Below are 137,354 nucleotides of genomic sequence, written 5' to 3' on the forward strand. Positions count from 1 at the left end.
AGGTGGCCCACCCCCTGGGGCCCTGGGTCAGCTTGGCCAAGGTGCACCCGCTGTGGCCCCTCCAGGACTGGACACGGAACAGCTGGAGCCCAGGAGCCTCCGCACAGGTGTGCGCCCTCCTACCCTCCTACTCCCGGCCAGGCAGACGGGAAGGAGCACCAGCCCGGCCTGTCTCTGCCTAGAGCCACGTGAACAGCCGAGGTCCTCCCTGCCTGGGCCACCAGTGCCCCTGCCCAGTGACACCCGTGGACGCACCGAGAAAGGTGCCAGGCCAGCTACAGGCTGTGCGGGGCTGTCTCGGCTGTTTTCCGGCTTAGGCTGGAGCAATCTGCACACCCTTCATTCTGGGCTCCACACCCCCCCCCATCTCACCGAGAGGCCCCCCAGCCCCAGGGCCAGGGGATGAGGAGTCCCGTGGATGCCTGGGGTGGCAGGACCCCACTACCCAAGGAGGGCGAGGCCCAGCAGCATACTCCCCAGAAGCCACCCCTCAGTTCCAGGTGGGAGGCCAGTGAGGGTGCCCATGTGGAGGAGTCCCCGGCCAGGAGCAGGGTCTGGACAAGGACGCAGAAGGCCTCTCCCCAAGGGCAGCGTTTCTGCAAGCTGCTCCTCAGCAGTGGCGCTGGGCCAGGGAGAGGGTCTCCTCAGAGGGCCTTTGTCCAGATCCCTGCCTGGGGGCTCCCCACGGGGCCTGGCTCTGCCCCAGCTGGTCCTGGGCAGGACCACAGCCCAGAGCCTGGGTGGCTCCGGCTCCAGGTCAGACTTTCCACCTCTGCCTCCTGCTCCACCTACTTGGTTCCCCAAGGGTCAGAGAAGGGAAGTCCCCACCCCACCCACCCACCTCCGCACCCACCCACCTCCGCACCCACCCCCGCTCCCGCTGAGTCAGGCCAGCCAGGAACAGGCCCGGCAGCCCAGTGCCCGGCGAGAAGTTCTAGCGCCCGGCCTGGCAAAGCCTTGGCTCCCACACCCAGGACCCAGCCTGGCCCTGGAGTGACTGCGGGGGTGTTGAACCCTTCCCAGCAAGCTGCCCGTGGGAGGAGGGCAGGGAGGTGGGGCAGAGAGCAGGTAAACCGCACCCTCTCCCCCGCAGACCCGGTCACCACCCTCAAGAACACTGTTAAGAGACACACCACCACCAACTCGGTGCTCACACACCAGCCCGTGATGCCCGGCTGGTGAGCGAGCAGGGACCAAACCACCCTGCCCTCCCCTGGACATCCAACCGCCCAGCTCACCAGCCACAAACCCACACCCGTTCTTAATGAACAGTTCAGTGTTGTAGCATAGTCACAGGTTGAACAAACATCACCACTGGTTTCAGTGTTTTTCTGTCACCCCCCAAAGCCCCTGCCCAGCAGCAGTCCTGGTCCATTCGTCCTCACCCCAGCCGGAGAAGCTCCGTCTTCGCCCCGCTCTGTGCACTGGCCTGCCCCGGACGCTTCCTACAGAGCTGGGGCGGGACACCCAGCCCCAGGCGGTGGAAGGCCTGAGAGATCCTTTTGTCTGGCCCTGCCAAGGCGTTAGGGGTGATTAATTAAATGTTTGATCAAATGTAGCAGCTAATTTTTAAGTTGCTGATTTTGTCTGGCCCGAGGACGGCGTTACAAATGTCCACATGGCGCTCGGCAGAAACAAGGGCCCCCCCCCCTGCAGTGGGGGGGCCACACAGTAAGTGGCCTTTTGAGTCATGCTTTGCTCACTTAGCATCACATTTTCAAGGTTCACCCGTGTGCCAGCATCATCGGGCTGTTCCTCATTCCTTTTCATTTATTTTTATTTTTATTGATCTCAGAGAGGAAGGGAGAGGGAGAGAGAGAAACATCAATGATGAGAGAGAATCATCGATCTGCTGCCTCCTGCACGCCCCTACTGGGGATCAAGCCCGCTACCCGGGCCTGGGCCTGACCTCCTGGTTCATAGGTCGTTGCTCAACCACTGAGCCACACCTTCCAGCCTCATTCATTTTTTAAAAAATATATTTTATTGATTTTTTACAGAGAGGAAGGGAGAGGGATAGAGAGTTAGAAACATCGATGAGAGAGAAACATCGATCAGCTGCCTCCTGCACACGCCCTACTGGGGATGTGCCCGAAACCCAGGTACATGCCCTTGACGGGAATCGAACCTGGGACCCTTCAGTCCACAGGCCGACGCTCTATCCACTGAGCCAAACCGGTTAGGGCAGCCTCATTCATTTTTAAGTGTGAATAATATTCCATCGTATGGACAGACCACATTGATTTCTTGATTTATCAGTGATGGACATGGGTTGATTCCGTGTCTTGGCTATTGTGAATAATGCTATGAACGTTTTGTGTGGATGTGTCTGTGTTAAAATGACACACATTTGTATCTCTGATGAACAAGTCTGAGCAAGTAGATTAAGGACCAAAGGGGGGTCCAGAGCCTCTGAGCTCCAATCCCATCGCCCCCTCCAACCAAGGCCACCCCACGGGCCGCAGGCGCCGCCGTCCAGGAGAGTTTTGGCCCAGGCCTGGGGGGAGGGTGTGGGGCACGGCGGTCCCCCCCTTCTGTTTCAGCGCACAGGCCCCGGCTTCCGCCTGCCCTCCCCCTTCCACAGCCAGGCCTCCCAGGGAAGCGCCGAGGCCTCCCCCGGCCCCACCCGGTGCCCAGGACCCGGTCCCCACGACCCGGCCCGTTCCCAGGAGCCGGCGTCCCCCAGGCCCCGCCCGGCCCCCGACCTGCTCCCGCCGCCGGCGCCCAAGGAAACAGGAAGGGGCGCGCGGCGGGAGGAAGCGCAGGAAGCGGCGCGGGCTTATCTGGGGCCGCAGCCGGACCCCTGGCCGCTCGCCCTGCGCAGGCCGGGCAGGGCGAGGGGAGCGGCAGGCAGGGGCGGACCCTGGGGTGCCCTGCCCTGCCCGTTCCAGCCCCAGGCACAACTGTCACACCGGGCGATGGAGGGTGAGTCCCTGAATCAGGTTGCGCCCCCACCCGCCGGAGCGGACTCCCAAGGAGATGAGACGCAGCCCGGAGGTGCCCAGGGGCCAGCGTCCAGCCCAGGACGCCCCTCCCCCAAGCACCTCATTCCCCCAAACAAGGCCTGCTTCCCCAGCAGGTGCGGCTCCCGGCGGTGCTGGGCGATGGGAGAGGTGGGCAGTTGTCTCTGTGCTCACAAAGCTGGGTCTCTTCCTGGGGAGGGGCAGGATGGGGCTGTGGCGGAGCACTCCCCAGGGCCCCGGGCCGCTGGCCGGGACAATGGGCTGCAGCACCTGCACCCGCACAGGGGTGTTCGCTTGGCTTCCTGGCGTGGGGCCTTGTTTGTCCCGCAGCCCAGCTGGAGGGCAGCCTCCTTGCACACCTGCAGGGCCGAGGTCCAGCTCAGGCTCACACGCCAGGGCCCTTGCTGGCAGGCTGTGCCCAGGTCTCCCTGCAGGTGCTTCCTCGGGCTCCCGCTCGGGCACTGCCGTCCTCAGCACCCAGCACAGATATGGGGCAGCCGTGGCTCCAGGAGCCCGGAACTGCATGAGAGGGCCTGCTGGCAGCGTGGGAGGGCAGAGGAGGGGTGTGGGACACACAGCGGCGAAGTCGGGACTAACTTTGGTTTTCCTAACCCAGAGACTAGTTTGCGGATGGCCCGGGTTCCAGATGTTCTTTCAAAAGCTCCCAGTCTGGGGAGTCCGTGGGACGGCACTCTTCAAAGTCAGCCGGCCCCTCCTTGCACCCTGCGTGGGGGGCCTGGCTCCCTGCTTTGGGAAGTTGCGCAACCCTGGCTGGTGCCCTGCAGCCCCATCTGCTGCCCGCTCAGCCCCCGCCTCCTGCAAACAGCTGAGAAGGCGTGAGTGTGGGACAGGACACCCCGGGCCCAGCCCCGACCCCACCACGTGGGAACCCAGACACGGTTTGGTTTTACACTCTGAGAACCAGGCTCAAGACACCGGCCCAGGGCCTCATCAGGGAGGGCAGTGCATACCTGGCAGATGCAGGGACACGAGGGCCCGTGAACCAAGCCATGCCTAGGCACGCTACCTCCCAGCCAGAGGCTCTGTCCCTGTGGGCCAGGGGGCCAGTCTCACTCCAGCTCTGCCAGCACTGGTCAGTCCCAGCGGTGCCTTTGCTGAGTGCCCATGTGCCGTGGTGAGCAGAGCACGGAGGGGGGCCCAGTGCCCGGCCTGAAGCACAGCCAGCACCTCGGGGTCTGGACGGGCTCCCGGCTCTCCCTCTCGTCTGTCTCAGCAAGTGTGGCTCTGTACCTGCCCCCAGACCTGACTGGTCGGGACGTCCCCACTCAGCCTGTGAAGTGTCCCAAGAGCCAGAAGCCCACCATGACCCCCAAAAGACGTATGTGCACCCCCAGAACCTGAGTGGCACCTTATGTGGAAAAAGGGTTTGGGCAGATGTGGCCTGAGTCCAAGGGCAATACCTTCCTGAGAGGAGGCAGCGATGGCAGGACACAGTCCCCCCGGACACCTGGGCGCCAGAAGCCGCGAGCCGCAGGAAGGGGCCTTCCTGTGGGCCGGGAGGGAGCATGGTCCCAGGCACGCTGGTTTCAGGCCAGTGGCGCTGATTTTGGACTCTGGCTTCCGGAATGGTGAGAAAAGAAACTTCCACTGCTCTAAGCCAACTAGTTTGTGGTGATTTTTTAAAATATATATATCTTATTGATTTTTTACAGGGAGGAAGGGAGAGGGATAGAGAGTTAGAAACATCGATGAGAGAGAAACATCGATCAGCTGCCTCCTGCACACCCCCTACTGGGGATGTGCCCACAACCCAGGTACATGCCCTTGACCGGAATCGAACCTGGGACCCTTCAGTCCACAGGTCAATGCTCTATCCATTGAGCCAAACCGGTTAGGGCTAGTTTGTGGTGATTTTTTACAGCAGTCTTAGGAAACAGATAGTTTCTTTTTTTCTTTAATCATGAACAATCTATTTTTTTTATCTTTATTGATTTCAGAGAGGAAGAGAGAGAGAAACATCAGTGATGATAGAGAATCATTGATCAGCTGCCTCCTGCATACCCCACACTGGGGATCAAGCCCACAAACTGGGCATGTGCCCTGCCCAGGAATCGAATGTGACCTCCTGGTTCCTAGGTCAACGATCGACCACTGAGTCATACTGGCCGGGCCAGATGGCTTCTAAGGTGTGGGGACAGGGCCCGGGTCCCCCACACCCACAATACTGGCCCATCATCCAGGGGTTGGCATGACTGAGGCCTCAAGAGAAAGGTCAGAGGGTGGAAAGGGGTGGGTGGGGGCGCTGCAGGAACAGGATCGTGGGAGCTCTGTGTTCTGCTGGCTCAGACCAGAGGCCTCCAACGCCCGCCCCCCCGGCATTCAATTTGCCAGGACAGACGGGGAGGGCCTCGGAGAGGGGAGCTCACTGGGCAGGGGGAGGGGGAGGGGAAGGGGGAGGGGGAGGGGGGGCAGGAGCCTGCACTGCGCTGCACACGCACCTCTATGTACACACTCCAAGGTAACCCCTCGGCACACACCTGTGTGCACAGACACAGACACAGGCACACACTACCGGTGGGGCCAGGGAGTGGGAGCATCGCACCCACTCACGTGGTCGTGGTCCAGGACCTGGTGGGGATTGTGTCCTTAAAACTCTGAGACCTCTGCTCTTCCCCCCACCCCCCAAGCTGCGGTTTGTGTGAACCACATGGGTGGATGAAGGGACTGCCTGTTACCATCCGCTTCCAGCACAGCAGGAAGGGAGCATGGTGGGTGGGCAGCAGCCATGAGTGCCCGGAGGCCATGCCAGGCATGCTCTGCCCATGGCCCCAGGCCTGGGGCAGGTCCACGTGCTGGGAGCTGGCTGCCCGGGAAAGACAGGGGCCTAGTGGGGGCCTCCTTGGAGGGCCTGCCCGCCTCCTGCCCCTGCACTGACGCTAACTCTCACCTTCTCCAGCCCCAACTCAGCGGCCCCATGTCCTAGGCTCCAACCAAATTGGACCTGTCCCCCTACCTGGACATTCTGCCCCCTCAGGGCCCACACAGCAGGATCCCGGGGATGTGACTGCTCCATCCAACACAGGTCTGCTCCCCTCATCAGTGTCCCCCAAGTTCAAGAGGACACACCCAGGTGCTCAGGCCAGGACCCTCAGGTTGCCTAGACCTCCATCAACCCCTTCATGTCCCAGCCTATTCCTTCAGCCTCAACCACAAAGCCCCCCCAACCCCCCCCCCCCGGCACTGGGGTCTCCCTTGATCAGGACTCTAACATCCCTCCTCAGCTCAGCCCCTCCGGCTGCACCACTCAGTTTATAAGCCCATGTGTCTTAGCCCCAGTGGGAGCCCCTGCACCAGCCACATTCCACACGTGGAACGCTCCGTGGGGCACGCCAGCAGAAGGGGGGCCTCCACTCGGAGTGTAGCCCCAGGGCTGCGCCTCGTGGACGGGAGCGTTAGGAGTGAGCCGAGGCCGAGCCCTGAGCCAGGAGCCGGGCTCTCCCGCTGCCCACAGGCACATTAGGTGCCACCCTCGCTGCTGGGTCTTGCCCTCGCTCTTGCACTTCCTGGCGTGTGACCTGGTCAAGTCCCTACCTGGTGCCTCAGTCTCACCTAGAAAACAGACAATAGTTCCTGCTGCTAACAGACAGTGGGTGCTGGGCAGGGTCCGTCAGGTCCTGATGGTCACGCCAACGGCTGCCCTGAAGGCCTTCCTGCACCTCCGGCCTCGGCTCTGCCCGGACCTGAGGCAGGGCCTGCTCTGGGGTCTCCGGGTGCGGCCATCTCTGGAGAAGCACCTGCCTCAGCCAGGCGCTCTGCCTGCCAGCCTCCCCCTTGGCCACAGGCTGGACTCGGGAGGGGACAGACCCCAGGCTCATGCAGCCGCAAGGGGGAGAGCAGGGATTGGCGCCCCACTCTGCCAAGCGAACGCAGGGTCCCCAGGGCACGAGACAGTGGGTCTCTGGCCAGCCTGTCTAGTCCCACAAAGGGGGCCACGGCCACCCCTCCCAGGGCCGCAGGAAATGGCCTGGCCCCGCTTGCAGCCAGGGCCAGCGACTGGCTTCCCTTCAGGCCCGTTTCCTTTATCCGGCTGTTTTGCTGTGAATTCACAAAGCCCAGCCTTCCCTTCCCCTTCCCCACCACCCCTCCCCCGCTCCAGAGGGAAGCCCAGGACACTCACATGTCCCAGCGCCACAGGAGTCCCTCCACCCCAGCCTAGAGCCGCAGACTGAGCGGGAGCCCAGCGTGGGAAGGCGCCCACTGCTGCCCGAGGTGGGAGGGCGGCGCTTGCCCAGGTGGAAAGGAAGTGTACCCCAGGTTCCCCAACAGCCGGTGCCCCCGGCGCCCACTCCCAACCAAGCAGAGCCTGGGCGACCGCCCCCCAGCCAGCAGGCAAAGGGAACAAGAACCCGACCGGCAACACCGGCTGTTTATTGAGGCCGCTCGGTGTGGAGGGCAGCCTGGTACCGGGCAGGGCTCACATCTCCAGGTGCTGGGCCCCCGGGGGAACAGGGCCGAGATGAGACCTGGGTGGGACTCAATGGCCAGCCCGGTCCACACGGAGCCCTCGGTGGTCACCAAACGAGACTCCTCCCAAGCAGCTGCTCCATCCAGCACAGGTCTGCTTGCAGGGCGAGCTAGGGGCCCCGGCTGCCCAAGGCCCGCAGGGCGAAGAGCTTCTCCCAGCAGGTGGCGACGGCGTCCAGGGCTCGCAGCAGGAGCCGCCTCCGCCGGCCGCGATGCCGCTGAGGGCGGGGCTGGGCCCACCAGCCCCGGCGGCTCCCCTGTCGGAACGGGCGGCGGTCAGCACCGTGCGGGATCCAGGGGCCCCCCTCCCCCCGCAGCTCATGCCCAGCCCCCGGGACAGGGTATCGCTGCCGGCCCGTGGGCCCACCGTGAAGCCCCAAATCGCGGGAGGGCCCAGGGCCTAGACCCGCCCGCACTCGGGTCGGCGCACACCTGGCGCAGCGGCCGGCAGTGGCGCCGCATCACCGCCTCGGTGCGCAGGGCCACGGTCCAGGCAGCTCTCTCCAGGGCCCCGCGGGGGTCCCCAGCCACCGCTCCACGCAGGGCCCGACCCAGGGCCGCGATGGACACTAGAATGCCGTGCTCCTGGGGAGGAAAGGGAGGAAATGGCGGGGCTGGGGGAAGAGCCCTACGAGAGGCAAGTGAGGAGGCTGGAGGGCATGAGTGGGACATCTCCTCACCTTCTGGGCGCCACAGGAGGGCCCCGCCCGACCCCGCCGTCCAGGGGCCATGGCGTCAGTCTGGTTTTTCTGAACGAAATGGAGATGTCTGGAGCCTGGCCCGTCCCCTGCAGCCCCCGGCCCTGCCCGCCTCGCAGCGGCCTGCAGGTCCTCGAAGATGACGGCTCGGTAGTGGCGCAGCACGTCGGGGACACTGCAGGTGCGGGGCTGGGCGGGGACCGCGGTTCTTAGCAGCGCCAGCAGGAGCGCCCAGAGCATGGGCTTGGGGGTTACCTAAAAGGCCACCAGGTCAGGGTGGGGCGCCCAGGCCTGTGGAGGGGTCTCCCCTCCAGCAGCCTCACAGGCAGTGTGCTCCGCCCCAACCTTGAGGAATCTGAGCTGGTGTAAATGCAGGTGTCACCCAACATCCAACAAGCAGCTGAGGCCCAGGAGGGCCAGACAAGTTCCTGCTGCTACGTAAGTCACGGGATGCACAGCCGAGGGAATGGTCAGCAACTCTCTGACACTGGGCTGTGCTGGGTTTACTGGGGTGATCACTTATTGTGTAATGTCCGGTCACTGGTGTACACCTGAAACTAACGTGATGCATGTCACCTGTAACTGAAGATAAAGCACGGCTAAGGAAGAAGCACTCAATGAGCCAGCTCAACGCTGAGGGGTGAAGCTGGAAAGGAGACAGAGGCTCCAGCCCACAAGACTGTGGGGCAGGGCTGGCCTAGGCGGGGTGCAGCAGGTGCCCCTCCCAGAGCCGGGCTCACTTCTGTGCGCCCACCCTCCCCACAGGAACCCTGGGCAGAACTACCCCTATCAAGGGCTCCACTACAATCAGCTCGGACCCAGGAAATGGGGGTCCCCCTGCACACCTAACCCAGCCAGGACACGGTGAGGTCTCAGAGCTCATGGCCACACCCCTTCAGAAGTGGAAGGCTTGGGGAAATCCCCAGCCGAGGAGGGAGGGGGCAGCTGCCATGGGTGGAAATCCAACCCCCTCAGAAGCCCAGATAGGATGAGAAAGACCTGTCTCCAGCTCCCAGCCCCCAAACCCACCCTCAGGCTCCAAGGTGGACTCCAACAGCGACTGGGAAATTAATCAAGTGAGCCTAGCGAGACCAGGACTCGACTCCGCTTCCCAGCCCTGGCGGAGCCTCTCGGCAGCACCCCGCTGGTGTCTGCGGGCTCCTGACGGGCCACCCCGCTCGAGGGGGCTGTCCCTGCAATTAGCCGTGCCCCTTCTCAACCCTGGGGCAGACGGGGATGGCCAACCCGGAGCCGCCCCTCGGCCCGCTGTGGGTCAGAGGGCACAGTGACAGGAGAACAAGCTGGTGCTGGAGGAGGGATGTCCAAGTGGGCATGTGTGTTGCCCAGGGACCCTCAGAAGACCCACCTGCCCCATCTCCCCCACAGGCACACACGCACCGCGCGCACGCGCACACAGGGCCCCAAGGCTCAGCCCAGCCGCCGACTCCCTGCCCCCAACACCGCTGGGAAAGGCTCGGCCCGGCACCTGCGGCCCGAGCACGCAGGCCAGGCTCCGCAGCCACCCAAGGGGGATTTTCCCAGTCGGTCCTGACCGGTCGGTGGGGCACCGAGGATCAAGCAGCCTTCTGGGGCTGTGCCTGCTCCCAGCTCCCAGCCCCTGGGCCATGGAGTCCCCTCCCTAGGCCCGAAGCTGCTCACCATGGGCCTCTCAGGGTCAGGCCCTCCCTCACGCCCGCCTGTGAGCCTCCAACATGATCCTGGGGTCCTCAGGTGGGGGTGCGGAAACCTCTCCAGGTCCGGCTCCAAGCCCAGCCAACCCCAGCCAAAGGCTTCCCCGGACGGGCTGCGGCAGGGCGGCTGCGGCTGGGCTGGCGGCAGGCGGACAAGGCTTTTGAAGTTGGCTCCTCCAGCAAAGGAGGGAGGGAGGAGGGAGGCCCAGGATCCCAGCCTGCCCCCTCCCTCTCCCAACTCCGTATCCAATCGCTTCTCCAATTAACCTGACCCTGGACCCAGCAGTGCTGGGCTCTCTTCCCACCCAGTGGGTCCTGGATTGAGTCACCAGCCCCACAGACACGTGCTGTCCCAAAGGGGGTGGGGTGCCCCGTGGGCAGTACAGCCAGGTGGAAGGGGAGCCAAGCAAGTGGGGGGCCACCTGCACCCCCCATCTGGGTCTCCCTCTGAGGTTGGCACTGCTCTCTCCCAGGAACCTGGCCACGACAGAACCAGCGAGGGGGACTTGACCCCCACCACGCCAGCACCACACCTGACGCCCAGGGGTCCTGCCCCAGCAGGTCCCTGCATGGGACTTCCCGCTAGCCCAGCACGCAGCTGCCGCCCCCCTGGCTGGGCCGGAGGACAGGGACAGCGTCTGGGGCCCACTGGCCGGGAGGTGGAGCTGAAGAAAAGCTCAAGTGTCTCCCAGGGAGACGAGAACGTGCCTCAAAGCATTTGAGAAAACAACGCCCAAGACATTCCCGCGGACAATCCTGATGCTCTGGAACTTCCCACGGGCCCTGCAGGAAGCCTCACCTGACATCAAAGCCAGAGGAGGTGCCCAGAGACACGCCCCCCTCGGGGCGCAGAAGACCACCCACACCCCCGTGGCCACAGCCAGTCACTGTCCCCCGAGCCTTGGTTTCCACATCACAGAGACGAATGAGCTCCAAGCAGCTTCAGGACTCTCTCAGGGCCTGGGCAGACCTCCTGCCTCGTCCAGAAGAGGGGGGAGGAAAGAGCCAGCCACCTGCCGTTCCATGCAGGGCCTCAGCAGCTCCTTCATCCTCCCCTGCCAGTGGCCCGGGGACCTCCTGTTCAGCTTACAGGTGAGGACGGCTACAGGTCTTCAGGAGCTCTGCTGGTTATAAAGCAGCAAAAGCGAAGTCACCTGCAGTGGTGAGCACCTCTCATGCATCTTCCTCCACCACCAGCCGGAGACCTCCCGGGCACCCTCCGGCAACTGGCTCTGGAGGCACCTGAGGACGCGGCTGTGTGCGTTCAGACTCACAGAAGGCCCCCCCCCCCCCCCCCGTGAACCTGTGATCTGGTGCCCCCTCCAGGGAGCGGCAGGCTCCCGAGGGGACACACAAGTCCCTAGCGGAGGTGCACTTCCTACCGCCTTCCCGAGGCACCTTCCTCAGAGGCCCCCCTGCACACAAGAGCGCCGAGCCCTCCAGACCAGACTGGCGCACAGCACACGCCAGGAGGCCCAGAGAAAACCAACAGGTCACCAACCCTACACGCTCCCGAGAAAAACTTTATTCCAGAGCAGAGCCCGCTCGGGCCCCTCCAGCCCCGTCCTCACATGGCAGGCAGGCACCCTCGCCCACCCGCCCCAAGACCCAGCCCAGAGGGGCCGCCCCGTCAAAAGGTGTTCTTGATGCGGGCCGCCACCAGCACGAGGATCTCCCCGATCTTCCTCTGCCAGTTGGCGATGTCCTTGGACACAGCGCACCACAGCTCCCCGTGCCGGGGCTCGGCGTTCTCGCAGCGCCGCCTCACCTCCTCCCGCTGCTCCTGGATGGGGACCAGAGGGCTCTTGAGACAGGGCTCCTCCCAGGCTCTTCCTCACCTGTCCCACCGTGCACTCGGCCCCAGCCTGGGCCCTCCCAGCCCGCACTGCCCCCACCGGACAGATGACTTTGGGCAGGCCTTGACCCAGATGTACAGCAGAGTCAAGCCCCTGCCTCCCTCAAAGGCAAAGTCAACTCCTCGTGGGCACTCCACCCTGGGAGCCACACCGGGCAGACAGACCCACCGAGGCACAAGGACAATCCTCAGGGCCCGGAACCCACCCTCATTTCCACTGGGACCCCATCACCAACTGAGATGCGAACAGGCCACTTAACAGGCCCAAACACCCACATTTCAGGCTGAGGCTACAGAACCGTAACCAGCAAACAGCTGCGGAGAAGAAGCTGTCAGCAGAGCTGCTGTCCATGTCCCGCCCCCCCCCCCCCCCGCCCCCCGCCGCGGGCGCAGACCTCTGTGCCGTGCTGCAGCTCGAACTTGTAGAAGAGGGCCCAGGCGTCCCCTAGGTCGGAGTCGATCTTCACGGTGCGGTGGAACCACTCCCTGGCCTTGGTGATCTTCCGCTCACTCCAAAACAGCCTGTCGGAAGCGAAGGGGGAGAGCCCAGGGTGAGCGCCAGCGACGGCCTGCCTCCAGCCTCCCCATGTGTGGGTGCAGCATGAGCCCCGAGACCCACCGTGGGACCTCTGTCCTCCCTGCAAGCCCTGGGCTCCCCCAGGAGGCTGAGGAAGGGGCCTGGCCACCTGGAAACCGTGCAGGTCACCAAACGGGAGCCGTTCTCCAAGTGTCTAACCAAACTTTCTGAGAAAACCCACACGGAGGAAGGAACTGGCACTCCTTCACATGCCTCTTTCCTCCAGGTGAAGTACAAGGGGATGAAAGGAAACTGACCAAAATGTGAACTAAGGTTTGGATTTGGGAAGGAAGGGAAGGTCTGGCCTGCTCCTGCCCGTCAGGCAGCCAACCCCGAGGAGAGGGCCTCAGGTCAGCACAGGCAGCTGGGCACGGCAGACACAGCTGGAACCAGGCCCCGGGAGAGGACCACCCGCGACCAGACTGAGGGTCCACAGAGCCCTCTGCACGTCAGTGAGGACAGGACGGTGGGGGGACTTGCTTCCACCCTCCACCCAGCCCCGCCTCCCCCCTCGCCAGAGGTACGGCTGCGGAGGAGGGCACCCTAACCCTCCGCTCCAGGCAGCGGCTGGGGCCGGTCTGTAACGAAACCGAGTAACTGGATGCAATGATAGCTTGATTGCTTTTTAAGCCTTGTGGTATTCTTAATTGCTTGGTGTTAGATAAACTGTGATTTAAAGAGCACAAACCCAGATAGCAGGCACACAGAACTCCAGCCTGGGAACAGCAAGGAGTGACTTGTTGATTTTAGCAAAGCCTTTTATGAGGTTTATGGCCGCCCTATCCGAGTGGCACACACAGAGGTCCCTCTGGGAGGCGGAAGCGCAGGACAGGAGGGAGGGAGCCCTGACAGGCCTCAGGGCCCGTGGGGAGCCCTTGTCCCCACAGCAGGGAGAGGAGGTGCTGGGCAGCACCTGAGGAGGGGCGCCAAGGCCAGCGGGCACATCCCCGGCTCAGGCTTTGACCGCCCAGGTGCCACCTCTCCCGGGTGAGCAGCAGCCCCAGGAGCCGTCCATCTGCAAGCCCTGCCCCGCACGTAGGTCCCTCTTCTCAGGAAGTCCTCCTGCGAGCAAGCAGGGAGCGGCAGCTCTTAAGACGCTCCACTAACGGGCCACACCTCACCGTGTTCCCAAGACCCCGAGCTCCTCCCCACGCCCCCCAGCTCACACCTCCCAGGGAGCCCTGACCCAGCACCCGACACACAAGCTCACGGTGTGAGGTCACTGACCTCCTTTTGCCTGGAGACCGTTTGCCCTAAAGAAGGTGGCATTTCCGCAACCCAGGCACTGACAGCCGGACCCATGGCCCCGATGGCTCCCGGGCCACCCAGGAGCGACATTCTCCCCTGGCCTGGGAGACAGTTCCCTTGCTTCCAGCCCTTCCAGCCAGGGGGGCTTTGCCTATGGATTAAATTGTGTGGACCAACATTCGAAGTCTGTCTCTGTCTTAAAACCCAGGGCACGTGTATGTGTAGCTACAAAGTGGCAGACACAGAGGGGCAGTCCCATCTGAAGGACTGGACAGAGGGGACCAGGCAATCCAGGCAGCTCACGTCCGCATGGCCTCTGCCCCAAGAGGCCAAAGCGCTTCGCCACAGAGGTCTAGGGACCAAGGACCAGGGAGCCTGCCCCGTTTCAGAGACCAGGTGGGCCCCGGCGGGAAGCAGCCCCACAGGGTCTCTCCACTCACTTGGCCACGGCCAGGAGCACGTGGGGGTCGTGCTCGCATTTCTTCAGGGCATCGACACTCTTCGTCTTCCTCTGGGGCCTGGCCTCGAGGAAGATGGCTTCAGACCACAGGACACCTGAAATTCACAGACGCCACACCTCAGACTCTGACCTTGGCTCGGAAACGCGCCTGTCCAGCCAACACAGCTGCCGAGAGGAGGGTCCTGCTTCGGGGACACCACCAAGACCACGTAAGCCTGCCGCCCTACAGCCCCCAAGGCACAGGCTGACCACTTCCTGGGAATGACAGGTTAGAAATAACGAGGCCTCACTCCTGCCGACTCAGTAATTCCACATCCAAGAGTCAATTGTAATAAAACCATCAGAAATGCTAGTCGAGATTCACACAGAAAGGTTGTAACACTGAATTAAATCAGATTGAGAACTGAGCAACAGTTGAGCGGTGCTGTCATATTTACAAAATTTTGTAATTTACATCCTTGAAGAGTCACCGATAATGGAAAATTCTCACCAACTTTTCAGCTTTAAAAAAAGGCACAAAACTAAACATACTAGCCCCGGCCAGTGTTGCTCAGTGGTTAGAGTGTCAGCCCACACGCCGAAGGGCCATGGGTTCGACTCCCAGTCAAGGGCATGTACCTGGGTTGCAGGTTTGCTCCCTGCCTCGTTGGGGCGCCTGCGGGAGGCAATGCAGTTGATGTGTGTCTCTCACATCAATGTTTCTCTTTCTCTCTCTCTCTCTTTCTCCCTCCATCCCCTCTCTTCTACTCTCTCTGGGAAGCAATGGAAAAAACACAAAAACTAAACCTACTTCGGTACTTTACAGAAAGCTCAGAGCAGTGGTCTCTGAGCAGTGGCTGAGAGGTGGTTTCATTCCCTCTCACCCCAAATCCGTTTACACTGCGTGTGCATCCTCACAGACGTGGGTAACACAGGAAAAGGTGAAGGGAAGAAGTGGCAGCACCTCGGAACAGGAAGTGGAATGCCCCTGACGGCGAATTCAGTTGCAACGTCTCAATGACCGTGTTAATACACCTTCCGACTAAAGTGACTCATGCCAACCACCCAGGAAGCGCCTGCAGCCCTGCCCGGCACCCCGCAGGCCTTACCGGAGCTGGGGCACTCCTGCAGCGCCTTGGCCATGAGCGTGTTGGCGATGTTCTTCAGCCCGGCCCGGTACTCCAGCCGCACGGACTCCAGCCTGAGGACACATGCCCCAGAGGGAGGTCTAGTGCCTGCCCGCGGACAGACGGCCTGAGCAGAGCTGCCGCCGCGGGAGCTGCCCACGCTGCCCGGGGCAGGGCCCTGGTGCCACACTGCGGGCCCGTTGTAACGGCCCTGCCCGGAGCCTGGGACCCTGACATCGTGTTTCCTCAGGGCGTCGGCACTTGGTCTTCCTCTAGTGCCAGGAAGACGGGTGGGAGGACAGACGGCATGTTGCGGCGGCTGCGAGTGCACAACACAAGGGCGTCTCCTTCAGCCCCCGCTGCACGCTCCAGCCCTGACTCTGAGCCCTGCGCTGCACCTCTGTATGCAGTTTCCTGGGGGCAAAACGCCATCTTCACCCGAGAAACTCCTATTCATCCCTCAAGGTCTCGCCTAGGCGCCAAGTCTTCTACGGAGCCGCTCTGTAACTTCCTCCATCCTGATCCTCCCTCATTAGCTCTGGCTCCCCTGGACACCTGCTCTCAGAGACAAGTTACACTACACTGAGCACCTGGGCTGAACCCTCCTCACAACCGGCACCTGCCACTCTTCCTGCGAAGCCTGAACCGGAAACACTGCCCAGCGGCTGCCCATGAGCACCAGCGAGGGCGCCGAGCGTGAGCTGGCCCGAGACTCACCACAGTCCAGGGTTCTTCGGGTTCTTCAGGCGAGACTTCTCCAAAATGGCCCGAGCTCGGGTCAGCTGCCCGATCTTCTCCTCCAGCCGGGAAAGCAAAAGCCACAGGGGTGTGGAGTGGGGACATTTCTTCAGCTGTGGCCAAGACAGACAAGTAAGAGAGAGGGGGCTTGGCTGGGATCTGGGAGGGGCTGTGACAGCTATGGCCAGCTCCTCAAGCCAGAGCCAGGCCGCCCATGTCCATGGAGACCCATCCACTTCACGCCTTGGTTAAAGGTTTTATGTGCATGGCTGTGCTGGGCACATGTGTGTACGGGGTGCGTGTGTGTTTATGTGCACAGCTGCGCAGTGCTCACATGTACAGGGTGTGCACACAGCAGCTGAACATTAGAGACGGCGTAACCTGCACCGCGTGCAGTGCATACAGCTCTGAAGGACCCCGAGTCGGGTTGTCAGACACAATCGGGAGTGCCCAGAAGCACTGCCCTGAGCAGGGGGTGAGGCCCAGCAGGGGCGAAGCAGGGGCTGACCACTGGGCCCAAGTGTGCAGCGTGCAGAGCTCACCCCCTGGCTGTAGGCCTCCCGAGCCTTGTCCGTCTGCTCCTCCTGCTCCTCGATCTGCCCCTTCATCATCCACAGCTTGGGGAAATCCTCGTAGTGCTTCAGGGCCTCCTCACACAGCTCCTGGGCGGCCTCGATGTTCCCCAGCACCCACTCCAGCTTCACAGACTTCATGAACACCTGGGGGAAGGCACACGTCAGCCAGCCACCCCACCCGGCTCCGGCCCAGCCTCTAGCACTGGGCCCGGGCTGGGCTGGCACCTGGGTGGTAGATGCTGAAGGTCACACAACAGGTCGCCTTAAATGCTGTTTGTTCGGCTATTCACCTTGTAAGCTGCCTTGTAGCTGTGGTGAGCCTACAGTGTCCTGGCCTCAGGTCCTCCCCCACCGCCCCCTCCCGACACTGCAGGACAGGAGGCCCCGCGTGGCCTGAGCCACCCCGCTCACCCGGGCAGTGGGTGCGCTGCTCCGAGCCTTGGCCAGCAGCCGCCGGGCCCGCTCATACTCGTTGTTCTCCGATTCCAGCTTGACGGCCGCCAGCCAGATCTCCTCACTGTTGGGGTTGGCCTGGAGGGTGAGCCCAGCAGAGCCAAGGTGGGCACAGGACAGAAGTGAGCAAGGCTGGGCTCACTTAACACAAGCAGCCTCCTCGGAGCACACTGGCCACACGTGCTGACCACACCAACCCAAAAGTGGCACCACAGTGACTGGCAGTGGGGTCAGGGCAGATGGGGGAATGAGACAGCAGAGGGCACAGCCAGCTCCATGCCAGCCTTTCTCTTGGAATCCCTCCAGAACAACAGCCTTTGTCATGCTGGCCGGGGTCACAATAGCTCCACCTGTATACAGCACCCCAGTTTATATAAAAGAGGCTGCAAACTACTGACCAACGCCCCCACTATCACAGAGTACTGCATCAGGATATTGTATGTGGTAACAAAAGGAAGGTACACCGGCCATGACAAGCCTGGCTGGGTGCAGATGCCTCGATGTAATGCTGCCCACGTGTGACCCATGTGGCCAGGTGGGTGGCTGACTGCTTGAAGCAAGGGGCACAGGGCTCCCTGCTCCAAGAGCTGGATGACCCACTCCCATGTCGAAGCCCAGCTGTCACTCACTGTGTGCTCCATCCCCCCCCCCCCCCCCCCGGGAATGTTCCTGCTCGCCCTGTGTGCTGTGTTCCGGAACATGTAGCTGGCGGTCACACAGAGCGGTGGGGACCAAGAGGCAGGTGTCTACCAGCCGGGCCGTCTTCCCTGTTCTCAGGTCCTCGTGGGGCCCAGCGGCCTGCACAGCAGCCTGAGTGCTGCGCACTGTGACCGCGCACGGCCCCCTGGGGTCCGCACCATCGGCGGCGGGAGGAGACCTGAGGAGGCGCGCGCACCGGTGCCGACCTCACCCACCTGGAAGGCCAGAGCCAGGATGCTCCTCGCCGCAGGCACATCGCCCGCCAGCCACTTGGACTTGGCGCCCATGAGCCACAGCACCTCCGCTTTGGGGCAGTGGGCCACGGCCCTCTGCAGAAGGGCTTCCAGGGACTCCCTGCAAGACAGGCCCACGGTCACCGCAAGCGCACAGGGCACTGCAGCCGTGGCGCGGGCACTGAAATGACAGTTACTGCTCCAAAGTCCGACCCCATCAATGATTGACCAGGTTTACGATGGGGAGAGTGCGGGGAAATCTTCTCTCCATAAAGGTTCTAAAACCAACTACTGCAGAGGGTGCTACAAAGTGGCGCATTGTTCCAATAGCAGAGCCTGATAGAGGGACGTCTTAGGGGACCCTTTTACAGCCGCGTGTCCTGGAGGGAGCGGTAACGTCACGGTCTGGGTGACAGGAGAGCCTTTCATCTCTAGCCACAGATCCGCTGATAAAGATTATGGCCTCCGCCCGCTCTCGGGCATCCAGAGACACTACCTTATTGGAGGAAAGTTATTTTAGGTCACTATTGAGCAAGAAGACCACCAGCCTGGGTACCAGGTGTAAAGCCCACCGCCCCTCGTTCATACCACCTGGCTCAGGTGACCTCTTCAGACCTCAGCAGCGAGACCCTGTGCAGGAAGCCGGGCAGCACACAACCCGGGACCGAGACCCCAGGCCCCAAGCACCCGCCTCCCTCACCCTCCTGAGTCGGCAGATGGCACAGGTGCCAGATGGGAGGAGGGGCTGCTCTAAGCCCAGGACCAACAGCTGCAGTGCCCCCGGGCCACAGCTGGGAGGGCAGGCTCTACTAGGCAGAAGACATCCGAGGCGAACTTGTACAGGGTGAGCTCAAAAGGTCCCCAAAGGAGTGAACTCCACAACACAAACCAGCTGGCAGGAATGAGGAGGGGACAAAAGCACCAGAGACAGGAAAGAGGTCTCAATGCTCCCAGCGGCAGCCCTGGTGAATCAGCAAGGCCACCCCACCAGCACCAGGACGGCAGCAGACACCTGGGCAGAGGGCGCACAGTGACGTGAGCCGATGCCCCGGCAGCCCCCTCACCACCAGAATTGTAACCCTAATCTAATCAGCGACTGTGGCACCCAGGCAGGTCTGAAGGTTTTTTCAATTACAGAGCACAATTAGAGGAAATTGTCAAGGACCTCCTCAGAGCACAAAACCCAACTCCAACCCAAAGCCAGCAAATGTAAATGAAAACCATGCCTGCCTGGGCCCAGATGCCGCCCCGCCCACACTGACGGAGCCAGAGCTGGCAAGACCCGGACTCCGGGCCGAGCCCCAGCACCCAGGAACCCCCAGGCTCGGCTGCAGGTGCTCCTTTGGCAGAGGCCCCTCTGCGCCTCAGCGCCACGACGACACCACAGTGATAGCCCTGTCGCCAGAGGAGCCGCAGGGGCAGCTCCAGCTGCCAAGTCCCAGGCCAGGCACTCGCCCCTCCGCGGGGAGCTCCGCCTCGCCTAGAGCTGGAGGTGCAGCTGCACGCAGGGTAGCCAGCCCCCCACGTACCTGGTGCCATGGTTCTTCTCAAAGTAGGCGGCTCGCAGCCACACACTCTTCTTGCTGGGGAACACCTGCAGAGCGTAGGCATAGATGGCTCGTGCGCACTCCAGGGCATTGTGGGCCACACACTAGAGCAGAGACGGGAAAGAATGGGCGGCTCAGCACTGGCCCCGGAGCAGGAAGTGTGGCGCCCTCCGTCAGACACCACACCACACGGGAGGGAAACCCCAGGAGGATGGGGTGTGAGCACAAAAGTGGGAGCATGTGGGGCTGTGACGGGGCGGCCTGCCAGCCCAGACAGACCATGGGAGCTGGTGCGAGGAACACCCACCACGGCTGCAGGGGAGCGGCGGGCACAGGGTGAACACATCCACGCACGTGAGGTCCTTTTGAAAAAAAGTGTAGTGTGTGTTTTAACTGTAAGTCACACACACACCGCAGATACTTAAAGTCCTCTCATGTCAGGAACAAAGCTGTGCCAGGAGGACGTGGGCTGGAGTCGGACAAGCAGCCTCACCCCTGTGCATCTTCGTACACGGAGGCCCCGAGCCACCCCCGGCTGCTTCCCTTCAGCAGCTTCAGCTGGGTCCCTCCTCCGTGCTACGGCCTCCGCCGAGCCACCACCACAGACGCCAAAGAGGCCCTGCCATGGGCGCGTCCTGACCAGGAGCAAGCACCTGGTGGAGTGAGAATCAGATCCGGGCACACTGGCCTGCACCCTTACCATCACTTTTGACCAAGGTCCTGGGAGGCCAGTCACAAAGGCTTTCGGGCCTCCGTCCACCACGGCCGTCGCCCCAAGTCCCATAGGCTCACATGACAGCTCGGCCAGGCCTGTCGGTGTGCGAGCCCCAGGAAAACGCTCCACACTCCAGGCACCAACACCTCCGCTCCGCTCAGGAGCACAGCCTCTGAGGACAGCTGCGTGCACTTCAGCGCTTGCGAAGGGGGTGGAAACGAGGACACCGGCACCAGCTCAGGCTGCGGGTGCCACCCCCCTCCACCCCCGCGGCTGCTGTCTGCAGGGCGACGCCCACCACACCTCCACGGGGCCGACAGTAGGAAAGCAAACAGGCAGTGTCCAACTGCATTCGGAATAAACAGAGGCTCGGCAACCAGGGTCTGGGGTCTTCTGGGTGTTTAGAGATTTTCTCCCAACACAGAGGCTGTGTGGATGTTTATTAATTTACTAGAGGCCCGGTGCACCGGTGGGATCCCTGGGTCCCGGATTGCAAGAGGGCGCAGGCCAGGCCGAGGGACCCCACCGGTGCACAATCGGGACTGGGGAGGGACCGCGGGAGGGCTCTAGGGTGTGTCCAGCCCGTCTCGCCCAGTCCCCATCGGCTGGACCCCAGCAGCAAGCTAACCAACTGGTCGAAGCATCTGCCCCCTGGTGGTCAATGCGCATCATAGCAACTGGTTAAACAAATGATTGGACACTTAGCATATTAGGCTTTTATCATATAAGGATTCTTCAGACTTTTGTATGTCGTATTACATATTAAAAGGTTGTAACAAGATGTTGCAGTTGGCCTGTGGTCAGTGTGCACAGGCCGTCTGCAGGCCGGCTTGGTAGCCGGGGCAGTGCCAACACCGCCTTCAGGGGAGGGGCGGAGGCCACAGTTTACATAGGACTTGGGACGATGGCCATGGTGGACAGACTCCCAGGGAACGGAGTGGGACCCTCAGTCTCTCCTGACGTAAAGGAGTGGATGCCACATGAATGAGGGAGAGAAGGAGGCTGTTCTTTACTGTAGAATTCCTACTAATAAACTCTAATCAATCAGAAGAAACAACATTTAAAAAACCTCCATTTGGCAAATACCATGGCAATAACAGACACAGGCCAAACTTAATGGACCCGCAGGTCAAAGTTTGGCGAGAAAACAAGATGTGGGGAGTCTCAAAGTGTCTCCCCACAAAATACTGATTAATAAAAGGGGAAAACCAGTACCCTTCCATTGGCGAGCCTGGCAAGCGCCACCTGAGCTGGTCAGAGTTGAATGGGTGCAGGTGTCCCCCAGCACAACCCGCCGGGAAGACGCAGTCCCCACCAAGATGCAGAACCTCAACCCGCCCATGCGACACGGTGCAGGCTGAATCCAGGGGCCCCACAGAACCACTGGCCTGTACGCCTCAACTACACCAGACTCGTGGAAACCAGAGACAGACCAGAGCCCTCCTCAGGCCATGGAGACCCAGGAAGTGACCTGGCAGCTATGCAACAGAACGCAGCTGAGCCCACTGCTGACATCCGAGAGAGCCTGCAGCTGACTACCAGTCCTGCACCAACACCCCACCCAACCGAGAGCTGTGCTGAGCTGGCACACGAGTGTCAGCGAGCTCACGAGCGCCCTCCTTTAAGAACACACACTGAGGTCTTGAGATGTAAAGGGCCAGGCCACCTACAACTTACTCTCAAAGGGTTCAGAGAAAAATGAGGGGCATGTGTGTGCCTGTGGAGAATGAGAAAACAAATGTGGTAAAACGGGTACTAAGTCTGGTGGATTCTGGGTGAAAGGCATAAGAATTCTTCGCTGAGTTTTGCTACTTTTAGATAAGGCTAAAATTCTTTCAAAATAAAAAAGCTGAAAAAGGGCTGCATGCAAGGGATAAAATACTTTAACTGTGTTTACTGACTGTGACCTATGTCTTCCTGGACAACTGTTCTAAGGAAATATCTCAAAGTAGGCAAAAGCTTTGTGTGCAAAATGTCTTCCGAGCGCCATCTGTAACAGAAACCAGGCGCGGGGACCAGCCAGACGCCAGCGGTCAACAGCTAAGGAAGCGCGTGAGCCTGGGGTCCGGTCCTCCCAGAGCTCTGCAGGCGAGGGCGCACTAGAAAAGCAGCTCTTCACGCGGCCCTGGGTGAGAGGGCGCTGTCCCTCCCGACGGCAGTGATGGCTCCACACCAGCAGGTCAGGGAGTCTCAAACCCAAGCAAAGAGACCCCGGGCCCGAGGACCAGACTCACACTGTCGGCGTCTTCCATCCAGGTGTGCTTCCGGTCCTCCTCCTCGATCCCAATGCCAATCACAGCTCGCATGACCGCCTGACAGGTGGCCACACTGCCCGCCTTGTCACACTCCTCGGCATCCTGAGGGAGGGACACAAACTGAGCCCACAGCAGCGCGCAGAGGCCCCGCGGGGTGCTCCGCTGCGGACAGCGGGACCGAGCGCTCTGGTACCGCGGACGGCAGGCGTGTGGGCTCCACAGGTCCTGACTGCCTGTCTGGCTCACTGGTACCCATCCCTGCACCCAGCAGATCAATGCTCAACAAATGGCTAACGACCGAATGAAGCTGCACCCACCACTCCACAAACATTACATAAGCACCTACTGTGCACAAAGTGCTATGGAAGCAACGCAGTGGCAAGAAGGCTCCTACGCTAAAGAAACTTCCAGAGAGCCTGGAGGAAAGACAAGCTCACACATTGTGTCTGTCAGTCTGGAACAGAGAGACCTGTCGGGGCGCAGGTGAGCCTCGCGCAGAGTCGGCAAGGCAGAAACCCGAGGGAGGGACCAGCACAGGAGCCCTCACGGGCAGGGGAGCACTGGGCTTTCGGGCAGCAGAGAGGAGCCAGCAGGAGACACAGACCTATCACTGGTGTCTCTTGCACATCAAATGGAAAAGGACCAATAACACAAGAGACATACAACACACAGTTCTCTAAGAAAGAAAACGCAAATGACTTTTAAATATATGAAAAGCAATTCAAAGCCACTTTTTTAAAATTGATTTTTAGAGCCCTACCCGGTTTGGCTCAGTAGATAGAGCATCGGCCTGCGAATTGAAGGGCCCCAGGTTTGATTCCGCACATGCCTGGGTTGCGGGCTCAACCCCCCAGTAAGGGGCATGCAGGCGGCAGCCAATCAATGGTTCTTTCATTGTTGATGTTTCTCTCTCTCTATCCCTCTCCCTTCCTCTCTAAAATCAATAAAAATGTATTTTTTTAAATAGATTTTTAGAGAGAGGGAGAAGGGGCGAGAGAGAGAAACATCGGTTGGCTGCCTCCTGCACGCTCCCTACTGGGGATATGCCCTGACTAGGAATGGAACTGGCAACCCTTCGGTGCACAGGACGATGCCCAACCAACCAACCAACCAAGCCACACCGGCCAGGGCCAAAGCCACTTATTTTTAAAATGCTCACTAAGCTATCCCAAGTGCCATTTCATACATATCAGAACAGCGGCCATGAAACACAGCTAGCACACAGCTAACACCTTTTATTTTTTTTTGTTAATCCTCACCCAAGGATATTTTTTCCATTGATTTTTAGAGAGAGTGGATGGGGGGAGAGAGAAAGAGAAAGAAAGGAAAAAAGGAAGGAAGAAAGGAAGAAGGAAGGAAGGAAGGAAGGAAGGAAGGAAGGAAGGAAGGAAGGAAGGAAGGAAGGAAGACAACTGGTTGCCTCCCACACTGAACTTGCAACCCAGGTGTGTGCCCTTGACTGGGAATCAAACCTGAGACCCTTCATTGAATGGGGCCCAACACACAAACCACTGAGCAATATCAGCCAGGGCTGTCTGTCACCCCTTTTGTTTTTTTTAAACGTTTTGATTGATTTCAGAGAGGAAGGGAGGGGGAGAGAGAGATAACCATCAATGATGAGAGAGAATCATTGATTGGCTGCCTCTTGCAAGCCCCCTACTGGGGATGGAGCCCTAACACAGGCAAGTGCCCTCCTGGTTCATGGGTTGACGCTCAACCACTGAACAACACTGGCCAGGCTGTCACCCCTTCTAGATGTGTTATTTCTAGTCACAGAGTGACATGAGCGACATATGTCCACATGCTAAAAAGGCTTCAGAGCATCCAACCTCAATGTGTACTTGGGTTTGCCGCTACAAAAAGCTTCAGTGCGATCAAGTAAAGCCCCACGTGCCAGCATGGGACTCTAGGCCCCATCAACAGCCCTGTTCTAGGAGATGCCACGTGCAGGAGGACATCCATTTTTGGAGCTGCCACGGACCCTGAGCGCGGCTGCAGTCCCACCTGGATCCACTGCTCGCGGTTGATCTCCACACCGTTGGCCCGCAGAGAGGTGATGGCCCGGTCGATGATCTTCTCCACCATCTGCGTGTTCCCGTTGGCTTCCTCCAGCTTGGCAGCCGTGACCCAGATGTGCCGGTCTGTGGGGATATTCTCACGGGCCTTGTTCAAGACCTTGCGGGCATTTTCGTAGGTCTCCAACCTTGCCAGAGCGAGCCACAGCTGTGTGGAAAGCCAGACATGAGACCCAAGGGGCAGGTGGCGAGCCTGCCTCAGTGGCCCCACGGTGCTTCCCAGGCCTGAGCTCTCAAGGACCACCAGAGCAGGGCCCATGAACGTGACAGCAGCATTTTCACATCTGAAAGCTGCTCAGTTATGCTGCTGATTTACTTAGTAACGGTCTCGTTAACAGGAAAAGAAACGTATGTCGTGTGTGTGTGGAGCGGAGGTGAGCAGGACAGGAGGCTGCTTCACAAGCTAAATGGTCACATGGGGTTCAGCCTCCTGGGCTCTCACACCCCAGCTGGTGACTCGGCAGCATTTCAACACCAAGCATGTGGACAGGCTCTGTTTATTTTTATGTAATGAATTAAGATTGATTTTGTTTGGAAAATTTTGCAATACCCCTCAGGATAATGAAATACATACTGGATATCATGAAACCAAGACTAAAAGCACTGCACAGACTGCTGTGAACCTGAATGTTTAAAACTGGAGAAATCCAACTAGCTCAGAGGCAAGAAGCCGACTTCATGCTGGGTTGGCAGAAAGATGTGTCAATAATTTCTACCACTCTCTCCCCTCAGGTCCCATCTGCAAATTCTGCGCAGCCCCAGGCCTGAAGGAGGGCCCCACACAGAGCCCCCAGAGCCATCAGGCTGACCACAGCCAGGCTGCCCGCTCTGCCTGCAGCTGCCAGGCGGCTTCCTGTGGCTTCTTACTGCACCTGGGTGAGCTCAATGCCCAGCTGATGCCACTTTCAGATCCTGGGCCTGGGCTCACGCCTCAGTGGTAGTGATGATGGCTGGAAGACTCACCTCCACGCTAGTGGGGCAGCACTCCACGGCTCGGCTGAGCATGATTCTAGCATCTTCAGGCTCTTCCAGCTCAACCGCCGCCTTCCATAAGCGAACAGAATTGGGTACATGCTCCAGGGCTGGGAAAGGTCACAGAAAAGGGGAAGTGATGCTGCTGCCAGCAGGGTCAGGAGGCCTGGCCCTAGGGACCGCTGGGACAGCAGGCCTCCCTTTCTAGGGGTGCTCCAAGGCCTGGGGCACGGCAGACAGCTGAGGGTGGTGCATCCCCTCCACCCCCATACACACTTGAAAATCAATGTTAGAAAACAAAGCAACACAGAGGCACCCGAAGGCAGTCACCGCACAGGAAGGTCCAGCGGGCAGGTGCAGTGAGGAAGCGAGGAGAGTGCAGAGGTCACGGGAAAGGAAAACAAACGGCCCTGGGACGTGCGTGCCGGGCTGGTGTGCGCCCGGAGGCCGGCTAAGCTCCCCGAGACCAGGCACTGGTTTACACAAGGCTCTGCCAGGCTGTGCCAAGGCCGCCTCGAGACGCTGTGGCTGGCAGCGTATAAGGGACAGCCAGGCAAGAAAAGAGCAGTCTGAACAAGAAATGCCTGTGAGAAGCCGGGACAAGCCGGGACCTCACAGAGGCCGATGTGACGGCAGCCTCCAGCCCTTTGGGGGGGAGCGGGGGGACACACAGGTGTTGTCCCTGTGCTCAGTGACCAGACGATGAGGGCTGCTGCAGGCTGCCATGCCTTACGGGCCAGAGTCCATGCTCTCGGGTAAAGAACCGCTGTATGTGAGTGCCCCGATTCACAGAGCAGCCCATGGCCCAACCCCAGGCATAAGGCTCCCGACCCCGTGTACCCTTACAGAGGCGGACACTGCGACTCAGGTCAAGCACTACGCCCACGGTCACTCAGCCTCAAGTCTCAAACCAGCAGAGGAAGCTGAAGCTCCCCCAGCAGGCCCCGGGACGTCAGCTGCACCGACTGTGACCACAGCCGTGCACAGACCACAGGCTGAGGGCTGCACAGTGCCTAAGTCACCAATGGCGGCATCTTCGTTTTCAAACATGCGACCTTTCCCGTGGTGGCTGCCAAGTGCACAGGGAGGCAGCAGTGGCTTGCTCAGGCACCTGGGAACAGGAGCTGCTTCGGGAAACCCTCTACGGAGGGACAGGGACCAGGACCATAACCAGGGAGCAGGGGCAGGCCAGCTGGGGTCTCCACATTCCTTCCGCCTGCGCACAGCTGCTCCCCTGACCAAAGGAAGAGCCTGGAGTCTGTGCCCCTCCGGGTCCAGGATGGCGGTGTGTCCCGCCTCCCGGGCAGAGCTCCTCCGTGCCCATCCCCTCTCCACACACCAAGCCAACTGGACACGAAGCCAGGTGATCCGGGGGAGCCATCCATCACGCGGTGCGGGCCGGGCCAGCAGAGATTTCCTGAGTAAATAATGCTAACTGCCCAGTTCAATGTGTTTGGCATTAGAGAGCTTGTTTTCTGGCTGAAAAAAGGTAGAAGCTGATTTCTACCAAAGAAGGTACTAACTTTCTGCTCCTGGCTCCGTTTTGAAGAGTCTGGCTCTGAGAATTTAATGGATAGCAATGCTGCAATCAAGAAATCAGAGGTGAGCCCTGGCTGGTTTGGCGCACTGAACTGAGCATCAGCCTGCGGACTGAAGGGTCCCAGGTTCGATTCCGGTCAAAGGCACATGCCCAGGTTGCAGGCTCACTCCCCAGCAGGGGGCGTGCAGGAGGCAGCCAACCAATGATTCTCTCTCATTACTGGTGTTTCTATTTCTCTCTCCCTCTCTGAAATCAGTAAAAATATATTTAAAAAAAGAAAGCAGGGGTGAGAGAAAAACACTGAGCACGTGATACACACCTGCAGGCAGAGCCACACACAAGGTGGATGCCACCTGGCCTCTATCGAACAGATGGTAGAGTCAGAAACTACGTGATGACACCGGCAGGCCTGACATCACACACCTCTAACACGTGACTCAAACGCATCTTAAACACAAGAGCTGGACACCACCCCCTGAAAACTGCCCCCGCGGCCACAGATGCACCTTCTGCGCCTGCGCTGAACTCAGGCTCCCTCCCGGCCGACCAGCATCTGCTCTGGGACAAACATCAGCAGAGGCCCATGTGGCGGCGAAGGGAGATCCTGTGTATCAGTCCCTCAGGATGAAAAACACAGCACCCTCAAAAGCTGCATCTTGGCAGTGATTCCCTGGCAACAAGCTGTTCAAGGGGACCCGCCTGACAGCCCCCGCTGCCTCGTCTACAGCACCAGGCAAAGCGAGGCGCGGCCACCCGCTGCCACCAGGAGCCTCACAGGACAGGAAGCAGTTCATCTACCGCAGAGCTCTGGTGCCGCTCGCTGCCGGACATCAGCTCCTGACCCTTGGGAGGTGACTGCTGCCCATGGGGCCTGCATGATGCTGGCGCAGCTCGCCCTCACGCATCACCCCACTGGCCAGCCCACAGAAGCAGGTTCTGAACCAGCACTGGCCACCATACCTGGGCCACAGCGACGGCAGGTGGCACCGCGAGAAGAGGCAGGAGTGGGGTCTATGCCAGAGCATCTCAGCCAGGCGGACACTCCCCCGCAGAGGAAGGGCAGAGGCAGCCCCGCCAGAAAAAGGCCTGAAGATCCACCCCTCGTTACCCACTCCCAGCAACACCTGAGCAACCCACGAAGGAGAGCTGCTCTCCCAGGGCACGGCCCGGCGTGCGGGAGGCAGCCGCACACGGAGACGCAGCACCCCGCTCCTGGCGGCCCCGGGAGGCTCACCTTTCCGAAGAACCCGCTTCTTGGCACGGATGTCTGTCTCCAGCTCGGCTGCTCTAATGTAAATCCTAACAGACTGTGGGAGGTGGCGGACAGCTTGGGCCACCACGGCCTTGGCGGTGTCCCCGGGCTGCAACCTGGCTGCTTCCAGCCAGACATCTTCACTCTGGGGGCAAACAGGAAGAGCGGCATGTGTCCGTGCAAGCCGGAGCCCCACGGAGCGGCAGCCCCTGGAACGCCACAGCCTCAGGACACGCGGCTGGCTCCTGGGACCACACCCATCCACCAGGGCTTTTTAAAAAATTACGTTTTTATTGATTTTTAGAGAGGAAGAGGAAGGGAGCGGGAGAAATAGACATTAATGAGAAAAACATCAACATGGATTGAATGTCTCCTGCACCCCCACTGGGGATCAAGCCCACCCATACGTGTGCCGATCGGAAACTGAACCAGCCACCTCTTGGTGTGGGGATCTACACTCAACCACTGAGCCACGCCGGCCAGCCCCCTGTGCTTGGCTCAAACACAGCTGTACCACAGGCCTCTCGTACCGCCAAGGCGTGGGACCGTGGCTGTGGCACACCTGCTGGCGTGGGGAAAGGGCCACACCCGTGAGAGGAGCACAGCAGAGGAGCGAGCCCAGGTGAGCATGCACAGGCCCTCTCAGGCCAAAGGCACCCCAGGCTGCCCAATAGCGCACAGTGGTCGCCAGCCTTCCGGACCTCACGGACCACCAGGGCTCCGCAGACCACCGGCTGGCGACCGCCGGCTTAGAGGGTCTCACTTGCCTTTTTAAAGCTTATTTAACCTCTCCACCTTCATAAGGGCGGCATCTTCTCCTGAGATCAGCATTCATCTTTAGCATTTTCAGGTGAGGTGGGGTGGGAGCGCTGACCAACCTCGCTCTTTCCAGCTAAGGTTATCCTGCTGGTGAGGGCCCCTCCTGGCCGCACACACGCCTCACCTTGGGGCACATCTCTGTCCCCTTCATGATAAGGTTTCGAGCGACTTGCAGCTTCCCGGTGACTTCTTCCAGGCGGGCGGATGCAATCCAGGCTGGTGGGTGGTGAGGGTTTGTCTCCCGGACAGACTTGAGGAGCAGTCGTGCCTTTTTGATGTCACTACAAGGGCGAGGAGGCACAGGTCAGGCCGCCATGCGCTGAGGTGTCCCAAGCCCAGGGAGGGCCCCAGCACAGACAGGCCCTCCTCTGAGCGCTGAAGCCGGTGAGGCCCAGCTCACCCTGGCCGGCACCCCAGCCTGCTCAGCAGCCATGCAGACAGGCACGGAGCACATGTGTCCAATGAAGGGATACAGATGGATTTAATGGAAAATCAAACAACTCCACCTCATACTTCTGAGAACACCCACATCCTATTTGACTGCATATTTTTCAAAGAAAATCCAAACATTCTAGGCAACCTGAGTCCCGCTCCGACCCCCCCGTTCCTCAGAGCACTCACTTGATGTCCCCTCCATGGGTCGGGATCATGGAATTTAAATCTGTCAGGTAGCCTTTGGGGTCGACTACCGTCTGCCCACTCACAGAGTCAGACACCTGCAAAACAGGCCAGGCCACTCTGATCAGAGGGGCCCTGGAGCCCCTGCCACCCTGCCTGCCAGTGGGGATGAAAACGTAGGAAGCAGGAAACACCTTCTCGTAAACAACAGCTTGTGATGATGATAAACCAATTTCATCTATACAGAACACAGATTTATATTAAAAAATAAAACCATGCCCTGGCCACTTTGGCTCAGTGGATAGAGTGTCGGCTTGCGGACTCAAGGGTCCCAGGTTCGATTCCAGTCAGGTGCATGTGCGTTGATTGCAGGCGCATCCCCAGTGGGGGGTGTGCAGGAGGCAGCTGATCGATGTTTCTCTCTCATCGATGTTTCTAACTCTCTATCCCTCTCCCTTCTTCTCTGTAAAAAATCAATAAAATATATTTTTTAAAAAGCCATAAAATTCAAAGCCGAGCCCTGGCCTGTGTGACTCAGTGGTCGAAGTGTTCAATTCAGATCAAGGCCGTACCTGGGTTGCGGGTTCACTACCCACCCCCGGTTGGAAAGCATGTCGGAGGCAACCAATAGATGTGCCTCTCTCTACATCAATGTTTCTCTCTCTCCACCCCCTCCCTTCCAAAAGCAATGGAAAAATATGTCCTGTGAGGATTAAAAAAAAAAGAAAGGTCTAAGAATGAGTGAAGGGGGGAGAGATCAACCAAAGGACTTGTGTGCATGCATATGAGCCTAACCAATGGTTAAGTTCAACAGGGGGTTGGGGCATCCGTGGGGAGGGGTGTGGGATGGGAATGGGGGGATGAGGACAAATATGTGACACCTTAATCAATAAAGAAATTTAAAAAAAAAAAAAGAATGAGTGAAACCCAAGAATCAGAAAATTAAAAAACTGATTATTTCAACTAATTATATTTAAATCTGCACACACAATTTTATTATCCTACCCTTCTCTCTAGCTCTGACTGTTAAAACTGATAAAAAAACAAAACAAAACAAAACCCAAGTAAAAAATGGGCAAAGGATCCTGGCTAATGCAGCAAGACCCCAAAAGGACAAAAGGGGCGCAGGCTGGGGGGAAGGAACACACTCTCCCTGCTCATAGGACTTGACTGTATTTATGCAGAAAGTTCAAAAGAACCATCAAAAAACAACCCAGCCCTAGCTGGTGTGGCTCAGTGGGTAAAGTCGGCCTGTGGACTGAAGGGTCCCGGGTTTGATTCCGGTCAAGGGCACATGCATGGGTTGTGGGCTCATCCCCAGTAGGGGGTGTGCAGGAGGCAGCCGATCAATGGTTCTCTCCCATCATTGATGTTTCTTTTCTTTTCTTTTCTTTTTTTAATATACTTTATTGATTTTTTACAGAGAGGAAGGGAGAGAGATAGTCAGAAACATTGATGTGAGAGAAACATTGATCAGCTGCCTCCTGTACAGATGTGCCCGCAACCAAGGTACATGCCCTTGACCAGAATCGAACCTGGGACCTTTCAGTCCGCAGGCCGACGCTCTATCCACTGAGCCAAACCGGTTTCGGCTCATCATTGATGTTTCTATCTCTCTCCCTCCCCCTTCCTCTCTGAAATCAATAAAATATATTAAAACAAACAGACAAAAAAACCGAATAAACAATTACAGCAAGGTGGCAGGGTGCAAGGCTCATGTGCAGAAGCCAACTGCTTTCCCAAGCGCCTTCAACCAACACATGGGATCTGAACTTAAAAACCCTATCCCGTTCTTTTTTCTTCTTTTTTTTTTTTGCAGAGAGGAAGAGACAAACATGGATGAGAGAGAAACATCGATCAGCTGCCTCCAGCACACTCCCTACTGGGTATGTGCCTGCAACCAAGGTACATGCCCTTGACCGGAATCGAACCTGGGACCCTTGAGTCTACAGGCTGACGCTCTATCCACTGAGCCAAATCGGTTAGGGCCCCTATCCCATTCTTATAACAGCACACAGGACGTGAAACACTAATGTGTATATAATCTAACAAACACATACAAGACTTCTGTGAGGAAACTACAAAACTCTGATGAACGGAAGCAAAAAACTTGGTCAATGGAGAGAGATATTCCATGTTCACGGACAGGAAGAATTAATAATATTGTCAGGATGCCAGTTCGTCCCAACTTGATCTGCAGATTCAACACAATCCAATCAGAATCCCAGCATGTTATTTTGTGGGTACCGACAAACTGATTCTAAAGTTTATATGGCGGGAGGGCCATAAAATCTAACTGAGGATAGCCAACACAGTACTGAAAGAACAGAAACACAGCCTGGCTGGTGTGGCTCAGTGGTTGAGTATCGACCCATGAACCAGGAGGTCAAGGTTCAATTCCTGGTCAGGGCACATGCCCAGGTTTCGGACTCAATCCCCAATGTGAGGTGTGCAGGAGGCAGCGATCAATGATTTTCTCTTGTATCACTGATGTTTCTCTCTCTCCCTCTGTGAAATTAATAAAAATATATTTATAAATAAATGAATGAATGGATGAATGAATGAAAACAGCCCTGGCCAATGTGGCTCAGCTGGCTGAGCGTCCTCCTGTGCACCACAATACCACAGTTCGATCCCAGGCCAAGGCACATGCCAGGATGGTGGGCTTGATTCCGGTCGAGGCACATATAGGAGGCAGCCAATCAACAATTCTCTCTCACATCTATGTTTCTCTCTCCCTCTCCCTTCCTTTCTCTCTAAAATCAATAAAAACATATTTTAAAAAGTCATAATAAATGCTGTTAAGGGTGTGGAGAAACCAAACCCTCTTTGCAGTGGGCGTCTAAATGGTGCAGCCGCTGGGGGCGACAGTATGGGGCTCCTCAGAAAACTAGATGCAGAACCACCATAGATCCAGCAACTCCACTTCTACATTTATACCCAAAAGAACGGAAAGCAGGGACTCAAACAGCTATTTGTGCACCAAGGCTCACAACAGCACTAGCCACAACAGTCAAAAAGTGGAAGCAAACCGTCTTTATAAAATCTCTGCTCACCATCAAAGTTCAACAAGTACAACTTTCAACCATAAAGGTAACTTTTTAAAACCTAAAAGAAGTTCGAGAAGAAGTGCAGTAAAAGATCAATTAAAGTGTAAGTGCTTCCACTGCATCCAAGGGCAGTGACTGGCGAGCTCACTGCACCACTTTCACTGTGGCCACGTACAGGAAACTGTTCCTTTAAACCAGGGGTCGGCAAGCTCATGAGTCCACAGAGCCAAATATCACAGCACCACGATGGAAATTTCTTTGGAAAGCCAAATTTGTTAAGCTTAAACTTCTTCTAACGCCACTTCTTCAAAATAGACTCGCCCAGGCCGTGGTATTTTGTGGAAGAGCCACACTCAAGGGGCCAAAGAGCCGCATGTGGCTCGCAAGCCACAGTTTGCCGACCACGGCTTTAAAGCATTTACCAGTGCACCTCCCCCCACCCGATTCCCTGGCATCTCGGGAGGGTGGGGGTGGGGGAGAATGCAGACATGTCTGTGTGTGTGCACATCTCTCCAACACAAATCAGAATCACATACATTGTCATGCGCACGAGTCTTCCCCCAATTTGTCGGTGCTCTTGACTTTAGAGTGCTTTCTACTGTGCACAAGTTTTCTACTTATATACAATCGAGCTTGAAAGTATCTTCCTTCCCGGTTTCTGCGGTGCATGTCCTAATTAGAACGGGCTTCCCACTTCGCCTGGGTCTTCCTTCCAGAGCACTGAACGGAGAACCAGCCTCCTAAGGGCTATGCTATCGAGGGTGCAGGGAGAAAGCACATGCACTGAGAGTCCGCCTGCCAGGGCGCCCGGCTGCTGGCACTGATCGCCTCCCCGCAGGCGGAGCCACAGCGGCTGGAGAAGCCCGCCCCTCAGTAATGGCACAGGGGCGCAGGCACCGCGGGTCTGCTCATCTGTGACAAAGCACTTCAAAAAATGGACTTTTCACAAGAATGTATTAGTTTTATAATCAGGAAACAAAAATTTTAAAATATTACCTGCAGAAAATGTTAGAGGACACGAACTCTCACCTGGCTCAGCCTCATGTCCATCAGCGTGTTCCTTGCTTGGCCAATCTTCCTCATGTCCAGCTCCCCTGTGCCAGGTGTCATCAATCCAGGCGTCATTCCACCTGGGTATGGAGTGTTCAGCCCCCCGGGATAGGGTGTGTTAAGACCTCCAAATTGCTGGAGAGAGAAGGGGTAAGACGCGGAGTCCCTCAGGACTTGGCGGCAGTGCAGCCGGACTGCAGAAGCACCCGGCCCGCCCCGCCCCGTGCCCCACACACTGTCCGACTGTGACCGCGTCAACGAGGCCCGTCCCTCCTAGCAGCTCGCTCACAGTCTGCCGGGGGTCTACGGAGGTATGGTTCTCTCCGGTCTGCAAATGTTTGGCGAAGAAGCTGTCGGGAACAGGGGTCAGTTTCTCGTAGCGTGGGTTCCGCTGGCGTTTGTTCCTGGCGTCGCCAACCTCAGGGATGCTCAGCCACTCTTCCTCTGTGACTTCTGCCAACTTCCTCTGAAAACATCCGGCCCCCCAAAACATTAATTCCCCGGCAGAATTTCACATTGCTCCAGGAAAACTATCCTCTCCCTGGCCCCACCCTCCCGATCATCATACTTAGAAAGGACCTGATGCAGAAATGGTTGTCTACTCATTTAGAAAAGTCAACTTGCTGATCTGCTCCACTTCACTCAATGCAAACTGTTCTGTCAAAGCCCAGAGGACACAGCTTAGAAATGTATAAACAGAGTTAACCTTACAAAGAAAACACCCACATCGGTCCGCCTCCTTCAGCAGGGGCAGCCTTTGGGCACACAGACACAGAACTAAACAGACTAAAGCAGCGCCTTCTTCTAGCCCGAGGGAAAGGAAGAGCACAGTCAGGAACCTCAGCAGCTCCACCCCACACAGGCTGGCTCTGCGGGCAGCCTGGCGCCCTCCCTCTCTTACTTTGAGATCTGAGAACTGCTGTTGGATTTTGGGGCGTTCCATACGGTACTTTTCAATTTCTTCTTTCTCCCTTTGCTCCCTAGGAAGTAAAATGTGTGCATGCATTAGAAATGCTGGGCCTCTGAAACAAAGTCACTTTATTACACTTCCCAATTAGGCCACCAAGTATAACTCAAGTATCTACCAAATGAAAACATGCAGAAATTCACCGAAGTAAAAACAAGTTGTCTTACTCCGACGTAAATACTTGCATTTGAACACAAGTATGTTTGCTGCTTTAAAATTCTACAAAATAGCAAAGGCAGGGCCATCCTATGAATACCAGCTGCCCCTCCACCCTCCTCCTGAGGTAAACAAACGGTAAGCCCTCCCAGCTTCCCGGCTCCAACCAGGTTTCAGGGGGGAGAGTTCCTGGGCTCCTGGGAGCTGAGACTGGTCTAGACACCGGGAAGAAATCTGAGGTTGTATTTGAACATAGAATAACAGGCACTGTAACAAAGTATCAACCAAGCTCAGCAAACAGGACTTGACAGGAACCAAGCGGTTGCCCAGCTGGAGTGGCTCGGTGGTTGAGCATCAACCTATAAACCAGGTCACGGTTCGATTCCTGGTCAGAGCACATGCCCAAGTTGCAGGATTGAGCCCCAGTGGAAGGCATGCAAGAGGCAGCTGATCAATGATTCTCTCTCATCACTGATGTTTCTCTCTCTCTCTCCCTTTTCCTTCCTTTCTGAAATCAATAAAGATATATTTTTAAAAATAAAATAAAACTTCCTAACACTGAGATTCACACTTCCCTCTACCAGGTAAGAGAAAGGTATCTGTAGGCAGGAATCTGAATGGACTATGACAGACAATGTGTGTGGAAGAGAGAACCCTTCTCCAGGAGCTGGAAAGTCAGTCACCACAGCCCCTGACACAAAGCAACACAGAGGTGCACCTGCCAGGTGTTCTGGCCAGAAATGCTGCACCTGTCAGTCAGGCCTCGGCTCCAGCGTCCACTCCACAGGAACAGAGCAGGACAAGCTAAAGGACAGGCGCTTCTACAACCGACTGACCTCTTCAGAAAGCCGATGTCACGAAAGGTGCAAAGGCAAAGGCCGGGGAAACGTAGGAGACATGACAGGGAACTGGTTTGACTGTACGCTGGTCTGTGGAAAAGCAGCCCTGCCACGTTGGGGGACAAGCAGGGAATACGGACATGGCCCAGATCAGGTGACAGATCGGGTTCATGCTGAGTGGGACAAAGGTGCTGAGCAGTGTGGGAGACAGACTGCTCAATGCTGAGGGCGAACTGACCCCGAGTGACCCAGCAAAGACCGCCTGCAGGTGTGGAGAGGCCAATGTGCAAACTGGGACCAGTGCTGGTGCTCCGCGGGGGGGGGGGAGGAGGGGGGGCATGTTTGCCGCACTGTTCTTTCTACTTGTTTCAACTTTTCATAATGAAGTTCTGAAAAGCCAACCACTTACTTAATACGACTTTCCACAGGTATCCATGCCAGTTTTTTAATGAATGACTTCCAGAAAGTTGGAATCAAAGCTTCTTTAATATGCAAACCACGTGCACTTAACTACCATACTTGTGCACAAGCATAAAATCACTCCCGTCAAGTCCTGGCGGTTAGAGTGCCAGCCCGAAGACCAAAAGATCTGGGGTTCGATCCCCAGTCAAGGGCACTTACCTGCGTTGCAGTTCCATCCCCAGCCTCAGTCTGGGGAAGGCAACCAGTCAATGTATCTTTCTCACATCAATGTTTCTCTCTCCCTCCCCCGCTCCCTTCCACTCCCTAAAAAAATCAATGGAAAAAATATCCTCCAGTAATTAAAAATGGTGGCAGAGTAAGTGGATGCTGCACAGACACGCTCCCAGGACCAAACTGGAATAAAATTTCCTGAATAATCAATGGGAGACTCAGGAGAGAACCCTGATAACTGAGGACGGAAAGTGGAGACACACGGAGACTGGTAGGAGGGCGGAGGCATGAAAGGGCTGGCAGGACACCCATAGACAGCAAGTTCAGGAGCGATACCTCAGCTGTGGGGGTTGCCACTGAGAACTCTGGGGCTTAATCCCCAACCTGGGGCCCCCAGGAGAGAGCACCAGAACTAAGAAGGGTACCCACATAACATCTGGCTGTGAAAAGTAGTGGGGATGCCATCGGCAGGGAGAGATGGCTGGAAATTCAGACCCCCTCTTAAAGGGCCAACATACAAAATTCTCATGCAGCCACTCACCTTGTGCTCCAGCAGAGGGAGGGCCGAGTGGGCTGGAGCTGTGCAAGCAGCAGCCAGGGTTGGAGGCTCTGGGATTAGAGCTCAGAAGGCAGACATCCTGATTTCCTGTGCTGAGTCATTCCCTCACTCTGCAGAAGTCATCTTTCTCATGCAGACAATTAACTATCTAGGCAGTTTTGCCTGGGGGAAGACAGCTGACCCACCCAATTGGAAAACCCCTTGCCCCAAGGTGTGGAGTTGCTGAGGGCCATTAGGAGACTGAGAATAATTAGCCTCCTGACAGAAGCAATCATCCCGCCCTGTTGGGAAAAATTCTTGTCATACATGTGGACAATTGCCTGAGGGCTATTCAAGGCTAAATCCAATCAGTCTGCAAACAGAGGCAGTCTCTGGAGGCTATGAGTCTTTGCCTGATCTAATTAGTCAGTGTTTGACATTGTCCTGCACTAGAGATTGAGAGGCGTAGCACATCTACCTAAAACGTAGTCACAAACCCAAAACAGGTACCCAAAATGAGGAGACAAAGAAACAACCCCCAAATGAAAGAACAAGAGAATTCTCCAAAAAAGATAAATGAAATGGAGATAAGAAATTTATTTGAAACAGAGTTCAGAATAATGATGGTAAAGATGCTCAATAGCATGACAAAAGAAATAGTAACTATGAAAACAAAAATAAAGAATGACACAGCACAAATAAAGAACACATTGGAAGGAATACACAGCAGAGTAGGGGAAGCTGAGGATCAAATCAGTGAATTAGAAGACAAGGTTGAAAAAAAATCACTCAATCAGAGAACCAAAAAGAAAAAACAATTAAAAAACAAGAGGACAGCTTAAGGGAGCTGGGGGGCAGTATGAAACATAAACAATATTCACATAGCAGGTGCGCCAGAAGAGGCAGAAAGGGAGAAAGAGATAGAGAACATATTGAAGAAATAATGGCAGAAAACTTCCCTAACCTGGTAAAGGAAAAAGTCACAAAAGTTCAGGAGGCACAGAGAACCCCAAGCAAGAAGAACCCAAACAGACCCATGCTCAGACACATCATAATTAAAATGCCAAAAATTAAAGACAAAGAGAGAATCTTAAAAGCAGTAAGAGAAAAGAAAACTGCTACCTACAAACGAGCTCCCATAAGGCTGACACCTGATTTCTCATCAGAAACTCTACAGGCCAGAAGGCAATGGCATGAAGTACTCCAGGTAATCTGAGACCAAGATTACTATATCCATCCAGCAAGGCTATCTTTCAAAATTGATGGTGAAATAAAGAGCTTCCCACACCAAAAAAAAAAAAAAAAAAAAAGGCTAACGTAGTTTATCACAACCATACTAACATTACAAAAAATGCTAACGGGACTGCTGTAATGAGAAGAAAGAGAGAGAGAAACCTAGGCATACAGAATTAAAATGGTAATAAATAAGTACCTATCAATAATAACCTTAAATATAAATGGATTAAATACTCCAATCAAAAGGCATAGGGTAGCTGAATGGATACAAAAACATGGCCCAATTATATGCTGTCTACCAGAGACCCACCTCAGAACAAGACTCACACAGGATGAGACAGAAGGGATGGGAAAAAAATTTCCATGCAAATTGAAATGAAAAAAGAGCTGGTGTAACAAGACTCATATCTGACAAAATAGACTTCAAAATGAAGGCCATTGAAAGACACAACAAAGGTCACTACATAATATTAAAGGGATAGATCCAACAAGAAGATATAAACCTGGTAAACATATATGCACCCAATATAGGAGCACCTAAATATATCTGAACACATCTAGAGGACTTTAACCTTTTGCACTCGGATGTCGAGTGTGACTCGACACGGTTAGCATAGATAGCAGCTCTTTTTATACTCTTTGAATGTATCAATAATTTGAAATATAAAAAAATCCAAATAAATAAGTTTGTATGAAAAGAAACTCCAGTTTTTTATTCTACTGCCGCGCTTTGTAAAATCTGGGGTATTTAAAAAATTAAATCCCGAGTAGAATAAAGGAATCGAGAAAAAAGCAAGCGAGTGCAAAGGGTTAAGTGCACATGGGTCATTCACAAAGATAAACCACATATTAGGACACAAAACAAGTCTACAAGTTCAAGAAGACTGAAATCATATCAAGCATCTTCTCAGATCACAGTGGAATGAAATTACAAATCAACTATAGTAAAAACACCCAAAAACATTCAAACACATGGAGGCTAAATAGCATGTTATTAAGCAATGAATGGGTTACCAACGAGATCAAGAAAGAAATCAAACACTTCCTGGAAACAAATGAAAATGAACACACAACAACCCAAAATCTCTGAGACACAGCCAAAGCAGTCCTGAGAGGGAAGTTCATAGCACTATAGGCCTACCTCAAAAAACAAGAAAAATCAACAATAAACTATTTAACCCTACAACTTAAAAGAACTAGAAAGAGAACAAGAAAAGCCCAGAGTAAATAGAAGGAAGGAAATAATAAATATTAGAGCAGAAATAAATGACATAGAGACTAAAAAAAAAAAAAAAATCAATAAAACCAAGAGCTAGTTCTTTGAAAGGATAAACAAGATTGTAAGAAAACACTATGAACAACTATATGCCAACAAGTGGACAATGTGGATGAAATGGACAAATTCGTAGAAAAATACAACCTCCCAAAACTGAATCAGGAAGAATCAGAAAACCTGAATAGGCCAATAACAACTGAGGAAATAGGAGCAGTAATACAAAAACTCCCAGCAAACAAAAGCCCAGGTCCGGATGGCTTCACAGGAGTTTTATCAAACATTCAAAGAAGAACTAACACCTCTACTCCTCAAACTATTTCAGGAAATGCAAGAGGAAGGAACACTTCCAAATTCTTTTTATGAGGCCAGCATTATCCTAATTCCAAAACCAGATAAAGACACTACAAAGGCCAATATCTCTGATGATCATAGATGCTAGAATCCTCAACAAAATATTAGCAAATAGGATCCAGTAATATATTAAAAAGGTCATATACTGTGACCAAGTGGTATTTATTCCAGGGATGCAAGGCTGGTACAATATTCACAAATCAATAAATGTGACATATCACATAAACCAAAAATCACATGATCATATCAATACACGCAGAAAAAGCATTAGCAAAAACCCAACACCAATTTTTGATAAAAACTCTCAGCAAAGTGGGAATAGAGGAAGCATATCTCAACATGATAAAGGCCATATATGACAAACCTATAGCCAACATCACACTCAATGGGCAAAAACTAAAACCAATTCCCCTAAGAACAGGAACAAGACAGGGATGTCCACTTTCACCACACCTGTTAAACATAGTACTGGAAGTGCTAGCCACAGTGATCAGACAAGAAGAAATAAAAGGCATCAACTGGAAAGGAGAAAGTAAAACTCTCATTATTCACAGGTGACATGATACTGTACATAGAAAACCCTAAAGCAGTGATGGCGAACCTATGACACGCGTGTCAGCACTGACACGCGTAGCCACTTCTGATGACACGCAGCCGCTGAGGTGGCCGCATGCCAAGGATGAAACATTTGCTGCTCCTGAGGATGAAACATTTGCGAAATAATGTTTTTTCCTCAAAGTGACACACTACCCGAGTTATGCTCAGTTTTTTGGCAAAGTTTGACACACCAAGCTCAAAAGGTTGCCCATCACTGCCCTAAAGACTACTAGATTTAATAAATGAATTAAATTCAATGGCTTGTTATTACATTAACTAGAGGCCCGTTGCAAGAAGAGATTCCTGCAATAGGCCTTCCTTCCCTTGGCTTCCAGCACAGGTTTTCCTCCAGCACCCGGGACCCAGACCTTCGCTCCGGCCAGAGTCTGCCTTCTTCATTTTCACTGCAGACTCCTGAGTCTGCAGTCTTGTCTTCGCTGAGGCACTCTGCTCCTGTAGATCCCTTCGCCCCCCACCCTCCCTCTCATAGCAGGCGTCCTGTCCTGCCCTGCCCTGCCCTGCCCTGCCCTGCCCAGCCACTCTGCGCCTGGAGCAGCTGGGCAGCCGCCATCTTTGGCCTTCTAATTTGCATACTCACTCTGATTTGCTGTGGGCGTAGCGGAGGTATGTTCGATTTACATGTTTGTCTGTTATTAGGTAAGATAATGAATTCTCAGAAAGAGACATTAAACAAACAATCCCATTTACCATTGCAACAAAAAAATTAAGATACTTGGGAATAAAACTTAACCAAGGAGGTAAAAGACCAGTACTTGGAAAACTACAGGACGTTGAAAAAAGAGTAGATATAAACAAATGGAAGAATATACGGTGTTCATGGATTGGTAGAATCATGAAAATGTCCATACTACCCAAGGCAACCTACAGATTCAATGCAATCCCTATTAAAATACCAATGGCATAATTCACAAATCTAGAACAAATACTCCACAAAAATTTATATGGAATAAAAAAGACCCCGAATGGCTGAAGCAATCTTGAGAAAGAAGAACAAAGTTGGAGGAAGCACAATACCAGATATCAAGTCATACCACAAAGCCACTGTAATCACAACAGCCTGGGACTGGCACAGGAACAGGCATCCAGACCAATGGGACAGAGCAGAGAACACAGAAATCAACCCCAGCTATTACGCTCAATTAATATTTGACAAAGGAGGCAAGAGCATACAATGGAGTCAAGCCAGTCTCTTCAATAAATGGTGTTGGGAAAATGAACAGGTACATGTAAGTCGGGAAACAAGAAACCATAGGCAGCAAAATCTTAGACATCTCTCGTAGCAATATATTTACAGATACATCTCCTTGGGCAGTGGTCGGCAAACGCATTAGTCAACAGAGCCAAATATCAACAGTACAACGACTGAAATTTCTTTTGAGAGCCAAATTTTTTAAACTTAAACTTCTTCTAACGCCACTTCTTCAAAATAGACTCGCCCAGGCCGTGGTATTTTGTGGAAGAGCCACACTCAAGGGGCCAAAGAACTGTATGTGGCTCGCGAGCCGCAGTTTGCCGACCACGGTCCTATGGCAAAGGACACTGAGGAGAAAATAAACAAATGGGACTACATCAAAACAAAAAGCTTCTGCACAGCAAAAGAAACCAGCAACAAAACGAAAAGGGAGCCCCCTGTATGGGAGAACATATTTAGCAATGATATACCTGATAAAGGGTTAATTTCCAAAATATACAAGGAACTCATACACCTTAACAAAAGGAAGACAAACAATCCAATTAAAAAATGGGCAAAGGCCTGGCTGGCGTGGCTCAGCATTGACCTATGAACCAGATCATGATTCGATTCCCTGTCAAGGCATATTCATGGGTTGCAAGCTCAGTCCCCAGTGTGGGGCATGCAGGAGGCAGCCAATCAATTATTCTCTCCCATCATTGATGGTTCTCTCTCTCCTTCTCCCTTCCTCTTTGAAATCAATAAAAATACATTCTTTTAAAAAATGGGCAAAATATCTAAATAGACACTTCTCCAAAGTGGACATATAGATGGCCAAGAGACATATGAAAACATGCTCAAAGTCACTGATTATCAGAGAGATGCAAATTAAAACGACAATGATGTACCATCTCACACCTGTCAGAATGGCTACCACCAACAAAGCAACTAAAGACTAGTGCTGGCGAGGATGTGGAGAAAAGGGACCCCTCGTGCACTGCTGGTGGGAATGCAGACTGGTGCAGCCACTGTGGAGCACAGTATGGAGTTCCCAAAAAAATTAAATATGGAACTGCCATTTGACCCAGTGATCCCACTTCTAGGAATATATCCTAATAAACTCGAAACACCAGTCAGAAAGAATTTATGCACCCCTATGTTCATAGCAGCACAATTTACAATAGCTAACATCTGGACACAGCCCAAGTGCCCATCAGTAGATGAGAGGATAAAAAAGCTGTGGTACGTCTATACCATGGAATACTATGCAGCAGTAAAAAAGAAGATCTCTTATCCTGTGAGACAGCATGGAGGGACCTGAGAGTATCATGCTGAGTGAAATAAGTCAGTCAGAGAAAGACAAGTATCACATGATCTCACTTATGTGGAATCTAATTACAAAATAAACTGATGAACGGAGTGGATCCAGAGACATGGAAGCATGGAACAGAGTGCGGAATCTCAGAGGAAAGGCAGGGGGAGGGAGGCTGGGTGGGAGGTAATCACCAAAGACCTTGTGAGCATATATGCGAAACCCATGGGCAGGGACAATTACATGGTGAAAAGCTGGGGCAGGGGATGGGGGGCCAGCTGGAAGAAGTTAAGGGGGGTGGGGGGGGGGGGGGAGAAGGGGACATACGCAATACTTTCAACAATGAAGATTAAAAAGAAAAAATTGCCCTAGCCGGTTTGGCTCAGTGGATAGAGTGTCGACCTGCGAACTGAAAAGTCCCAGGTTCGATTCTGGTCAAGGGCACATGCCTGGGTTGCAGGCTTGATCCCTAGTAGGGGGCGTGCAGGAGGCAGCTAATCAATGATTCTCATCTCTCTTTCCCTCTCTTCCTCTCTGAAATCAATAAAAATAAAATATTTTTTTTAAAGATTAAAAAAATAAGTAAAAAAAGAAAAAAATATCCTTGGGTGAGGATTAACAAAAAACTCTTGTCAAGCTGAAACCGGTTTGGCTCAGTGGATAGAGCGTCGGCCTGCGGACTGAAAGGTCCCGGGTTCGATTCCGGTCAAGGGCATGTACCTTGGTTGTGGGCACATCCCCGGTGGGGGGTGTGCAGGAGGCAGCTGGTCGATGTTTCTCTCTCATCGATGTTTCTAGCTCTCTATCCCTCTCCCTTCCTCTCTGTAAAAAATCAATAAAATATATTTTAAAAAAACAAAAAACTCTTGTCAAGAACTGTTTCACTCTTCTGAAATGATCTTGAAAATATTAAAAATGCTACATGTTATGGGAAGTTATAAAATTGCATGTGTAACGAGCAATAAAAAGAGGAAAATAAAACCAAATGCCAATTGTCACTTTCCAGGCTTATGAATGTCACCCTATCCCTATACTTAATCTCACTGTCCTAATATCCTAATACATAATAACCCTGGGTCGTAACGACCAGTAACGACCGATGCTCGACCAACCAGAAGTCAGTCCTGCAAGCGTGGTGCCCCAGCACTGACTGCTGAGGGGGCTGCAAATCAGGGCCAGAGGCAGGCCTGAAGAGAGAAGCAGGGACTGATCCGTTGCCTCTGTGGCAGCTTTTGATCAGCACTTGCCTCTCTCTTTCTCTCCCAGTCTGGCCAGCAGCTGCACCTCCATTTCTTTCCAGGCCTCCACCGGGGCTGCTGATCAGCCCCGCCTTTCTGATCAGGCCCCGTTGGTAGGCCCAGAGATGCTGACTGACATAGGAACCGACCAATCAGAACCAAATGTGAGTGCTGTGAAGAACCAATGGCTGCCTAAGAGGCGGAGCTTTTGACATTGATTAGCATAGCAACCGACCAATCAGAACCAAATGTGGGTGCTGTGGGGAGCCAATGGCTGCCTAGCAGGTGGAGCTTTTGACACTGACTGGCATAGAAACCAACCAATCAGAACCAAATCTGGGTGCTGTGGGGAGCCAATGGCTGCCTAGGAGGCGGCACTTTTGACGCTGACTGGCGTAGAAACCGATCAGTCCGAACCAAATCTGGGTGCTGTGGGGAGCCAATGGCTGCCTAGGAGGTGGAGCTTTTGACACTGACTGGCGTAGAAACCCGACCAATCAGAACCAAATTGGCCAGCAGGGGAGGGCAGTTGGGGGTGATATCAGGTCGGCAGGGGAGGGCAGTTAGGGGTGATCAGGCTGGCAGGCAGAGGCAGTTAGAGGCAATCAGGCAGGCAGGCAGGTGAGCAGTTAGGAACCAGCGGTCCCAGATTGCAAGAAGGATGTCCTCAATTGGAGAGGGTGCAGGCTGGGCTGAGGGAACCCCCCCCCCCCCGCTCCATGCATGAATTTTGTGCACTGGGCCTCTAGTTCTATAATGATAATGCATTTTTAATTCTTTTAACATATATTTTTATTGATTTCAGAGAGGAAGGGAGAGGGAGAGAGATAGAATCATCAATGATGAGAGAGAATCATTGATTGGCTGCCTCCTGCACACCCCACACTGGCAATCGACCTGCAACCCAGGCATGTGCCCTAACCAGGAGTTGAACCGGTGACCTCTTGGTTTCTGGGTCCATGTTCAACCACTGAGCTACATTGACCAGGCAGAACGCATTTTTAAAATAAAAAGTATAAAGAACTTACAATGATAACTCAACATATATTAATCAACATCACTACACCTATCCCAAAGACAGTAACCCTGATGTGTAGTCAGGATAGTCCCCCAAATGCTGCTGGGTTCTGGAAGCCAGTGCAGAGTTTGTAAGCTCTTCACTGCAGCCCCAGCCCTGCGACTCCTGACCAACAGCCCAGCATTTATGCAGGTGCTGCCACCACAGGCAAGACCCAGGGGCCTCGAAGCTGAGCTCACACAAACTGTTCTGGCAACTTTTCTCCAAGTCTAAAACAAGGCAAAACAAAACATTTTTTTAAAAAAGCTGCATAAAAGACAGTGAAGGACAGTAACCGGTGTTACCTTCTTTCTTTCCTTCTCTCGTCCATCCGTTTATCCAGAGCTGCATAAATGGCATCCGCCTCCTCGTCATCCTTCTCGTAGGGCCCGCTTGAGAAGAGGCTCCCGGCATAGCCATTAAACTGGGAACCAAAACATACCCGGAGGGTCAACTTCTCCTCCCACACAACCCCCACCAGCAGACAGAGCTCTTCCAGTTGCAAATGCTGAACAACGTTCTGCAACCAGACAAACCCAAACTGAGGAGTAGCGAAGCAGCTGTCAAGGGCAGGGAAGATGAAGGAGTCTAAGCAGCCAAATGCAACGAGGGGTCTGGACCAGGTCCAGGACCAGAGGAGGACACAAGATGGGAAACTGTGGAATTCAAGTAACACTGGTAGATCAGTTAAGAGTGCTGTGTCGGGTCGATTTGCTGGTTCGATAACTATATTAAGATCATGGAAGATGGGGAGAAGCCTGTGAAGGGTAGCCAGGAATTCTCCCCATTATTCTGCAAGTTCCCTGGAAATTTAAAATTATTTCTGAACTAATTTTAGAAAGCTTTTCCTCTGAGGAAAAATGCCATGCTAGAACATATCTGAAGAAAACTTCAATGGACCAAACACCAATTAACAAAGAGGGTGGCCCGGCTGGTGTGGCTCAGTGGTTGAGCATCTACCCATGAACCAGGAGGTCACGGCTTGATTCCTAGCCAGGGTACATGTCCAGTTTGTGAGCTCGATCCCTAGTAGGGGGCAGGCAGGAGGCAGCCGATCAATGATTCGCTGTCATCATTGCTCTTTCTCTCTCTCCCTCTCACTTCCTCTCTCTGAAATAAAAAAACAAACATTTAACAAAGAGGGTGAACACTGAAGCAAAAGAAAGCAAATACTACCACTAATCGCACTTTACGTTTTTACCTTTAAATTTTCACCGGCCAAGGCTGAGTGCTCCCTCTCCCCGCAGAGCACGGCCCCCCAGCCTTCTTGGCGAGTGTGCTTTCCTGAGTCCCTAGGGCCCTTCTGCTCCTGGAACTTGTTTCCTGAGTCTGCACAGCCCAGCGGCTCACTTCCGTTACCTCTGTAACTTTTTTACTGTTATGAGTTTATTTGAATCAAACTAAAGACATATGTCAGGGAGCAAGATCTCAAATGCTCCTCTGTAACTTTCTAAATAAACTTGCTTTTATAATTTGAGAGGAAAAAAACTTCACTGGCCAAGACAAAACACCAATGCAGTGGTTGTAACAGCTGCAAGAACATGTCTCTTTAAAAAAAAAAAGTTTTTATTGATTTGAGAGAGAGAAAGGAAGGGAGAGGAAGAGAGGGAGGAACATCAATTGGCTGCCTCGCTCACGCCCCCGACTTGGGAGCGAGCCCAAAACTGGGGAATGTGCCCTAACTGGGAATCAAACTTCCTACCCTTTGGTGCACAGGACGACACTCAACCAACTAGGCCAGGACAGATTTGAAGAGGTAGCAAATCTTTATATTTGTCCTGCTCCCCTCACTCCGCTACAGAAACCCCATGAACAGCTGAAAGAGTAAATGCACCAGCCACATCGAGCCACCCATCCCAGATGCCAACAGCACACAGGGTTCAGAAGCTGCTCAGCTGTCTGGGGACTGGCCGGGGAGCCCACAAGTCACCTCGTCATAGTTGGTGTCATTCAGATCCTCATCATCGTCATCAGCAGCCTGGCTCTTCTTCATCTGGTCCCCGACGGTCCTCTTGCCCGGTGGCGCATGGCGGTCATCCACAGGATCGTTGGCATCCCGGGCAGGCCCGATGTCTGACCGGGTGGTGAAGCCAGTGGCGCTGCAGAAGACCCCAAGACGCCCATTTACCTTGTTTCTGTGCTCTTCCCTCCACACTCCTCACCCTTCCTAACACCTCCAAAGACGCTGGCGGCAGTGAGCTACACGTCTGTGCTCTTCAGGCAGAAACCCACCCTGAGGTCACTCAAACTTGCTTTTGCCACCACATCCTCCTTAGGAGAGAATCCCCAGGACATTAGACTGCCCTCCTTCCAAGCCCCAGGCCCCATTCCCAACAACCTCCCACCCAACCAGGCCCTCAAACCCAACCTAACCCCATCAGAGTTCCTCTTCTGTGTCCCCCTGGGGCTACTCTGGGCAGTTTCAGCTGATGAGGACAGTGCCATCCTGGCATCAAGGCAGACACCCTGGTATCAGCTTTGCCTCCCTCAGTCCTTCTCCATCCCATCTGTCCCCACGGTGCACTGAGTCCAGCTCCCAACCCTTCCTTCTCAGACCACGACTCCCAACAGCTGGGAACCAAGTGAGCCGCCCCCCCCCCCATCCGCCCGCCCCCAGCAGCTCTGAAGCTCTGCCTCCCAATGCCCCGGGCCCCGCTGCCATCACCACACATTCTGCTCAGACTCCTGGCTATCTCTTCCCTCACCTGCCGCATCTGTGTCCTTAACTGCCCACCACACAAAACGTCAGTTTCTCCTATAACCCTGCCACATTTCTGCACGCCTAAATCCAGCTTTCCTTCTAAACTTGGCTCAAATGCTACCACTCCATCAAGCGTCCCTGGCCTCTGGACCCCCGAGTTCTAAATCTGTTACCCTTTGTGAATTTATTTATGCATTTAGCCCAACTCTCCTACAGGTTCTCTGAAGGCACTGTCAAATATGAGGCTCATGTGTAGCCCACAGATTCTAACAAAATTCCCCCAAGGAGAGAAACCCAGTTTTCCTAACCAAATAAGTCATCAAACAGGATGATAACGACTGCTCATTTATTCAACAATGTCCGGTAGTCGTCTGTGTGACGGGGACCCAGTCCCAAGACTCCCGGATGCCGTCCGTGCGCCTGGGGAGCTGAGGGCTGGAGCCAGCAGGATGGACCGCGGACCGCACGGGGAGAGGAGGCACTACGGGCCGCCACACAGAAGAGAGCCCAGGTGCCGGGGAAGCCCAGGGACGCGGGACACGGCGGAGTCCGCCTGACAACGAGGGCAGGCCGACGCCCCATCGCAGAGACCTGAACGCGGGCTCGGGGCCGCCGCGCGGTTAGCCGTCACCCCGCGCCCGGGCAGCACTAGAACTCACTGGGTCTGTCCTACCCCGAAGGACGACCTTCCTACAGACACGGAGCCAAACGGCCCGCACCGCACAGCCTCACTGTGCTCTCAGTCCGGCAGTTCGGACGGGCTCGCCCCGGACCCCTGCCCCTTCCCCCGGCGCCCGGGCCCGGCCAGGCCCCGCAGCCCGCCCCACGGCTCACCCTCGGCCCAGCCCCGGCACGTAGCCGAGCGGCGCGGGCATGCCCAGGAACGGCTTCTTCTTCTTGTTCATGGCGCCGCCGCCGAGGCCTGCGAAGAGGGACGGAAACCGCAGCGGCAGGCGGAGGGCCGCAGACGCCCGAGCTGCGCGGGGGAAGAAGGTGCGGGCTCCGCGTCAGCCGCGCCCGGAAACGGAGCGCGCGGTACGCAAGAAGCCCCGCCCACCTCGGGTACCCGGGGCGGAAGTTCCGGAAACGCATCTTCCGGTCGCGGCTAGGGAACGGAGGTGTGGCGGGCGCTTGAGCGGGAGCGCCTCAAGCGGTGCGGCGGGCCGACCGCCCGGCCGAGACGACGACGCCCTGGACCGCCCCTGCGGGACCTGGAAACCGAGCGGCATCCCGCGCCCTGCGCGTTCTCCCTGCTTCCCCGGCGCCGGCCTGGGCCCGCCCCGCCGCTCGCCTGCTTGCTCTCCTAGTCGCCCGCCCGGCAGGCCCAACACGCCTGAGTGTTGTGCAGGCTCCTGCGGGGCAGGGGGTGTCGTGGTTGTGGCACCCCTGCCTGCGGTGCTCCGGTGTAAGGGCTGCTGCCCTCGCTCTCAGCCTTCCGATGCGGACAGAGCCCTCTACAGGCCCCGCCGCCCACGGGGCCCCGGCCATTCCCGGGAGGGCGGGAGCCCAGCTCTGGGGAGCGGATGGAGGAAAACACGTGAAGGCAGCGCAGAGCTTGGGGACCAGTCAGCCTGTGGGAGGGTGAGCCCAGGCGCACCTCTACCGCGGGTGTTGCTGAGCGTGGGGACAGGTAGGCCATCACTGCTCAAGCTTTAGGTGGACGTGCATGACTGCTCCGCACACAGGCCCTGGGCACCTGGGCTCACGCCCCCACACGAACCTGGGAGAGCGCTCAGGCGCGTGGCAGAGCAGGCAAAACTCCAGGCCAAAGTCTGACCTGCCCTGGCCGGTTTGGCTCAGTGGATAGCAGGCTGAAGGGTCCTCGGTTTAGGCTCCATCCTCCAGTAACAATTGATGTGTCTCTCTCACATCGGTACCGCTCTCTTTCCCTCCCTTCCACTCTCAAAGTCAACGGGAACATCCTCAGGGCGGATGAGCAGAAGGAAAGAAAGCCGGCCTTCGGCTAGCCCAGCAGCCCAGCCCGCTCAGCACTTCCTGTTCTGGACACACACCCTCCGGCCTCTCTGGACACACACCCTCCGGCCTCTCTGGACACACACCCTCCGGCCTCGGAGTCCCTCCTGCGCCCGGCCCCTTAGGGCCAAGCCTTGGGCACCGAGTCAGACTCCGGGCCCACGGGAGGGGACAGACCCTGTCGGTCCTGGAGTTCACAGTGTGGTGGGAGGCAAGAGGGGTTCTAACTGACTTCTCCTGGGAAGCAAGTGCCCACTTGAGGGAGAGACCTATGGAAAATGTGTAAATTAAGGAGTAAGTTAAAGGAGTAAATTGAGGTAGGAGAATGGAGGGAAGTGGTTGGTCTGGCCTTTGACCTGGGCCCCAGGGGGCAGAAGGTCCCAGGAGCAGGTAAGACACCCCCTCCTGCCCTGCACGCCAGGGGACGAAGGTGTGCTGACCCCCGCCTCTCGCACTCGCACCTGCAGACGCTCGGACCCTGCAGGCGCACAGTCCCTGCCCCGGAGCCGTGCCGGGGCGCAGGCCGCCCCTCGCCCTGGCGGACACCTACGTTTGCATCGCAGACCGCGCGCCGCCGACACACCTCCGAGCTTCCGGAGCGCGCCCGGCGCCCGGCTCAGCGGCAGGTGCCTCGCCGCGCAGACTCCGGGACGCGGGGACCGTGCGGGCGCGGGCGGGGGCCGGCCGGGGCGGGGCGGTGGCGCACGTTCCCCGCCGGCCACACGGCCGCCCTGCGCACGGCGAGGGGCGTGTGCGCGGGCCCCATGTTCACGGAGCTGAGCACCCAGCTGAGCCCCCCGCGAGGCCGCGCCGGGGCTGTGCGCGCCGCATTCGGAGAGCGCCGGGATGTGGACGGTGAGCGCGGCTGGACACGGGGATCTCGCGGGCTGGGGGCTTGGGGGCCGAGGGGGCGGGGCGGAACTTCGCGGACTCTGAGCCGCGGCAGGCGGAGCGGGGGGGGCAGGGGGGTCTCGTCCTTGCTGAACGGGGTTCCTAGTGTCTTTGTCCTGCGCTGGGTTTGGGGGTGCCGCGGCCTCAGGCCTTTGGGATCAACGCTCCCTTGGCTTGGGGGAGGTGACCGCTCTCGGTTCCTGTCCGTAGGCTGGCACCACCGTGAGGTTCCCTTTTTCTTCGCTGGGGGGTAAAACACACGCACACACACCCTCCCCAGCCCTTTGCGTTGGGGCCAAGGCCACAGCCGGGCTCGAGCGCTCCCCCACCCCCATTTTCTACTGTAGAATTAAGACGTTGGGCTGGGAGGAGAGAAGGGCAGCGTGTGGACGGAGATCCCACCCGGAGCGCGGCCCGGAAATGGGTGGGACCCGGCTGGCCGGGGACAGGTGCGGCGGCGGAGGCGTCCGACTGGTTTGCCCAGAGCAGCGCGCTCTCGCCCAGGCCGGGCCGCAAAGCGAGGCCGCGCAGCCCTGGAGCCTGTTCCCCAGAAGGTGCCGCTTAGAATAAGTCTTTCCCACGGTCCTCGAAGCCACCTCAAGGCGGCGGCCACACTGGCCACACTCAGTCTGGCCCTAGACCTCAAGTTTAGAGTCCCCTAGGGCCATCTGATAACAGAGGGGTGCGAGAATGAGGAGGAGGTGCCAAGTCCGATGAATGGAATGGGGTGGGAGAAGAAGGGGGAGGAAGATGCGCCCCCCTACCTCCACCCCCGCCCCCCCCCCCTTACTGAGACCTGGGCACACGGCCAAACCCTCCCCTCCGTGGGGTGGAGGGAAGGTCTCTCACCCTTTTCGGGGAAGGACTCCGCCTGGGAACCTGATCCTGCCTGCTGAGTCAGAGTCTGGGTGCTGTAAAGACTCGGCAAGCCTGGGCCCAGCTATCTGTCGGCCCCAGGGCCCTGTTGACTTGTGGACATTACCCAGAGCCTTCCTCCCTCCATTCACTCATTCACAATGCTTCTGGGCACCTGTGTGCCAGGACCTGTGCAAGTCCTTGGGAGGGGCCTGTCCGGGTGTCAGCAGCAAGCCCAGAAATTGTGGTAAAACTAAAAGTTGGCAGGTGTAATAAACTTGTGGGGAGAGACATCTCCAGGGGTCCTGAGTACATAGCTGCACCCTGCACCCTGTACTGAGCGGCCCATGCCAGCTAGGCAGCCGCCATGCACAGAAACCATCCTGGGCCAGGGCCCTGTGGGAGGTGGGAGCAGGAATCCCCGGTGTTGGCCGCCGGAGTTCAGGCTTCTTGTCAATGAGCCACTCCTAGTGAGCACTGCTAGGCAGGGCGAAGCTTCAACTCCAGGTGCAGAGCCTGGGTTCAGCCTATGAGGAGGGGCGGGCAGGCCACCCGAGGGCCTCCCACCACACAGCGTGTAGCAGGCAGGTCCTACGTGTGTGCCCTGCTTGGTGTGGCTTGTGCCAAGGCAAGGGTGAGGTCAGCTGTCCCAGGGCAGCCCCATTGGCTGTCCGTCTTGGGCTCCTTAGTGGGCATATCTTCTCTAATCCCAGCAGAATTGGTCCTGCTCCCCAGAGCATGGGTGTTGGACTTGTTTGTTCTTCATCCTTGAGCTAGGTGGGGTTCTCAAGACAGCTCATGGTGCTTCCTCCCGCCTCTAGGGGATTGGAACCCCTGGTTGGGAAAGTGGCTCCTTCCTCAGTGGAGGGGAGACGGGCTGAGCAAGGAGAGTAGCCTCTGTCCCTGCCCCGGACCACTCTGACCGGTGCCCTGCTCCACAGCCACCGCCCACTTCAGCTTCTGCCGGACGCGCCTGGAGCACACGGTGTCAGCTGAGAGCCTCCCCTGCCACCTGCCTCGGACGCCAGGCTCCAGCCTCACCTGGCATGACTCACGCAGCCAGAGGGCAGCTGGTGGCCGGCCAGTCAAGCTCCTGCAGCAGCCTGGCACAGAGGCCCCCCAGGTACCCAGCTGCCTTCCCCATTCGGCCCCGGCCCTCCCCACCACCTCACTGCATCTGCTGCCCTCTCCCCCCAGGGCCGGCTGTACTCTGACCACCGCGGCCGGTGCCACACGAGCCCCCCACTGGGCGGCCTGACGAGGCCGGTGGTCCTGTGGAGTCAGCAGGACGTGTGCAAGTGGCTGAAGAAGCACTGCCCCCACAACTACCTCATCTGCGTGGAGGCCTTCTCCCGGCACGCCATCACCGGTGAGGGCCGATCCCAGGAGAGCTGTTTGCTCCCCACAGCCTCTCCTCAGGCCTGTGTCTGCAGAATCTCTCATTGTCTCTCCCAGTCTCTCCTTTCATCTGGCTTTTCTCTGCAAAGTCTCTACCCATCCTTGTCTCTCCCTGTCTCTCTGAATTGACCTGTCTCTGTCCCCCCCACCTCTCTCTCTCTCTAACCCCCCCTTTCTCTTTCTCCGTTTCCCCTTCTCCCCGTCTCTGGGTCTGTGCCTCCCCTCCCCACTTCTCTCTGCCTTCGCTCCTGATGCCCACAGGACATTGACCTGGGCGCGACCCCTTTCCCGTCCCCCCAGGCCGGGCCCTGCTTCGCCTGAATGCGGAGAAGCTGCAGCGGATGGGCCTGGCCCAGGAAGCCCAGCGGCAGGAGGTGCTGCAGCAGGTGCTGCGCCTGCAGGTGCGCGAGGAGGGGCGGAGCCTGCAGCTGCTCAGCCAAGGTCAGTGGGAGGAGCCAAGGATGCCTAAGAGGCTTAGAGAGGTCTGCGGGGTTGGGTTGCAAGTCCCCCACTCTTGCATGCAGGGAAGGTGGGTAGACCTCAGGAGCATGGCCGTGGGACCCCATAAGGGCTCTCCCACACCCACGGTGGTGTGGAGAACGCCAGAGGCCCCATTCCAACTTACCCATCCACCCATAGCTTCCTTCGGACCCATGTCCTAGTTGCTGCCCAAGGCTTGAACCCCAGACCCCAGCACTGTGACCAGAGCCCATGGCAAAGATGAGGCACAGCCCTTCTCGGACCTCCAGGAGTCCCCAAGGGCCCAGCCTGGCCCAGTGGAAGGTGGGACCAGGATTGTCACCTCAGCCACCTCTGGTTGTGCACGGTGGGCTATGCCTGGGATTGGGCTGGTGGGGGCTTCCTGAGTGTCTGCCCACCTCCCAGGACCTGGGCCCAAGCCCACCATTGGTGCTGCTGGCGGCATTTGGGGCAGCCGCCTGGAGCCAGAGCGGGGTTTGGATGTTCCCCAGGCTCCCAGGGAGTGTTTATTTGTATTCCTCCACTCACACCCTCCGGGCGTCCTGTCCTCCCAGGACAAGAGAGCTGTCTGCCACCCTCCGAGCACCTGGAGGACTACCCACAGAGGCGGGATACACGGCCAGGCCCTGTGTGCTGTGTGCCCACTCCCTGCCCTTGCCCAGGCCCAGCAGGCCCAACCTGCTGCCCAGATGATGGTCATCAGTGTCCACCGGCCAGGCACCCTGCCCAGCACCTTCACTCATTATTTACGTGCCCCTCACATGCCGCATCTACTCCTGGGAAGTGAGGATAGAGAAGTTCAGGATTGCCCAAGAGCCTAGGACCTAACAGGGCACGATAGGGACCCGCACTCAGCACGGGCAGGTGGCACCAGAGGGACCCGCACCAGCACGGGCAGGTGGCACCAGAGGGACCCGCACCAGCACGGGCAGCCCGATCCTGGCCTTAGATTTGGGAAAGCTTCTCCTCTCAGGCTCATGGAGCCACCCTGGAGGCACAGTGATGGGCGGGCATTCCCCTGTCCCTTTCCAGGGGAAACCTAGGTTCTCATCAGAGACATCCCCATGCTGCCCACTGGAGACCCAGCCAGTGGTGCCGAGCGGTCGCAGAGGGCCTGCGGTGGGCGGGGCTGCCGGCAGAGGGTCAGTGAGGCAGCCCTGAGCCTCCTGCCTCCTGCTCCCTGCTTGCTGCTCCTCTGGGGGCCTCAGAGCCCCCAGCCTGCTCTGTGCCCCGAGCTGGCTTCAGGAGGCTGGTTTCAGGTCCCACGTGGAATTTAGATAACTGGCCTGGTGCCCAGCCCCCCATGGAAAGTCCCCTGCCCTGTCTGGCTGCCCTGAGTGTCCCCCACGTCGTGTCATTGCAATGTCGCCCTTTCCCAAGGGCCCCTCCCATCTCTGCCCCCTTCTCCCTCCTTTGTCTTGTCCCCCAAGCTCGTCTTGTCTTTCTGGGTTTTGCGTCCACTTTTTTATATTCTGATAAGACCAGAAATAAACCTGGTTCTCAAGTGCCCCAGTGTGGTGTCCAGTCAGCCGGCTTGTGGGGGTGGGGCAGCCCTGAGCCGGAGCAGGGTTTCCCGGCCCAGCTGCCTCCTGCCAAAGCCACCAGGGGGCAGTGGTGCGGCTCCTGGCCGGCACCTGTTCATCCCAGGAACGAGGGGGCGGAGCCAGAGCAGAGGCTGGGCTCAGACCGAGGATGGCACCTGGACGCACCGCGCAGGTGAGCGAGGCTCCTGGGCCGCTGTCACCAACGGCAGCTGGGAGGCTTCACGCACCAGAAACCGATTCCCTCCCGGTTCTGCAGGCCCCAGGCTGAGACCAGCAGGGCTGGGGCGACCCCTTCCTCACCCTTCCCAACTCTGGTGGCTGCTGAGGATTGCTGGGCTGAGACACGTCACTGTGTCCAGGACCACTCGGTCACTTCGCCTTCTGTCTGTCTCATCACTTCGCCTTCTGTCTGTCTCATATCTCCCTCTTACAAGGACACTTGTCATTGGACTTAGGGCCCACCTGGATATTCCAGGATGATCTCATCTCAAGACCCTTAACTTAATCACAGCTACAAAGACTCTTTCCAAAGAAGGTCCCACTCACAGGTTCCAGAGATTTTTTTAAAAAGATGTTTTTATTGATTTTAGAGAAAGAGAAAAGGAGAGGGATAGAGAGAAATATTGATGAGAGACATCGATCGGCTGCCTCCTGCACGCCGCACGCTGGGGACTGAGCCGCAACCCAGGCATGTGCCCTGACCAGGAACTGACCATGACCTCCTGGTTCATGGGTTGACACAACCACTGAGCCACACCAGCTGCGTGGTTCCAGAGATTTGATGTAGCTATCTTTTGGGGACTCCCATGTAGTTTGCCACAGGGCAGTGCCCTGACATAAGAAACACGGGTCATAGCACATGCTTTGACACATGTATGCAGGCAGCAGCCAGACACCAATAGTAACTCAGAGGCATAAACCAACCTCTGCAGTCTGAACACAGACACAGACACAGAGACACAATGACACCAGCATCCAGACCCAGAGCAACACTCTCCAACACAGTATCTCAGACACACAATGACCCCAACCTATAGAAACACACATGACATTGCATGAGACCTGACCTCCAGACATGCTGCAGCCTGAGCATACGTGTGCTAGGTCCAGACATACTCCCCCCCGTGTCCAGCCACCTGGAAACTAACACAAGTATCTTCTCACCTAGTACAAGACACAGACACACCCTGACACTGATGTCCAAAGGGGATGTTGCCCGACATACATGGTCAACGACATACATGGTCGCTCGGACACACACCTAGCAACACTGACACATCACATACAAGGACATGCAGACTTACACGGGGAAAGCTGCCAGCCTTGGATGTACCTCAGGGCACGCACGCTGACCTCTCCCAAAATCTGTGTCAGTGCGGGAAGGACCTCCTCTCTCCTGTGGCCACACCGGCCTCTGAGGACTGACGGACTGACCCTCCTCAGAGTGGCCCGCCTTGCCTCTGCCTCATGGGGAGACCGTGGCCTGGAGGAAGCGGATCCCCAGGGTCCCTGTGAGAAGTGGACCTCAAATGTGCCATCTTTTGTGCCATGCCCCCCGCAGTGCAGCCGAACCTGCTCCAGGGTGATGGGTGGGTCAGTGTGCGGGTGGGTGGGAAGGGCCTCAGGGAAGGAGGTGCGCCTTGTAACTTCCTTTCCAACTAGCACTCCTGCCCCTCTTGCATTCATTCCCGCGTCCTGGTGGGGTTGCTGTCCATCACCCCCACACCTGACACCAGCTTCCCTGCAGGGCGCCACGTTCTGGGGCGCAGAGGAGCAAGGCAGTGGCCACTGCCCAGAAACACCCCATCCCAAAGCAGACAGGCTGGTCTAAATGGTCAGTAGACCCAGCGAAGCGCGGCCTCACGCCAGGAGCCAGGTCCCGAGGGTGGCCACAGGCAGAGGTGTCCAAGGCTGGATGGGAGAGGCCGGACTCTGCTCTGCAGGCCACGGCCAGCTCAGGCCCCAGGACCCGGCGGCCGCACCTTCTCAGGGCCGGACGGAGCGGCGGCCGGTGGCTTCCATCCGAGCGCGCTGGGCTCGGGCAGTACCCGGCGCCCCTAGGGTGCCTCAGTTTACCCCACTGTCTGAAAAAGCGTCTCCCGCCCTATGGGCAGCATAACTGGCCACTTGGTACTGGAGGCCCGGCGGAGGCCCCCTAGCCCCGCCGGCCGGCCGCCCCCTCCCTCCGCCGCGGCCCTCGCGCGCGCAGGATACCGCGAGAGTCCCGCCCCCCAGCTGTCAAAGGTGGGAGGGGCGGGAGCGCGCATGTGCGCAGCCCGCGCAGCCCGCGCTGCCGGCCCCGCGCCCGCGCCCGGTCCGCCCGCCCGGCCCCGGCCCCCGCCCCGCCTCCGGCCCGCTGGGCGCCGCAGGTAAGCGCCCGGCCCAGGCCCCGCGCAGCCCCCGCGCTGGCCGCGCCCCCGACCCTGACCCCGAGCGCAGGTGGGGGGGCCGCGCCCGAGCCCCCGCCCGCCGCCCCGCGCCGCGCCCGCCACCCCCACCCCCGCCCCGCGCCGCGCCCCGCGCCCCGCGCTGGCGCTGCGGCTCTGCCTCCTCCTCCTCCTCCTCCTCTAGAAAAAGTCGCCATTTTGGTTCACTGCCTACCCCCCTCCCCAGGCCCCGCGATCGGCCCTTCCGGGGCCAGGCCGGGCCCACCCCGCGCAGGTGACAGGTGTGCCGCGAGGTCAGCCGCCAGGTGTGCATCCCCTGGCCAGCTTCTTAGACGCGCCGGGGCCGCAGCTGGGGTCCAGGGCCGAGGGGCCTTGCCGTGGCCCGGCTGGCTGCCTGTGGTCAGCGCGTGGTGCCCCCACAACCCAGCGAAGGTCCCACCTTCTCGTCCCTACTGGGCCCTCCGGGAGGGTGGACGCCCTTTCTCCTGTGTGAGAGTTGCAGGCCTGGATGGAAGGAGGGTCTCTGCCTCCTAGGCCAGCCCTGGCCCCAGGCCCCCCAACTTTGAATTGTCCTCAAACTGGATAAAGACTGGAAAGGGGGTCCCAGCAGGAATCTGCACCGAAGGCCACTTGAGGTCACCATGGGACGGGGTGACTGATGTTGGAGGTCTCCTTTGGAAGCTGCAGTGTGAGGCCTTTCAGAGAAGTTTGTTCAGACCTTTCTAGACCTGTGACTCTCTCCAGGCCCAGGACCTGGGCACCTCCTTGGCAATGGCAGTGACTGTACCGACCTCTGACCTCAACCTTACCGACAGCTTCTGTAATTCCCTTCCCGTCCTCTCTGATCTAAGTTATGAGGAACTGCCAGGAGAGGGGTCACTGTTCACAGAGCCCCTACCCACCCTCCTCTGCAGCCTTGGGTGTCCCCATTAGAGGACCCAGCGGGACTGAGCTCGGAGCCCTCCAGTTCTCATGCCCATGCAGGCCCAGCTCACGTGGCGAGGTGTTCCCTGTGGCTGGTGGCCAGTAGTCTCTGAGTGGTGCTGGTGGCCCTGTAGATGGGGACTGAGAGGTTCCAGCGGGTGGAGGTGAGGAGGTCGGCCAGGTGGAGGTTGGCCGAGGAGCCCAGCCTGCGTGAGGTGTCCATCGGGGTGGAGGGCCCCAGCAGGAGCAAACAGAAGCGGATCCCGTAGGAAGGATCCACTAGCACAGGGACCAGGACCCGGTGCCGCAGGGTCCTCCTTCCTTGGTCCTGCCTCTGGAAAGGGACACACGTAGTTGGAGAGTGGTTAGGGGCCCTCAGTGCCCGCATTGGCCATCTTCCATCGTGTCCTGGGGAGAAGGATCCAGGGGCGCCTGCCTGGGTAGGGTGGCATTGCCTTGGGCCTGGGTGGGGCTGAAAGGAAGGTGTCCCAGGGTGCCCGGCCAACACAGCCTGTGTGCCAACAGCCATGTGGCATCGTAATTGGCCCCAGAAGGAATGCTGTTAGCCTGCTGCCCGAGCACCTGCCTCTCCTGGGGCCACCTACCCCGCGCTGGGCCTGAGGTGCGTGGCTCTCGGCACCTCGGGGCTGTGTCCAGGACTCATGGAGCCCATTGGACCTGGTGAGGGTCTCAGGAGGGGTTAGATCCTTCCGAGCTGATGGGGTCTCCTAGGGAGAGCTCAGCTGGGCAGTCACTCCCCTAAACTAGAAGCCCCCCATCACCTGCTTTCCCTGTGACCAAGAGCACAGGCAGGCTGGCTCCCTTTTCTGCAGCCAATGAGCAGGTCTGTTTGTGGGGCGGGGGGGGGGGGGGGGGTGCAAGGACAGCCATTTCAAGTCCTGAGAGCCGGCCCTGAGGGACCTCACAGGTCTGTCCACTTGCTCTGCAGCAATGACTGATCCTTTCTGTGTTGGAGGCGGCCGCCGGCTCCTGGGGTCCAGCAAGAGTGGGTCTGGGAAGGATGGCAGCCAGAATGAGGCCCGGCTTCCTGTGCGGCATGATCCAAAGCTGGGTAAGAGGGGTCAGGCTGAGGTCAACTCCAGGCTGTCACAAGCAGCAGTGCTGAGTGTGGGCCACCTCCTGAATATCCAGCTCCTGGGTCCAGGTAGCTGCCTGGGCTCCTGAGAGCCTTCCCAGGGTGGGGGCAGCCAGGGGCCCTGGATTCTTGTCCTAGGCTGACCACAGCCTTCCACCCCCACCCCATGCCTCATCAGGGAGGGGAGTGAGGCTTCCCCCAGGCCTCCCAGCCTCCTGGAGAGCAGGTAAGATTCCAGGGAGCACAGCTCCAAGCCTTGATGTGCCGTGTGCTGCAGGGTTGCCGGTGTCCCGGGGTGGGCAGACAATGCCTAGCCAGGCCCCACTCTGCTTTGACCCGGGAAGTCCAGCCAGCGACAGGACAGAAGGGAAGAAAAAGGGGCGTCCGAAAGCTGAGAACCAGGCCCTCCGAGACATTCCCGTGAGCTCCCTGAGGGCTGGGTGGGGCTCATGCTGGGGTCTGCCTGTTAAGGCCATTGCCCTGCCTTTGCTTGCCACCCACATGTCCAGCACCACGCCCTCAGCCCACATCAGTGGGCCGGCCACTCTGTGCCTAGGGATTCGTGGTGTGGCCTGGGGCCCCGTGGACCATGTTCGTGGGCCCCTCGCGAGCACCCTCACTGCTCAGGGTGGCCTGGATCTTGCTGCGGTCCCAAGGTCGAAGGGCTCCTGCAGTCTGCCTGCCCTGCAGGCCAGGGCAGGTGCTGAGTCTGGGGCTCGGGTCGGCAAAGGCCGGGGTGGCTGAGGGTCAGCAGCCTGGCCTTTCCCACGCCAGCTCTCCCTGATGAACCAGTGGAAAGATGAATTCAAGGTGCATTCACGGGTGAAGTGTCCCAACTCAGGGTGCTGGCTGGAGTTTCCCAGCATCTACGGGCTCAAGTACCATTACCAGCGGTGCCAAGGGGTAAGGGGCTGTGGGCTGGGGAAGAGGAGGCCCGAACCCACCCTGCCCAGCTGTTGGCTTGGGTGTGTCTGCACAGAGGCCTGGGCAGCCCACCCCACGCCTGCCCTCTCCACCCAGGGCGCCATCTCAGAAAGGCGGACCTTTCCCTGCCCCTTCTGTGAGGCCGCCTTCACCTCCAAGACCCAGCTGGAGAAGCACCGGATTTGGAACCACATGGACCGACCCCTGTCTGCCCCCAAGCCTGGGCCGGTCAGCCGGCCAGTCACCATCAGTCGGCCCGTTGGGGTCAGCAAGCCCATTGGAGTGAGCAAGCCTGTCACTATTGGCAAGCCCGTGGGTGTCAGCAAACCCATTGGGATCAGCAAGCCAGTGACGGTCAGCAGGCCTGTGCCGGTCACCAAACCAGTGACAATCAGCAGGCCTGTGCCAGTCACCAAACCAGTGACAATCAGCAGGCCTGTGCCGGTCACCAAACCAGTGACGGTCAGCAGGCCTGTGCCAGTCACCAAACCAGTGACCGTCAGCAGGCCCGTGCCGATCACCAAGGCTGTGCCGGTCACTAGACCTGTGCCAGTCACCAAGGCTGTGCCGGTCACCAAGCCCATACCAGTCACCAAGTCTATGCCCGTCACCAAGGCAGTGCCAGTCAGCAAGCCAGTGCCAGTCACCAAACCTGTGCCAGTCACCAAACCAGTGACCACAAACAAGCCGGTGCCGATGACAAAACTTGTAACGGTTACAAAACCTGTGCCAGTCTCAAAGCCTGTGACAGTCAGCAGGCCCATTGTGGTCAGTAAGCTGCTGACAGTCAGCAGGCCCCTGGCCATCAGCAGACACACACCGTCCTGCAAAATGGTGCTGCTGACCAAGTCTGAGAACAAAACTCGGGCCACGGCGAGGGCCAGTGGAAAGAAAAGGTATGGGGGTGCCTTCCAGGTCAGGGGTGGGTGCTCACTGGCTGCAGCCTGGGATAACGGCCCTCAGCGCGCCCCTTACCCCCCTGCCTCCTGCTCCGTACCTCCCTTCCTGCAGGGCTGCGGAAGGCCTGGACGCCTGCCCCCTCCCACCCAAGCAGGCGCGGTCAGAGAGCGGGGAGTGTGGCCCAGCCACCACAGGCCAGGGCTCAGCCTTCCAGCCCAGCACAGACCCCAGCAGTGGCCCCCTTTCTCTGGGCAGCAGGCCCTTGGGGGGCAAGGAGGTGCCAAGGGCCACAGGCCCTGTGTCCCTGCCTGAAGAGGGAGCTGAGCGCATGAAGCACAGTAAGACGGGGCGAGGGGTGCGGCAACAGCCAGGATGGGCAGCGGCCAGCCGCCCGATGGTTATTTGACCAGATCTTGGCCCTCTTTTCTCTCCCCTGAGTCAGGAAGGAAGCAGAAAACACCCAAGAAGTTTACAGGGGAGCAGCCATCCATCTCAGGAACCTTTGGACTCAAAGGTGAGGCCCCAGTCAGCCAGGCACCTGTGGGACGGGGCTCCTGCACAGGTGTGCTCAGGCCCTCGGCCCACACCTGCGCCACCCACATGTGCACACAGGCCTGGCCAAGGCGGAAGACAAGTCCCGAGGCTACCGTGCCAAGAAGCAGGAGGGGCCTGGCCCCGAGGATGTCCGAAAGAAGGTGCCGGCCCCTGCCAACACTGTCAGCAAGGAGGTGCCGGCCCCCGCAGCCCACTCAACCCAAGGTGGGGGCCACTGTGTGGTGGGGCACAGGCTGGGTCTTGACTGAGAGGTGGTTACTGGACCACACAGAGGGGGGCTGAGTGTGGACCCTGGGCTGTGTGCTTGGCGTTCAGGGCATCTGGGAGCCCAAGACAGCCCCTGAGGCCCTGGCTCTGCCCCGCAGGTGGCCCCGAGGAGCAGTGGCAGCGGGCCATTCATGAACGGGGGGAGGCCGTCTGCCCCACGTGCAGCATGGTCACCCGGAAGACCCTCGTGGGGCTCAAGAAGCACATGGAGGTGTGTCAGAAGGTAAGGCTGCCCCAGGGGCTTCTGTGGGGAGGCGCCCAGAGCAGCTTCTCATGGGTCACCTGTCTGCAGCTGCAGGATGCCCTCAAGTGCCAGCACTGCCGGAAGCAGTTCAAGTCCAAGGCCGGTCTCAACTACCACACCATGGCTGAGCACAGCGCCAAGGTACGCCACAGGGCCCAGCTGCCATCCAGCCTGCCCACTGACACTGACCACAGACCTGCCCTTCATCTCACCCACCCTGCCAGCCCTGCCCACTCCCCTTTCACTCCCACACTGCCTGCCCATGGACATCTGTGGCTCCAGCTCGGGGCAGGGGCCCAGTGGGGATGGGGCACTGAGGCTGGGCCTGCCCCCCAGCCCTCTGACACAGAGGCCTCCGAGGGGAGTGAGCAGGAGGAGCGCGAGCGACTGCGCAAGGTGCTGAAGCAGATGGGGAGGCTGCGCTGCCCCCAGGAGGTCAGTGGGACAACAGGTGGGACAGGGTGGGGCGAGGCACAGCCCCTTGCTGGCCTCTTACTGACCTGTGACCCCCAGGGCTGTGGAGCCGCCTTTTCCAGCCTCATGGGCTACCAGTACCACCAGCAACGCTGTGGGAAGCCGCCCTGCGAGGTAGACAGTCCCTCCTTCCCCTGTGCCCACTGCGGCAAGACCTACCGCTCCAAGGCCGGCCACGACTACCACGTGCGCTCGGAGCACACGGCCCCGGTGAGTGGCCAGTCCTGTCCTTCAGGCACTGAGCATGTGTGCCCCCCACTTGTTCATGCGCCCCTGCCCACAGCACGTGCCTGGCTCCCCGCACCTGCAGGCCATGTGGCTCCCGTCATTCACCTTGGCCTCCTCACCTTGCAGCCCCCCGAGGAGCCCCAGGACAAGCCCCCTGAGGCCGAGGACCTGTTGGGTGTCGAGCGGACCCCCAGCGGCCGCATCCGCCGCACGTCGGCCCAGGTGGCCGTGTTCCACCTGCAGGAGATTGCAGAGGACGAACTGGCCCGAGACTGGACCAAGAGGCGGATGAAAGATGACCTGGTGCCTGAGACGGCTCGGGTGAGCGCCTGGGCTCTGAGCAGGATGTGCCTCCACGTGGGGTTCCCTGTGATGGCCCTGCCCCTGTGACCTGGGCCAGCGTTGACCTCGAAGGCCCGGATCTCCTTGTGGAGGGTACAGCTGAGGGCCTCTTCAGAGCGGTGGGAGTGTCGCTGTCAGCTCGGGCCCAGCTGCGGGCTCACCCGGGGCCTGCCTGTTTTCACAGCTCAACTACACTCGGCCAGGCCTCCCCACGCTCAACCCCCAGCTGCTAGAGACGTGGAAGAACGAAGTCAAGGAGAAAGGCCACGTCAACTGTCCCAATGACGTGAGCTGGGGCAGGCTGGTGGGTGGGCACGGGGACGCTGGGACTTAGGGACAGAGAGCCCAGGTATGGCCCTGGGTGACAGCCTTCCAAGTGGCCAGCCTACCTGTGGTCCCTGGGCCTCTGCAGGGTGCTCAGACAGAACCCTGTTGGCAGAGAGGCCTCGACCTCAGCCCCCGAGGCCCAGCCTGCCCACAAGTCTCCATGGGGTAGGAGCTATGAGTTGTGTGGGGGCGCTGCCGGGAGGTCCTCCCCATGACTGTCTCCTGCCCAGTGCTGTGAAGCCATCTACTCCAGTGTGTCCGGCCTCAAGGCCCACCTCGCCAGCTGCAGCAAGGTGAGTCCCAGGCTGTCCACCCTGTGCACAGGTGCTCAGCGGTGCCCCCGGGGCCCCACACGTGGAACATGCGGGCTGGCCTTTTGGGCAGCCTCCTCCATGAGCCCAGGACTAGCTGGTGCTCCGTGACCACCTCAGCCCAGGACCCTTTGCCACCCCCCAGCTACAGACAGAAGTCAGTCAGTCCCAAGTTGTTCCGCCCACGGGAGGAGCCCGTGGGTGCCAAGGGGCATGCTGACCTGCCTAGATAAGCCGGGGCCACCTTCCCGTAGCTGCAGGTGGGGGAAGTCCTGGGCCAACCCCTGGGGCCGGGCTGCCGTGTCTTGCAGGGAGACCACCTGGTGGGGAAGTACCGCTGTCTGCTGTGTCCGAAGGAGTTCAGCTCTGAGAGTGGCGTCAAGTACCACATCCTCAAGGCCCACGCAGAGGTGGGTGGCACAGCCTGTGTGAGGGGCCGGGGTGGGGGTGGGCGGTGATGTTTGAGTGAGAGGCCAACGTGGAAGACCGGCGCCTCTCGTGCTTCTCGTCCAAGTGGCTTCAGCTTCCTGAGGGCCCTCCGTCCCGGGGCCTCCACGGCTGTTTCTCTCCCCCCAGAACTGGTTCCGCACTTCGGCAGACTCGCCTCCCAAACACAGGAGCCAGGAATCGCTGGTACCCAGGAAGGAGGAGAAGAGTCTGGCAGGCGGGAAGAAGCGGGGCCGCAGGCCCAAGGAGCAGCTCCCTGAGGAGCCTGCGCCCAAGATGCACCCCCGCCAGGAGGACTGGCCCCCAGGAGGCAGAGACAAGGGGGCCCGGGGCTCCACTGGCCGGAAGGTGGGAGCCAGCAAGTCACCCGAGAAGTGAGCATGGTGGTTGGCAGGGCCTGGCCCCATGCTGGCCGAGCCCTCCTCTGTCCAGGGTGGGGTAGCTAGCTCTGGGATGCCCTGCCCGCCAGTTCCCCAGCCCCACCCCTGCCTCCTCCTCCGTCCAGTGGGGCACAGCCCTGCTCTTCTCCGTGAAGGCGGCCCTTCCCTGGCAGGCTGCTGCAGGCACACCCGGGCTGGGCTCCCTGAGAAGGGCCAGGGGCAGTCACAGAAGTGCAATCGCCTGGAGGGACATTCACGGGCCTGGCAGAGCCCGGAGGGGTAGAGGGAGGGTCTGCGGCCTGGGCCTCGGTGCCACGGGGGTGGTGCAGAGTGGCCAGATGCCTTTTGGCCCCGGGCACGTGAGCTGCGTGCCCCACCTGCTTCCTCAGGCCCAAGGCTCGGGGGTCCCTGGTTCTGGGCTGATGAGGGTACCTCAGCAGCCTCGCCTCTCTACCCAACACTGGAACCCCAGCACCCCCAGCTACCTCCCTGGACAGACCCTGAGTCTGACCGCTGCCGTGCTGGCCTGAAGGTCCGTCCCCTTCCCCCTTCCCGCCTCTGGTTCCTCCGCTTCTGTCTCTACCTCTCCAGGCCCACCCTCCCTGCCTGTGTGACCCCTGCTGTGCTGGGCCCCCCCCACACTGGCTTGTGTCCGTTCTGGTGGGGAGAAAGTGGCCCGCCCATGGGCTCTCTGCCATCCCAGCAGTACTCCCTGCTCGGGGCAAGGGAGGGCCTCTGGTTTTCCGCTTGCAGGGCTGCAGGAGCTGGGGCCACGAGGAGCACGCTCCAGCTTTGCCCTCACTGCGGGCCTGGCTGGATAGCCTGATAGGTTAGGGAGCGGCCAGTCTGGGCCCTGGGCCGTGGGCAGGTGGGGCAGGGAACAGCCCAGCTCTGTGGAGTGACCACTGCAGGAAGCAGCCTTCTGTCTGCTGGTCTGGTTTGGCCTGTGGCCAGGTTCCCGTGGGAACACCCTACCCTTTTTGTACCTGCCCCTTTGTCTCTGGTTGTGTGGTCTTTTGATGGGAGAGCTGAAGGCCAGGGAGGGGGCTTGGCCAAGGTCACAGTGGGTTGATGGGAGCTCTGGGCTGTCTTGGCTCCCTTTGGGGCCTTGAGGACAGCTAGGCCTGCAGGTTGGCGTTCAGGCTGGAGTCCAGGGCACCTGGAGGAGTGGGTGGACACCTCTGGCCTCCTCCCTGGGCCCCGCCTTCCAGCTGTGGCATTGCCTCGGGGAGGAGGACACTCAGTGGCACTGGGTTTGGATGGAGGCTGTTTTCCACAGGGGGGTGGGGTGGGCTGAGGGCTCGGCCTTGCCGATCCTGGACGATGTGAATTTTGATATTTTCCTGTGTGCTTGTTTCTCCTGGATGTGTAGTGGATGCCAGTCTTGTGGCTGTGACAAGTAACAACCCTTTTTTATTCTGTTTTTTATACAAAAACTTACAACAATCTGACATTTTGGTGCTAAGGATCTCCTGGTGCCAATGGTGGAGCTGGGGGCTGGGCTAGGGTCCCTGGGTCCCTCCCCTGCTCAGGGAGGCAGTACTGACTGGGCACCTTCTGCCCCAAGCTGCCATCCTCACCCAGCCTTGGCGAGGAGGGGCTCCAAGCTGGACTGGGCGCTCCTCACCCTGCAGTAGGGGACAGGTCACTGTGCTGCCTGTCTCTGGCTTCTCTGTCCAGAGGCTCTGTTCCTGGGCAGCCCTGGCCTGGTGGTGTAGGGAGCGGGTGTAGAGATGTGGATCCTTCCTACTCACACATATGGCACAGGGGAGTGGCCCAGCGTCAGTCAAGGTGGGCGCAGGGGCGGGGCCTGGGACGGGAGGCTTTCCTTCCTGTGCCCTGGGTGTCTGTGGTGCAGAGCGGTGGAGGTGGGTCAGGCAGCCACTGCAGGGGCGGCCTCGGGAGGGGAGCAGCGGGAAGCAGGCGCTGACGGGAGCCCCGTACACTTTCTCCGCCCCTGTCACCAACGGCTGGAGGAGGCTGGACCTCAGCACCTCTCCTGGGGACAGCCGCCTGCCCCAGCCTCTCAGGTACTTGGCCCTTGGGGTGTGGGGGGCTGGTTTTGCTGGGGTGTTTCCAGGTCACCCTCCAAAGTCCACAGATGGTCCCTGGAGTGGGACTCCGCCTAGATGTGTGGGAAGAGGTGGGGTCTTGGAGAACTTGAAGTTTAGCACTTTACCCCGTCTTCGTCTTTACAGTGGGTGTGGGGCTGCTGCCCAAGTGGCTGGTGGGTTGGACCCGCCTCCCTACTCCCCTAGCTCTGGTTGGTGAGTGCAGTGGCAAGCTGGAGGCAGAGGCCTCTCGCAGGGGCCGAGCCCTGGGTGGCTCAGCAGGACCTGCCCACCTCCACTCTGGCAGGGACACAGCCAGGTAACCTGGCCTTGGCTACACCTTCGGTGCGAGGGTCCCGAGTGGCAGACTCCGGGGTGTAGTAGGCATGGACTATGCCCGAGACCCAGCCCAGGGCATAATGCCGGGTCCCTTTCTGAAGATCTACCTCTGGCCCTGCCCACCCCCTTGCCCTGAGAACAGGAAAGGGCTGACACTTCACACAAAAATAGGATGCACTTTATTTGCTTGTGCAAAGGCAGATGGATGAGGGTGTCTCCTGATGTGACGGGTGGCCCTCAGACGTAGCCTGCCCCCCCCCCCCCCCCCCCCGCCCCGTTCCTCTAGTTCAGAAGGGAAAGGACGGTGCACCCTGACCTGCGGGAGGCAGGGCGGTCCCCGTGTGTCCTCGCTCTGCCTGCCTCAGGAGGCTAGTCCTGGAACTGAGGTTCAAGGGGGCCGGCCAGTTCCTCCCGCCTGGCAGCCACACATCCTGTACTTCGGGTTTCTTGGTTTAGTTTTTTTAATGCCAGTTCTCCGTACATAAGTGCATTTTGAAAGAGAGGTCCCAGCTATCCCTTGTAACCATATATAAACATATATATTCTATCTACAAAGTGTTTATTTGCAAGCTGTTTTGACGGCGAGCTCGGGCCCTGCTCACCTCGTGACTGTCCCGGTCCTCGTCCCCGCCCCCAGGCCCTGAGTGGCACGGGCGGGCCATCAACTGTATGTATTAAAAATGGCTGTATCAAATAAATGTTTATTGATTGTTTTCCAGGGGTGTGTGCGGCTGAATTTGTGGCAACACGCGGGGTAGGGTCCTTCCCCGGGCTGACGATGCCCCCTCTGGGGGGCGGGGTGGGGGCTGCCCAGCCGCGTAGCCTTGTGGGATTTGTAGTCCGCGGGCCGCGCCGGCAGGCTCCGAACTGCGGCTCGAGCGGCCCTCCCCGCCCATTCGTCAGCGCTGAGGCCTGGAGCTCCATGGCGGCGCCTCCGGCCTCCGCCGACGCTCCCCGCTCGTCCCCGCCGCCCCCCGCGGCCGGAGACGGAACGGACCGGACGGCGGCGAAGAGCGAGGACCGGTAGGCGTGGCGGCCGAGTGCGGCCGGGGTCGCGCACGTCCCTCCCGTCCGCTGTGGGAGGGGCGGCCGCGGGCTGGGGCGAGGCGGCCTGTCTCCGCGCCGCACCGCACCCACGCGCTCGGTCCCCGGCCGCGGTGGGAGGCCCCCCGGGCGCGGGCTGAGCCCGCAGCTGGGCGCTCCGGCGGAGGCTGGGCGGATGGAGCGCGTTCTGCTCCTCGAGGCCAACGGGTTTCTCTCCCGCGGGGACGGGCCTCGGGCACCCGGGCTGCCGCGTGTGCCTGCCCGACCCCGCGGCGGTCCGTTCTTCTGGGGCCCGCCCCCGCCCCCGCCCCCGCCCCCCGAGAGCCCAGCGCTCAGGATCCTGGGGGTCGGGTGGAGCAGGCCTGGTCCTCTGCCGCCCCGCCTGTGGGGGACACCCTCCAGGCTTCTGTAGGGGTTCGCGAGGCGACGTCGTGGGTGGAGTGGGCGGGGCCTGGCTGGCTGTGAGGCGGAAGTGGCCGAGAGGAAACTGGCTCCTGCTCGGCGCCTCGGGGCCGGCCACCAGGGGGCGGTGCAGAGCAGTGCTGGGCCGCGCCCCGGCCGAAGGCTGGCCTCCCTGCTGGTCTGAGCTGGGCCCCGGGAAGGCTCCGCGGAGGGCCCAGCCTGGGCTCCTGGGCTCGATGGGCCGTCAGGGGAGGGAGCCCTCCAGGGCAGCCTGGGTGCTGCAGGGAGAGGAATTAGGCCCGGCGCCCTGCCCTGGCAGCTCCTGCCGGGGTGTCGGCAGGAAGAGGCTGCGTGGGCCCTGACAGCACGTGCCCTGGGCTCACACCCTCCCAGTGAGCAGCGACTAAGAGCTGGGTACCGGGTGACGGCTCTAATAGGACCTGTCGGTGACACCTGCTGGTTCTGGTTCCAAAGAGTCTGATTTGGCCCAAGCTCAGAGGAGGCAGGGCCAGGCACCTTCCTGAGAAAAGCTCTCCCTGAGGACAGGGTGGTGGCAGCTCCTGCCCGGGCCGCCCTGTGCGCAGAGGACGGTCCCAGGACCGGAGGGCAGTGACTGGACGGCAGGGCTCTCTCCGGAGACCATGGGTCTGCCCTGGCGCTGCTCACCGCCCTTCCCTGACGCTGAGGCCTAGGCTCCCCTGCAGTCCCTGCACCTCCCTGGAGGGCCCAGAGTTGGCTCTGCCGGAGTCCGGGGTCCCTGAGCCTCTCCCTGCCACTGTCCCATCTTCTCCTCCCACCTGTGGCCACGCCTGTGGCCTGTCTATCTTGCCATTGTTTCCTGTGCCCGTGGAGGGTCAGCCCATGAGGACAGGGACCGCGAACTCCCTTAACCCTGGACGTGCTGGCGGACAGATGGGCACCTGTGGCGGGACCTGCGCTCCTCAGGCTGCGTCCTGGTTTGGTCCAGGTTGGGGCTGCAGGGAGGCTGGCCCAGAGCATTGGGAAGGAGGGGTCCTGCCAGGGGTTCCAGGGTGGTGGGGATGCAGCCCCATTCCTGCACCTGCCCTGAGAAAGACACCCTGAACCCTCTGTCCCTGACCGGCCCTGGTGAACCAGCCCCTCTCTCTCCCCTACCCCTTGCCTCATTTTACTCACCCTCCCGGCAAACTTCCCTCAACCGGGATGGGGTGTCAGGCAGGAGTGGAAGCCTTGGGCGCCTGCCCCAACTCTGCAGTCCTGTCCAGCCTCCCTGAGTGTGGGCCAGCCCCTCACCTGCCCAAGCCCAGGGTCAGGAAGGAAGCTCCTGTGGACAAAGCCGGACAGGCAGTCCCGCCTCCAGGTGCCTCTGGTGGGTGTGCACACGCCCACGGTACCTAGGCAGGCAGGAGAGGCCCCTTCCAGATGTTTGACCCGATCTGGAATTTTCTCTGGTGCGGTTCTGGCAGCCGTACGGATGTTGGGAGCTGAGTCAGGAGGAAAGCTGGCCCGGGCCGGTTTGGCTCAGTGGTTGGGGCGTCAGCCCGCAGACCGAAGGGTCTCAGGTTCCATTCCCGATCTAGGGCATGTACCGCCTTTGCTGGTTCCGTCCCAGCCCCCGTTCGATCGTGTGAGGGAGGCAACCGATAGATGTGTCTCTCTCACATTGATGTTTCCCTCTCTCGCCTTCTCTCTCTCTCCCCCCTCCTTCTCCCATCCTTCCATTCTCTCTGAAAATGAAGGGGAAAGTCCTTGAGTGAGGATTAACACCAACGAGGAGAGCCAGCGACAGGCAGTGACCTGACGGGAGGGGGGAGGCAGGGCTTGTGGGGCAGCCCCTGTGCTCCTTCAGCGACTCCCCTTTCTGAACCGGGGCCTGGCTGTGTCCCCCCCACGCCCAGCACGGTGGCCTTGGGGGACATGCGGGAGCCTCGCTGTGGAGGGCGGAGCAGGCAGTTATTCTCAGATGCTCGGGAGGGTAGAGTTTCAGGTTTGTTTATGCCTCTAGGAGGCACCTTGGGGACGGTGGGAGGCCCAGCTCCGCAGCGGCATTCACCTCAGCTTGGCCAAGACCTAGCTCCCCTGCCCCTGTCGCGCTGGGGCGCTTGGCCCTGCAGTGCAGGCAGGCCGGGCTCTGAAGCTCTTTTCGGGGTGTTTCAGGGGTGCAGGGTGGTCCTCACCACGCCCTGGGCCAGCAGTGTGCCAGCCTGTGCCCAGGGCAGTTCACACCGAGGCTGGCCTGTTCTCCAGCAGGGTCAGTGCTATTAATACCAGGCGGGTGCGCAGCCCCAGCTGGGTGATCCTCTTATGCCTGTGACCTCGGCTCCGGGCCGGTGGTGAGAGCCGTTCCTTCGCACAGGGGCCTGAGGGGCCTCCCAGCGCGGGCTCCCTGCCTCCCAGTGGGCAGCCTCTGCAGCCGGGGGTCTGGCCTCATACCGGCTGCCCACCCACCCATGGAGGGGCAGTCACGTGGTTCCTGAGTTGTCCTAGGGGGCTGCTGTGGACCTAAGGTAGTGTGGGGTGCCCCTGCAGACACCTCGGATCACCTGTGTCCAGCCATGAGCAGCCCCCCAGCTTACCCTGGCATCAGGATCTCAGGGTGCTGGGCCCTGGGAGCAGAAGGCAGGTGAGTGGCAGGCCGCTGGGCCGCAGCTGGCGAAGAGCCCCGCCTCCCCTGCATCTCGGTCGGTTCCTGTCGGGGGCGCTGCACGTCAGGGAGCAGGAGCCGGGCAGGTGTGGGGGCGGGAGGGCCACTGCCCGCAGGCACGGGCTGCTCCCTGCAGGCCGTCTGTCCCCCGGTCCTGTCGCTGAATCGCCCATCGTCGTCGTCAGCGTGCCGTGTCCGCTGGAACAGGGGAACGAGGTCTGTGCGAGTTTGCCGTATGGAAAGCAGACGGCCGCTGTGCGAGGGCTCGCTCTGAGGCACAAGAGGCTTTGTCCCTGGCTCCCAGAGAGCCGGCTTGGAGAAGGCCCGGGGCCGGGCTTGGCTGCGGGCCCCTGGCCCGCTGAGGCGGGCGGGTTCCGGCCGTCCTCCCTGGCCCGCTTTCCCCTGGCCCGCGGAGGTGTCTGCCAGGCTGTCAGCCTCGGAAGTCGTCCTTGCCGGTGGTCAGCATGACCTCAGTAGGATGCGGAGCAGGCACAGCAGGGACCTGAAGGCTCCCTCCGGAGGCCACCAGTCTGGGCGAGAAGCAGGGGGACGGGAGCGGTGCCAGCCCTGCCCTCCGCTGTCGGGTCCGTTCTGCAAGGCCGTCCTCAGCACGGTGCGCCCTTTGCAAACCATAATTTCTCGGGGTTTCCTCCCTGAGTGGAAAGCACAGAGGGGAGGGGCTTCCTTGTTGCCTGGATGGCTCCGTCTGCCATTTCCAGGGTGACCAGGGCCTGGGGACACCGTCTGTCTCCGGGGCGGCTGGTCCGTGCCAGTCTTGAGTCCCCCAGGCGTTCACGGTCCATGGTGGTGCTGTGGCCTGCCCCCACGCCTGCCTTGCCACTGGGTCATCTTGGCGCCCAACCCCATGGCGATCATTAGCACCGGGTTCTGAACGGAGCCCGAAGGTAATGGCTGTCCCCGTGGAGGCGCCGCCGAGCACCGCACGAGGAAGGCCCGCTGTGGGAAGCTGCCCCGCCCCCCCGCCCCCCCCCCCCCCCCGCCCCATGGGGCCATGTGTCTCCTGTCAGCGCTGCGGGCTTGCCTGCCCCTTCCGGTGCGGACATCGCTCTCTGCCCTCGGGGCTGTGGTGTGCCTGTCGTGGGGCCGCAGCTCAGCTCTTCTGCTGTCCCCAGCACGTGCACAGGACACTGGCACTGCGGGTTGTAGCGGTGACAGGACTGAGCTGCAACCCAGACCAGGACTTGGTCTGGTTTTTGATAACAAAGGGCAGAAATCCCTGTTCCAAATCTTGGTGCCCACGGCAACCGTGGCACTGCTTCTAGCTCATTGTGCGCATACACGTCCCACGCACATGCGCAGACCGAAGGGCAAGCAGGCTGGCAGTCCACGTGCTGATTTCACATCAACATCTTCGTTTACTTCTCGCCCAATCCACGTCCAGGACACCTCCCGTGTCCCCATCCGCCTCAGGCCTTTCCTGAGCAGGTGTCAGCCACCCGGGCCTCCCCAGAAGCCTCCCTCAGGCCAGTCACCACACTGGAGCCAGGCGGGGAGGATGTCCCCTCCGTGAGCAGTGCAGCATGGGGCTAGCTGGGCACAGGTGCTGCCTGCCTTTCCCAGACTGAGCTGCCACCTGCGGGCTGTGGGGCCTCCGCCCTCCTCCCTGCAGTTTGCAGGGCGCTGGAGGGCGAGAGTCAGTGGCCTCCCCAAGGGTCTCCCAGCTCACAGTCTCCCTCCTACGTCCATCCACGTCACGGTCCTTGGCATGGATGGCACTCCCCCTGCATTTTCGTTGCGGTTTGCTGTCCCTCTGAACTTGTGTGAACAGTGACTGTGGGTGGGTGGCAGGTGGGTTTTGTGTGCCATCTCAGCCATGCCCGCGTGCCCGCACGGGGAGGACGTCATAGAGACGGCCACGCTGGGCCTGATGTGGCGGCGGGCGTGGCGGTGGGCCGGCCGACGAGCTGTTCTCCTTCCCGCAGCAGCAATGCCGAGGCCTTGGACAGGCTCCTCCCGCCCGTGGGCACTGGGCGCTCGCCGCGGAAGCGCACCACCAGCCAGTGCAAGTCCGAGCCGCCCCTGTTGCGCACCAGCAAACGCACCATTTACACAGCGGGGCGGCCGCCCTGGTACAACGAGCACGGCACACAGTCCAAGGAGGCCTTTGCCATCGGTGAGTCGGCTGCCACCTCCTTGTCCCCCGCCGGGTGGGTGGGCAGGACCCGCCATCAGGTGCCAGGGCGCTCTCCAGCGGCAGAGGGCGGGCTTCCGGGGCGGTGACTTGGTGGGAAGGGCTCTCCGGGCCCCGCCACCTCCTCCGCTCCCCGCAGGCCTGGGCGGGGGCAGCGCCTCTGGGAAGACCACTGTGGCCAGGATGATCATCGAGGCCCTGGACGTGCCCTGGGTGGTGCTGCTGTCCATGGACTCCTTCTACAAGGTGAGGTGCCGGCGGTGGCCGCTTGCGGGGGGTTAGGCCTGCCGCCCGCGCTGAGCGCACGCCTGCTCCCTCAGGTGCTCACCCGGCAGCAGCAGGAGCAGGCTGCCCTCCACAACTACAACTTCGACCACCCGGACGCCTTCGACTTCGACCTCATCGTGTCCACCCTCCAGAAGCTGAAGCAGGGCAAGAGCGTCAAGGTCCCCGTCTACGACTTCACCACCCACAGCCGCAAGAAAGACTGGGTAGGCCCAGCCGCTGGGCTGGGAGGGGACTGGGCACACGGGCGGGCACAGGCGCCAGCACAGGCTCCTTCCCTTTGCAGAAGACGCTCTACGGTGCCAACGTCATTATCTTCGAGGGCATCATGGCCTTTGCTGACAAGACACTGTTGGAGGTGCGGGCGGGCTCCAGGCCATCCTCCTGCCAGGACGCCCTCCCACAAGACTCGCCGTAAAGGCCTCCTCTGGGCAGGCCTGTCACTCACCTGTCCGTGGCACAGGGTCACCTGTCCTATCCAATATGTGGTCCCTGGGTGTCAGTGAGGAGCGCGCCCTCTCCCAGGAGGCGGTCCAGGATGTGGGTTTGAGCAGACAGGGCAGGTCTGCCACCCACAGAGAATGTGACCACGCCCGTGGTGGCAGACCGGGGGCCACACTTCCTGGGTCGGCACAAGCTCTGGGCTGGTACCTTGGTTTCCTTTCTGTCCCCACCGGCACACCGCGTTCCTGTCCGTGTTCTCTCTGCTGTCCTCTGGGGTCCCTGCGGGTGCCAAGATCGCTGTGACGTTGGGGGGGGTGGGCATGGCTCAGGTGCATGCTGGTGTCTGGGAGGGAGTCGCCCCTGCTGTCTGTGGGGCTGCGCAGGGTGCTCCTGACCTGGGGCATGGACAGCCGGCCATTCCGTCCTGGCCCTGCAGAGGCTGTGCCCACAGCCGCTGTGCGCTTCCTGTGGGAGTCCTGAGGCTCAGGCCCCAGGATCCCGCGACCCCTCGCACCCCCCATGGCTCCTTCAGGGGTTCCCTGCTGTGTGCTGAGTGTGGGGACAGACCCCAGACTCACCGAGCCCCAGTCTCCAGTGTGAGAGCGTCGGTGAGGGAGGCTGCCTAGAGGAGCGTCGAACCCGTGCCCTTGGACCAAACCTGGCTGACAGCACCCCTGCCCTCCAGACCTCCATGTGCCGCGGGGCCTGGCTTGCTCTCGGGCTGGGCAGGAGCCAGGTCACGGTCACACGGCCTCACGGCTTCTGCGTGCTAGCTTCCCCAGCACTGGCTTGCTCCCCTCCAGCTCCTGGACATGAAGATCTTTGTGGATACGGACTCTGACATCCGCCTTGTGCGACGGCTTCGCCGGGACATCAGTGAGCGTGGCCGCGACATCGCGGGTGTCATCAAGCAGTACAACAAGTTCGTCAAGCCAGCCTTCGACCAGTACATCCAGCCCACCATGCGCCTGGCCGACATCGTGGTGCCCCGAGGTGAGCAGGCTGCGGGGAAGGGACGCGCCGCCCGTCACCCGCCCGCTGGTTCACCCTCCTGTCCTTCCCACCCCAGGGAGCGGGAACACGGTGGCCATTGACTTGATTGTCCAGCACGTGCACAGCCAGCTGGAGGAGGTAAGCCAGCTGGCCAGGCCTGTGTCCCACCCCCCGGGCCCCTGCCACCACCACCCATAGCCCTGGTCCAGCGGCCCCCACATGCTCCTGCTGTCCTGCCCGGTCAGTCCTGTGTGCTGTGGACACAGCGAGGCTCCCTGGGAAAGCGGGGCTCAGGTGCGCCCGGCGCTCCCAGCCTGAGCTCCTGTCCCTCCCACCCTTCGGAGGGACTTGGGTTTTGGCGCAAGTCCCACGTCCTGAGCACCCTGAGCGCGACCCCGACCAAAGGTCACATGTTCTGGGCTGAGGCCTGAGGCTCTGCCCGCCCAGGTCAGAGGCTCTAAGGAGCTGGCCCCTCTTGTGACTGGGACTGTCCTCCCATGTGGCATGTCCGTTCCTGGGGGGCGGGGGCGGGGGCGGGGCACACGGCAGCAACAGGCTGTCCGGTGACTGGGAGGTGAGTGTGCTGCCGCCATTGACGCACTGTTCCCTTGTCTCCTGTCACTGCCGCAGCGCGAGCTCAGTGTCAGGTAAGGTATCCCGCACCTGTCCGCACCGACAGGCCTGCCCGGCACCCACGGCGCCAGGACCCGGGCTGTCCTCGCTGCTGCGCCCGCCCTCGGCGGCCCTGGTCCGGGCACCGAAGGGGGTGTGGTGGCCCCACACTGCTTCTGCCTTTCCTTTGGGGCAGATGAGGAAACTGAGGCACAGGGAGGTTTAGGGACTTGTCTAGCCACAGGCACGACCCTCAGCAGCCAGAGGGCTGGGGTGCACATTTGCCTGATCAGAAGGGCTGGACCGCCCGGGTGGTGGTGCCCAGCCCTCTGGCCCCCGCCCCCCGGGGCCAGTGCGCAGACAGAGCCAGGAGGAGCTCTGGAAGGCCGGGCGGCCAGCAAGTCCTGGGCTGAGCCACCTGGCGGGGGAGCCCCCAGTTCATGCTCAGAGCCCCTAAGCGCCACTGTGCTGGAGCCGCCAGCTGCTGCCACGGCGTGGTCCCGGGCTCACCAGGCCCGGCCCCGCGGTCTCCTGGGCCAGGTCCGCTGAAGCCTCTGCTCTGAGAAAACAGTTTCCGGGTTCAGGTCGGAGAAAACACTCCGCCCAGCCAGCGACAGTTCCCCTTCTCTGGTCAGCCGAGGAGGCCGCGGCCAGCAGCTGGCGCCCCCCCTCCGCAGCCAGGAGGTGCTGCTCGTGGGCGGGCGGCGAGACACCCTGGGCCACCTCCCCCAGGGCTTCCTGCGTCTGTCCTGGCCGCCCACCTCTGCTCCTCCCGGGCCACCGGCGGCCGGGCCCGCGCTCCCTGCTGAGTGGGCTTTTCTCTGTTCTCTTCCTCCTCTCTGATAACCTGGGGTTGCCTGCCCTTCCCTCCCCGACACGCTCTGCGCCTCCTCACCTGGCAAGCAGAGGAAGCTGCGCTGGGATATGTGAGGACGAGTGCAGTGCCTGGTGTGGTGCCTGGTGTGGTGCCTGGGGTTGTGCTGGGGCTACGCCTGCCTGCCCCTCCCCTCCCCTCCCCTCCCCTCCCCTCCCCTCCCCTCCCTTCCCCTCCCCTCCTGCCCACCTCCCCTCCCCTCCCCTCCCCTCCCCTCCTGCCCACCTCCCCTCCCCTCCTCTCCTGCCCACCTCCCCTCCCCTCCCCTCCCCTCCTGCCCACCTCACCTCCCCTCCCCTCCCCTCCTGCCCACCTCCCCTCCCCTCCCCTCCTGCCCACCTCCCCTCCCCTCCCCTCCCCTCCCCTCCCCTCCCCTCCTGCCCACCTCCCCTCCCCTCCCCTCCCCTCCCCTCCTGCCCACCTCCCCTCCCCTCCTCTCCTGCCCACCTCCCCTCCCCTCCCCTCCCCTCCTGCCCACCTCACCTCCCCTCCCCTCCCCTCCCCTCCCCTCCCCTCCCCTCCTGCCCACCTCCCCTCCCCTCCCCTCCTGCCCACCTCCCCTCCCCTCCTGCCCCTCCTCTCCCCTCCCCTCCTGCCCTTCCCCTCCTCTGGCTACCCCTGACCCTTCCCGGTCCCCTGCTCCTGCTCCCTGGCTCCCTCCAGGCATGTGGCAGCAGGGGGAGCTTCAGCCAACTTTGTCCCCCTCTCCTGAGGGGCCTCCCATCCCCGGGGGAAGGGTCAGGGCTGCCCCAAAGCTCAGCTGTTCCCTTAGAGCAGGGGTGGGAACAGCTGCCTGTATCTGGCCCTCGAAACCATGGGGCCCGGCCCTGCCAAGGCCCTCGGGGTGAGTTAACTGCATGTGTGACCAAACGCAGGCTGATGTTGAAGTTGATAATTTTGTGTGGCCCAGAAGGAGGCCCTGGGCGGGCAGAGGTTCCCCACCCGCCTGAGGGAGAGGTGTCCGTGGGGGCTCCTTGCAGGCTGAGGCCCCGCCCACTGCCTGGTCCCTGCTTCGGGGGAGGGAGGCCCCACTGCAGCTGGCTTCCTACCTAACGGTCAGCGGCTCTGCCTTCCACTGCCCTTTAACCTTGGCCTTGGCCTTGAGAGGGCGGGGCTATCGCCGGCCAGGGCCCTCCCTCCAGATGAACCGCAGGGAACCGGCCCCCCGCCGCCTCAGCCCAGAGTCTGGAGTGGGAGGATGGCCGTGGGGGAGGCGCTCAGTCCGTCTGTGTCCCCAGGGCCGCGCTGGCCTCGGCGCACCAGTGCCACCCGCTGCCGCGGACGCTGAGTGTCCTCAAGAGCACGCCTCAGGTGCGGGGCATGCACACCATCATCAGGTGAGGCCTCGGCGGGGCGGGCGGGGCGGGCGGGGCGCCTCTTGCTGAAGCCCAGGCCCACAGGGACAAGGAGACCAGCCGGGACGAGTTCATCTTCTACTCCAAGAGGCTGATGCGGCTGCTCATTGAGCATGCGCTGTCCTTCCTGCCCTTCCAGGTGCGCGGGCCGCGTGGGGGGTGGGGCCGGGTGGGGGGTGGGGGTGGGGCCCCTCGTGCTCACCAGCGCCCCCAACCTCTGTGCCGCAGGACTGCGTCGTGCAGACCCCGCAGGGGCAGGACTATGCCGGCAAGTGCTACGCCGGGAAGCAGGTGCGGTGTGGGCGGGCCGGGGCGCGGCCTGGGCTGGGCCGGGCGGCCTGTGAGGCGGGTCCAGCTCAGCGTCCTCCTCAGATCACTGGCGTGTCCATCTTGCGGGCCGGGGAGACCATGGAGCCGGCGCTGCGGGCGGTGTGCAAGGACGTGCGCATCGGCACGATCCTCATCCAGACCAACCAGCTCACCGGGGAGCCGGAGGTGCGGGGCCTGCGTGCGGGCGGGGCTCAGGCGGGGCCTGGGTCGCGGTCCTCTGATGCTCCGGCTTCCCCCAGCTCCACTACCTGCGGCTGCCCAAGGACATCAGCGACGACCACGTGATCCTCATGGACTGCACCGTGTCCACGGGCGCCGCGGCCATGATGGCTGTGCGCGTGCTCCTGGTGAGTGGACCCGGCGGCTGCGGGCGGCTGCGGGCGGCTGGGCTTCCCCATCCTGTCCCTTCTGGCGCAGGACCACGACGTGCCCGAAGACAAGATCTTCCTGCTGTCGCTGCTCATGGCGGAGATGGGTGTCCACTCGGTGGCCTACGCATTTCCACGCGTGAGAATCATCACCACGGCCGTGGACAAGCGTGTCAATGACCTGTTCCGCATCATCCCGGGCATCGGTGAGGCTGCCAGGCCAGCCAGCGGGGCGTGGGGGCCGCCGGCGCCCGAGGCCCCCCCAACAAGGGTCTGCTGCTTTCTCTAGGGAACTTCGGTGACCGCTACTTTGGGACTGACGCCGTCCCTGAAGGCAGCGACGAGGAGGAAGTGGCCTCCACGGGTTAGCCAGCCGCCAGCCTCTTCCATCTGCGTCCCCACCCGACCACCTGCCTCCTGGCCCTGCTTACCGAGTACAGACTGACTCATTCTAGTTCAACAACCGTACCATCATACCTTATCTATACCTTTCAAAAATAAATACATTTTTAGAAAAACTGAAATTCTGACCAATAAGCTGGCGCCTGGGAATGCTGTTCTGCCTGGGCCTGGGCTTGGGCCTGGCCCCGAGCTGCCAGCTGCCGGCTGCTTGTCCCCAAACTGCAAGGCAGCCACGGAGAGGGGGCGTCTGGGGACTGCCCTCCGTGGCGCCCTGGCCAGGCCGGCCTTCTCCCCAGCAGGACAGGCCGTCCTCGCCTCAGGCTCAGGGCCAGATGTAGGAGAGGGCAGAGCCGGGGCCCTGGCTCTCCTGGAGGAGCCACCCGGCCTGGACCTAGGGCCCTGGGGCTCGCAGGCAGCCTCTGCAGGCACCCGCCCCACCCCCACGTGTGTGTACTAGGCAGGAGGCCCAGCGGGAGCCGGTGTGCGGGCAGCTGCAGGGGGAGTGATGAGCCGGTCCCAGCTACTAGCCAGAGCCCCAGGTGCAGGAGCGGGCCAGGGCCTCAGCGGGTCAGCCGTCCTCCACTATGTGCAGCTTGCCTTCGCTGCTCCTGGCTCCTCAGCCGGCCTGGGGCGGGCCTGCCTGGGTGAGGGCGCACGTCCCTGATGTCTGGGCTGCTCTAGGTGAGCTGTCAGGCTCCAGCGCCCTCACCCGCCCCCTCCGCCCTGGCTTCGGCCTCTTTCCTGTCCCCCAGTGTCTTTAGTCTCACCACCCCCCACAAAGGCCATGTAATGGAAAAGCTTGTCATGGGGCGGAGACAGGAAGTCACTGGGTGGGGGCCAGGCCAAGGGTGGGCAGATAAAGGCGGAAGGGGTGGCCAGGGTCCAGGGACAGAGGAACGACCTGGGGCCCAAAGGTCGGCCGGAGGGCTTCTCCCGATCCTGGTGAGTCTTCCTCTCCCGTGTCTCCCTCATTCGTGTGCTGTGTGCTGGGGGCCTGGGGGCTGCAGCAGGCTAGCCCCTCCGGAGGTGCGACAGGGCCACGAGGCAGGGAAGATGCCATTCTGTCGAGCCAGGTTTCCCAGATGAGGACTGGGGTGCACAGTTAGAGATAGCCGGACAGGGGTAGGTCATTCCTGGGTGGGCCCCCCAGAGTCCAGCAGGGGGCTGACCAGCTCCCAGAAAACAAGCACACGTGCACGTGCCGACACCACCAGACACGCTCGTGCAGCAGCAGCAGTCCACCCACAGACACGCATGCACGTGTGTGCTGGGAGGAGAGGGTGCAGCTCCCCCCCCTCAGCCCCACCCTAGGGGAGACAGCCCCCCCCCCTCTTCTGGAGGGTCTGTGGGACCTGTCTCCTCCAGCTGGGTCCCCGCATCAGAAGCAGCTCAGGGAGACCTGGCCACAGGTTAGGAGACTTCTTGGGCCCATTTCTTGCCAGAGGCCCCAGGAGTGGCGGAAGTGGGTCACCTTCCAGACCGTCATGGCGGAGGGTAATGGGGAGCCAATGGGAGGAGGGGCAATTCCTCTTGCACCTGGGAGCCTCCCAGGTTCCAAGGTCCAAAACTGTCCAGGGAACAGCACCTATTACAGCTACTGGACACATCAGTAGAGTCCAGTTTGAGGAGAAGACTCGGTGGTGCCCTCAGGGATGGATGAACCCACCCCGGATACCCTCTGACAGTCCAATTGGGGGCTGGGAGCCAGGTGGCCTTCGAGCTGCCTTTCTGAGCATCCGGGCCTCTCTCACCTGGAGGAGAGAGGAGAGCGTGAGGATGGGGCTGCAGCCTGGACATACGCACAGAACCTGGGAGGGACAGTTGGGCAGGATGCAGACTGGAGCCACTTCCTATACTGGTTCAGAAGCTTCTGGTGCACTCGGGGCGGGTCCAGGAGGAGAAACCTGCCTGCTGAGGGCTCTGCCAGCTGCCCCTGGGCAGTGCCTCCAGGACTGACCAACCTGAGAATGGTGTCTCCAGGTCAATCTCAGGTTCGTCAGCCTGTGAGGTGCTGACCCTTCCCCGCAGTGGCTGCCACAGGCACATATGGTTGTCACACTGAGTCAGGCATGTTGCACATGCCCACAGGGTCTGGAGGGCTGGCAGGGCCTCATGGTGCCTCAGCTGGCACACCTGGAGGCAGGAAGCACCTCACTTGGATTTCTGGGCCCCAGGCCTGGTGCAGTCCCAAGGGCATCAGGGTTAACTCCTGGGAGAAGACCTTCTGCTCTGGTCCCTGGGCCAGACCTTAGGCTGGAGGCCGGGGGTTTTCAGACTCTTCAAGGTCAGGCTGAGAGTTTGGGGGGAGGGAAGGGGGAGGTGCACAGGATTCAGAGGTGGGAGGTGGTGGGGCAGGGGTAGCAGGCGGATTTGGCTGTGCTTGGGTTAAAAGGGCAAGAAGGGGGCAATTCCCACATGGGGTTTGTGGGACCAGGTGTGTGCTGGGGCTGGAGGAGGAACTGGGCTGGAAGCAATGGCCACTTTAGGGGTGACATACCCACCGGGGCAAATGCTAGGCAGGTGGGGCTACTCCAGGTGCGGGTCCCTTGGCACATCTGCTCACCAATGGGCTTCCAGCTAGGAGCCACGTGGCTGGATGTGGGGCTAGCTGAGCCCTGACCTTCCCTCGGTCTCCATGCACCCCAGTCCCAGTGGGCGTTGAGGGCGTGACTGTCCGCCACCAAGAGGGCTGGGGAGCAACGCACCTAGGGAGAGGGGCCCTTGTCCCGGCGCCGGGGCGGTGCCTCAGACACTTCCTAAGTTCTGGAACCGGCATCAAACTGGGTGCCCAGCAGGGTTCATCCCTCTGAAGCAGAGGCTGAGGGGCTCCACCTCTCTGAGACGGAGTGGGGTGCGTGGGGCAGCGAGACAGGCAGCACCACCACCAGGACGGGCGCTCCGGTCGGTGCTGCTGGCACCGGCCCTGCGGTTGCTCGCTCGCCGGCTGGTGGGGTCCCGGAGCCGACAGCGAGGGGAGAACGTCACACTTTGCGCGTGGACGGCACGTGTCCTGCGGGTCCTCCCCTGGTTCCCCAGGTCCCTGCTTGTCCTCGCCGCGGGAACCCACGTGTTCCTTGCAGGCCATTCCCTCCAGCTTCTGCAATAAACTCCTTCAAGTGGTCAGAGGGCACATCTGACGCAGCAAACCCCAGTGGTTTCGGAGCAACTAGTCCAGGAGGTCCGGGCCCAGGGCGCCCCCGGGGACCGCTCACCTCTGGGTCAAGCCCCTCCAGCCCGGCGCTCGCCCCATCAGGTGGGTCCACCTGGACACAGCCCTCCGCCAGGTCCGCAGGGAGGGGGAGCGGGGAGGGGGTGGAGAGGCTTCCGACAGGCCCCGCCCTCCTGTAGACCACACCCCCTGCCAACACCTGCCTGCGGAGCTCCCGCTCCAGGCGACCTGGTCCCTGGTTGTGTCCCTGGCCAGGACAGGGCTGGGTGAGCGGAGGGCTGGATTACTTCATGATGGTCCACAGAATCCCATAGGGAAAATAATGAATATAATCGTGGTTCTACCTAATTAGGATAATCGGAAGAGTAAACAAGCCCTAACTGGTTTGGCTCAGTGGATAGAGCGTCAGCCTGCAGACTAAAGGGTCCCGGGTTCGATTCTGGTCAAGGGCACATTCCTGGGTTGCAGGCTTGATCCCCAGTAGGAGGCATGCAGGAAGCAACTGATCAATGACCCTCTCATCATTGATGCTTCTATCTTTCTCTCCCTCTCCCTTCCTCTCTGTAATCAATAAAAAAAATACTTAAAAAAAAGAAGAGGCCAAAACCGGTTTGGCTCAGTGGATAGAGCGTCGGCCTGCGGACTCAAGGGTCCCGGGTTCGATTCCGGTCAAGGGCATGTACCTTGGTTGCGGGCGCATCCCCAGTAGGGGGTGTGCAAGAGGCAGCTGATCGATGTTTCTCTCTCATCGATGTTTCTAACTATCCCTCTCTCTTCCTCTCTGTAAAAAAATCAATAAAATATATTTTTTTAAAAAAAGAAGAGTAAACAATAAGGAAAAACGTCTCAGAACACTAAGGCTGGCAGGGAGGCGGGAGGGGCCTGCAGACCAGGAAGCAGGGAGGCCGCAGCCCAGGGTGGGGCAGGGTGGGGCAGGCCTACTCCTCTTCGGTGAGAAACTAAAACCACCGAATCCAAAAGCCCAGCCCCGGCCGAAACCGGTTTGGCTCAGTGGATAGAGCGTCGGCCTGCGGACTGAAAGGTCCCAGGTTCAATTCCGGTCAAGGGCATGCACCTTGGTTGCGGGCACATCCCCAGTGTGGGGTGTGCAGGAGGCAGCTGATCGATATTTCTCTCTCATTGATGTTTCTAATTCTCTATCCCTCTCCCTCCCTCTCTGTAAAAAATCAATAAAACGTATTTTAAAAAAAAAAGCCCAGCCCCGAGGCTCTGGTCAGTCCAGCTGGACACTGCGTGGACACTTCGCAGCAGTGAGCACACACAAACCAGACCTCCCTCCCGGTCAGGGCACAGTTCGTCAGGGCACAGGCCCAGGGGCAGGCCTCTGAGTGGCCCTGATCGGGAACAAACCCACAACCTGGTTCTATCAGGACTGTGCTCTAACCGACTGGGCTACTGGGCCAGAGCCAATGCTGGTTCATGTTTTCAGAAGGTTTTTGCCTTGCCCTGAGCGAAGGCCAAAGGCACAGAGGAAGACCCACCCCTCCCCCGCAGACAGCGGCTACCCACAGCCCGCGGCCTTCCGGCTCAGAGTGGCCTCCCGCCGTGTGTGCAGAGGGGACACACTCATGGAAGCAGCGCGGGCACCTCTCACCTCAGGGGCAAGGCAGCAGGCACCAAGGAGGTTGAAGTGCAGGAAATCGCTCCTCTCGCCGTCAGCGTGGTGGGAGGATGGGGCCTGCCCAGCAGATACCCTTAGGAGGACTGGGCACCACCGGCTCAGACAGATGGCCCAGGGGGGACGGTGGTGTCCAGGAGTGAGGACCCGAGTTTTCGCCACAGGGATGTCCCGGTGGGGCAGGCCTCTGAGTGGCTAGGTCCCAAGGTGGGCATGGATGGAGCTGCCCAAGGGTCAGCACAGAGCACTGGCACAGCTGAGAGGGCCCCCACGCCCACTGTTCCAAACACTGGCAGCAGCTCATGCAGCTGGGTGAGGGAGTGGAGCTGCTGTCTCCGGGGTGGGGGGAGGGGGTGGGACGACAGTGCGGGCGCCCCTGGCCTGCCGGCACACGCCCTCAGAGGGCTGCAGAGCCCGGTCCCAGCTGCCCGGGGCCCAGGGCTCTCAGAGCTCCCTTCGTTTTCACTCCAGTCTCAGCATTTAGAAGCGGAGGGGAGAGACATCCGAGCCACCCTTGGAACAGGCAGGTGGGCGTGGCTTCCCCACCCCCAGGGGACTGAGGAGGGACCCCCAAGGTCGGCTGGCCAACAGGATTCTTGCAGGGACAACTAAATAAGACACGCCTGGTCTGCAGTGAAAACATTTATTTTACAACAGTTATCTTTATTCTAGGTCAACATTCAGACATACAAGATGGAGGTCACTGTGGGGAAACATCCTAACCCTCCCGCCTGGCCCTCAGTGTGCACGTGGGATCAGGGCCTGAGGCACCCCAGGCTCTGCTCACAGGACAAAGCCAGCGCGGACAATGCTTCCCATGCATCGCACTTAAGTTTTAAAAACAACGTCAATACATTTCAGTGCAAATTGCCTCCCTCACTTAGTGTGAAACGAGTCCATTTTCCAGGGAAACAAAGTCTAAGGTGTGGCTAGGACCAGGCCGCTCTTCCTGGGGGGGCAGCACGGCCCTGCTCCTCTCCGCGACCCCTGGGCCGATCTGTGGTCCCAACAGAGGCTGTTTAGAACGCAGTTGGTCACTGATTGTATCTGATGCTTAGAAAATTGGTTTTAAATGTTCCAAAGTGGAATGGGTTTCTACCACCTCCCAGATGTCACACAGGACGTGATCGTGATGGGCACCTACCCCGGATAAGCTGACACTGCAGTGGGCTCAGGCACCACGCCCAGCCACCTGCCCGAACTCTAGGTACATGGTGGCGTCAGCGCCGTCTCCTGAGCAGCCAGCAGCAGAGCTCTCAGGACTCCCTCCTGCCCAGGCTCGCCAAGAAACAGGCTGTTTGGAGCCAACTTTTATTGTACTTGCTGCATTGCCCCTGGACAGCAGCAGTGAGGCCTGCTGCACGATATATACATATACACATATGTACACACACGGAGATACACCACTGCCCACACCTGCAGCACAGACGGCGCTGACCGTGCCTGGCAGGACTGTAAAAATGTAGCTTTCGCCAATTCCACAGGCGGAAGGTTCACAGCCAAAGTAACAAAGCAAGCAGGTCAGGCCTGTGTCGCACGGGCTCACAGCGAAGAACACAGGAAGGAATGAGATCAGCCACCTGCCGCACGCCCGTCACCACCGCCCCTGGGAGGTGCGCCGAGATGAGAGCCAGGAGGGACAGACAGGCCCTTTCCCCGTCCCTCCCGAGAGCCTGGTGGTGGGGAGGCCCAGCATGCTCCCGACTGCCGGCAGCACCGTGTGGGCTCCTTGGGCACAGACGGCCCGCGCTAGAACCTCGAGGATGGTCCTGGCAGGAGCCTGGCGGCGGAGCCCAGCGGCTGACAGCGTGGAGACACTGCCCGCTCCAACCACAGCACTCTGACCTCTTCCTCTACCAGGTCCCAGCGGGGCGGCTGCACTGACGGATGGGACAGCGAGGGAGGCTCACACACCGCGGGTAATATCTAAAGCAGTTTGAAATGAGAACAGAGCCAAAAGGAAGACAAGGCGAGACACATCACTGAGCAGAGAGAAGCCTACACACCAGCAGCTGCCGTCAGACATGCTTCCCGCAGGGACGGAGTGCGCCCACCGCACTGGCTGCCGTCAGGCCAGCCCCTTGGCAATCGGAGGGGCTTCCTCTTACACAGACCCCACACCCCTGGGCCACACACCGCCTGCCGCCTGGCACCCGCACTGGCCAGCCCTGCCCAGCTCTGGAAGGCCCAGTGCGGCCCCCACTCGGCAGAACCAGTGCCTCTCCAGGCTAAGAACTCTGCTCACCAAACACAGGCCCGGCAAGCAGAGGGAACGCACCGGACCTTCGCCTTGAGAGCGACCAGTCACACTCGGGAAGGGCCCTGCCTCAGCGCCGCCCGCGGTCCTCGGCGCCGTCACCACTGACCTAGTCTGACAGATGAGGCCCGCCGTCTTTCCCAAGCCACCCTGCCCGAAGAGCAACAACGCTGCCCCCGGCGGCACCTGGCGGGGACTCAACGACACACAGGGAGGGCCCGGCTGGGTGGCGGTTTTAACTGGGTTCTTGGTCATTCCTGGGAACAGCAACTCATTTCCTAAATCACTTCCAGAAGCACTCCGGGTGGACCGCGGCCAGCAGCTCAGGCTGAATCCTGGGCTTCGGAACCGGGGTGGGCACAGGGATGGCCTGGTCTCACCTCCTCCCTCGTTCCCCAGTGGGTCAAACAATGAGTTTCTTGTCCTTGTAGGAGAGGCCTGGTTTTAGCAAATTAGTTCTAATTCAACATCACAGTGCAGAGATACCCTCTCCTTGGACATCTTCATGATCACTAACTACAATGAGCAAAAAACCAAAATGGGACCAAGCAGCTGCCCAGGTCCTCGGCTGGCCTGCAGGAGAGCCAGCCGGGAGGGGCCTAGGACTGAGGGTTCTGCCAGTGGCCCCCCCCCCAGCTCTGGCTAGCACAGCCTGGCGGGCAGCAAGGGCCACAGGGGAGGACAGTGGCTCAGGAACATGTCTGGTTTGTCTGAGCCAGGGAACCATGTCACCCAGCGCTCCCCGGTCTGTCCTTCACTCTCCTGGGGACGCAGCGACACAGGAGCAGCGAGCACATTCATTCTGCAGGCACCAGGCCCACGGGGGCCCCGTGAGCCTCCAGAAGCTGGTGTCGGGCCAGCAGGGAATCTGCTATTTGGTACATCGTAGCCCACATCTCCTCAGTCTCCAAAGCAGGGGCACCACCCACCAGGCCTGGGCCGGAAAGAAGGACGGACGTGCAGCAGTTCACAAAAGGCTCTGCCCGCAGCAGCAGTGAGACCCTGGTCTGGCTGCTGGCTAACAAGCCAAGGGCACCAGGCCCCCGGGGCCACCTCTCCCACGCCGAGTGTGCCTCTGACCCCGCGACCTCCCCAGGACCCTGAGGGCTCTGGCTCTGGCTGAGGAGCAGCTGCAGGAAGAGGGGGGCAGGGGCTCGGGAAGCAGAGAGGAGGCTGGGCAGCCAGGCGCCACCTGCAGCCTGGACTCAGCCTGACTGGCGATCTGGGCCGCAGCTACCACTGTGGTGCTTCGACATCCAAAATGGTTACCAAGAGGCCACAGGGCCTGGAGGGACGTGGAGGCTGACGCGGAGAAAGGAGAGGGGAGACGCCGGTTGTGGCCATCGACCCAGCTCGTGGCACAGGGGACTCAGGCTAGATCCAGGCTGAGAGGAGGTCTCCGGTCAGGAGCTCCCACAGTCCCCACAACACACTCCCCGGAAAAGTGCCGCCACAAGGCCACGCACACCAGGTGAGCAGCAGCTGCACGAACTGTCCGGGGACGTGACGGTGCAGAGGCCCCCCTGGACCAGACCCACAGCCCTGCAGGCAGCACCTCCCGGCACAGGAGCACGGAGCGGGCGGCCCCTCCCACCTGCTGGCGACACCACACCACGTGGCCAGCTCATGGCAGCGACCTGACAGCCCAGGCGGTGCCGCCACTGCTCAATGCGGTCTCGCTGCAGCACGTCCACAACACAGACAGACATGGAACAGACCCCACACATGCTATTAGAAAGGAAAAACAGAAGACGGCGACCGTAGCTAAACTGCTTTAAATACTGCATGCTACGCACTTCACGTGTTGGGGTTGGCGGGTGGGTGGGCACAGAGGCAGAGGGCCCTTCCCGGGCCAGAGCGGCTCCCTCCCGCCTCTGTGACTACAGTTCATGATGCTAAGGTCGAAGTGGCCGGTGCTGATTGATCCGCACGTCACAGCTTCTCCTGAACTTAATTGAACCCGTCGGTATGGTAGCTGGGGTGGGACTCGGCCGTGAGCTGGGTGGTCTCTGTGGCGGACGCTGGCTGTATGACAATCGGCGTGTCTGTGGCCTCTGAAAAGCAATCACATGCATGTTCATCGCATGAGGATGGCGGCCTTCCGAGTGCACCACGTGCCCTGCCAACACGTCCTCCTGTGACAACGCTCCGTCGCTCTGCTGGGGCCAGAGGTGGCAGGACGAGCACTGGGAGGGAGAGGCTGTGTACTGACCTCCCCCAGCTGACCACCTCGTCGCCTGGGCCGCCGCTGGCCGAGGCACCCCCCGCCTGCTTGGTCCCCAGGACTACAGCTAGCGCAGCTGGCGGGCAGGGACAGCCCCTGCGTCTGCTTTACCTCCGAGTCCACGTTCAACCTCAACGGGCCCAGCTGCCACACACATCCTGGCCCCATGTCAGTGCCCTCCTGTTTGACAAGACAGGTGAACACGGTTGAGGGCCCATTCTGGCACCACCCCACGCACGCAGGCCAGGCCCTGGGCGGCACTCACCCCGCTCGTCCGACTGCAGCTGCGCCTCCAGGTCCTCGGGGGACACGTAGAACTCGGTCTCCTCGCCCTCGGGCGCCTTGGGCTTGCACTTCCCGCAGCAGCAGTTGAAGCAGCAGCACAGGCAGCAGCAGCAGTAGCAGCAGGTGAGGAGCCCGCAGAAGACAAACAGGGCCTGGGGGGTGGGGGTGGGTGCTGGCTGAGATGGCTCAGCCTGGGGACTCCCCAACAGGGCACCCCGACACACCTGCTGTCACCCTATGAGAGCGACAGACAGACAGAAGGCGGGTGCTCCTATTCTCCTCCAGATCGAGGAGTGTAAGAAAGGACCAGCATGGGAGTCAGGAGAGACAGAGCATCCAGGCGGCAAAGAAAAGCCGTTTACAGAGGGACTGCGAGCAGCCCTGGCAGCGGGCATGTGGGCTGAGTCCTCACACCTGACAGGGCTTTGAATGAGGAAAGGAGGGTGCTGCGAAACGTCCAGCCGACAGGCACACAACTGCCCACACTCACACGGGAGGAGCGGGGCACAGCCACCCACCAAGCACCACGGTCAGGAGTGCAGAGCACACGATCATGCAGGGACCAGTGAGCCCGGCACCCTGCCGCCCCGTCAGCTCCACGTCCTCACCTTTGCCCACCAACTGGACAGCACGAAGTAGGTGTTCACGTTCTCCTCCCCAAACTGCTCGGCCACGTAGAGCCCCAGGGAGCCGTACTTGTCGTAGATGTTCCTCTTCGTGGCGTCCGTGAGGATGGTGTGCGCGTTGTTGATCTCCTTGAACTTGTCTGCAGCCTCCGGGTTGTCAGGGTTCTTGTCCGGGTGATATTTCAGGGCCAGTTTCCTGCAGACCAAAACCATGGCTTGGTCTCATGTTTCATGTTCACGCACTGGATGGAGGTGCCAGTGGAAGGAACATTTGCCATGACCATTCCACTTTCCTCTCCACAGAAGTCAAGAAGGGGTGGGTCAAAAGAAATCTCTGCCATCATTTCGAACTTTCACAGCCCAAAGGCAAACCCTACCCTGACCTCTAGTGTCCGAGCGGCTAACTGCACACTTCTGCACAAAGCAACAGGCAGGGGTCTGATCAGGCACTTTGCTGTGTGCTTAGTCATCACAGCTTCACCAATGACACCGCACCTAAGGGTTCCGTTCAGGTTCAGCCTGGAGGTTACAACAGGCAAGCAGACTGTCACCACCGCCTGGAACCAAGTCAGTCATTCAACAGCCAACAGCCCCGCTCAGCACGTCAGGGCTGCTTGCTGCACGACTGTCTACTCCAGGGCAGACAGTCTGACAAACATTAATGTGCCAATTTTAAGCTACAAGGGAACACACCACACATACAAAGATGTTAAATACTAAGCCAGCCAAGAAAAAGTTAAAAATATATATATGGTAGTTCTTGGTCGGTGCCAATCACACCCACGAGGCATGGCTCTTACCGGTAGGACTTTTTAATGTCGTCTGAGGTTGCGTTCTTGTCCAGCCCGAGAACATGGTACAGCGATTCCCCAGAGGTAGAGAGTGAGCGCTGTCGCTGGTCGGCCATGGTAGGCTAGTCTACAAGAAAAATTCAAAGAAAACTCAAAAAGCATAAAGTGTACAGACACGGCACTCAACCACAGCACAGCAGTTTTCAATTGTATGTGCAGAGGGCTGTGATACCACTACCCTAAGTTGACTTTCAAAATTAAGTGGATTTATTGTAACCCCTAGAGCAGAGAGTATGTATAGCTAAAAGAAAAATGAAGGGATTGTCAAAATGGATAAAAATGCAAGAGCCACTCACTATGCACTCCAGAAGAGACAAACCACAAAGACAGACCCTCTGAACACCTGAGAGAGAAAGAAAGGGAGAAGCAGGTAACCTACAGCTACAGAACCTTCATGCCGACCCCCTTTCTCCGCAATGACAGAGCGAAAGGTAAACCGCCCCAGGCGCTGAGGCCTGAAGGACACCATCTCAGCTGTTATCCCAGGTTGGTCCTGGGAGCGTGTCTGTGGAGCATCCACTTACTCCGCTGCCATTTTTTCCTGAAGAACACTATAAACACCACGGCTAACTGATTCTTATACGACACCAACCTCTACAAAACATACACATCTTACTTTTTTAAAATATATATTTATTTTTAATTACTTTATTGATTAAGGTATCACATATTTGTCATCAACCCCCTCCCCCCGTTCCCTTCCCAAACCCCCCCACACGCAAGCCCCCCTCCCCCTGTTGTCCGTGATCACTGGTTAGGCTCATATGCAAGCACACAAGTCCTAAAATATATTTTTTATTTCAGAGAGGAAGGGAGAGGGAGATAGACAGAAATATCAATGATGAGAGAGACCATTGATTGGCTGCCTCCCGCACGCCCCCTACTGGAGACAGAGCCTGCAACCTGGGCATGTGCCCTGACTGGGAATCGAACTGTGACCTCCTGGTTCATGGGTCGACAATCAACCACAGAGCCATGCCAGCCGGGCCAGATCATACACCTTTTAAAAAATCACAGCCAGAACCGGTTTGGCTCAGTGGATAGAGTGTCGGTCTGCGGGCTGGGGGGTCCCAGGTTCGATTCCGGTCGGGGGCATGTGCATTGGTTGCGGGCACATCCCCGGTGGGGGTGTGCAGGAGGCAGCTGGTCGATGTTTCTCTCTCATCGATGTTCTGGCTCTCTGTCCCTCTCCCTTCCTCTCTGTAAAAAATCAATAAAATATATATTTCAAAAAAATCACAGCATGCCCCATGTTCAATTATCCACGAAAATATATTGGTCACTGAGAAACGAGACGCTATTGCATGTGCACTAGGAGAGCATGTGTCAAGGTGAGGATGGGGTGTGAAGCACTGGAGCGCTCCCACGGGCTGCGCCCCCTTCAGGACAGTCTGCAGCGCTTCACCCACACTCATCACAGGCCCAGCAACTCCACTGCGGGTGTGGCTCTCACCTACGCCCGCACAGACTTACACACGAAGGTTCACAACAGCCACACTCTGGAAACAACCCACATGTCCATCAGTGAGTGAGTGGATGGACAAAAAGGGGTCTAGGGTAACTCACTCTGGGCCCCTTCCTGCTGCCTTGCAGCAGAAAGGCCATATACCCCCCAACTTTGTCTCCCCCAATACATTTTGTTTTCTTCCCACCAAAGAAAAGAGGGGTCTATCCAAACAGAGGGATACGTCCTGAGTGGGACCTGAGAGACTGAGAGTGCTGCCCAGGAAGCTCCTGCACACGCAGAGCCATCCAGAGCGCAGACGGATGGCTGCCTGGGCATGGCAGACGGACAGTTACCGAGGGCTCAGGACCCAGCATGCCACTCCCTGGCAGTTTATCCAAGAGAAGAGAACACACTCCCAAAAACCTATGCACAAAAGGTCACAGTGGAATCAGTCCGATTCCTCCAACTGAATGGACCCCTTACTCAGCAATCACAGAACTGCAGGTGCACAGACAATGTGTGAATGGGAGGGAGGTGTGCCAGGGCAGCAGCAGGGCCCCGTGGCGTTGGTTTGTTCAGTATCTTGACCCTAGAGGCGGACATGCACACCACACTGAGAAACGACAGCAGCAACACACACGCACACAGTCACAGTGAAAGTGGAGAATCTGGGTGACACTGGCAGTCAGAACCCTGGTTGTGATATTAAACTAGTTTTGCAAAATGTTACCACTCTGGGAAACTACATGTGTGTGAATCTACAATTATCTCAATTAAAATGACAATTAACAGTGAATTACCAGACCAGTTCCAGGTGACCTGGTTGGTTTAGACCAGTGGTTCTCAACCTTCCTAATGCCGCGACCCTTTAATACAGTTCCTCATGCTGTGGTGACCCCCAACCATAAAATTATTTTCGTTGCTACTTCATAACTGTAATTTTGCTACTGATATGAATTGTAATGTAAATATCTGTGTTTTCTGATGGTCTTAGGCGACCCTGCTAGCGGTTCTCAACCTAAGACCATCGGAAAACACAGATATTTACATTACTATTCATAACAGTAGCAAAATTACAGCTTTGAAGTAGCAACAAAAATAATTTTATGGTTGGGGGTCACCACAACATGAGGAACTGTATTAAAGGGTCGCGGCATTAGGAAGGTTGAGAACCACTGGTTTAGACCATGGGAATCAGCCCGAAGTAGAGACAGATAGCATATTGTGATCAGCAGCAAAGGTAAAGGCAGTCTGAACGTGTGAGCAGCTATGTTACCTTCCCTGCTGCTGATTAGCAAACAACGTGCTGCCTTTGCAGGAAATACCTGAGCGAAGCTTCAGTTGCCCACAGAGGAGGCTTCAAATATCTCTGAAAAAAACCTGCCCAGCAGGAATAAGAAAGGCACGGAATACAGCCAACTGACAAAAAAGTCAGAGACGAAGCGAACAGCCAAACCAGACCCAAAGGAAACACCAGGTGTGCAGCGAGGCCCCTCCGCCGAGGCCACACCTAGCCACCTGGCAAGCAGGCTTCCAACACCAAGGAAGCTCCCCTGGGGAAGAGGGAAGACTCAGCTACAAGCGGCCGGCCGGCCAGGGAAAGTCCAAGGAACGGAACGCAGGTCTGGGGACAGGGCTGCTCCGCACCCCACAGGACACCCCTCTGTGGAGGCAGCGTGACGGGGTGGAGGGGCTGCGGCCCGCAGGAGAGGCCAGGCAGGCCAGGCGCTGCTCTACACGCTCCCCCTCCCCAGGCCTCATTACAACACAACATGCAAATGTTAAGTGACAGGGAATTCACAACAGACAGCAGGAGGGCACAGGATGGTCACCAGGGTGTGCTGGCACCTCAACCTCCTCCAGGGCCCACGGGGACCGTCAGCCTGGTGGTCCCTGAGTCCAGGGGTCAGGGCTCCCGCCACCTCGTGAGGCAGGTGCTACAGCAGTATCATCGCTGAGGAGAACGAAGAAGCACAGAGAAGGAAAATATTATCTGAACCTAAACCGAAGGGCATGACCTTTCGCCCTAGGGACACCGGGTAAGCCACCTGACCCCTGCTGAGGGCAGAAAATAAAACAAGTCTCCCTCCCCCAAAAAGGGTATGTTGGAATCAGGACACGAGGATTCCAAGCCCAGTTGTGGGCAAGTTGGTACAGGGCTCTGGGTGTCTGTCTTAGTCACTGCGGACAGAAACAAGGACACGCACCCACCTCACAGCTGGGCTGGCACAGAGCCAGGGACCCTCATACAAAGCAGGGATCTGGGCTGATGTTTACCTGGCATATTCTGGCCAACTCTCCACCACGAAGTACTGTGCCTCTTTAACCCACAGAAACACAGCCCGCAAGTCTAACTACAACTCCTATGGCACTGGTCCCAGAACTGTTCTGGAGAATACAGATGCGACAAAGTATTTTTTAAAATATATTTTTATTGATTTCAGAGAGGAAGGGAGAGGGAGAGACAGAAACATCAGTGATGAGAGAGAAGCATTGATGGGCTGCCTCCTGCACGCCCCACACTGGGGATCGAGCCTGCAACCTGGGCCTGTGCCCTGACTGGGAATCGAACCGTGACTTCCTGGTTCATAGGTTGTCGCTCAACCACTGAGCCATGCCGGCAGGGCAAGACAAAGTATTTTTTATTCTCAGTTACTCAGTGCCTGCTAAATACTTGACCTCTAGACCCCACCCATGGAAAAACATCAATAATTAATACTGCCACATCCAAACTAATGCTTTTATTTAAAATGCTGCACTGCCCGGCCAGAGTGGCTCAGTGGTTGAGTGTTGACCTATGAACCAGGAGGTCACAGTTTGATTCTCGGTCAGGGCACACGCCCAGGTTGCAGGCTCAATCCCCAGTGTGGGGTGTGCAGGAACCAGCTGATTAGTGAATCTTTCTCATCATTGATGTTTCTCTCTCTCTTCCTTCCTCTCTGAAATCAATAAAAATATCTACCTATACTAGAGGCCCGGTGCACAAGATTTGTGCACTGGGGCGGGGGGGGGGCCCTCAGCCCGGCCGGCTTAGGTCCAATCCCCCAGGAATCAGGCCTAAGCCAGCAGTCAGACATCCCTCTCGCAGTCCAGGGTTCTCACAGTCCAGGACCCCTCGCTCCTTACCGTCCCGTGCAGCAGAGGCTGGAGAGGCTCCCGCCATCACTGCAGTGCTTGCCAGCTGTGAGCCTGGCTTCTGGCTAAGAGGCACTCCCCCTGTGGAAGCGCACTGACCATCAGAGGGCAGCTCCTACATTGAGCATTTGCCCCCTGGTGGTCAGTGTGCGTCATAGCGACCGGTTGTTCTGCTGTTCGGTCAATTTGCATATTACGCTTTTATTACACTAGGGGCCCAATGCACGAATTCGTGCACCTTGAAAGGAACTGTTGGCCGCAAGGCTGCGGCGGGCACAGGGGCAGGTCTCGGCCCATCCACCATGCCCCTGCCCAGCCCCTCCCACCGTAGCGCCAGTCCCCTCTCATCAGCAGCCCCACTCCCGCCGCCACTGCTCCCACACGCTGACAGCGCGGGCCCTGCTCGCACCCACTGACAGCACAGAGTAATTGGGGCCAGCACCAGCAGCGGGTGCAAGCAGCAGCTGCTACCCTGATTGCCCCTCAGGAGCAGGGGGAGGTGGAGAAGCCCTCAGGGGCGATCAGGCTGGCAGCTGCTGATGGCCTGAGCGATCGGGACCGGCGCCGGCAGCAGGTGGGAGCGGGGCTGTCGCCAGCAGCAGGAGCGAGAGGCGGCTGCTGGGCCCAATTGTCCCTCAGGAGCAGGGGGAGGTGGAGAAGCCCTGAGGGACGACCAGGGCCGGCAGCTGCTGCTCGCACCCGCTGATGGCGCTGAGTGATTGGGGCTGGCGCCAGGCACCAGCAGCGGATGCGAGCGGTGGCTCTGGCGCCATTAGTGGGTGCGAGCGCTGGGCGGGATCATGGCATGTGGGAGCAAAGAATTTTCAGTAACCGCCAGAAGCTTGCCCCGATGACAGCGACGGTGCCCTGTCTTGGTCTGGTGCCCCCACTCATCTGCTCCACCATCCTGCCATGGCCGATGCCGGCCATGTTCTGTGCTCTGCCTCCTGCTGCCGACACCCGCCAGCGTACATCATAGCAACCGATTGTTTCACTGTTCGGTCTATATGCATATTAGGGTTTTATTTATAGATAGATAAATAGGAGGATATATAAAAGGCTAATATGCAAAGCGTCCCTTCGGAAGTTTGATCGGAGTTCGATCGCTTGCTATGACGTGCGCTGACCACCAGGGGGCGGTGCAGAAGGAAGACAGCTGGGGAAGGAAGGCCCCGGCCAGCAGCTGGAAGGCCCTGATTGGTCCTGATCGCTGGCCAGGCCTAGGGACCCTACTGGTGCACGAATTCCATGAGCCGGCCTCTAGCATTTAAATAAGTAAAAGTAAAATGCTGCGTGAATACCTTTGGAAGGTGAGTATCGGTAATTGGGTTGTTTCTGGGAAGGACCAGGGACCAGAAGCTGAAAGACATCTTTTGCTGAACAGCATTTCTTTATCTAACCCTACACCACTGCCTGGTTTTTTAAATCACGTGCATTGCCATGCTTTTCTGTATTGTTTGAATTTTTAATAAACCCATGTATCGTTTTCATAAAATGATAAAGTTGTCACTAAGAAAATGAGCAGATAGGACCTCCCCTCACGTGCCTCGGTGTCTGCCACTGGAGGCAGCACTGAGAAGGGTCCCTTCCAGGAAGCGTCAGTCACAGCAGCTGTGAGGTCACTGAGTGTGTGGCAGCAGGGAGTGGAGAACCGGGTCTGTTCTGCGCAGGACCCTCCTCTCTAATAAAAATAACACAGCAACACAGCAGTGGAGTAGAGCAATCCCACACACACACTGTGGACCAAACCATGAAGAGAACCTTCTAGGGCAGTGATGGCGAACCTATGACACGCGTGTCAGCGCTGACACGCGTAGCCATTTCTGATGACATGCGGCCGCCTCAGCGGCCGCATGCCAAAGATTAAACATTTGCTGCTCCTGAGAATGAAACATTTGCGACTAGAGTCTTGGAGTTAAACTCTAGTCGCAAATGTTTCATCCTCCCCTATCAGACACTCTGTGCCGGAGGTCTGTAGGCCAAAACAACAGAAGTCCGGCACAGAGCGTCTAGTTCTGGGACTTCCGGTTAAGCCGGGATCTTGGCCCTCACTTCCGCCAGCAGAGCAGGGAGCAGCGGAACGCAGCGGGGGACGCATCTCTGGGGGCCCTGCCATTACCAGTAACCAAATAACAGTTAACCACAGCAACCATTATCTACTGTTCTGGGGTGTCATGGATTTCTAATCCATCATTACTGAGATAAGTGAGGGGGAGGCCGGGAGAGGCGAGGGTTTGTGGCGTGCTATGGGTGCCGTTTCCCGCCATTAGAAATTGCGGCAGCCATTTTAATTCACATAAGGAACACAATCTTGCTCCATAGTGCAGACTCCATTTCACGACTATTACTGTTGTGCATCCTTATTAACCCCTATTTCTGCTTATTAACCCTGCCCTTTCCTAAAAGACAGTTATATGCACCATTTTGTGGTTAGTTAGGCTAGTTAACCCCTAATTGCCTGCAGGCCTAATAACCTATCTATAATTCTATCTTCTGTCACTGCCCCCCTGATGGAGAACCCAAAAAATAAAAAACTAAGGTTAAGTAAAGGAAGTGGTAGTAGCAGTGGCTGACCCTTTCAAGAGACATGGACCGAGATGTATGGCTTTATAGAAAAAAATGGCAGATCATTTCACGTTCTATGTACTGAAACGGTAGTAAGCAGAATGTGGAATATAAATAGACATTTTGAAACTAATCATTCCCAGCTCTTGGAAAAAAGTGAGGATGAAAGGAAGGAATACATTTCCAGGCAGCTACACCTTTATAAGAGCCAATCTAAAGAGAGACATAAGGAAGTGTAAATATTTTTCGATCTCTCTTGATGAAACTACTGATGTCACATCACATGCTCAGTTGGCCATTATTGGTCAATATTCTGATGGTCTCACAATGAGAGAAGAGTTGATAAAGTTAGTATCAGTGTCAACAAGTAAATCAGGAAGTGAAATATGTAAGGTTGTTATACAAACATTTCGTGACCTAAGCATTGATATCTCTAAAGTTGTGTCAGTGACGACAGATGGGCACCAAATATGGTGGGGGAAAAAGTCGGATTTGTCAAATTGTTTACAGAAGCTATTGGACATCGATTGTGCCTTTTCATTGTATTATCCATCAGGAGGCTTTATGTGCCAAGGCAGGATTCACCGACTTAATGTCAGTTGTTACAAAAATAGTTAATTTAACAGCTGCTCGCCCCCTTCACAAGCGAGAATTTTCGGCACTTTTACTGGAGGTTGATTCCACCTCCAGTGGACTGCTGATGTACAATAATGTAAGATGGCTGAGCCGAGGCAAAGTTCTTGAGCACTTTGTGGAGTGCTTTGAAGAAATTAAGGTATTTCTTGACGATAAGCATCTGGGAAACTTTCCTCAGCTTAATGATGATAAGTGGGTCAACACCCTGATGTTTTTTACAGATCTCTCTGTTCATATTAATGAACTGAACTTAAAGTTACAAGGTTTTGGCAAAAGTATTGACGTTATGTTTGGATACATAAAAGCTTTTGAAAGTAAAGTTAAAATTTTCAAGCGAGATGTAGAAACTAAAACTTTTAAGTATTTTCCTCAAGTAACAAAGTATTTTGAGAAGGCCAGTGCAGCTGTACAAAATGAAATGGAACTCTTGCATATGAAGTACCAGCATGTTTTAGACTCATTACTTGACCAGTTTAGTGATAGATTTAGTCAATTTAGAAGTCTAGAACAGACCGTGAAAATAATTAAGTATCCTGATGTAGTAGTCTACAGTAGTTTGGAATTAAATGGTTTCCAATGGATGCAAATTGATGATTTGGAGATGCAACTTGCAGAATTTCAAGACAGTATCTGGGCTCAGGTGTTTGTCGACTTGAGGTCAAAGCTTGAGAATCTGGAAAGGTGCCGCTTGGAGAATCAAGAGGAGAGCCACTACGAACAGGAAATTTGGAGTGCCTGGAACGGACTACCAGACACTTTTAGCACCCTGAAAAATATAGCAATGGCTTTACTCACAATTTTTCCCTCTACACACTTTTGTGAGGCCTTATTCTCGGCGTTAAATAATATCAAAACCAACAAAAGAAACAGATTGACAGATGAAGTTAGTAGCGCTTGCTTGGGCCTGAAGTGTACAAAATACCAACCTTCAATTGAAGATTTAGCCAATGAAATTCAGCAACAAAAAAGTCACTAATAGGCAGGTTAGTTAAAGAATTCCCCCTCCCCCTCACTTATCTTAGTTCACGGCACCCCACACAAGCTAAATAATATCTAGACCAACAAAAGAAACCGCCTGATGGATGAACAAAGAAGTCACTAAGCAGGTAAGTTAAATATTTAGTTTTTGGTTTATTAAATACAATTATATATAACAATTATACATTTATGTTATTTAAACTATAAATATCGCGAAATAATGTTTTTTCCTCAAAGTGACACACTACCCGAGTTATGCTCAGTTTTTTGGCGAAGTTTGACACACCAAGCTCAAAAGGTTGCCCGTCACTGTTCTAGGGCGAGAGAAACATTCTGTAACTTAATTTCACAAGCACAGCATACACCAAAACTCAATGAAATTTAGTTAGTATCTGTGCACTTTGAGGTATGCCAATTTTACCTACATCAGAAAAAGGGGGCAGCTGTCCTGGCCCGTGACTCAGCTGGTTGAGCATCGTCCTGTGCACTGAAAGGTCTTGGGTTCAATTCCCTTTCAGGGCACACACTCAGGTTTTGGTTTCAATCCCCAGTTGGGGTGCCTGTGGGAGACAACCACTCCATGTTTCACTCTCACATCAATGTTTCTCTCTCTCCCCCTTCCTCTCTCTCCAAAAGCAATAAAAGCATGCCCTGCAGTGAGGACTAAAAAAAAGGGGAACAACTGTTGTAGTAGGGTATTTGTTCGCAAAGCCAGTTAGATACCAGAAAATAAAAAGGAGCATAAATTCTCCAGTCTCTGCACACCTTCACGGGGCAGAGCTACACCCACTTGCTCCTGTGGCGTCGGTAACCACAAAGCAGCTGCTACAAACAGCATTCAAACTGGTGTTTTATATTTTGAATCAGAAGAGGAAATAAATGCTGTCCAAGCACAGAAATGGCTAAATTAAATTTCTACACTGTGTCACACACATTTCAAAAGTTGGCATCTTGTTATGGATGAGCCACTATCAGGCAATGTGTACGTTTAAGTTTCCTGTTCAACTGGAACACAGTCTTGAACCACAAGACAGATTTAACCCACAAATGGAGATCTTGTTTTATTCTGAGGGAAGGTGATGGCAAAAGGGAGACAACAGTGGAGGAGAAAACAAGTTCTGTGAGGTTTTTTGTTTTATATTTTCATTTATTTTTAAAAATATATTTTACTGATTTCAGAGAGGAAGGGAGAAGGAGAGATAGAAACATTAATGATGAGAGAAACATCAATCATTGATCAGCTGCCTCCTGCACACCCCACACTGGGGGTTGAGCCCACAATTCAGGCATATATCCTGATCAGGAATCAAAATGTGACCTTCTGGTTCATAGGTTGACGCTCAACCACTGACCCACACCGGCTGGGCTTAAATTTTTATTTATTGATTTGAGAGAGAGAGGAAGAGAGAGAAACATTGACTTTTTGTTCCACTTTTTGTTGCTGTTCCATTTATTTATGCATTCATTGGTTGATTCTTGTATGTGCCCCGACTAGGGATTAAATCCAAAACCTTGGCGTATTGCGATGACCCTCTAACCAACTGAGCTACTTGTCCAGGGCCTTTTTGTGAGTTTGGTTTTTTTTTAAATATATTTTTATTAATTTCAGAGAGGAAGGGAGCGGGAGCAAGAGAAACATCAATGAGAAGAGAGAATCATTGATCGGCTGCCTCCTGCATGCCCCCCACTAGGGATTGAGCCCGCAACCCGGGCACGTGCCCTTGACCAGAATCGAACCCGTGACACTTCAGTCCACAGGCCGACACTCTATCCATTGAGCCAAACCAGTTAGGACTATGAGTTTTGTTTATTTTTAATCATTACATTCAAGCCTTGAAAAGTTATTGTCTTCTTTTCTTAAAAATCCTCACTCGAGAATATGTTTATTGATTTTTTTGCTGTTATTGTTAATCCTCACCGGAGGATATTTTTTCCATTGATTTTTAGGGAGAGTAGAAGAGAGAGGGAAAGACAGAGAGAAACACTGATGTGAGAAAAATACATTGATTGGTTGCCTCCTGCACAATCTCTCCCCTCCACCCCTACCCTGCCCCACCAGGGCCTGGGCAGAGGAGCCTGCAACCAAGGTACATGCCCTTGACTGAAACTGAACCCGGGACCTTTTGGTCCGGAGGCCGACGCTCTATCCGCTGAGCAAAACTGGCTAGGATTGATTTCTTTTTAAACATCAATCGGTTGCCTTTCCATACACACCCCAGCCAGGGATCAAACCCAAAACCTCTGTGTATACAGGAAGATGCTCCAACCAACGGAGCCACACTGGCCAGGGACCACCAGTTGTTAGAAGTAGCACCTCACCACTTTGCTTTACCTAAACCTGTTTCAATTAAATTTCAAAGGCATTTCTGAGACCCAAGTCAAGATCTGGGAGCAGCCATGCCGCCTGAACTACGTATCACAGGTTCCTTCCCGATCCTCATTCCAGGAGGGTTCAGCCGCGTTAGGCTGGACCTTCCTTAGTGACACTGCATCTTTAAGAACGCACGCAGGGCACACCTGCAGGTCTGTGCGACCTGGTGCAGCCGCTCCAACAGCAGGAGGCCTGCCACAAGCCAGCAACACAGGAGCAGGCGTCTGGTGAGCGCAGGGGTTCTGCCCGTCTGCCCTCCCACGCCGCTGTCAGGGTCCAAGGCTCAGCTCTGCTTCCGTCCACCCCGCTCTGGAGCTTCCCCAACACCCCCAGCTGCGGCAGCAAATCACAGCCCAACACCAGCCTCTCTGTATCCACCAGCCAGGCTGATAGGTGACTGAGTAGGTGATGGGACCAACCCCTCCTGGGCAAAGGCTCCGCCGACCTCCCTGCTCCCTCCTACCCAGACCTCGGCAGAGCACGCCGCCCTGGGCAACCCTTCCTGTCAGCCTGCCCCACGCACACCAGCAGAGCCCGCTGCCTTAGTGGAGCATCCTGGGCCGTGAGTATATTGTCTGTGCTATTAGTTTGTTTAACCAACATTTATGAAGCATCTGCCATGCCCCACACTGTCCTCAAAGCTGGGATCTGCCAGCGAACAAAATAAGCAGAACAGACAACACCCCTGTCCTGTAGGCATGCCCCCGAGACGCACAGAGCGCCAGCGAAGACAGTGCGTTCTGTGTGAGCACTGCGCGCTGACCAACGGCGCCGCGGGAGCGCCTGCGCCGTGCATCCTGACTCGTGTTTGCAGGTCACCTCAGCACAGAGCAATGGTTTATAAAGTTGCTGTTGAATTCAACCTACTGCTGGGGGAAAACCATATACCAATTTTGGAAAAAACAGATTTGAAAATATCTTAAAAGGAAGTCCATTTCTGTTCCAAGTACTTCATTATATAATTTTACACAGGACTAAATGGAGCATGTAGGCCATGACGCACAGGAGCACAGTGAGCACCGGGCCCCGCCCCTCGATCTAAACACTAGGAAAGCAGCGAAGCCTTGACACTTGCTGCACCGTCACTGTCCCTGTTCACACCACCTGATCAGCGCCCTTGCTTTAAAATCTGTTCTGGTATGTTTCTCCCTCAACTATTTAGTTTAATTTTCTGAGCTTAAAAAATGGTCTACCACTGTGGGTAGCCTTCTGTGAGCTGCTTCACTCTGCACGTGCTGGATGTAGCTGTAGCTCACTCATTTCCGGTACTGGACAAATGGCATGCTGTGAAGTGACCACAATTCATCAATCCACTCTGTCAGGAAGGTGCTGCGAACAGTGCTGGCTGCACATCCCTGAGCAGTGCCGGGGGTGAGTTTCCTGAGGGCAGTGCCAGGCACGGAAGCCCCAGGGTGAGGCTGGCTCAGGAGGGGGGATGCAGAAGTTGTCAGCAAGAGTGAACAAACTGTCATACAACAGCAAACAAGCACAAAAGGTACTCACATCTTCCTTCCTTAGGAAATCCCAATGAAAACTACAATGAGATACCACCACACACCTACTGCAACCACACCTACTAGCTAGACAGCTTAAAAAAGACTGGCGAGACCAAGAGCTGGTGAGGGTGAACTGTACCCAGACTTCACACAGCTGGGGGACGCGGAATGGGCCGGCCACTCTGGAAGTTCCTTATAAAGTAAAAACCAGACTCATCACATGACCCATAAATCCCACTCCTAAGCATTTACCCAAGAGAAACGGAAATGGTGCTCACACGGAAGAACCTGTTGGAGAATGGGTGTCATCGCCAAGCCCAGAAACACGTGTCCTTGTGAACAGGGCGACAAGGGACACTGCCGTCCCCATTCCAGCTGGTGACTCTTAGAACACCGAGCGGCGAGAGGCCACTCAGCGCCAGGGCAGGGGACGGCTAGGTCCTCAGAAGGGTGATGGTTACACAAACCTCAGACTGTACATAAAAAAGTCCATTTTCTTCAATGTTTATTGAAAAGTAAAAGAGAAGAAAGAATCTGGGCTTGTACTTTATGTTTTATGATTTACTTTTCTAGTTAGTCATTTTCACGGAAATTTGCACAAGTACCAGCAGTCTGTGACATTGGAAATTAAATATAAAAACCCGGTCCTTCACCACACACAGTTCGGGAGGAATAGACGCAGGGTATGGGACTACCTGTTGAACTCCAGGGTCCCTGGCAGGCTCGATGTGTCAAGGATGCCAGCTGCTGCCCACTCCTGCACTGTACCTCCACGATGATACCCTGCCTAGCCTCTGTCACCTGCTCCTAGGCAGCATGGCATGCCGCTGAGATGCACAGAGCGCCAGGGAAGACTCGCCATGGACCCACCCCCCACAGGCTGCTGAGCCAAGTGCTCTGAGCAGTCCGTGGGTGGCATGGGCTGCACGCACACAGCCGCACGCTCACAGGTTCTTAATGTTCATGTAACTGAACACACCAAATTTTTGTGAACTTACCCACTTCCCCCATCTTTGTTTTTGTCCAATAAATTTGTCTCAATCCCAAGGTCAAAAATAAACTGTCCTATACTTTCTTCTAAAGTTTTGTCACCCATAGGCGGTCCGATTCGTTTGGTCGTGAGACAGCCCAGCGCCTGAGTCCCAGGAGCCCCGCGTCCCTCCAGCTTGCTGTAGATGCCCGATCGTTGACCAGGAACAACACGGTTTGAGCTGCACGGGGTCTTCCAAAGACCTGCGCAGTCCAACCCATGTTCAAGGTCAAAGCTGCAGTTGGAAGGTCTCGTATGCTGAGGTTGACGTACTGTACTTTCCAGCGTATAAGACTGGGCGTATAAGATTTTCCTGGGTTAAAAAGTCGTTTTATACGCCGGAAAATACGGTATATTGGACTATATTGATGGGATTAGATATAATGGATTAGATATATTGGACTACCATATTTTCTGGCGTATAAGATGACCTTTTAACCCAGGAAAATCTCATACGCCCAGTCGTCTTATACGCCGGAAAATACGGTAGTTATGTGGGATTTTCCACTGAGCAGGAGTCGTCATCCCTAACCCCGCGTTGGTCCAGGACCCACTGTATTCTATTCCATTGTTAGCACACCTCATTCACACTTCTGAAGTTATCTGAGTTAGTCTCAAAAACTTTTACAAAAGCTACAAATGCTTTGGTATTTCTTTTTATTTTATTTTAATCCTCACCAGAGGATATTTTTCCATTGATTTTTAGAGAGTGGAAGAGAGGGAAAAACAGAGAGAAATATCAATGTGAGAGAAACACATCAATTGGTTGCCTCCTGCATGTGCCCTGACCAGGGCCGGGGAGGAGCCAGCAGCTGAGGCACATACCCTTGACCGGAATCGAACCTGGGACATCTCAGCCCGCTGGCCAAAGCTCTACCCACTGAGCCAAACCGGACAGGGTGGTATTTCTATACACATCATTAGATAACACTACTTAAAACAACTGTTAATGTCAGCATCCCCAAGCCAGGTTTTATGGCCTGAAGTCTGGGTGATGCTGACCAGTAGCGTGAAGGCCACACTAGGGGTCCTCACTGCCTCTGGGGATGTGCTCCGAGATGCAGAGGCCCCCCAGGACCGCCACGTCTGCCCTCAGCCTCCCCGACAGGCAAGAGAAAGCCAATGCGCTGGGAGCAGGGTCCCTGGTCCAGAATACACGCAGCGTCCACAAGTGGAAGTCATGTCGAATTTTGTGGATCTTCAGGAATAAACTCACATACAAGCAAGTTCAAAAAAATTTTAAATATATTTTATTGATTTTTTTTAGAGAGAAAGGGAGAGGGAGAGATAGAAACATCAATGATGAGAAACATCATCAATCGGCTGCCTCCTGCACGCCCCCCACAGGGGATCGAGCCCACAACCCAGGCATGTGCCCTGAATGGGAATCGAACCAGTGACTTCTTGGTTCCTGGCTCGATGCTCAACCACTGAGCTACACCAGCTGGGCAAGTTCAAATTTATTATCACGAAACACAATGTCAATGTCTTTGCCTTAACAAGGTGTAAAGGGAAAGGACGGACAAAACTCGGAAGAGAGGGGAGGAAGGAAGAAACACCTTCACACTCCACTTGGAGAGACATGTGCTGTTGACAGGGCAGACCAAGTCATGTCACAGAGACCAAGAGACCACGCAAGCACCCGAGACAACCAAGGGGGGCAGTTACATGGGGACGGGGGCAAAGGTAACTCGTTAGGTGATGAGCCAGAAAACAGTGGCACCTGGCACGCAGTGACCACCAGCAAACCCCTCTGGGAAGCAAATTGCGGCTCAGCCTCGCACACCCTGGACCCAGCCATACAGACAAAAAACTCTGCTAAAAACAAAAATACATCTGGTGTCTCAAGACAGCTATGTCTAATCCTCGGAGGAATCTTCATTTAAAATCCACACTGAACTTATAAGACTCCATGGCCAAAGGACACTGAAGCGCCTGTCAGGAAGGAGCAGCTGCTGACAGTGCTGGGGACAGTGAGAAGATTCAGAAAACTACCTGTTTGAATGTGTAACTTTGAATTTAATATTTATTCCAAAATAAAATAATACGCTGCGGATCAGAAGGAACCGGCCAAAAATGGAACTCCACAGACATATCTGACAATGTTATCAGCAAATGTGTACGGCATGAGAGGACGCTCGTGTCACAGCTGTCTGTTACCTTTATTCCCAACCTCAAATGGATTTCAAATGTAAATGATTCCTAAAGTCGCTGGAAATACAGGACCCCCAAGTATTTCCCCTTTCCTCCTTCACTCTGAAAATAAAAATCAACAGTGATGCTCAGCCTTAGAACAGAGAGAGAGAAAAAGGTAAAATGGATCACTTGTTTAGGGACAACCTCCCCACAAATCTTCAAAGAACAAGAGAAACAATGAACCTAAGTCCCAGGCCAAGGAACTCACCTACAGAGAAGAGCAGCTAACACGCATTTTCACAACGATATGCACTATGCTTGGTCACGGAAGAGTGTCTTGTATCTTGGACTCAAAGAAAACAAGCATCCTGGCCTGGCCGGAGTGGCTCAGTGGATAGCCTGCGGTCTGAAGGGCCCCAGGTTTGTTTCTGGTCAAGGGCAAGTACCTTGGTGGCAGGCTCCTCCCCGGCCCTGGCCCTGGTTGAGCACGTGCAGGAGGCAACCAATCAATGTGTTTTTTCTCATATCAATATTTCCGTCTTTCCTTCTCTAAAAATCAGTGGAAAAATATCCTCAGGTAAGGATTTAAAAAAAAAAAAAGAAAAAGAAAAAAAAATCTGCCCTCCTGACTCACAAGGTCAACAGGAAGCACCAAGCCTGGAGCCTGACCACCAAGGGCCGGGGACCAGAGCAGCCACCTAGAGGAAGAGAAATGCCTGACCCAGGGCCCCCACCAAACACTCCTGACACAACTGTGATTCCCTGGCCGCAGCATTTCCCACACAGTGACTACCTCCCTACTACCATGGCCAGAATCAAACTGTTGCACCGAATCTGGTCTGAGACCAAGTGCCAGGTGCACCTTGACAGTCCACCTGTGACAGCCGCCTATTGTCAGAGGCAGCGAGTGTTACAACACAGGAACACACCTAAAACAGAGCCAGCACACGCGGGACAGAGCTCGCCAGCACTGCTGCGATTGCACCAACACGGCAGCTACCACCCAGGGGGTTCACTGTGCGCAGACATCACACGTGCCCGGAACCCCCGTGAAAGCTCCCGAAGTCTGCGGGACAGGCACCCAGTCCAGGAGGGTGTTGTGGGGGCTGGAACCTGGCTGTGCCACTGACAGGCTTAGTGACCCGGGCAACCTACTAAACACTTCCCTGCCAGCTCCTCCACACGGTGTGCCTGTGAGTCAGCCTGGGTAGAGTGCTTGCGACAGAGACACAATAAGCACCAGCCATGATGATGATCTCCAATGTACAGGTGAGAAGACACACTGAGTGATATGCTCGGGTCACAGTGCTGCGGACCGGTAGGGTTGTGATCCAAATCCAGTACAATCTGACCATCAGTTACCGTTGTACACACAGGGTAATTCTCCCTAGTTCTGAGCACAGATCTTGTCTTTTTTTTTTTTTTGTATTTATTACCTGGAGAGGCATAGTATCAGTTTTATTGAGAAGATCTTGCCTTCTTGTACATTAAGTTTTATCTGAATATGTATTTTACTAACCACTTATTTATTTTTAAATAAAAATAAATACGCATGTGCACTGGCCAGATAGTTCAATTGGTTGAACCAAAAAGGTTGTGGGTTCAATTTCCAGTCGGGGTACGTATGGGAGGCAACCATTCGATGTTTCTCTCCCTCCCTCCCTCTCTCTCTAAAATCAATATAACCTCATGTGAGGATTAAAAATAACACTAATAGCCCTGACGGGCTTGGCTCAGTGGATAGAGCGTCAGCCTGCGGACTGAAGGGTCCCAGGTTCGATTCCGGTCAAGGGCATGTACCTTGGTTGCGGGCACATCCCCAGTAGGGAGTGTGCAAGAGGCGGCTGACCAATGTTTCTCTCTCATCGATGTTTCTAACTCTCTGTCCCTCTCCCTTCCTCTCTGTAAAAATCAATAAAATATATTTAAAAAAATAAATAAATAAATAAAAATAACACTAATAAAAATGTGTATGTACACAGGTCTGTAATGTTGGTTATCATTTTTTGATGCGGAGCTCCTGTTGCATACGTTTAGATGTAAAAGGTATTTTCCTTTTCCGGGGAAATCTGTCTTGAGAACTTGAGGGGACATCTAATTAGGGGAAGTTAACTGAGCTCAACAGACTTGAGGTGAGCTGTCAGCTGGGTGGCCATTCTGAAGTGAGGACAGGTCACCGGCCCATTCAGGGAGTAGACTGTGGGTCTGATGAAGTGGCGGTGTATCTAGGCATGCTTCACCACGCTGACTGCAACCACGTTGAGGTACGCTGTAAGTCAGAGGTGCAGATCACAGACACTTGGGAAGATGTGCACATTTCCCCAAACGAGAGCAGGTCAGGGGCATGGCCCTGCCGTCCACACATGTGCATCACAGCCCACAGCCCCTCAGATGACACGCTATAGTTGCCCTTGACATTTCTATAAAGGAAGAGCTGCCTGCAGGAGAAAGATGCTGCTGGTACCAGCCACTTAGGGCTACCCAACTGTCAGGCAAGGCCAGAGAAAACTGCGCTGTTTTAAGAGCTATAAATCCTGTGTGCTGTCGTTTTAACGTGTGCGATAGTTATTTGTGTGTATTCTTCAATACCACACCTTTATACTAAGGAAATATGTAGCTCTCAGTTTCCTTATCTATAAAATTGGATAATAGCTACCTTGCAAGGCTGCCCTAGGGATTCTGGCTGATGCACACTTAGTACAACCCATGCCTGGGGGGACAGAAGGTACCCTCAGCGAGTTTCATGAGAAACTGTTTCAAACAGGGAGCAACTTTACTTGGACTAGTTAAGAAATACTTCACAAAACCAAGATGGCGGCATAGGTAAACACCTGAACTGCCGCCTCGCACAACAATTTCAAAACTACAACTGAAAGACAAAACGGACATCATCCAGAACCACAGGAAGGCTGGCTGAGGGGAAATTCTACAACTAGAAGGAAAGAGAAAAGCACACTGAGACTCAGAGGAGCTGCGGAAGGCAGAGGTATGGAGGCGTGCGCATGGAGAGGGCTGGCAACTGAGTACGCAGCTGGCTTTCTCAATCGGGAGGGAGACAAAAGCTCCCGAATGCTCTGAACTCCAGTTCCAGGCGAGACTCTGGGGACCCAGACTCATATGGGGAGAAACTGGGCTGTCTGGCAGCGGGAGAAACTCGAGGGCGGCTTTCTCTCAGAGGTGCTTGCAGCGATTACCGCGGGACACTGAGACCCAGGGGCCTCTTAGGGCAGGGCTGATGGGAAGCCATTGCTGGTTGCTCCGCCCCATCCAAGCTGAGCGCAGTGGCTTTTGCATATGAATGGCCTGGTCCTTTGAATTCTAAACTTACCTAACAAACTGCAGCTGAGTCAGTGAGACCCAGAACATCCAAAAGAAGGTCCAAGGCCTTACAGCAGCTTGCATTGCTTCACAGCTGGGCCTCATCTGGGCACCTCCAAACCCCAAACAAGAAGAGGAATCTGCAGATCTCTCCGCAGCTCCTGCTGGGTGGCCTCAGGCAGAGGCTAAATTAGCACCTCCTTGGAGATCCAAGAGCCAGTGTATCCAGGGGTCAGAGTGGAACCATCCCGATTACAACTCCTCAGATCCATAAGGGACACACTCAGGGGGCAGACTCAGTGAGCACCAAAGCCCCACTGAAGCAAGTCTTGTCTCATAAGGGTGTCTCCAGCACAGAAGTTCTCCCATCATAGACACAGCTAAACCTCACAGCCAATTGACCTGGAGGTCAATTCCTCCCAGTGATACCAACAACAATCAAGGCTTAACTACAACAAGACTGTGCACACAGCCCACAAAGGGGTGCACCAAGAGTGTCCACCTCAGGTAACTGGGGAGGCTGAGCCACTGGGCCCTATAGGACACCTAGCACACAAAGCCACTCTATCAACTCAGTGAAGCAGCTAAAATGTGGAGACAAAGAAACAGGTCCCAAATGAAAGAAATGGAGGAAAGCAAACTACTGGATATAGAGTTCAAAACCACGGTTATAAGGTTTTTCAAGAATTTTCTAGAAAAGGCCGATAAATTTAGTAAGACCCTTGAGGATATGAAAAAGGACCAACTAGAAATTAAGCATACGCTGACTGAAATAAAGAATAATATATAGAGATCCAACAGCAGACTAGAGGATCCCAAGAATCAAGTCAAAGATTTGAAATACAAAGCAGCAAAAAACACCCAACCGGAAAAGCAAAAAGAAAAAAGAATCCAAAAATATGAAGATAGTGTAAGGAGCCTCTGGGACAACTTCAAGCGTACCAACATTAGAAATATGGGGGTGCCAGAAGAAGAGAGAGAGCAAGATACTGAAAGCCTATTTGAAGAAATAATGACCGAAAACTTCCCCCACCTGGTGAAACAAATAGACTTACAAGTCCAGGAAACGCACAGAACCCCAAACAAAAGGAATCCAAAGAGGACCACACCAAGACACATCATAATTAAAATGCCAAGAGCAAAAGACAAAGAGAGAATATTAAAAGCAGCAAGAGAAAAACAGTTAGTTACCTACAAGGGAGCACCCATACGATTGTCAGCTGATTTCTCAACAGAAACTATGCAGGCCAGATGGGAGTGGCAAGAAATATTCAAAGTGATGAATAGCAAGAACCTACAACCAAGATTACTCTACCCATCAAAGCTATCATTCAGAATTGAAGGGCAGATAAAGAGCTTCACAGACAAGAAAAAGCTAAAGGAGTTCATCACCGCCAAACTAGTATTATATGAAATGCTGAAAGGTATTCTTTAAGAAGAGGAAGAAGAAAAAGGTAAAGATAAAAATTATGAACAACAAATACATATCTATCAAATGAATCCAAAAATCAAGTGAATAAAAAATCGGATGAACAGAATAAACTGGTGAATATAATAGAAACAGGGTCATAGAAAGGGAGTGGACTGACAATTCTCAAGGGGAAAGGGGTGTGGGAAGAGACTGGGCAAAAATCGTACACCTATGGATGAGGACAGTGGGGGGTGGTACGGGCAGAGGGTGGGGTGGGAACCAGGTAGAGGGAAACTATGGGGGAAAAAAGAGGAACAATTGTAATAATCTGAACAATAAAGATTTTTTTTTTAAAGAAATACTTCACAGATTACTGTCATCTTTAAACTGTAGAATTTCCAGTTTCATTTCAAAATGAAACAGGACTATTAAAGTTTACATTAAAAAAGTTTTAATTTTACATGTGATGAGACTCCTGAGTCAAAGTATAAGATAAATACAGTCTAGTAAAAATCTCTATCTAGCCCTAGCTGGTTTGGCTCAGTGGATAGAGCATCGGCCTGCAGACTGAAGGGTCCTGGGTTTGATTCCGGTCAAGGGCTCGTACCTCAGTTGCAGGCTCGATCACCAGTAGAGGTTGGGCAGGAGGCAGCCAATTGATGATGTTCCTCTCTTATCAATGTTTCTATCTTTCTATCCCTCTCCCTTCCTCTCTCTCTAAAAAAAAAATCAATTAAAACATATTTTTAAAAAAAGTTTATCCAGAACACAACTTTTTAAAAAAATGTTTTTATTAGTTTTCCAAGAGAGGGAGAAAGATACAGAAACATCAATGACGAATCATTGATTGGCTGCCTCCTGCACGCCCCCTACTGGGGATCGAGCACGCAACCCAGGCCCTAGGAATAGAACTGTGACCTCCTGGTTCTTCGGTCAACCACTGAGCCAAGCTGGCCGGGCCAGAACACAACTTTTTTAGTTAATTTAAAAAAGAGAGGCCGAAACCGGTTTGGCTCAGTGGATAGAGCGTCAGCCTGCGGACTGAAGGGTCCCAGGTTCGATTCTGGTCAAGGGCATGTACCTTTGTTGCGGGCACATCCCCGGTAGGGGGTTGTGTAGGAGGCAGCTGATTGATGTTTCTCTCTCATCGATGTTTCTAACTCTCTATCCCTCTCCCTTCCCCTCTGTAAAAAATCAATAAAAAAAAAAAAAAAAAAAAAAAAAAAAACCAAGAGAGGCTTACTGGTTTCATGAACTCATGAACTTAAGAAAGTCCACTTAAACTAAACATTTAATTTTATTTATAACTAAATTATTTTACTTCAGGATTCATTACTCTTTATTTTAGCAATATATACCTACATTCTTTCTTCTTTTTTTCCCCCCCAAACATCAATGTGAGAGAGACACATGGATTGGTTGCCTCCCACACTAGCCCCAACCAGGGCTGGGGATCAAGCCTGGAACCAAAGGATATGCCCTTGACCAGAACTGAACCTGGGATCCTTCAATCTGAGGGCCAATGCTCTATCCACTGAGCCAAACCGACCAGGGCCTATATTCTTATTTTAAAGGAAACAGCAATGTTTACTGCAACTGGGGAAAAAAATCCCAGATTTTAACATCAAACCCGTAGCATCAAAGTGTTAAAATCCCATGTAGGTGAAGAGGAAAGATACGCTGACAGAATATAAACTGGGAAATATATGACAAAAATTATAAAGTTTGTACTCTTTGACCCCAAATTTTTCCTTAATTACCTTAGAGAAACCCTCTCACAATAAAAGACGCTCCTATATAATAAAGAAAAATTAAATGGGACTGCCTAGTTAAAAAACAAACATATGCTATGCCGCTAATCTCTTCCAATAATAGGAGTAAAAAGAGTAAAAGCCGGCAGCGGCATGTGCCCTCTGCAGAGCAGGGAGCCCAGCACTCCTGCCCATACCTGCAGCTCCTGGGCTAGCACCTCCACCCCGGGAGCCTCCATCCCAGCTGGGGCTGTCTGCTAGGAGCCCGGGGTGTTGCGCCCCTACCACCTGAACTCAGCCCCATGGCTAGAATAAACAGGCGATTTTAGTTCTGTTGGTATCACAATGACACATTCCCCTGCACCCTAACCAACAGTGCACAGGCAAGGAGAGCTCTCTAAGAAAGGAGCTGCCTCATGGACAGAGCCAGGGCGGGGCACAGCTGATAGGGCAGCCGGTCAGCATTCCAATCCTCTGACTCCCAGAATGCAACTTTATAACCAATTGGCACAGATTTTCTCCCAACACAGCAGTGGAGACACCAAATGACTGTACATTTCACCCTGTAAACCACCATGTTTGCTGGTGACACATGTTCAGTGTAGAAAAATTGTAAAGACAATAAAATTACAAATAACCCATGAGGATGAGTAAGTTCATTCACATTCATACATTCAAGGAATAGTCACAATCACTCTCAATGTATCAGATTATTTAAAAATATTACCGGGTTTAACATACAAAGGTTTCTGCCACAGAGCTGTTTTAAAAACCATTCATGTAGATAGATGTGGAATGACGTTAGAATCAGTAAACCTTTAATGTACACAGATCAGTCCTGAAAAGGAAATTGCTTAGGGTGCCATTTCGGACACACAAGCTGGGGCTCACTCCGTACTTCCCTCTTCGGAAGGAGATGCTGTACTTCATTTTGCAATTTCAGTGTTAACTACCAATATGTTTGCAAAACTCCTAGAATTTAAAACAATTTTATTTGCTGAAGACCTAAACCTATTCATTCTGCCAGACCAAGAGGCAGAATGCGCTATTTCACTGGCACAACTTACACAAACAAAATTAGTCTGAAGAAGAAGGAAAGACTAAATCTAAACTAAAGGTTGTTTGGTAATCTAATCCTTAAATCTTCCAGGTGCCCGATAACAGACCCCGCTAATCCTCTCCAGGGGATGTCATCACCGAAGAGCTGGCCCTGGCTTAGCATTTCCCTTTCACAAGGTACAACTGTCATGGTTTTTCGGCATCTTTGTTACTTATGTTCAGGAAGCAGCTGATGAAGTATCTTTCCATTTATCACCTCCTGAACTCCCCCAACTGCAGGCAGGGCAAGTACCTGCACCCTCATCTCTGTGGTGCCCTCACGTGAGCCCTACCAGCCTTGTCTTCTTACAGGGAGGAAATCCTGCACAGACTCCAATGACACAGAGAGAGAGGGCTATGAACAAGCAGGAGGTGTCTGCAGTTCCAAAGGTCCTCATCTGACTATCAAGAGAAGAAACTAATGAGCCTCATTTTAGGACTGCAGGTTTACCTTGGATCTGGAGAGCACCATCAAGAGCGAAGAGTCAGTCTCCTGTCTACTTCTTGTGCAAGGACAGGTCATCAGGCTTGCTTGACACGGGTCTTTTGAAGACACAGGGGCCCATTTTCTCACTGGCCTGAGCCTTCGTGCTTGAGATAAGGTCTGCCTACAGCATTACACACTCCACGCCCTGCACAGACTACTTTACAGAGTCCAGGAATGTTCCAAGGGTCACTGTATCTGTGTGCATCACGTCCACCTTGCTCCCTGGCTTTAGAAGCAAACTCCCACCTCATAAAATTCTTCCTATCCGGACCCAGTCTCACTGCATTCTAGTCATTCATTCAGCAAACACCTGCACCCAGGACAGATGTGAGCCTCTCATGCCGAGGGCTCTAGAGACACACCGTAGCAGCGGGTTACGGGGGATTGTGCAGGGCGGTCAGAACAGGAACCTGTTCAGGAGCCTGAATTCAAGTCCCAGGTCTGAGGGCACCGCACACCTGAGCACCCTCTGCAAGTGAGGGGACTCAGGACCAAAAGGGCTGAGAAGCATGCAGCACCCATTCAGTACCTGCACACCGACAGTCACCTCAGGAGCACGGGAAAACCCACTCCCTGCAAGTTCACGTGGGCATGAGGGAAAGTTCCGGGCCCGCAGTCCCAAAGCTGTCAGCGCCAGGGCAGTCTCTGGAACAGCTCACTGACACGTGGCTCTGCTAACGGATGACTCCACTCACTCCACTTCATTGACAAATGCCACCAAGTATTAAGACTAACATGTAGGTTTTGATTTTTTGGGGGTAACCAAAGACAAAATTTCCCAATGTATTAACAGTGGCAGGTCTGCTTTTAAAACTGTTTAATTTTAATATATATTTTTATTGGTTTCAGAGAGGGAGAGAGATATAGAAACATCAATGATAAGAGAGAATCGACTGAGCCCGAAACCTGGGCATGTACCCTGACCTGGAATTGAACCGTGACCTCCTGGTTCATAGGTCAGCACTCAACCACTTAGCCTCGCTGGCTGGGCAAAAACCTTTTTATTTTGAAATCATTATAGAAGTTGAAAGATTTACAGGTCGGTCCCCAGCACCTCTCCAATCTGCCTGTAACTGACTGTCCCCCCTCAGAACACCTATCACTATTGCCAGCAACTGCTCTCTGCACAAAACAGCCTCCCTATGGACCTTACCTCGCAGTAAAACACTAAGTTTAACAAATACATTAAGTAGATCACTAGGAGATTTAAGTGTTGTGGGGAAGTCAGGGGAGCCCTGGCCTCAGGGAGCATGAGGGAGAGGAAGCAGAGCATTCTGGGCAGACTCCAGGACAAGACATGTGACTTTGTTCAGAAACCAGCAAAGAGGTGATGACGGGGAGGAGTGAGTCAGGGGCTGTGGTAGGAGACGGGGCACAGAGGGGCACAGAGGGGTGGGGGAGGCTGACAGGCATCCTCCCCAAAGGGTTCCTTCCCATCAGCAGGGGTCCCTCAGCAAGGCTGTCTCCTCCACATGCCTCTGGGCCTAGGGTCCTGAAACACACATCTTGTTGGAGTCCAGCAGTGGTCACCATGCCATCCACAATGACCGACAGGAGGCAGAGCCATCTACATCGCCCAAGCAGAACTGCCCCAGCCACCAGAGCCACCGCGAGGCCCAGCTCTGCCCCAGGTGAAAGGAGACCCACACGCGCCCAATCCTAAAGTTTCCCGAAGCCCAGAAATCCTGGCTCCTCATTTCATCTCCCAGGACACAGAACTCAGTCCCGAAGCTCATGGCAACCTTCAGCAAGAGAAGCAAGTGAGTAAGCCTAAGACCTTAATGCAACCCTGGCAAGAGATGGAGCAATTTTTGATTCGATGATCTTGTCATCAAGACGGTTTTTAAACACAATTAGGTGAGGACAGATGTGTCTAGCACCTCTGAGGTTATGACCAGCTGGTTAAAACGCCCCCAATCCAATCTAAACCTGAAGACAGAAATGAAACGGAGACTTCTGCTTCCGTCCTCTGTAGGCCACAACGGAATGAATTCCGGGGAAACATCTCAGGCAGTGAGACAGGGAGCCCTCCCACACCTGACACCCGCGCTGGAATCCCAGCAGACACTCAGGAAGGAAGGAAGACCCTCCAGGCGCCCGGGGACAGCGGGGCGGGGATGGCGGCGCGCGCCGCGACCTGGCAGGACCGGGCTTGGCAGGAGGCTTCGCCCGGCCCGAGACCCCCAGCGCCGCCCCACCTGTGTGTGGACGCTGCCCGCTGCGTCCTGCGCCCCCGAGTCCACCCGACAAAGGCACGTGTGGGGCCGGGGTCGCGCGGTGGCCTCACCTTTCCGCTGGCCCGGGGGTCGCCCCGCCACCGGACCTCTCCCAGCCGCGGCCTCCACCGCCCCGCCCGCTCCCGGCCCCAAGGGAGGGTCGCCATTTCCAGCTGCGGCGCGCGCCCCCCGCCCCGAGGCCCGCACATCCGCGGCCCCGCCTCGCCCCGCGCCGCCCCCTGCTCCGCGGCCCCGCACCCCTCGCCGACCCTCGCCCCGCCGTCTTCCCGGACTGACGGGAGGCCCACTGGGCCCGCCACGAGCTCACCTGTCCGCGCGCCCGTCCGCCCCGCCCGCTCTGCTCCGCGACGCTGGTGGGCAGCCGGCCGGTGCGCTCCTCAGCCGGGGCTGCGCCTCAGGGACCCCGGGCAGAGGTGGTGGCGGTGGCGGCGGCGGCGGCAGCGGCGGGGGCAGCGGCAGAGGGCGCGGGAGCGGCACCGGCAGAGGCGGCGGAGGCGCGCACGCTCACGCACGCATCCGCACCGGCGCGCGCGCCCCCGGAAGGACGTGGGCTTCGCCAGTTCTTAGCGGCCGGCGGGGCCGACCGCGCGTGCGCCCAGAGCGCTAGGCTGTGGCCCCGCCCACGCGGGGCGGGGTCCCCGGAGCTGTGGGCGGAGCCGGCTCCAGGGAGCTAGCAGCGCCCGCCTCCAGACAGCGCCTCCGCTGGTCTCAGGCGGGTTGGCAGGTGCCGCGGGGAGCCGCGCAGCGGGGCGGGCATTGGTCTTGCAGCTGAGTTTGCTCAGCGGTTTACATAAGAGAGAAACATAATTGTTCTTGTCAAAGAACGGGAGACAACTGGTATGAAATGAGCCACAGGCCGACACCCCTCCACCCAGCCACTGTGTGACTGACGTTTGCTCATTCCTGGGGCGAAGAGATGGCACTTCCTTCCTTCCCGCTCAGCCATCAAAGTGCCCTTGCCATCGTCCAGCCACCCTCCCAGAACCACCCACAAACAAAGCCGTGGAAGGGCAGAACTCACCTCGCTCCCTACTTAGCAGGTGCCAGCCTGCTCATCCCATTGATCCCGAGGGGAGACCTGCTCATCACCCTTTCCTATTTAGACTCCCTTTGAGCGTAAGAGTCCTACCATTTATCAGGTGCCTGCCTGTGCCCAGTACACTGGTATTGTCACTTTCCACCCTAGAAGCCACCCAAACAGACCTGGTCAGTGCGCCTGCCTCATCACTTCCACTTTTGCCCCACTGGCCATTTTCCGCTCAGAAACCTGATGACATCCAAGGCTTCCTAAGACACTGAGTAAAATCCAAACTGTTTGCCAACACGCTCTGCCCTATCTGTCTTCTTCCACCTTTTGCCATCAGGCTGATCTTGAACTGTCCAGTTTGCCACAGGCGCAGTGCCTGTAAGTGGCAGAGAGCTCTGGAGATATCCCGGCAATCATTACATTGAGCAACACCAGGCAGGCAGCAAGAAAAAGGCCCATGGAAACCAAGGAGCAGAAAGACCCGATATCTGTGTCTGTTGATTCAAGAGGATGAGAGATTTCGGGCCAGAATTGAGTGGAGAACAAAGTAGACCTGGTATCACTTACAGATTGCAGCTGTGTTCAGCTGTGTTGGAAGCTGCACGAATGAACAAACCAGGCCTTAGTCCCTCCGTGACCCAGCAGTTCTGATGTAGGGATACTCTTTCTAAGAAAACGTTCCCAAATACAGAAAAAGGTGTATGCATTGTGATGCTCTTGATGTTATTTAGAACTGTGAAAATGAAAACCTGCCTACAGATACACTGAAATGAAATAATGTAGTTATTAAAAATAGAAACAAAGGCTACATAACATGAGACAATTCTTGTGATGCCTCCTGAAAGTAAAATGAGCAAGATGCATGATATATAAAAAGTACATTACAGCCCTAGCCGGTTTGGCTCAGTGGATAGAGCGTTGGCCTTCGGACCAAAGGGTCCCAGGTTCGATTCGGGTCAAGGGCATGTACCTTGGTTGCAGGCACATGCAGGAGGCGGCTGATCGATGTTTCTCATCGATGTTTCTAGCTCTCTATCCCTCTCCCTTCCTCTCTGTAAAAAATCAATAAAAATATATTTTTTAAAAAGTACATTACAAATCCTATCAAATAAAACAGTAATATGCAAATCATCACTCTGCTACACTCACAAGCCACACCCACCAGCCATGCCCACCAGCCAATCAGAAGGTGAATATGCAAATACACTTAACCAAGATGGCTGCAACCTCGGAGAGCCTTGGATGTTGGAACTGGGATATTGGAGCCGAAGATCAGAGGGGAAGATCGGAGCCGCGGGGGGTCCCCCACAGGTGATCAGAGCCAGCTGGGGGTCCCTGCCCAGGGCCCGAGCCTCAGCCAGCGGCTTGAGGCATTGGCTGGAGGCGGAGCTGGGCTATTGGAACCAGCTGGGGTCCCCTGAGGTGATTGGAGCCAGCTGGGGGTCCCTGACCAGGGCCCAAGCCTCAGCCAGAGGCTTGCAGCCTTGGCTGGGGTTGGAGCCCCACGATGGGAGACAGCTGGGGGTCCCTGCCCAGGGCCCAAGCCTCAAACAGAGGCTTGCGGCATTGGCTGGATGCAGAGCGGGGCGATCAGAGGCAGCTGGGGGGTCCTGCCCAGAGCCCAAGCCTTGGCCAGAGGCTTGCAGCCTTGGCCGTTGGGGCGGAGCCTGGCGATTGGAGCCAGCTGGGGTCCCCTGAGGGCAATCAGAGGCAGCTGGGCATCCCTGCCCAGAGCCTGAGCCTCAAACAGAGGCTTGAGGCCTTGGCCAGGGGCTGAGCCAGAGATCACAGGAGATAGGTGTGAACTACAGAGGAAATACCTTTTCTGACCGCTCATTGGCTAAGCTCCCTGTATGCCACTGGTAATATTCTTAGTAACTAGGGTATAAGAATCCAAAAAGGTGATCTAGGGCTTTTCCACCACGCTCCTGGAGAAAAAAACGAAGGTCCGCTGCTGGAGGGCTAAGAAATGTCATAACCTGCCCTACACGGTTTGGCTCAGTGGATAATGCCTAGGTTTGCCAACCGCAGAGTCCAGGTTAGATTCTGATCAAGGGCATGTACCTAAGTTGCAGGCTCCTCCCTGGCTGGAGCCCAGGTCAGGGCTCATGAAGGAGGCAAGCAATCTAAGTATTCCTCTCACTTTGATGTCATATTCTATCAAAGACACATCTTGAAAATGCCTAAAGAAAGTTGTCATTTTTTCATGGTGAAGGGACTGGAATCCGTGTTGATGAAAACACCTTGGAGGCTGCGGTGACTTGCAGTGGCTCCAGCAGCGGGGTGATGGGGCTGGTGCCTTTCCCTGATGAGCCAGGTTGTCTCTCACAAAGGGAGGCCAGACTTCCCCTGAGGGCTCCCAGTATGTGAGAGGGGGCAGGCTGGGCTGAGGAGACCCCACCCCAGTGCACGAATTTCGTGCACCGGGCCCCTAGTATCTTTATAAACAAACTAGAGCCCAATGCACGAAATTCGTGCGTGGGGGCGGCGGGGGGGGGGGGGGGGGTCGCCTCAGCCCAGTCTGCAACCTCTCCAATCTGGGACATCTCAGGGGATGTCCGACTGCCGGTTTAGGCCCTATCCTGGCAGTTGGATATCCCTCTCACAATCCTGGACCACTGGCTCCTAATTACTCACCTGCCTGCCTGCCTGGTTGCCCCTAAATGCCTCCCTCCCCCGCCACCAGCCTGATCGCCCCTCCCTGCCTCTGTGTGCCGGCCTGATCGCCCCTAGCTGCCCCCTCCCCGCCGGCCTGGTTGCTCCTAACTCTCCCCCGCCCCACCAGCCTGGTTGCCCCTTACTGCCCCCCCTGCCAGCCTAATCGCCCCCAACTGCTCCCCCTGCCGACCTGGTTGCCCCCAACTGCACCCCCCCCCCCCCGCCGGCCTGGTCATCCCTAACTGCCCCCCGCCGGCCTGGTCGCCTCTTACTGCCCCCCATCCCGCCAGCCTGGTTGCCCCTTACTGCCCCCCCCTGCCAGCCTAATCGCCCCCAACTGCCCCCCTCTGTCGGCCTGGTCACCCCTCACACCCCACACACCCCCGCCGGCCTGGTCCCCCCATTCAGCCTGCTGTCCAGTTGTTTGGTTGTCCCTCACTAACTCCCCTGCCAGCCTGGTCATAGGCAGCCATCTTGTGAGGGTTAATTTGCATATTGCCCCTTTATTATATAGGACAAACCAACTCTGGCTGGGTAGCTCAGTTGGTTACAATGTTGTCCTGATATGCCAAGGTTGTGGGTTCAATCCCTGGTTGGTCATATATGGGAATCAACCAATTCTTGCGTAACTGCAACAAAAATCCCATGTTTCTTTCTCTAAAATCAATTTTAAAAAATAAGTTTTTATTGATTTTTAGTAAGAGAGAAAGGGAGAGGGAGAGAGAAAAACATCAATGATGAGAGAGAATCATTGATTGGCTGCCTCCTGCATGCCCCACACTGGGGATCGAGGCCGCATTGGGGGCATGTGCCCTGACCAGGAATTGAACTGTGACCTCCTGGATCATAGGTCGACACTCAACCACTGAGCCACGCTGGCCGGGTTCTAAAATCAATTAAAAAAAAATTTTTAAAGCATTTTCTCTAAACAAATAAGTCAACCTGTTCAGGAAGGATGCCTGTCAAATGTGGACAGAAGCTACAGTCAGGCCCTGTGCTTCACATGCCCTTTAATTGGGCAAGTCTGACCCCATTTGTCTCACTCCAGGTTTTGCTACCCTTTAAGGCCAGCCCCAGTGGTGCCCTTTGCTCCACCCACCTCACCACTTCTGCCTCTGAACTCTCAAAGCTCATCACACACACCCCCCAGTTATTTAGGGAAACGCCGTCTTCCCCCACAAATGGAAGTGCAGCTTTAGGACGGGGTCCACGTGGAATTCACCCTTGTACCCTACAAAAGCAGACTTTTAACGCCCAGGCCATTTCCCCCCCGTTTTTTCTTTTGCTTATTTTTGTTAATCCTCACCCAAGGATATTTTTCCACTGATTTTAAAGTTGTTAGAAGGGAGGGTGGGAGAGAAACATTGATGTGAGACACATCGATTGGTTGCCTCCTGCACCACCCCAACCAGGGCAGGGATTGAGCCTGTGCCCTTGACTGGGAATTAAACCCGTGATCCTTGGGTGCACAGGCCAACACTCTAACCACTGAACCACACCAGCCAGGGCCCCAGGCCATTAAAATGCTTAACAAAGACTACGTGAAACCCACTTCCAACATAAATGAGGGTGAATGCTGACTGCTGGCAGCCATGTGCTCTCTGCCCTCGGCACCAGCTGTTGTAATGGACTGTCATGCTGGGGATTATTAGATAATTGGAAGTCACCAACTTTTCCTGCTGTTACATCTGGGGCAAGCCTGGTTTTCTGACCCCAAAAGTCTAATGTTTCCAGTAAAGGAGTTTCCTACTGTGAACACCCAAGACATCAGGAATGGGCACATGAGAAGCAGCGGGCAGCAAGGAATGGAAGCTCTCACACAAGGGCCTTAGAGGTGGGTGCAGCTGGCACTCAGGGCATAGCAGTGAGGACACTGTGTGGCATCTTTGGAGCAAGAAGGGGAAGTGAATGAGAATACATTTTTACATGAAGAAACACTGGACATGGGACGAACAATAATAGTCACAGAGGCTGGGTGGGGGGTGGGCAAGGGAACAGGCAGGTTTCTAAGCATGCCTTGTCATCATTCCAAATCACTTGAGTCCCCATTAGAGGCAGGTCTGCCTTGCAGCTGTTTGCCAATCGGACATTGCTGTGCCCTCAGCTCCTCTTTGCTCACTCCTCTTCTTCTTTTTGAACTTTGTCATGTACCTGTCATTATCTACATGTGGTTCCAGCTCTAGAGTGGGGTTGCGAGGATAGGTCAACAGCCCATTCTTCCCTCAGTGAACCCCCTTACACCTGCCTTGCTCAGCACCAGTTTTGATAACTGCAGCTACACACTTGGGGACTCCAAGCAGCACTCCTCCCAGGCCACCTCCTTCCATGGAGCGAATCCTGGCTGCTTGTTCAACTCCTGCAGCTCAGCCCTGACCCAATCTGTAACGTGGCTAGTCCCCCCTCAGCCCCCACGCCCCTTCCCCAAAGAACCCACAGGTTTATCCTTTATGTTCTCAGGTGCTCAGTTTTCTTCATAGCATGGAAGGTTTGCAATTTGTAACTGAGATCACCTACTTCCTCCCTGCCTCCCCAAGGGTGCAGGCCCATGACAACAGGAATGCCTGTTAGTTCCTGTGCCACGCTTTCATCACCTTTCTGTATGAAGTAAGACATATCACACAAGTTGAAGTTCATTTTCCCCCGAAGGAATGCTTTATTGGCAAATTACCCATTATTTACTTTATGGAAAGACACATCAGTTGTAGCCCTGCCTCCTGCCTCCTACCAGGAGTCTGAGATTCTGACTCTGAAGAAAGAACACTAGGTGGACCACAGTCCCAGGGTGTCTGAGGTGACCAGCAGACACTCTGGTCTCAGAGCAGTCTACCCAAGTGGTCACTGAGCTGCTGGCTTCTCCCCAGGGGGTACACCCATCACATGCAGGCAGGCCAGGCCTGGGCCCGCTCAGAACCAGGAAGGCACAAGCTGCCCCTCCAGACACACCGACACCTGGGGCCCTGGGTGAGGCTGCTGGGGTGTGGCAGCTTCAAAATGGGAAAGAGATCTTTGTAGCTCCTGAGAAAAGGCAACAGCAGAGGTCCAGCTGACCCCACCCCCCGCCCTGCCCGGCCCTGCAGGGTCCATGCACTTCTCCAGTGTCCTGGGCATGTGAACAGCAAACACAGCTGGAGCCACTGAGTGCCGTGCCAGCTGCGCCTGGTCAGGCCTGGCCCACGAGGGCAGCGCGGCAGCACTGTCAGGTGCTGGCTTTTCTTTCTCCCATCGCCACCCCCAAGGCCCAGGAGCCCACTGGCCAGGGCTGCTGAGGAGAGAAGAGCGAGTTCCGTACACTGGGAGTGCATTAGTGAGATGAAGCGCACCACTGGCGCAGGCGCGCGGCCCTCAGGTAGATGCAGAATTCTGTGGTGTCAGAACCACTAAGAACTCACTCGTATAAATAAAAACATTATAAACAAACAAGCATTAGGTGATATAAGGCTTGTATTTTAGCTCGAGTCCAAACAAATAATCTTGTAATGATGAGGCTAAAGCTGTTTTGCTTAATTTTAAATTTTGAAAAATCCACTGCTTTTAAAAAATAAAGAATTTGCTTTTGCTAAAGCTAGATCATTAGTGTGAGAATGAGGCAGCCGATAGTTTCTTTTTGGAGGATCTCAGGAAATGGACAGTTTTCTTGGTTAGCATTTTGAAATAAAAACTGCAGGTCAGATGGGGCTTCTGGAAGACGCTCCCTTCCGTGGCACAGGAAGGAGGAGTTTAGAAATACCACTCACTTTACACCTGTCTCTTCCCATTGTTTCAGCATTCTGATGAACAAGATTGCCAAAAGGAACATGGCTCTGTCCCCCCGCCCCGTCCACTTCCTGGTCCCGGGAAGGATGGCACAGTGATTGTTGCATCTACGACTTTAGTGTGAAGCATCTGTACACAAGACTGTTCTCTAAGTCATGCGCGTGCAGGGGCCACGTCCACGTGTGACGGCATGACTGTCCTCAAAGCGCTCCATGTCCTCCTGCAGCTGCTGTTGCTCCCTTGCGCAGTGGCTGTCGTGGCGATGAGGGCATGCCTGCACTTGCTCCGTGGCCGGCGAAGCTGCTTCAGCTTAGAAGGGCACGTGATTGGGCAGGGGCTTGTCGCCACTCCCAGTCGGGGAGGGAAAGCTGTCACTGTCATTCTCTTTGCCACCCACCACCTTAGACTACAGACGGGAAAAAACCAGAAGGAAAAACCTGAGACAGAGCCCACAGTGCCAGGCAGCCCCTGGAACTCATGGTGTTCAATTCTCTACACAAGTTCACAAACCATGAACACTGATTAGCACAAGAGAACACACCCCTGACACGGCAATAGGCTGGATGCATCTCCAGGGAATGCTGCAGCGTGACCGGAACCCATCCCAAAAGCAGCGCACCGACGGCCCCACTTATGACTTTCTGGGATCACAAAGTGACAGAAACGGAGCCGAGACCAGGGGATGCGGGCAGGGCAGGCGGAGAGCAGGCACCGGGAAGGGCCCGCGGGAAGGGCCTGCTCTCTGCTCTGGTGGGCCATGTCACATCCTGGCGGGGACACCGCAGTGTTAGTTCTGGGAAAGGATGGAAGGAACGGGGCCTCAGGGTTAGCTCCCTACCTGCCTGGGGGTCTGCAACGATTCACTCAGTCTACCTGACAAGTCACACCCCATCAAGAGAAGCAAATGCTCCAGGTAGTTACCTTGATGGTCCCAACTCGGTCTTCAAGTGACTTGAAGGTGGCAGAATTCCTTCAAAGAGAGAGGGAGCAGAGTCAGTGTGAGGAGCCCACAGCTGTGTCGCATCCTGAACTTGAAGGGCCTCAGGATTAGGGTTGTCCTCCAGAAAGACCCTTGAGTACATCCTGAGGTTTCACTGCAAAGACATGACTTGACAGAAGGGGAGGGGCACCCCTGCAGAGAACCCAGCCAAGGTCACTCCAGAGGTGGCACCAGGTCAGAACCGGGTCAGCCATGCTCACCAGCCACAGGGACAGAGACCTGAATGCCACCAGCCGGTGAGACCCAGACTTGACGTGGGTGAGCTGCAGACCCCTGGGCAGCGGGTGAACACAGGGCTCGTCTCTGCTCCACCCTACTGGTAAATGCACCTGTGCTGGGGTTAGGAAAAGCTGTGTGTGTGTTCACACTCATCTCTCTTAGAACGAAACCAGAAAAAAGCCGAGGCATTCTGGGACAAGAGGGTGGTAAGGAGGCTGGAGGAGCAAGCTGGCCTGGTCCGACCCAGCTCCCCTCACTGCTCAGAGCCCTGGGCTCTGCAGACCACCCGCCCATCAAGGACTCCCAGCCAGCTCTGTGGTGTGGCAGCTGCTAGTCTTGTAACAAGGATGGGGATCCGCTGAGAGCCACGGCTGCACCGCAGAGCGAGCAGGAGAAAACTGGCCACAAAGCAGATAAAACGTCTCCATAAAAGAATTGGAGAGCCCTAGCTGGTTTGGCTCAGTGGATAGCGTGCTGGCCTGCGCACTGAAGGGTCCCTGGCTTGATTCCGGTCAAGGGCACATGCCCAGGTTGCGGGCTTGACCTCCAGTAGGGAGCGTGCCAGGAGGCAGCTGATCCATGATTCTCTCTCATTATTTATGTTTCTATCTCTCTTCTTTCCTCTCTGGGGAAAAAAAAAAGAAGACGATGACGACTTGGAGACACCTGCAGCCTCTGGGATGCCAGGCAGGTGTGGGAGCCTCTGCCCTTCCCTAGCCCAGCCCCGCAGGCAGTCCTGGAAAACTCCACACGGGGCCCCGCTGGCACACCCCACTAGTTCTTTGGCCTCGGAGGGGTCTTTCCAACCCTAATCCGTTTAGAGGCACGGGAAGCCACCTGCTCCCCCCACTTCGCCCCCCCCCCCCGACTCTGGGAGCTCCGAGTGCGAGCACACATTACCTCATGGCTGGCATACTCATTGAGTGGCGGATGGAGTAGCTGCTGCTTGGAAGCATGGCAAAAGCAGAGAAGGAAGCAAGAGTTAGGGTGAGGACAGATCAGCACTCAGGGCTCCTCAGCCCAGACCACGGAGAAACCCACCTGTGCAGCAGGGTGGCAGGCCCCGCCCCCCGCACAACTGGAACAAGCACAAAGCTGGTAAGGCCCCTCACCAGGAGGAAAACTCGACCCACAGCTCCTCTCCCCGCTCCAAAGTCACCCCTGAGGGGCGACGCTGCTGGTGGAGACCTCAGACTGGGGCATTAGACAAGCTTTGGGACAAACGGGCGTCAGATGTCCTTACTGGACTTCACAGCAAGTTAAAAGACTTCAGAAAAAGAGAAACAACCAAGTCCAAGTGCTTCGAGCGAAAAGCACGTAAAGTCACAGAGAGTTCTGAACTTGGGGTGCAGAAGAGTGTGACTAACTTCCGAGTGCTGGAGGCACCGAGAGATGCCGACAACACTGACTGGGCTTCGTGCTGCGCTGGCGCAGAGAGAGCCCTCGAGTCATAAACGAGGGAAACTCGCCCAGACGGCGTGGCTCTGTGGTTGAGCATCCACCCATGAACCAAGAGGCCCGTGGTTCAATTCCCACCCAGTCAGGGCCCAGGCCCAGGTTGCGAGCTCGATCCCCAGTAGGGGGCATGCAGGAGGAGCTGATGGATGGTTCTCTCATCATTGATGTTTCTCTCTCCCTTCCTCTCTCTGACATCAATAAAGACATATTGAAAAGCAAACACACAAGGGAAACAAGATGCAGAAAGCACGGCAGCCCAAGGTCAGTACGACCCTCCTAGTGAACATGGCTCTTTTGGGGACTAAGCTGGGGGAGGGACCACGCCGACGCACGAAGGACTTAGATGGACACACTCTGTGGTTGGTTGGAGGAGGCCAGCAAGAGTGCCCAGGCAGGAGCACGTCTTTGCTGGGGAGGCGTCCCTGCACCGACCACATGGCCAGTGATGAGCCCTCAGGGACCACAGCTCGAGAAGCCATCGGTGCTCCGAGGCAGTGCTGGCCTCACTGTGCTGGACAGGGGCCGCGCGGGGCAGTTCCCGGCTCCTCGCCACCTTTGTCCAGCACAGCCTCCCACAGGCTGGCAGAGCCCACCTGCCCTGAAGCAGAGAAGCTGTGCACAGGCGTGTCCAGCGCCAGTCTTACCTAAAGGACTGTGAGAAAGGACGCGCCCTGACATGGCAGCAGGAAGAGAGAAGAAACGAATGTTAGGAAGGGAGGCCAATGCCCGCTCAGCCCCTGCACTCAGCTCTAGAGCCACCCTCTGGTCTGGACACCGCCTGGCAGGACAGCACATGCGCCCTGCCTCCACCTCCAGTCCCCCGAGCCCCAACTCCAGGAGGCTGCTGCTCCCTCACGCACACAGCTGCAAACTGCCCAGCCCCATGGCTCTTGCCTTCCGGAATACGATCACGTACAAGGGACCCACGTGCCTGTACCCTTTAGAGGCTGGAAGGAAAAAGCCCAGAGAGTGGAGCAGTGCAAAGGTGTGAGATCCTCCCGCTGGGTTCTGCCACCTGGAGCCGAGCCAGCCATGCCCGGTTGACAAGCTGCACACGCACAAACCAGCACGCACTGCAACAGGACTTGGGCACCCTCGGGCTGAGTCCTTTGCACTCTGGGTCCATCGCCATGGATAACGGAAGCCATCCCAGAAATGAGCATGTGTCCACAGATGGGGCACAGAAAGGACATGGCCGCCTCCTCCACTCTGGAGGCGGCCCCAACATGGAAGTCGTTTCGGAAGCAAGATATGTGCAGTCACAGCCTGATGTGTTCCTACCACTCGGTGGGCAGCAGGGCCTGCTCCTCTCTGTGGGTGGAGAGCTAGTGTCAGAGAAGGTAGAGACCCGATCCCTGACCTAAATGCAGTCCCCTTTCCCACCCCACACCTCACACCCCAGATGCAAAAGGCATCTCAGGCCCGGCCAGACCAGGGCTGCTCCTGGACAGGTGCACTGTGGACTCCAGCACGGGGCAGCTTCCTGAGGGACCTGGCCCCGAACATCTCAATGCAATGGCCCAGGAGGGATCACCTAGCCCCAAACTCATGGTGCAAACCTCTCTAAACCTTTCATTCAAGAAGTGGTGAACTTGCAACCTCAAACTCTAAGCTGGAGAAGTTAATGGGCCTCAGCCTCAGCCACCTGAGACCACATAGTGAGACAACGGGGACACATCAAAACCCCCGAGGGGTCAGCACGCACAGCACCACAGGAATACAGAAGTCTCCAGGGTGAGACACACCAGCAAACAGGTCAATCCCTCTAGGCATCTTAAACTCAACCTGCTCTCCCCCCACCCCCGCTGGCCCAGGCGCACACAGCGCATGTTCAAACTGCACAGGTGGCAGGTACGGTGCGGTCAGCCATGTGCAGAGCCATCCCTGTGTCACTGAGACCAGAAGCCTGCTCCCTGCTGGCCATGCCCCCAGGCAGTGGCCAATCCCAGTTCTCGGAGCAGTGCTCCCAGAGCAGCAGAGTGTGCACAACTGCCCAGGGAAGCCGCCCTGCCCACCCCCACGGATGTCCCCCAGGACGCCATGAACACACTCACGGGGGAGGGGAGAGGAGGAGCACAGCCAGCAGAGGCGCAGGCATGCGGCAGATGCCTACTGCTCCCCCAATGCCGCGACCACACCCGCTCTTGGGCAGACCTGGCCCGCTGCTCATTACAGGGCCCTGGGAGGGCCAGCCCCTCGGCAGGCCCTGGGGGTGCGGCCAAGCCACCAGGGGCATGAAAATTCCATCACCGGGCTTACCAGAGCACGGCTCAGGTGGCCAAAGCAGGCATCCCAGAATGCAGCAGTGCCGGCATCCCATCTAATTTCAAACGGGTCTCCTTACAGGAACATACCCAGTCAAGTACTAGCAGCTCAGTGTGCAGCCTGTGGGAGCAATCACCACAGACCCTCCTTGCTGACAGCGCAGAGCCAAAGCGGGGGGGGGGGGGGGGGGGGGGGAGTCCTCCTGGGCCCAAATCACAGCCACGGTGGCCAAGGCGTGCATTACAGGGCATCCACAGGGACCCCCACTACCGGAAGCAGCCAGAACCCCAGTGTGGGAAGGCGCAGTCCTCAGGCACAGGAGGAACACACAGACTGCCTACAGTTATTGAGCTTCTCCAGAAGTTGGAAATTTTTCAAAATAAAGTTGGGGAAGGAACATTATATCAAACAAACAAAAATAGAAGGTGAGCAGGGCCTTGGCTGTGTGGCTCAGTGGATAGAATGTCAGCCTGATGCCCAAGGGTTGCGGGTTTGATTCCTGGGTTGCAGGTTCAATCCCCGGCCCTGCAGTTGGGATGTGTGTGGGAGGCAACCAATCAATGTGTCTCTTTCACATCAACGTTTCTCTCTCTCTCTCTCTCCCTCCCTTCCGCTCTCTCTAAAAACTAATGGGGGAAAAAACATCCTCGGGTGAGGACTAACAAAAAAGTGAGCAGGGCTCTGGCATAAGCCGTCCTCTGCTGGGCGGGGTGGTCCCGGGGTTATTAGCATCTGCCTCACCTCTTGCTAACTGGCAACTGCCAGGCCTGTGAGCCAGGGAAATGCCTAACCCAAGCAGGGTAGAGGTGAGGGGTCAGAGCTTGGTGGACCGCCAAACCCACGGGCAACAACACCCAGTGATTCTCTCAGGATGGGATGGGGTTACAGGGAGGCATTCCCTGAAATGGAGAAGTGAGGGGCCTGGTCTCAAGTGTGGGGTCAGACCAAGAGCACTTCCCACCATTACTCAGTGATGCGTATCTTGTCCTAGTAACTCCTAGAGAGAGGCCTTGCCAAGGGCACGGCAGGGGCAGCTGAGCCAGAATGCACACCTGGCCTCTGCTCCTCGGCCCAGAGATGAGGTGGCAGAGGGCACAGCCAGCAGTCACCAAGTGCCTGAGCCACTCTGCACTCCCTCCCTGGCCCCCAGGTCCTATGCAAGAAGCACCTTTGGTGGCTATGAGGGTCTGGTCAGCCTCAAGAGAACATTCTGTTGGGGCCCTGGCCTGTGGCCACACTCTGAGGAGACACCGAGCTTGTCCTGGACATGTCCTGGGGAGCGCCCACCCAGATGCTGACCTCTAGGCTGCAGTCATTCTCTCTCCACGGAACTTCAGAGAAGCACGAGCCTTCACCCGATCCCAAGCATCAGAAGTTAGCCAAAGGCACAGTGCCCACACTCCCGAGCAATACAAAAAAGCCAAGAGGCAGCCAATGGGAGCAGACACACGCTGCAAATGAAGGTCATGAACTGACTGGTTGGGGGCTGGCGTGGCCACACCTGTGGTTGCTGAGGGGCTGCTGAGGTATGTGCACCTGAGCCCTGGGCTCAGCAGGCTACCCACAGAACCTCTAAGAGATCTCAAATCCTGAAAACCTCAGCTGACTAGTCCAGGCCTCAGGATGGAGGGGTTAGAGAGGGGGGTCTCTTACCTCATGTCCCCGAGCTTCCTGCTGATGGCAGAGCCCATGGTGGACAGGGCAGCTGAAGTCCTCTGTCCCGCCTGAGAGAGAGTCTCCTGAGTCCTCTTGTAGCTGGAGGAAGAGGCACAGTTACCAACCAAACACAAGGGGCAGCCACCACCCTCGAACCTGGCAGCATCTTTGCCTGGAGCTGCTGCCCGCACCAAGACCCGCCTCAGCGCCCACAAAGACTGGCAACCCAGGCGAAGCAGCACGTAGGGCAGGCGGGCAGCAGCCCCCAGCACAGCCGGTGGAGGAATGGCTTGAGAGCTTCTTTGGGGCACAACTCGCAGTGCCTGCCTGAGCACCCCAACCCAAGGCTCACCTAAGGAAGTGCTTTCATTTCGAAGGAGTTAAGATTATCTGCAAGAAACAGACTTCCGCACCGGAACCACGGACACTCAGAAAACCCCAGGTGCAAGGGGACAAAGGACACACCACCTCTTTACAAACCCAGCAGACATCCCCAGCCCAGCCTTTCCCACACAGCGAGTGCGGAGGACAGTGTCAGCACCTGGGCTGTGCTGCAGCAAACAGTCTGAAGCAGAGGATTTAAAGAGGAGCCTGGCCTGGCTGGTGTGGCACAATGGATAGAGCATTGGCATGTGGACTGAAGGGTCCTGGGTTCAATTCCAGTCAAGGGCACAGGCCCAGGTTGCGGACTTGATCCCTAGTGTGGGGCGTGCAGGAGGCAGCCGATCAATGATTCTCTCTCATCACTGATGTTTCAATCTCTGTCATCCTCTCCCTTCCTCTCTGAAATCAATAAAAATATTTTAAAAAATCAGAAATCCTATATAATAAAAGCCTAATATGCAAATTGTCCCCTTGGGCAGTCATTTGACCACTCGCTATGACATATGCTGACCAGCAGGGGGCGGCATGGAACATGGTGGGCGTCAGTGACGTGGTGCAGCGGACAGCAGTGGAGGCGCTGCCAGCCCCGATGGGCACCGGTGAGAGCAGCACCACAACGGGATGGTGGAGCAGGTGAGGGGGCGGCGCCAGGCCAAGGCGGGGCTGCAGGGCTGTGAGGCTGGGACTTGATCTCTGCAGGCCACACGGAGGGACTCCACCTGCGCACAAATTCGTGCACCGGGCCTCAGGTAAAAAAATCGAGAGCCTTACAGAACCTCTATTTGTGCTCATGAGGCCAAGCTGGGAAAGTGAAGCCCAAGAGAAAAGCGTGGGCCTGCGCGAGTCTTTGGTGATGAGGAGGGCATCCTGTGGGCAACTCCAAGGGCACCACCCCGTCAGAGACCAATGGGACAGGCCTAAGGGCAGAGCCAGAGTCTGTATCCAGGTAAGTCAGCCCCCACTATGCTTGCACGCTCGTCTATGCAGCCTGGTATCGCCACTTTGGGAATCACTTCCACCTTTTAGGAAAAGTGTAGAGTCCTGAAAAATACCAGCCTCCTCTGGGCACCTTCCCTTGGAGGCTACCCCACCCCCAACAAGGATGGGCAGGTAATTCAGGTCTGGCCAGCCAGAGACCCCCGCTCCTGGCCACAGCAAGAATCCATGAGACCCACAGTGGGCCACCTTGTTGCTGGGAGCCCCCTCACACGAAAAAGGAGCCGAGAACAAAGCCACTGTGGGGAGAACGGAAGGTCCCCAGAGCTCCGTGGAAGCCCTGGTTGGTGGGCCTGGAACAGGGGCTTCTCGACAGGCAAGACCTCCCCACCCTTAGACTGATAGTCTTTAGCTGTGCTTTGTCTGCAACCGAAAAACTCAATATAGTGACAATACTGTGTTAACTTGGGACTGCAGAATTCACGTGGTGCCCTCTCAGTACGGCTTCAGTTAAGATCTACCTATAAAAGGAAGCCAATGGCCCAGCCAGCTCGACTCGGGTTGGGAGTCGACCTATGAACCAGGAGGTCACAGCTTGATTCCTGGTCAGGGCACATGCCTGGGTTGCAGGCTCGATCCCCAGTGAGGGGCATGCAGAAGGCAACCAATCAATGATTCTCTCATCAATGATGTTTCTCTCCCTCTCTTCCTCTCTGAAATCAATAAAAAAATATTTTTAAAGAGCCTAGCAGGCATGGCTCAGTGGTTGAGTGTTGACCCATGAACCAGGAGGTCAGGGTTCGATTCCCAGTCAGGGCACATGGGTGCAGGAGGCAGCCAATTAATCATTCTCTCTTATCACTGATGTTTCTATCTCTCCCTCTCCCTTCCTCTCTGAAATCAATAAAAATGTTTAAAAAGGGGGGAAAAATGGGGGGAGTTGGCTGACAGAAGATCAGTAGCACCTAAACTGCTTCCTTCCAGCCCGGTCCCATGAGCAGGGACTTGCAGACCCACAGTTGAGGAGACGGGCTCACCCCATTGCGTTTGCCCCTCGGACACTGGGCCAGCTATCTTGCAGTGACACCCTGGGGGCTCCAGCCAAGCACCCAGGCCTGTGGCCTTCCCCCTGGGCGGTCACTGCGGAAGTTTTCACATCGCTAAAAACAGAGTCTGTGGTGAACTGTTGAGAAAGGCCTTCAGCCTGAAGCATCTGACCACTTTCCCAACAGAACTAGTGCGAAACTTCGGGAGAACGGCCATGCCTGGTGAAATGCACGGAAAGGCCATGCTGCTGGCCACACATGTCCACACCCAGAGCCGTGGGCTCCGCTCCCGGGAGTGAGCTGTAGCTACTGGAAACGGTGCGTTGGCTGGTTTTACAGAGCAGCACCCAAGTCTCCAAAGGCTATTTCCTGATGAAGTCTGCACTGCAAGTGGTCTGGTGACAACCACTGAGCGGACCCATCAGTATCGCCGAATACTGCCCTGCAGCCACAACACCCACCGCCACAACCAGCTGTCTATCAAACTGCACAAACAGCAGAAAACAGGAACAGTCACGGCCCCTGGGCACACCAGGCTGCAGAGGCTCCATATGGGGTCTCAGGCACCTCCAGAAGCTGGTAGCAACTGTTTTCTTCCAGCCCAACACGGACGGGCTTTCTGCTGGCAACCATGACAGCACTTCCTTCTGAACAAGACAGAAAAACACCAGACAGTGACCGTTCTGACACACTGCCCCACGAGGTTGGAAGAATTATGATCTGATGAAGTTCTAGTGTCCCACTGAAGGGTCTCCGATAGAACATCACCGCGATTCTCAACCAGAGCTCTACCGTGTTCTGCACTGCTACTGCTGTGTGACCGAAAGCTTGGTGCCTCAGCCCCGGGGACTCCTTCAGGAACCCACAGGCACGGCCTACACCAACCCTGACTTGAAGAACCCCTGCGAACTAGTGAAGCTCCACAGGCCCCGGCAGCTGGAGCTAGGTCTGCAGGGGCAGGAACAGGACAAAAAAAGCCCCATCTACACTGAGGCGGATGCTGTCCCGCCCTGCACCCCCCATCTACACTGAGGCGGATGCTGTCCCGCCCTGCACCCCCCATCTACACTGAGGCGGATGCTGTCCAGCCCTGCACCCCCCATCTACACTGAGGCGGATGCTGTCCAGCCCTGCATCCCCCATCTACACTGAGGCGGATGCTGTCCAACCATGCACCCCCCATCTACACTGAGGCGGATGCTGTCCAGCCATGCACCCCCCATCTACACTGAGGCGGATGCTGTCCAACCATGCACCCCCCATCTACACTGAGGCGGATGCTGTCCAGCCATGCACCCCCCATCTACACTGAGGCAGATGCTGTCCAACCATGCACCCCCCATCTACACTGAGGCGGATGCTGTCCAGCCATGCATCCCCCATCTACACTGAGGCGGATGCTGTCCAGCCATGCACCCCCCATCTACACTGAGGCGGATGCTGTCCAGCCATGCACCCCCCATCTACACTGAGGCGGATGCTGTCCAGCCATGCACCCCCCATCTACACTGAGGCGGATGCTGTCCAGCCATGCACCCCCCATCTACACTGAGGCAGATGCTGTCCAACCATGCACCCCCCATCTACACTGAGGCAGATGCTGTCCAGCCATGCACCCACTTTGAAAGCTGAGTCTCTGAGGAAGAGGCTGCCGGCCAGCCCGAGGCTCTTTTTTTAATGTGTTTTTATTGATGTCGGAGAGGAAGAGGGAGAGAGAGGTGGAAACATCAATGATCACAGAGAATAACCGACTGGCTGCCTCCTGCACGCCCCCCAATGGGGATCGAGCTCACAACCCGGGCATGTGCCCTTGACCAGAACCGAACTTGGGACCCTTCAGTCCGCAGGCCGACGCTCTATCCACTGAGCCAAACCGGCTAAGGCCCTTCTTTAATGGATGGTGCCAGGCAAAGAGGAGTGTTCTGTGTGGTCTGGTGGCCACGTGAGTGAAGGGTCGTTTCATTCGTGTTTAAGAGGGAAAAACGATAGGAAAAGAGCCGGAAACCCCACTAGGTGTGTGCCCAGTGTACACAGCTTGCTTGCCCCTGAAAGGTGTGTTGGGAGGAGGGGAGGGAGGTGCTGATGGCAAAGGCACTCACAGGTCCGACTGGGTCATTCTCTCATTCCACTCTCCAAGTTTCTCAGAAGTTTTCACATAGCTAAAAACAGAAAGTCTGTGGTGAATTGTTTAGAAAAACTTTCAACTCTGGTTTCAAACTGCAAGTGAAATTCCAGGGCCAAGGGAGCTCTGACTGGCAGGAGCAGACAGTCCGCGAGCAGAGGACAGGGCCGTGGCTGCGGCTTAGCACCCGCTATGCCGCCCCGGTGGTGCCAGGGGAGGCGACAGTAGAGCAGACCAGTGCTTTCCCATCAGGCCGAGGGAGCGCCTGGGTCATTCACTGTAAGATGGCTCTTGGGGAGCACTGCGGAGGGCAGGAAGGGCAGCCTGTGGCCCCCACACACTGTGGCAGTCACCCTCTGAGGTCCAGAACCTATGACTTCCTAAGGCAGACACGGGTTCTCCAGGTGAGATTAAGAAGAGTGACTGCCTCTCCGTGGGGACAGGCCTCTCGGACAGCGGGAGACACTCCTTCAGAGGAGCCACAGAGCTGCCCTGCCCGAGGTCAGAGCCGAGCCACATCTGTGCAGCGGCCTCGGGCTGTGACCACACCTGTCATAGGACTCGTGTCCACTGGACCACAGCAAAGTCAGTCCCATCAAGGACCTCATTCGTGTTCTCTCAAATTTGGATGCGAAACATATTCTTGTCTATTTCCACTTGGACAACTAGCTGTGTGTCCATCCACCTTTTACAAAACATCTGACTGAGCTGAGGAAATGGGAGTACAGTTGCTAGGTCAAGGTCGCAAGGCCCCTGGCTGGCTGCTTCCAAACAGGCACATTTGGTCCCCGTTCCTGGGAGGCACCTAGTCCCCAAGAACTAACACCCCATCAACAGGACAGAGGCACCACGCTGGGCTTCGCTCTCCAACCACCAGGGCGCCCTGCCCAGAGCAGGCACCTACGCGCTCGAGACCTGCACGTCGCGCCAGCTCCTGGACAGGCTCTGCCTCAGGCCCTCCGAAGCAGAGGGGCCCAGCTTCCTCCTCAGCTCTCCGCAGCGCCTCTCCTTGGCCGCCAGGACCTGGCGCAGGGTGACGATTTCCTCTTCTACCTGCGCAAGCACCAAGTTGACATGATTAGCTCCACAATCACAGGAAGCGATTGACATCCTTATACAATGCGATGCGAGGTTCCTCAGTCACCTAAGAACTGTCCACTTACAGAAACCTAGCACATCTCCGAAACAGCGTCGACAGCAGACACGTTTTTGTCGGGTACCAATACCACTTCTTCTGCACAACTGTCTCACCCCAAGCCAAGTGGCTCTGTTGGGGCTACCGATGACCATGCCGACCAGGGGGAGACGGAGCAAGGCCTTCCGGAGCTCTGCCCTGGGCTGGGCACAGGGCGGAGGAGGGAGGCCCTCTTTCCTCTGGGCCTTGAGGGCAGAGGCGGGAACATCTGGCAGCCAGCCCCATTTGCACGGGGGCGGGGGAGTTCCTTCCGCAGCAGGAAGGAAGCAGAGCAGACAGATGGCCAGAAACCCAGGTGACATGAGCCAGCCCCATCACACTATCTGTGCTCCTGAGGTGAGCTCCAGGCCTTGGCAAAAGCCAGTTCCACAGCCAAAAGTAAGTCCGCTTTTGTGTTCAAGGTCATTTGAGTTGAGTAACAGAGAGAACCCTGAACCTCCTCAAGTCTTTAAAAAAGAAAAAAAGAAAAAAAAAAAGCCCTGGCCAGTGTGGCTCGGTTGGGCATCGTCCCATCCACTGAGAGGTTGCTGGTTCAATTCCGTCAGGGCACATGCCCAGATTGTGGGCTTGATCCCCAGTGGGGGTCGTGCAGGAGGCAGCTGATCAATGTTGTGCTCTCACATTGTTTCTGTCTCTTCCTCTCCCATCCTCTCTCTCTAAAAATTCAATGAAAGTATTTTCTAAAAAAGAAAGAAAAAGTGACACGAGAAGGAAACATCCATTAGAACCTTACTAGAGTTCTCAGCATTTCCAGCTCCTATGTGAACAGCCCCTTTCTTTAAAAAGTGCTTGTGTGTTTGCCCTCACTGGTTTGGCTCAGTGGATAGAGCGTCAGTCTGTGGACTCAAGGGTCCCAGGTTCTATTCCAGTCAAGGGCATGTACCTTGGTTGCGGGCACATCCATGGTAGGGGGTGTACAGCAGGCAGCTGATTAATGTTTCTCTCTCATCGATGTTTCTAACTCTCTATCCCTCTCCCTTCCTCTTTGTAAAAAATCAATAAAATATATATTTTTAAAAATAAAAAAAGTGCTTGTTTGGATTAAGGCACTAAAAACAGCGTAGAGCCCTGAATATCCCTATATTCTGCTTTAGAAAATAGTTGAAACAAGAAATAATTTAAAAACACAGTATCATCTAAGGCCAAACTATTACCAGTCACTCAATCAGTTACAACCAGTGACCAGAGGACTCCACTCCTGGTGTAATGGCTGACAGGCTCTGGGCACATGGTCACGTTGTCCTGGGAACATGCAAGGTGAAAGTTTTAAGTGACATAAGAGTGACTCCACTCTGCAATCCAACTCTGAAAAAGACCTGGTGGCTTTGGACTCAATGCCAACATATTTGAAGTAAAATACAAAGCATCCATGTCCTTGGACTTCTTACTGCTTCTCTCTTAATCGCTGTTCAATTCAGAAACAGCCACATGCTTTCCTGTGATCTGAAACCTGGTCCTGGGGCTGGGGCTGAGACTGGTCTGCACAACTAGCTCTGTTC

General features: G+C 56.7%; 7 protein-coding genes across 14 annotated transcripts in view; 3 read left to right on the forward strand and 4 right to left on the reverse strand.

The window, feature by feature from the left end:
• Nucleotides 1-7,558: 7,558 nt before the first annotated feature.
• On the reverse strand, nucleotides 7,559-9,086 carry LOC307107418 (uncharacterized protein C20orf204; the record flags this gene model as incomplete). The annotated part of the gene is made up of 3 exons (XM_079784686.1): nucleotides 8,129-9,086; nucleotides 7,881-8,033; nucleotides 7,559-7,705 (listed from the first exon to the last, which is right to left on the reverse strand). Exons 1-3 carry the CDS (start codon nucleotides 8,384-8,386, stop codon nucleotides 7,559-7,561), a joined length of 558 nt encoding a protein of 185 aa, XP_079640812.1. The 5' UTR covers nucleotides 8,387-9,086.
• A 2,254-nt stretch (nucleotides 9,087-11,340) lies between these two features.
• On the reverse strand, nucleotides 11,341-48,820 carry PRPF6 (pre-mRNA processing factor 6). The gene is made up of 21 exons (XM_079784494.1): nucleotides 48,602-48,820; nucleotides 46,997-47,165; nucleotides 45,372-45,490; nucleotides 34,576-34,654; nucleotides 33,964-34,140; nucleotides 33,654-33,809; nucleotides 29,578-29,672; nucleotides 29,081-29,237; nucleotides 28,120-28,282; nucleotides 25,337-25,455; nucleotides 24,303-24,521; nucleotides 22,278-22,400; nucleotides 19,311-19,432; nucleotides 17,764-17,902; nucleotides 16,808-16,927; nucleotides 16,364-16,540; nucleotides 15,801-15,934; nucleotides 15,066-15,157; nucleotides 13,958-14,072; nucleotides 12,088-12,214; nucleotides 11,341-11,620 (listed from the first exon to the last, which is right to left on the reverse strand). Exons 1-21 carry the CDS (start codon nucleotides 48,670-48,672, stop codon nucleotides 11,468-11,470), a joined length of 2,826 nt encoding a protein of 941 aa, XP_079640620.1. The 5' UTR covers nucleotides 48,673-48,820; the 3' UTR covers nucleotides 11,341-11,467.
• Nucleotides 48,821-48,943: 123 nt separating this feature from the next.
• SAMD10 (sterile alpha motif domain containing 10) lies at nucleotides 48,944-54,872 on the forward strand. Its single transcript, XM_079784495.1, has 5 exons — nucleotides 48,944-50,596; nucleotides 52,429-52,610; nucleotides 52,685-52,856; nucleotides 53,186-53,326; nucleotides 53,525-54,872. The coding sequence occupies exons 1-5, from the start codon at nucleotides 50,506-50,508 to the stop codon at nucleotides 53,545-53,547; spliced, it is 609 nt and encodes a 202-aa protein (XP_079640621.1). The 5' UTR covers nucleotides 48,944-50,505; the 3' UTR covers nucleotides 53,548-54,872.
• A 2,318-nt stretch (nucleotides 54,873-57,190) lies between these two features.
• On the forward strand, nucleotides 57,191-67,823 carry ZNF512B (zinc finger protein 512B). 4 transcript variants are annotated; one of them, XM_079784105.1, is made up of 17 exons: nucleotides 57,515-58,901; nucleotides 59,170-59,292; nucleotides 59,594-59,736; nucleotides 60,091-60,219; nucleotides 60,337-61,136; nucleotides 61,252-61,478; nucleotides 61,583-61,654; nucleotides 61,753-61,899; nucleotides 62,061-62,185; nucleotides 62,255-62,347; nucleotides 62,543-62,641; nucleotides 62,720-62,890; nucleotides 63,035-63,229; nucleotides 63,435-63,536; nucleotides 63,808-63,870; nucleotides 64,200-64,298; nucleotides 64,465-67,823. In XM_079784105.1, the coding sequence occupies exons 1-17, from the start codon at nucleotides 58,883-58,885 to the stop codon at nucleotides 64,711-64,713; spliced, it is 2,856 nt and encodes a 951-aa protein (XP_079640231.1). In that variant the 5' UTR covers nucleotides 57,515-58,882; the 3' UTR covers nucleotides 64,714-67,823. The 4 variants fall into 4 exon arrangements, with proteins under 4 accessions (XP_079640229.1, XP_079640228.1, XP_079640230.1 ...); XM_079784103.1 differs by lacking the exon at nucleotides 57,515-58,901 and adding an exon at nucleotides 57,191-57,278 and having other exon boundaries at nucleotides 62,255-62,641; XM_079784102.1 differs by having other exon boundaries at nucleotides 57,514-58,901; nucleotides 62,255-62,641.
• A 111-nt stretch (nucleotides 67,824-67,934) lies between these two features.
• UCKL1 (uridine-cytidine kinase 1 like 1) lies at nucleotides 67,935-79,099 on the forward strand. 3 transcript variants are annotated; one of them, XM_079784107.1, is made up of 15 exons: nucleotides 67,935-68,128; nucleotides 73,121-73,308; nucleotides 73,466-73,572; nucleotides 73,647-73,817; nucleotides 73,898-73,969; nucleotides 74,859-75,048; nucleotides 75,125-75,186; nucleotides 75,679-75,695; nucleotides 77,773-77,871; nucleotides 77,935-78,028; nucleotides 78,118-78,180; nucleotides 78,262-78,384; nucleotides 78,459-78,566; nucleotides 78,637-78,793; nucleotides 78,877-79,099. In XM_079784107.1, the coding sequence occupies exons 1-15, from the start codon at nucleotides 68,028-68,030 to the stop codon at nucleotides 78,954-78,956; spliced, it is 1,632 nt and encodes a 543-aa protein (XP_079640233.1). In that variant the 5' UTR covers nucleotides 67,935-68,027; the 3' UTR covers nucleotides 78,957-79,099. The 3 variants fall into 3 exon arrangements, with proteins under 3 accessions (XP_079640233.1, XP_079640232.1, XP_079640234.1); XM_079784106.1 differs by having other exon boundaries at nucleotides 67,941-68,128; nucleotides 73,118-73,308; XM_079784108.1 differs by lacking the exon at nucleotides 67,935-68,128 and adding an exon at nucleotides 69,757-71,153.
• Nucleotides 79,100-83,909: 4,810 nt separating this feature from the next.
• Nucleotides 83,910-116,684, reverse strand: DNAJC5 (DnaJ heat shock protein family (Hsp40) member C5). 2 transcript variants are annotated; one of them, XR_013814200.1, is made up of 6 exons: nucleotides 116,444-116,684; nucleotides 89,990-90,107; nucleotides 89,172-89,385; nucleotides 88,544-88,715; nucleotides 88,390-88,458; nucleotides 83,910-88,108 (listed from the first exon to the last, which is right to left on the reverse strand). XR_013814200.1 is itself a non-coding variant. In XM_079784307.1 (5 exons), exons 2-5 carry the CDS (start codon nucleotides 90,094-90,096, stop codon nucleotides 88,005-88,007), a joined length of 597 nt encoding a protein of 198 aa, XP_079640433.1. In that variant the 5' UTR covers nucleotides 90,097-90,107; nucleotides 116,444-116,680; the 3' UTR covers nucleotides 83,914-88,004. The 2 variants fall into 2 exon arrangements, 1 of the variants encoding a protein (XP_079640433.1); XM_079784307.1 differs by lacking the exon at nucleotides 88,390-88,458 and having other exon boundaries at nucleotides 83,914-88,108; nucleotides 116,444-116,680.
• Nucleotides 116,685-122,444: 5,760 nt separating this feature from the next.
• The window catches only part of TPD52L2 (TPD52 like 2), an 18,896-nt gene continuing 3,986 nt past the window's right edge, over nucleotides 122,445-137,354 (reverse strand). For both annotated transcript variants that reach the window (XM_079784299.1, XM_079784298.1), the window contains exons 3-7: nucleotides 135,565-135,713; nucleotides 134,638-134,697; nucleotides 130,170-130,271; nucleotides 124,496-124,544; nucleotides 122,445-123,980 (exon numbers count right to left, since the gene is read on the reverse strand). In XM_079784299.1, coding sequence (XP_079640425.1) covers nucleotides 123,885-123,980; nucleotides 124,496-124,544; nucleotides 130,170-130,271; nucleotides 134,638-134,697; nucleotides 135,565-135,713 — 456 coding nt within the window. In that variant the 3' untranslated portion in view covers nucleotides 122,445-123,884. The remainder of the gene's footprint in view (nucleotides 123,981-124,495; nucleotides 124,545-130,169; nucleotides 130,272-134,637; nucleotides 134,698-135,564; nucleotides 135,714-137,354) is intronic.

The sequence above is a fragment of the Cnephaeus nilssonii genome, assembly GCF_951640355.1.
Source record: "Cnephaeus nilssonii genome assembly, chromosome: 11".
In the NCBI taxonomy this organism is placed as follows: Eukaryota; Metazoa; Chordata; class Mammalia; order Chiroptera; family Vespertilionidae; genus Cnephaeus; species Cnephaeus nilssonii.

Excerpts from the sequence above, each read along its gene's own strand:
- DNAJC5 (XM_079784307.1), bottom strand. The coding sequence starts at position 90,096 with ATGGCCGACCAGCGACAGCGCTCACTCTCTACCTCTGGGGAATCGCTG. Across the intron at positions 89,386-89,989 it reads GACATTAAAAAGTCCTACCG|GAAACTGGCCCTGAAATATC; the intron begins GTAAGAGCCATG and ends TTTGGTCTGCAG. Across the intron at positions 88,109-88,543 it reads GCTGCAGTCGGACGAGCGGG|AGGCCACAGACACGCCGATT; the intron begins GTGAGTGCCGCC and ends ATTGCTTTTCAG.
- SAMD10 (XM_079784495.1), top strand. The coding sequence starts at position 50,506 with ATGTTCACGGAGCTGAGCACCCAGCTGAGCCCCCCGCGAGGCCGCGCC. Across the intron at positions 52,857-53,185 it reads CTCCCGGCACGCCATCACCG|GCCGGGCCCTGCTTCGCCTG; the intron begins GTGAGGGCCGAT and ends CCGTCCCCCCAG. Across the intron at positions 53,327-53,524 it reads CCTGCAGCTGCTCAGCCAAG|CTTCCTTCGGACCCATGTCC; the intron begins GTCAGTGGGAGG and ends ATCCACCCATAG.
- PRPF6 (XM_079784494.1), bottom strand. The coding sequence starts at position 48,672 with ATGAACAAGAAGAAGAAGCCGTTCCTGGGCATGCCCGCGCCGCTCGGC. Across the intron at positions 29,238-29,577 it reads ACCCATGGAGGGGACATCAA|TGACATCAAAAAGGCACGAC; the intron begins GTGAGTGCTCTG and ends TCGCCCTTGTAG. Across the intron at positions 24,522-25,336 it reads GCTGCCCCACTAGCGTGGAG|CTGTGGCTCGCTCTGGCAAG; the intron begins GTGAGTCTTCCA and ends CTTTCCACACAG.
- UCKL1 (XM_079784106.1), top strand. The coding sequence starts at position 68,028 with ATGGCGGCGCCTCCGGCCTCCGCCGACGCTCCCCGCTCGTCCCCGCCG. Across the intron at positions 68,129-73,117 it reads GCGGCGAAGAGCGAGGACCG|CAGCAATGCCGAGGCCTTGG; the intron begins GTAGGCGTGGCG and ends TCCTTCCCGCAG. Across the intron at positions 77,872-77,934 it reads GGCATGCACACCATCATCAG|GGACAAGGAGACCAGCCGGG; the intron begins GTGAGGCCTCGG and ends CCAGGCCCACAG.
- ZNF512B (XM_079784102.1), top strand. Across the intron at positions 62,186-62,254 it reads ACATGGAGGTGTGTCAGAAG|CTGCAGGATGCCCTCAAGTG; the intron begins GTAAGGCTGCCC and ends ACCTGTCTGCAG. Across the intron at positions 62,891-63,034 it reads GCTCGGAGCACACGGCCCCG|CCCCCCGAGGAGCCCCAGGA; the intron begins GTGAGTGGCCAG and ends CTCACCTTGCAG.